Source organism: Stegodyphus dumicola, chromosome 7 (genome assembly GCF_044657685.1).
Source record: "Stegodyphus dumicola isolate Sdum_Otavi_A_Nest chromosome 7, ASM4465768v1".
NCBI lineage: Eukaryota > Metazoa > Arthropoda > Arachnida > Araneae > Eresidae > Stegodyphus > Stegodyphus dumicola.
In genome coordinates this window covers 103188699-103332877 of record NC_140774.1, presented here as the reverse complement: position 1 = coordinate 103332877, position 144179 = coordinate 103188699, and the positions used below count along the sequence as shown (strand labels likewise).

Here is a 144179-nt window from a genome sequence, read left to right as displayed (position 1 = left end):
CAGAATGTCGAGAAACGGAAGAGAATTGCAAGTCTCAAGTTCAAAAGTGAACTGAATAGCAGGATCAATAGAATTCATTGTTGAAAGAACTTTATTCAAATCATCTTTATTACCTTCAAACAGGGTAAAAGTATCGTCTACGTAGCGGAACCATGCCGGGAATTTTAAAGTTTCAAACAATTTTGATTCATAATAATGCATGTAGATATCAGCCAGGATGGGACTGAGGGGGCTTCCCATGTCTAATCCCTCAGTTTGCTTGTAATATTTATTTTGGAAAACAAAATGTGTTTGTTTCAAACAGAGTTGAGTGAGAGAATTCGCTCATTCTTCCTACTGTCTCTATTACTTCTTAAGCCCCCCCCAAATCATCCATAAATAATGAGAGAAGGTGAATGTACAGCTCACTCAGCTAAATCGTAGACTGAATGTCAGTTTATGTTTGTTTTACTGTGATGAGTCGTTTCTGTTATTAGGCTCGTAACAGAAACGACTGTTAGAAAGGAAAGGTTCGGTGCGAGTGTTTATTTTCGTTAGAAGGACGAAAACAATCTCCACGTAGCCGAATTTATTATTATTATTATTTTTTATTTATTTAGGGGTTTCGTTGAACTAAATGCAGTGAGTAAGGGAAAGTTTCATGAATATTTTAAAAATTTTCGCAACCCGGTGCTGAAAAGCTAAAAGAAAAAATACGTGAGGAATATGGAAAAAATATGGTGTTATTAGAAAAATAAATTAAAATGAAACGAATTAAAATGCATCATTGTATGAGTGTTCTCAGATAATTTTGTAGGGAAAGTTACAGATTAACAAAACAAAACCAAATATATATATATATATGTAATGTTTTCAGTTATTCCAACACATCGTGGGCGAATGGTGAGGCTATTCCATTACACGTTCTGGCAGATGGTTAACGAAGCTGGGGTGATTGAAACACGGAGAAAAATGACGACTCAGGACTTTTCACTTTTAACAGCAAGCATATCTTTATTTTAATTTATAGCAGATGACTTTGTCCAGATGAAGTTAATCAAATAACTTATTCAGTAATTGAACTATTAGATAAGACTGACTTTAATACATCATAACGTTCTAACAAAGAAAGAGGAGCATAGCGGAAGCGTTAGCAGGACGAAGGCGAGAAGGCATCTGTCTAGGAGAACTTATGACTCAGCATTTATATGAATGGTTATGTAACAGAGTAGCTTCTGGAAAAATGTAGAAAACTTATGACGCAGCATTTATATGAGGAGGTTATGTAATAGGCGTGAATGTTCTAGCAGGTACTGGGTTAGGGGACGATCCTGAATTGCAGAAAAGTAATTAAAGGTTGCTGTTTCGCAAAGAGCAAAGCCATCGTATTTTTTTTTTTTTTTATTTTACACACACACACACATATATATATATATATATATAATTATTTAGTTTTATGAGTTTAAGAAGTAGATCCTAGAATACAATATTACATGAATTCAAACACACATATATCATGCATACATTATACATACAAGAATATAAAAAAATATAAAAACGCACTTTTTATTCGATTTCCGAGAGTGAGAGGAAAATGCTTTATTCGCCCCTTCCTCACCGTCGTCCATGTTTATTTGACTCGCGAGTAGAATGAAATCGTTTAATTCTGTTTTCTATATCTTACATAAAGTTAACGTGTTAGAGAAGATTTCTAGGATACAAAAGATTTATCGTTGTATTTTTGCTAGGTTTAAAGGATTAATCAATTTTCTGATAGTTATCAAGTTTATCACGTGCTTGTAATTCCTTATCTGATAATGAATCAAACAATTTTTACTTCAAATACTTACTTTGTTAGAACTTTTCTTCCGATATATGTTAGAATGAAATGGTTATTAGAAAAATATTGCTTAACTGTAACAGTAATCGTCTATATTAGCTTCATCATTTAAGCCTTAACTATTATTACAGTTACAAAGAGGTTAAATGGCACACATTTCTATGTGTAATGACATGCTATTATTCGCAGAAAACTTAAGATAATGCAATAATTTTATTGCTAATAAATGTAAATGATAATACAGCTTTAATAAATAAGAAAGAATTCTGACATAGATTGACACCAGTTTTAAAAAATTGTTATTGTGTGCAGGGCAGACGTTACACATTTTGCAGTCCAATACAGTCTCTGCGGGTCCTAATTTCTACTGTCCGATGCCTAACTAAATTTCAAAAATTTTGCTAACGTGTAATTCCGCTGTCCGGTACTTCCCCTGGATTCTGAAAAATTTGTCATTCCTAAATTTTGCTGCTCGGTGCTTCTCCAAATTTTCAAACTTTAGCTACCCCTATATTCTGTTCTACCCCGGCGCGGCTACACCGGTTGCAGGCCCTGTTTGTGTGAAACCACTATTTCAGTTTTGGAAAGAGCAGTGGTTATTTGGAGAATATAATTTTAGAAAATCAAATTTATCTAAACTTCGACTTTAATCTAATTCTGACCTGTCAGGGTTGTTATCCAGCATATTTAAAAAGAACTGGTCTACAAGATTATGACTTTTGCCGCTGTGCAGTACCCTTAGTCATGCACGACACTTCATCGAGGTGTCTGCTTTGACCCAAGGAGTCTATGTAACGGAAAATTTTATTAAATTTGAAAATAGCAGAAAAAATTTAATCGGAAATAACAGATCCTTTGAGATTGGTGGTATATTTATTTATCAAGTGTTCCGTCATCTGGCACTACACGAAAAGGGAGGGATGCCTCATGGAGGACTTTTTAAAAGAAACTGGCTCGTATCTATGTTAAACTTGAGAAAAGCCACAAAAAATGACCATGCCAGCCAAGCACGGTCGTCGGGACTCGAACCAGTGTTTAGTGGCTTTCACCCCTCGGACGTTGGAATGTTTGAGACTGGCGCTTGCTTGTACTTTGTGTTCTGTTTCCTTCATTTATGAGTTTTTTTTTTTTTTTTTCCCCTTGGGCCATTTTTTTTTTGTTTGTTTTGTTTTTGTTTTTGTCATAGACCGTCCTTATTGCCTGTTAAGTGGGTCGAGCTGTGCCCGATTTATTATTATTATTCTCAAGCATTTATTTTACATTACCTTACGCAGAAAACGACCGTATATCCATTATTTATATGTGAAGTTATGTTGCATTAACGAATAGTTGGATGTCAGCTGGTTGCGTGTAGTTTATGTTAATGGGGCTACATTGTTTTTTATGTTTATATACATTCATATTGGTCGCAGCATTTAATATAGTGAATGCAAATGCACTTCTTTAAAAAAACTCTTTTCTTAAACCTAGTGATGGAACTGCAATCATTGAACTATATTTTTCCATGTTTGCATGATTTTGTACGAACAAAGTTCCACTAAAATGAGTAAAAAAAAAAAAAAAAAAAAAAAAAAAAAGCGTAAATACAGTATTATTAACCTAAAATCATTTTTCTAATGTTCTCATTTTAAAAAAACATTATTGTTTCATTCATTTTTTGGTCATATATAACATGACAATTTTTCTGGAGTCTGAAGACTGAGATTGACCCATGAATTTTATAAACGAATTTATTATCTCTTAAAATATTGTTTTTCCTTTTAGTACCAATGTATGCAGCAAGAAAGCTAAAAATATCGAAATAAATTAATCTAAACCTTAAATTTACGTATATTGGAAAGAAAAACAAGTGATCTGGATTAACTGCAGTTCTACCGAATTTTTATCTAGCAAGAGTCGAAAAACGCATTAGAAAAATATTTGAGCTTTTTCTGCGCAATAATTCCCATGAAATTGCTTTGCCTTTTCACATTTAAAACAATACAGAGGAGTGCATGAAGTAACATTTGCTGCAATGTGTATTCGAGATTATCTTTTGACGTACGTTGAATGATTTGGCCTGATTAAACGATATGGCCGCACTTTCACGCTTCAATTCCTTGTCTGTATCATAGATGGCGCTTTATGTCTGTATTACGCAATATTTGCGCACGTTAAACAGACAGGAAACCTTCCTTCCTTTAGATTGAACCTTTAGATTCCTTCCTTTAGATTGTCACTTCCTTTAGATTGAACCTGTTTAAGTGTTCGGCGTCTGTTAGAGACAACATTTTCTGAAATATTTAGTAGAAACATGAGTTCTTTGGACCAGTTAAAAAAACTTACGGTCGTTGTGGCCGACACTGGCGAATTTGATGGTAAGTTACCAAAACACCTTTTATTAGTTAACAGCAATGCTATTTTTAGTATTACGTATTTGCAGCCAAATTATAACTCCCAAAGCCTTCGCAAATTCTATGTTTACTTCCTTTTTCTAATATTAAATTATTAGTTGTTTATATGTTGTTTCTTACTTAACTTCGCATGAAGCATTTGGTATTATCGGGTTTTAGCAGCATTATAATGTTGCATCATTTTTGTGAAGATTATATTTTAAGATCGCGAAATTATTTTTCATGTTGCAGCAATGAAGCAGTATAAACCAACAGATGCCACAACAAATCCCTCATTGATTTTAGCAGCTTCAAAACTAAACCATTATCAGCATTTAATTGAAAAAGCTGTTAACTATGGCAAGTCTCATGGAAAGTTTGTATCTTTATTGCATCTAGAACTGGAATGTTTAAAATTTCTTTATGTAATTATTATGATTATATGCAGTATGAAAATGATTAATTTTTTTGTGTATCATTACTCTTATCTTTTATCTTATATATATATATTTATGTCATCTATTGATTTGCTAACATTTGAAAATAAAATTACTGTTTTTCGTATTACTTATTAATTTTTGTTCATTAATTAAGTTTTTATATTGGTTTCCCAGTTTATAATCAATTTAGGTGAGGCAAGAGTTATGTATTCAAATGTGAACCAGTTCATGTAATGTTAACATGCATTTAAAGCATATTTATTTAATGATGACTAATTTCCCCCTTTTGATATCATTGCGTAATCCATCTAAGAATTTTAACAATTTTAATACATGCTGTAATGAATTTTTAATAATAAATTTTATGCTTTTAAATACTTTGGTTTTCATATGAGATTGAATAGAATATCTATGAGAATTACATTGTTCTTTAAAAATTAATTATAGATTATATTGATTCCCTCCCATTTGATTATGATTGAATCCATGTAGAATATACCCATCTTTTGGTTAACTTGATTGTGTTGCATACAACTTGATAACTGATTGCTTGATGTATTATTTCTATTTGTGTAAATGTATATTAGATGAATGTGATTTAATTCATATTCATGATTTTTTGGACTAAAATTATAGACCGATTGAAAGCTGATTAAGATTCAGATGAATGGTTTCAAGAGCTGTGTAAGTTGTGGAGTATCTTTGTTAGATATATAAAGATTAAATATTAACTATAAAATGTATTCGGGCACTTCAGCAAATTTAATGTTTCTTCATAAAAAGACTAATTATTAGATTACACAAAAATTTTAACTCTTTTTTTTTTTTTTTTTTTTTTTGTCTTTTTGTAAATGTATTTTGTGGGCACATATGATATCAATTTGTATCTTTTCATGATTGTTATATAAATATTTGTGGAATTTTGGATTATTTCATTATAATTCCCTATTATCCTTTTTGAATCCCTCTGGGATTACATTTTATGAATTTAGGTGAAATTTGAATTAATTTACTTACTACTTTGCCGCATTAAGTATTTTCTTGGTAATACATTTTGGCTTATGTAACTCTTATTATTAAATAATAAAATAATTTTTATTGTTAAGAATTATTTAAAAATTTTTAGATATGTTTGTTCCTAATTAGTTTTCTTTCATGTTCCAGAACTCATGAGGAGCAATTGAATTCTGCAATGGATAAACTTTTTGTTCTTTTTGGTTGTGAAATATTGAAAATAATTCCTGGACGTGTTTCTACTGAAGTAGATGCTAGGTAACATTTTCAAATTTCTGATATATTTGTCTTCTAGTGTATAAATACACTTTAATAATGTAACACATTTTGGTATATATGTTCATTATTTGATTATATTATCAATATGAGTTTTCTTTACAGTTATTAAAAGATATCATTGATAACATTTTTATTACTTTAATATGTTCTAGAAATTGGTGCATAATTTAAACTTCTTTTAAGTAAAGATTACAAAGTTTTAAGATTACATTTTACAAAGTTGTTATAAATATTCATATGGCAAGAAGAATATAATTTTGTGAAAAGCAAGTATGTTATTAAATTGAAAGAAAGGTGTTGGATAAAATTCTTTTATAAGACATTTTCCATTCTTTTAAGTATGGCATGTGGAAGAAATATTCAAAAGTTCAATAAATCTGTGTTCTTTAGAATTAGATTTGAAGAATAAACCATTGTCAGAAGGAAAAAAAGTTTTGAAGCATTTAAAATTTAACTGCAAGTAATATATTTTCTGAACTCTGAAAGTTAACTGAAAATAATTTATTTTCTGATTCATTTAAAATTTTCATTTTAAAATTCTTTATGCATTCATAGAACTCTAAAAGTTTACTAATTTTTCTATGAAAAAGAAATGTTGAATTATTTCGTAGTTTTATTTAAAGAAGTTCACCAGTTAATTGATGACCTAAATTCAATTCAAGATTTTTAGTTTTGGAAAAAGCATTTTCCAAAATTTTCCAAAGTCTGTGTTTTTTTGACATTTCATCAATGCAATTTTGAAGGGAAAGCATGCTTCTCCTTTTTTTTTTTTTTCTTTTCCTCCAAACCCATTGGTGATCTTCAAGAACATTTCACGAATTCACTGGCAACTGATTTTTCATCGTACCAATGTGATAAAGGCAATAGCCAGTTTGAAAATGACAGTGAACTGAGTAATCTGAACAAGAGCAATCAATCATTAAAATTAGAAAAGGAAGAAACATTGATGATAAAACATCTGTTTTAAGAAATCCTTTTTTTAACACTGTTGTTCTTCCCATGTACGTCATGTGGTTTGCTTGCAAAAAACATCAGGAAATTGCACAAACTCAACATCCATACCACTTTGTCATGACATATTGCCCCAAATAAGCATCTACTGCTTGCATACTTTGTCACATAAATATTTTTAAGTGACATCAGTGGTTGCTGCTTAACTATTTTGGTGACATACTGCTTTGTTTCTTGAGTACTTTCGGTGGGTTATGGGAATGATAAGAAAGTACTCTTATTTAATAGCAAAGGCAAAATTTTACATGTAAAACTTGGATTTCTCTGCTGCAGTTTGTTTTAGATGAATTTTATCTTACAGAATTAAGATTCTTTTTAATATGTTTTCTAATTTTATTCTGTCATGAAAATATTTATCAGAACTGCTTATATGTTAAAATAATCTATCTACTTGAATTAATTTATGATAAATTAAAAAAAATATATATATATATATATATATTTAGGCTTAAACTAGAAGTTTGCATCTGGCAATCCTGAGATCATAAGAGTAGGTGCAAACATTTTCCAGAATCGGGGTATTTTCACGTATTTGATTGTTTCTTTTGATTTTTAGTGTTTGCCAGTAAGCAATGCAACTATAGAAAGGGTATTTTCAAGTGTCATTTAACCAAAACCAAAAATCAAAGTAGAATGTGTTTGGAACTCCTAGATTCCATGCTGAAAATAAAGTTGTCATTGGAAGAAAAAATCTGCTGTGTTTACTTTGTACTCTCTTTGCACATGCATACATATAGTTCAGATATTTCTGAAAAGAAAGAAATGAGGATAACAGACCAAGAAAATGAACAGTATGATGAAGAGCTATTAAAATCAATTTTCTTTTAAGTAACTAAAATAAAAAATAATTTCATTTTTACATGATTTCCCCTCCCCCTGAGCATTAAAATTAATCAAGTATGTTATGATATGTTCTGTAGTACATTTTAATACAAGTACTAGTCGATTTATTTTAAGATGAAGAAACACTTTGATAAAAGTATATTTTAGGGTAGCCCTTGGCGAAACCTGGCGATTTTTGGTGGTACATGGATACCGAGTTTGTGCAATTCTTTGACTTGTTATTTTGGCCTCTGTAGCGGCGATTTTTGGAGCAAAAATTGTAGTATTGGCATGCGTGTGCGCATACTACATTTACGCATATGCGTTTAATGTATAACGGACGGTATAAGCTAAGCTAAAATGATCTAATTATCTATTTCAGTTAATGTTGCAGATTGCGTTGTTCCTTAATCTTCGAATTGGATCTGGCTTATTATTTTTTGCAGAACAATTTTATAAAAGTAAGCTTGAACTTTCGATTATGTCAAATAGAATTTCCGATGCTGGAGCTTCCAAAGCGAAAGTATGTTTCGATGTCCATCAAACAAAAAGTGGAATTGCCGCAAAAAATGGATAAAGGCATATCCTTTGTTTCTCTAACCATTCCAAAATCTGTTTATCAATTTCACGCTGCTCTGCAGGGGAGGGGAACGTCGCAGTGCGCAATGAACTGGAAGTTGATCTGTCAGCACTATCCTTATCTTCAGGCAGATGTTTTTATTTTATTCGGCTTATAGTTCATTACTAAATGTATTTCATCTCGATGTACTCTGATATGATTTAAATCAAATTCATTATAAATATCACGAATACACATCAAATAGTTTTCTGGTTGCTATTTTCTAATTTTCACTATGCGTAATGTATGCTTTACGCATGCGCACGTTGAAAGAAATGTTTAATAAAGTAAACAAATAAATATTAAGCTTTTTTTTATACCGTTTAGATCATAATTGCTCTTTATTTCATAAATTACGGTTTCATATTTTTAATTTTATAATTTCGGCATGCCATCTTACCAGATTTAAACTGATGATCTATAATCTGGAATCGCCAAAGTCCCAACGAGTCCGGATTAAAGACTTTCGACTGTACTAATATTAATAATTTTATTGCATTGCAAATTTTGTTTTTAAGTCAGTTTTCCCTCCAATTGTATAGTGATAATGAAGCGATTTGTATCCTGAGTGCCATATATTATCGGGTACTCAGAATGAAATGAAATTCATTCAGAAAGCAGAAGAGAAATGAAATTCATTCTCTTGATTATATTATTGCTAAGAACTAAGCACTAGAAATGACTAAGAAATAAAAGCAAAATCAGTTTTCTAAATAACAACACAAAGAAATTTAACAATGAAAGAAACAGGAATTTTGTTAGTAATCAGAATTTGATGAAGTGTAAATAAATCAATAAAGCAGAACAAAAAATTGACTGAAAAGCATTAACAGTAAAAATGAAGCAAAAACTAATAAATTAGGAAAATGAACTAAAAAAATTTAGCACAAAAGCACTAACAATCGGAAGCAGTTAATAGAGATGAACAAATTAATTTTAAAAATAAAAACATAAATTGATTGAGAATTAATTTTAAAGCAATGATAATTAGCAATAGGGTTTTAAAATTTTTTGTGAAGACTAAGATACTTAATCAAAACGACTAAGAACTGACTTCAGGAACCAATACAGACTGAATTTGTGATGATGTCAGAGGTGTGAATGTATGCAACTATAACGCCAACAAAATCACATCTCTGACGGCATGTGCTACTTTTTTTTTTTTTGTTCTTTTCCCATTACTTTGGTTGAAAAATTTGTGATTCATGATTAGAAACTTGCAAGGAAAATTGAATATACTTTTTTTTTTGCTTGAATATCTTTCTTGTTTTAATTCTGATGGACTTTGCTTTTATATTTTAAAATTCAGTCATTTTTTATTACTCGTATGTTTTGTTTTATTCCAGTAACCTAAGCTAACCATTAGCTTTCGAAGTATAAAGAGTTTAAAATATTTTTAATATTCATGTTTTTATTATTTAATGTTAAATTGTGAAATTTTTTCTTCAGGAATAAATTTGTTGTAAATGTGTGAAGCTTATGCTGATTACCTTTAATACATTTTTACAGCTGTCAGTTGGTACAAGCATACTTTGCTAATCATGTTGCAAATTCTAAACTATCTCCTTTGGAAATGTCTGATTATTGAGATCAGTGTTAATTAAGAACCAAACTGTATTTTTCTCACATGTGCTGATCTAAATGTAATTGATATGAATGCTATAATCATTGCTGATCTAAATGTAATTGATATGAATTATGTAATATTCGCCTTAGATTTGTTTTATGTATATTTTATAATAACTGATAATGAAGTGTATTATGCACATGAAGTAAGAAATTAGCATAATATACCATGATCATTTTAGTTATTAAATTATAATTTTTTATACAAGGGTCACTCTGAAATTTTTGATACACAGGTTTTTCGAGTTATACTTAAATTTTAGGTGTGTTTAAAGTAGGCTTCTCTAGCATTAATGCATTTCTGTAGGTGGATTTTCCAAAGATTAAATGCCTCAAGCATTTGATTTATTGTAATTGATTAAAAAGTGCATGTATAGCCTCATCAATCTCATGTTCAGAATGGAAACGATGTCCATGTAATTAAAAAATAGCCAAAAGTCACACACTTAGATCAGGTGAATAGAGGGGATCTTCTATCACTTTAACGTGTTTTTATTCAAGAAACTCAGCTGTCAATCTTGCTGAATGAGAAGATGTGTTCTCATGGTGGAGGATTAGTCATCTAACATTCACTTCTTGAAGAGCTTCTGGAATATCCTCAGTAGTGTACCAATCAGCTGTGACCATCTTCTATCCTTCTAGCTTGATGGCTTTGGCCAATCCTGTACTTTTGAAGAAAACGACATACAGTACTTTTTTATTGGCACATTGTCTTTTTACCATTTTGGTTGTGGGATCATCTAGACCTGTACTTTACTTCCTTGATGTGTTGGAATGTCAGAAATCTTTTTGATGCCCATATGCGAGTTGGAAATCCAATGGCAAACTAGTTTTTTCAATTCTTCATGAATAATTTTATGCAAGGTTAATTAAATGTTAAATTCCTTCTGCATCATTTGGAAAGTGAAGCAATTATTATTGATTAGCATTTTCTGTATGGCAAACACATTATCCGGGATTACTGTTGGCAATGACTTTCCTGTGTGTTCTTCATCCTGATGAGAGTTGGGACCTCTGTGAAATTTTGTAAATCATGTTAATACAGTAGCATTAGATGGATCTTCATTGCCAAAAGCTAACTGCAGACGTTAAATGTATTCTTCTTAACTTAATCATACAGTCTACAAAAAACTACTAGCAGTTGGCCAATAAAAAATCATCTGCTGGGCTAAAATAGTTCATATTTTCATATCTAACCGTTAATTTTTTCTGTCGCTTATCGTGTGTGCATATCTAAAAAATTTCAGGGTGACCTATGTATTAAGCTTAGTTAGACCACATAAATATTGCATTCATTGAGTGAAATGTTATCAGTCTGTTTTTTTGCTTAAAAAAACTATTCGAAATTTTTATAATCTAGGCTGTCTTTCGATAAAGAGGGTTCAATACAAAAAGCTCGTAGAATAATTGAATTGTATGAAGAAGAAGGCATAAACAAAGATCGTATACTTATCAAATTAGCCTCCACATGGGAAGGTATTCAAGCTGCAAAGTAAGATGATAGTCATTGAAGTTTTTAAATGTTATTTAGTATAATTATCTTTTCGTTTGTATTAGAGTATTAAGTTTTATTACATTATGCATTATTCTGATAAAAATGTACAGGACTGAAACTTTTTTTTCTTTTGCATTTAGTTTTCTATCTGGCAATCTCATTACAATTTATTGAATTCTAATTTTGAATCTTCTGTACTGAACCCAGCGGAAGGTGTGTTGGTATCACATACCCAAACATATATTTTGCGTCTAAAATACCTTAAATATAAATGTATTGATTGTTTGTGTCAAATAACATGCATTATGAAAAGTAAGTAATGCAAATGAAATTTAAGTAAAACAAGTTTTACTTACTAGTGAAATTTTTGGACATTTTTACAAATTGAAGTTGTGCTTCACATGTGTATCTGTTACATGAAGCACAATGGTAGTTAGATTTTCAGTCCTTTTTGCTGAGACAGTTTGAACACCATTTATAGGATTTAGTTACCTTCATGGGTAGCTCATCAGAATCAGTAGTCATGCCAATTTCATCAGTGGCCCATAAATGTTTTGCATTAATATGAGATGGCTTGTATAAGAAACCTATTAGCTCTTTAATTTCACTACTTTTCTAAATATTTTTTACATCTCACTCCCAATTGAATGCCTCTTGAATTGAATCAGTATATATATATGTGTGTGTGTGTATTATTTATGAATTAATTGATCATATTATCTTCTATCAAAACACTTCTTTCAAACTATATAAATTTTATCAAATGTTGTTTTTACATGTTTAGAATAATTAGTATTACCAGGAAGCTTAAATATTGGTTTTCTGAAGAAACATTAGCTCAAAATTTCTCTTTTGACTGTTTATTTTTATCTTTTCCGTAATAAAAATTTCTTGACACGTTGGTTGTAAGCATTTTGCTGTGCACTGTCTTAATCACTTTCTGGCAATAATTCTTAAAATTTTCATCAATCATTTCCTCCACTACTATTTTCATCATCTGTAGAAACTGATTCAAGCAAATGTCACAAACCTTCTATTTCATTTTCATTGCAAGAGAACTGAGCCATTTTGAACAAATTATGAGAGAAAATAGCGTGGTTTCAATGTTAACCCATTAACCGCCAAAACTACAAGGAATGTTTCTTTTCTCTTGAAAATAATAACAAATATTAAATTAAGCATTTATAACATAAATTTACATTGAAAATAAAAAAAATGCTCTTACCTGTGGAAAAAGCAAGTGTTGTGTCAGCGGGAAAAGACTACGGATGTTTAGTGAGTAGGATTGTACTCATGTGATGTTTCTTTTGAGTGGAGCACAGGATTACCTTTTAGCTGTATAACGTTTTATAAATCTACAAATCACTTTAATTGTAATTAATTTAATATTAAAATATACATTGTATTTCTTTTACAAATACAGATTATTTCATTTGAAAGATTCAAGCATGAAAAGCATGATTACGATCATGTTGTAAAGCTACATTACATACTTTGCATCTACAAACAGTCTAGCTATGGTACTCTTTTACAACAAAGTCTTTTGTTATCAATGGACTTTACGATAAAATGTTGACCATCTCCATGCAATGGTTTTTGAATGCTGAATTTACTAGGTCTTCCTGTTGCTGATCTATTTATGGCTAATTCTAAACTAGGAGGCAATAGGAGTTTGCAAAAGGAATAATGCATTCTCGCGTACGAAATCTAAAAGAGTATATTTAAATAGAAGTGGTGATATTTAGTAAGTTTAGATACGGTCTCACCTAATATAATTTATCAGTATTGTCAATTTAACTGTTGTCAAATGCAAATTCTGCTTCATATTCCTGTACTGCAAACGTGATATTGATTCTTGTACAACAGGAACAGAAATATCCTTATCAAAAGACCAATACATTTTTTCTTGAGGTAAAGAATGATATCATGTAAGCAATAATATTCTAATAAACCTTCTCATACATGCTTGAGATGCAATAAATTCTGGGATTTTTTTTTTTTTTTTTGGCTGAGCGTATATATTTGTCTGTTCAACGAAAAGAGAGTAATGTCTAAACCAAAAAGAAAATCGAAAATCTGTGCACTAGTTTTACCTTGTGTTTTGTCTTTTATAATTTCTGTTCTATCTCTTTCTTCATGTTCTTCCTGAGGCATAACAAACACTTCCTTTTTTATGCACTTCAAGATTTCAGTCTTCTGATTTTTAAACTTTTTAGTATGACTATAACTGCTTTTAGAAGGCTGAAACTTACTTACGTGAATTTCAACTTTCCCAGCAGTATCATTTGGTAAAATATCATTGTCATTCCTTTCTGCTTCGTCACTAGCCTCTGCAATTTTTGGGGAAACAACAGCAATATCAGTTTCATTCTGGTCATTATTAACATTATCATCATCTGTTTCTTCATCAAAAAATCTTTGAAGGGCTTCTTCTAATGTAAGATACCTCGTTCTAGGCATTTTTAAACAACCAGAACGTGAACCAGAACATCGAAAGGAATGAGTGAAAAAGGAGATTCACTACCCGTTTCCTGCTGACGTGGCGTCAACGCAACACCTGTTTTCCCTTTTTACTCAACACAAATATAAACATCTGACTTATGTAATGTTCTGATAAACAGTGACCTTGACTAAAAATAGATCACTCATAAAGACGGCGATTCTTTCGTTAAATATTTTCAGCAAAAATACCAGGTCGAAAATTTTGCTTAAAGTATGAGATTAATTATTATAAACAAAATGATTGTTGAAGGCAAATATCTTTTTACAGAAATAATCTTCATAATATTCCCTACACAAAATTATCTGCTGGTATAAAATATCTTTGGTAGTTATATTTATATACACATTTATTTTGACCGTTGCGTCAACGCAACACCAGCGGCTAATGGGTTAAATGAGTAAGCCCATCGGTATCTCACACCCACAGGGGCCGAATGCCATGAAATGGCCTTATCAGTTTTAACTGCACCTTATTCCACTTGATGAATGTGATCTTCTATTCAGCTACTGAAGGTTTAGTCAATTTTCGAAAAAGGTGGTGGGGAATAGGATCTTTTAAATGTACAGATGGGCATGACATACCCACAGTTCATGCTGCCCGGCTAAGTATCTATTGACATTTACATTCATTATTTTTTATTTTGGGCTACATAAATATGTAAATATAATTGGATAACAATAGAATCAATATAAAGAGCTTTGAAATGTTTACCTTTTGTGAAAGATTTTTTTTAAGGGTGCAAAATTAAAACTTAATTTTTCATAGGAAAGGATCTTATACTTGCAAAGCTTTTTGTCTCAAAAAGTATGGGTTCAGCAGCTTTTGCTTGGCCACTAGTGGACATGTTCTTATTGTTTACTACATTATGTTTTTGAGGTCTTACTCAAAGAAATGTAAAACAATCTGATTAGATTTAATACAAATAAGCCACTATAATTGCTCTTTTCTAACTTTCTCTTTTTGTTTTTTTTATTGGGATTTTCTGTAACATGTCATTTTTTAAATGAATATTGTTCTTTAATAAGTATGTTACATGTATTTTATTTATTTAGTTATATGTACCTTAATATGTATTATAAAATCATTTTCCAAATATCTAATTTGTTTTGCATTTTTGTTTTAATTGCATTTTTCTTTAATGTAATCATAGTAGATAGACCAGTTTAATATATTTAAAACATGATGTATTATTTTTTTTCAACATTTTATCACTTAGTATCAAAACAAGAAATAACTGTCCACCCCATAAGGTACACATTTTTTACTCCAAAATGGGCTTTAATGTGAGCCTGTGTTGTATGGGCTGAGGGTAGAACTTTGTCCTAAAGATGCGAGCTGATTCATCAGTTCATAGAAAAAAATACTCTTATTTTTTTTTTTTTTCTATATGAGGCACAGCAAATGGTTTTTTTTATTACAAATATCGATAATAATACTGTTTTGAGCCAGTAGAAAGCAATATAATTTTAATATTTCCTTGATAGTACTTCTTAAAAAAATTCCATACTAAATCATATTTGTACACTTTGTAGTGTATGTAGTTTATTTTCATCTCCCATATTAGACCATTAATGCTAAAATGGCGTTAATGCTGAAAGTACCATACAAAATAACTTTCTTAGCACTTGGGGGAATGAAAAACTGTTTTCAGTTGGCATAATTTTTATGAAATGCATAAAATTATAAAAAGTACTGGTTTAGTAATGCAAATTAATAAAAATAAATATCACTGCTTTATACTCGAAATCATGCCACACCAATAACAAGATTAAGGATCAAGGAAGAAATCAGTTAAATAGTACTTAGGTGCTAGGCCTTTACCTCCACATCATCTGTGAATTTATTATTTACATCAAAAGAGGGGTTCATCAAATAAAGTAAAAAAATTTGAAAGTCAAATTAAATTGTTTAAAAAAGAACTGAGAAGGTAAAACATGGGGTATTTCTTTGGGTGAACAAAGTAGCAGTATACTTAGCAACATTAATTTTGATTTCATACAGTCCAAGCCAGAGTTCAAGAGCTGAAAGGTACTCTGTAATGTAGAGATTATCGTTATGGTGTTGGAATTTTGAGAGATAATGGCTGTATCATCTACACATAAAGCTAGATCGATACTTTGTGCTTTAGGAATATCATGTATGTAAATGCTGAACATTAAAAGCCCAAGTAAACTGCCCTGGGGGTATGGCAGCATAGATTGGGTAGGGAAAGGAGAATTCATGGTTAACTCACATATGGACAAGTTAATGAGATGGGCCAAAAAACCATGTTGCATGAACTTGTAGATAAGTCTGTCATGCCAAGTCTTGTCAAAGGCTTTGGCTATATCAAGATAGACAATTCCCATTAACAAGAGGTATTACAAACCACAGCAGCCGATCACATGAGCGGTAGAGAAGCAATTTTGCTTTCAAAGCCATCTAACATTTTCCACTTTTTTGCACTTCCAACTAACATCTGAAAGTAGTAGTATTCTTTCTTTGTAATTACCTTTTAAAATGCAAGCAACAATTCATGAGAACTGCCTTGTTTACACACTCCAAATTAATTTTTTTATTTCATGTTTGGTGCTTCAAAATAAAAGGGTTTCTGTTTGGCCAGTTCCTACTTACTCAAAATAAAAGCATCTCGGTGATTGGTTCATTAGAATCAGAATATCTCTTGTGATAAACTTGGGATATACAGGCAGCCAAACTGAAGTAAAATGAGAGTGTCATTCATTGCATAATACATCCCTTTCTCTTTAGTGTTCATATCTGCTTTTACGTGGAGAAACAAGTGTTGCATAAAAATTAGAGTACCATAATGGATTTAAAGAGAGAAGACTGTCATACAGTAATTATTTAAACTTGAAGTTGTGAATTAGCTTCAGAGTACAGAAACAGAGCAACTGAAATGTGTATAGCCCATCTGTGTCTGAAAAGATGATACAAGAATGGAGGAAGCAGACAATAGATTTAGTGGATGCAGATAGCAGTAAAAATACTTCATATGCTCATAAATATCTAAAGCTTGAGGAGTATGTTCAGAACTGGATAATAAACCACAGGAAGAATGCAATTACTGTTTCAACAAAAATGATTTTAATTGAAATGAAAAAATTAGTGTTAGCATGTATTGCTGATTTTTCTGGAATTTCAAGCTGCGAGAGGTTCATGAAGAGAAAAAGTCTCTACCAGAACTGCAACAGCATAAAAACTGCCACTTGAATGCAAAAGAAATATTATAGAATTCCCCAAATGCATCATAAGCTTGCAAAAGAGATGCGTTTTGATATGGAACAAATAGGAAACACGAATGAGATATTTTTGACATTTGACATGTCATCAATTGAACAGTGGATGCTAAGACAGTAATGACAAAGATACTGCTGCTGTTGTGTATTGTGCTGGTAGTTTAAAACTCCTTTGTTAACCATTAAATCAATGCTGCTTAAATGTACAGTTTTACATGGAATTTACATTCATGTTTATCCCAAAGGCTGGATGGATGGAGAGAGTTTGAAGCTGTGGTACAGGAGTCCTGATGGACTTCTGAAGAAATTATCTTTATTAGTGTGTGAGCAGTTTAAGGTCGATATAATTGAATCAGCAAACATCCTTGCTATTGAACTGGATTCACATCTTGCTGCGATTCCTGATGGATTAAAAAATTCAGCTTCTGGATGCTTCAGTCAATAAACTATTCAAGGGATTTGTGCACTAAGATTGAATACAGTGATTGAAGCACCAACTCTTGACATCACACTGATGGAAGAAAGGAATGGCCATCAATTTTTAGCATTTGTAAGTGAGTGAAAATATCCTGGCAGAAAATTAAAAGTGTGACTATCAAAGTCTTAAAAAGTGTGGACTTAACAGTTTGCTGACATTATCCATGAGGAACGTGACAATGGTAACCAAAGTGAATGTAACTACATTTATGATTTGAGCAGCAGTGATCATGAATTTCTGGAATTCTATGATGAATAAATCCTGATGTATTTGCTAATTTTTTAATGTAAGAGTTGTGTTCTCATTATATAAAGTGTTATTTTTAAAATAGGTACTTTGATTTTTTTCTCTCTGATCCAAGTATTTTTTGTAAAATCTAATCTGATAAATCACAGTATGCCTTATGCAGCAGTGTATCTTGTAGACCAAGAAATATGATACATAAATAGTTGTTGTTATTGTAGTGGAATATACACCCAAAAATATTGATTTATGAAAGGCAAAAGTTTTGCTGAAGTGTGCCATTTGCCATTGGTACTCACCATAAAAAGAGAATTTTGATGCAAGTGCAGAAAATGCTAAATCAGTTCAGTAATATAAAGTATGTTCCTTTCTTCAGTCCAAATATGCTATAAATATAGTGTATATAAAAAAAAAATCATTTTCACATACATATAGGAAAAATTGCCATTAAATTTGGCATGCTGAATTTTCTAAAAATTGAAATTTATTTGTTTATATTCAAAATTAAGCACAGATTATAGGCATCTGTGGGTTATGAAAATTCCATTGCATATATTATGTAGTACGTTGGGTAATTTATGCTACAGTCAAAAGTCGTTAATTCGGACACCCATAATCCGGAATGATCTATAATCCGGACCTCAAAGCTAAAAACTTTCTGCGCATGTGCCGCGTTGGCACAGGCGTTTTATGCATGCGCGTAAGACCTTGACTACTGCGCATATGCGTGTGCGCAAGTGCAGAATACGTTTTCGCCAGCGCGTTTAATGTATAACGGACGGTGTAAGCTAAAATTATCTAATTATCTATTTCAGCTAATGTTAATGATTGCGTTGTTCCTTAATCTTCGAATTGGATCCCGTTTATTATTTTTTGCAGACTGTAAGAGCAATTTTATAAAAGTAAACTTGAACTTTCAATTATGTCAAATAGAATTTCCAATGCTGGAACTTCCAAAGGATCTACAAAACGAAAGTATGTTTCGATGTCCAACAAACAAAAAGTGGAATTGCTGCAAAAAATGGATAAAGATATGAAGAATGTGACAGAGAGGTTAGTGAAAACGAAAAAATTTCGATTGACAAGTTAGTCGGTATTCTCGGCACAGATTACGAGATTACGGGACTTGAACAGCGGAACTTCGTAACTGAACAAGAAATTATGTCTGTTTATAGAATTAAAGAGAAAGTATTATCACATAAAACAAAGCAACTTAAACAACTTACATTGAAAGAAATGTTTAATAAAGTAAACAAATAAATATTAAGCTTTTTTTTTTGTAAATTTTGATACCCTTTAGATCATAATTGTTCTTTATTTCATAAATTACGGTTTCATATTTTTAATTTTAGAATTTCTGCATGCCATCTTACGAGATTTAAAATGATGATCTATAATCCGGAAAAATCGATAATCCGGAATTGCCGAAGTCCCGACGAGTCCGGATTAACGACTTTTGACTGTAGTGCATTTTTTGAATTGTATGGAACATTACAATTTAAGAGAAATCTGGTAATGTTAGAAAGTGAACTGAAGGTTTAATAGAAGTTAGCTGGACTTTCATTTCAATAAAAAAGGGGCAGTTTAAACTTTTGTGTAATATGTTAGTTGTGTACATGTGGTGAGTGATACAGCTCTAAAGAGCTGCTGTTGAATTTAATAAATTTATGACAAATGATATTTTGTTTTTGAAGTTAGCAAGACTCTGAAAAAGTCTTTAACATATGATCATGCAATTTAATTAAATATAAGAAATTTATTCAATATTATAAAAAGGTTTTCTGCTGTACAGACATAATGTTTGGGCTGTTTATGTTTATTATTTTAGTTTTAAGTATTTATTTTTGTATAATATAAATCTTTGGAAGATTTGTTTTTAGTATTTTATTAATATAAAAGTATTGTTTTAGATGATAGAAAGAAAATGGAAATTGTTAGTTGATAATGCCAGATTTAATTCCATTTATTTTAGCTTAGATTATCCGATATCCAGGTGTAAACATTATTAGCAGAATACTTTTTCTTCCATTAGAAGTTTTGGAATAAACGTATGCTTAATGTCTAGAATTTATGGCTTTAATATCTTATTATATCTGTTATTATTTATTATCTATTAAAATTTATTAAGTGGTAATTTTCTTGCAGATGAACTGTAGAAATATTCCAGAACTGTGCAGCATTTTTAATAATTTTTTCTGTTTCAGAGTTCTTGAAGAAAAATACCAGATTCATTGTAATATGACTTTGCTATTTAATTTTGCACAGGTAATGTTTTGTGCTGTTTTTTTCTTTTAAATTTTATTTTGTAGGTATTTTAATGCATTTGAGGATTTTTTTAATTCAGTGAAGTAAAATATATATTGTTACATTTGTGTTGGTAATGTGATGTAAAATGTATTTCTGAGGTAATATAAATTCCCAAATATTTAGTACTAGTTTTTAGAAATAGCATAATTTCAAATCTGCTGAATTAATATTTTTTATTCCATATAATAGTGCTTTAATTTCAGCTGAAGTTCTGGAATTTGCTATTTTTTTGTTAAAGTAAGTATACTAATAATGTTTTGTAAGATGTATTACACTAATAAATTAACCGATTTAACTTTTATTTATGCATTTGCTTTTATATTTGTATTTATGCTAATAGAAAATACAACCATGAAATAAAAATAGTAGGGTACTTAAGTGCCAGTAGTAGTTACAATGAGAATTTGTTGTTGCTAAATCTGCAAAATGCTTAGACCATGTCCAAAATACTCTAATTTCATATAGACTTTAATGCTAAATATTTAAAATTATTAATATTTTTATTGCCTTTATTGCCTAAAACAGTGTGAAATAAACCTGCTTAAGTAAACATAAGTATGGCAGCTTAGGAAACAAAGGGAAGTTGTCTATCTGGGAAGTCGTGTCTTTCTAGTGTCTCCTAGCAAAGGGGCTTATAACACAAAATTGCAGTCTCCCATGTATTAAACATTTTCAGTTATTGTCCATCACTATATGCTCATGGTAAAACAGATATCGGATACATTAAACGAGGTATTAGATGAGATTGTACAGGTTATAAATTTTATTGTTAACAGAATTTTTTGGCTAATGGAACAGTACTTCAATAATTAACAAATGCAAATATTGGTGTAAAATCTAATTTGATATATAAAAGGCAACCCTAACAATATTTGTAACTTCATGAAACTATGACTATATATACTTCATGATACAATGACTGCAAATCCAAAATAAATGCAAGAAAGAAAGATAAGTAAATGATGAAATTCATAAATAAAAGCTCAATTATACAGCATTTCATTCTTAGTTGCAGCTGACATAATTGTACCAATGTAAACTCTTGAGCACTGAAAAATTATTCAATAGTTGTCAGAAAAGAAAACTGTAAACCTTTAATTTGTAAACCTCTTTTTTTTTTTTTTTTTTTTGTGCTTCGATAATACTAAAATGCAATTCCATTTTTGTTCTTCTGAACAAAATTTTTCAGTATGGGTGCTAATTGGGCCTTGGAAGACTTTAATGATAACTATTTATCATTTGCAAATGCCAAATAATGTAACGTGTAAATAATGTTTTTAAGGCATTTGCAGTAAAACTCTCAAAGGGAAAATTACTGGATCTTTCATTCTTTCCACTTATTGTGATATTATTAATGTGGACATTCATAGCTATTTGTGAGATGGAGTAAAGAAGTTGCCATATTTAACACTTTAATGCAAAGTTGACTGGTGGTGTCCATTAGTTAAAAATTTTGTTAAACCAACGAACTTAACATTTTCTTTATCTTGCAGTGATTTATCTAGTACTTGTTTTTTTACATTCAGAGTTATGTTGGTTATCCGAAAGGGAAATCTTAAACTGGTTTTTGTAGTTAAAAGTTAAGGTTAAATTTTTTTTAAATGAAAATAAACATGATGATGCTTCAGAATTATATAATCATATGTAGTTGCAAATTATGGCCTATTTAGTAGACATTTTTGCTGTTTTTATATTAGTTTTAACATGTATATTTTTAAAATTAATCCAGAATTTTAATAATTGTTTTTAAAATTAGATATTTCATCATATATCAAAGAAACAAATGTACAGTATAAAAAAGTTCAACAATTTTTTAGCAAGAAATTAAATAAATTTGCATAACACTATTAAAAATACATCTAAGAACACATTTCTCAGTTGAAATGAACTATAACAGGTTGTAACTTTTGACAGCCTGGCTGCATGGGTGTTTTTTATGGTTTCCCCTATGTGGAACATGAATACAAGCCATTTGACCTTAGAACGACATTCACAACGTCAATCCTCCTCTAACTGGTAGCACTTTTGAGCTTTACTGTATGCAAATAACTTATCCTATTCAGATATAAGATAAGGAATGAGAATTTATTGGTAGTGGAATGAGATTTCAGAAATGCTTTTTTATGTATCTTGTGAACTTAACTGTTTAAGTATTATATCTGGAAAGTTATATTTATCAGCAAGCTGTTTTAATTGCCTAGAATTTTGTACAAAAACAAAAATGTTCTTTTCATGGCCTAAAAACCTTGTTCTTGGATGTTATGTTTCTTAAATCTGTTTTTAGTTCAGCAGGAACTATATACATGCATAAAAATATTTTTAAGCAGCTCATATATGTAATTTTATATGTGAAAATATAATATGTTGAGTGTAGTGAAGTTTTATTTATAATCATACAAAATTGCTATGCAATGTTTTTTAGTTTCCGATTAGGGTGATTAAAAGTCAATAAGAACATGAAACAGTAACTGTTAACCCTTTGCGGCACAGTGTGTCTGGTCTGGACGCACCTAAAAAATTTCCTTCTGTATGCACAGAAAAATTGAATGAAAAAGGATTTATAGGTTACTATACATTACTCTGAACCTTCTTTATTTATAGTAGATGGCAGCTTAACACAAACCAGTCCATATATTTTAGCCATGTTTAGTTTTTTTAAGACCCTCATTTTTCAAAGAAATCTTCCAGATTTTTTTTAGGGTATGAAAGAAATTGTTTGAAGAGAAATTTCTATGTTATTTTTTGGCTGTATGCTAACCTCCTTATTCTGTATTAGTTTTAAATTTTTACCTTGAAATCTTGCCTAAAATCAAACTGCCCAGACCGGGCTCACCGACAATCTAGGACAATTCAGAAGTCAAACAACAAAAATCAGCGTTATACCTACAAAATTTTCACAGGACTAGTTTCGATGGTTTTACCGAACCATCATCTTCAGCTGCAAAACCGCAAATGAATTGGTATTTATTCGGCGTGTTATTGTGTCTTAATCTAGGACAACTGAGAGTCTGTATTTGTTTCTCCGCATCCCATCGGTCAGTTCATTGACAACAATGCTCGTTTCAGCACTCTTTTTCGAAGGTTTATTCAATCAATGTGCCACTTTGGGCACACCCACAGAATTAAAATGATAAGTGCTTTCTTTACAAAATTTTACTTGTGTACTCCTATAGGCCTAATTAGACTGCCTACCCCCTTTTTTAAATCAAAACACGGGCTTTAAAAGGTAACATGCCGAAAGGGTTAATTTATATTAATTTGCAGGTAATATTTAGATTTTTTCAATTATGGATATATTTTGAATGGTATATTTTCATAAAAATGATTTGTACATAGCACTTTTGTTGTGGCTATGTGCACAATTAATAAGTACTGCAAAAGTTTTTAAATTAATGCCATACTTAGATCAGATTATGATAGAAAAAGGGAAAAAATGGCTTTACTAGAATTCTAAAATAATTTTCAATTTCCTCTTAAATTTAACTTTTTTAAAATAAAGTTTACAGAAAGATGTTCATTCTAGGTAAAATTTAAACATGGTGTAATGGAATGTATATTTCATATGATAATATGTGAATTTGATTTGAAAGTTGTTTTTGATTAGATTGATTTGACTGATCTCTTGTTTCTTTAAACACATAATTATGCAGTGTTAAAATTTAATAATGTGCTTAACTATTAATTTATTGTTCTAAATTTGCATTATTTTTTATTGCAGGCTGTGGCATGTGCTGAAGCTGGTGTTACTTTGATTTCTCCATTTGTTGGCCGTATTTTTGATTGGTATGTTACGAATACCGATAAAAAATCTTTTGAACCCAAAGATGATCCTGGTGTGCAGAGTGTCACTAAAATATATAACTATTACAAGAAATTTGGTTATAAAACTGTCGTTATGGGTGCCTCTTTTCGTAATGTAGGTCAAATAAAAGCTTTAGCAGGATGTGATCTACTTACGATAAGGTAAAGAAAATATTCCTTTTTGTAGTTTTATTCATTACAAATATTTATTATATATATAAAAGTTAAATGGTATGGTCATTTGTAATGTATTAAATGAATATTTTCATACTGTCTAAGTATACAGTAGTTTACGATTTTTAATAAAACAATTCATTAGTGTCCCTATATTAATCAGTTGTTTAGCATTTGTAACAAAATATATACAAACAAACAAAATGTATAGGTTATGAATTCAAATAAATTTCATACATTAGTTCTCACTTCTATTCAAAAATTCCTTATTTGTAGTTTCAGTTATGTCTATGCACATTGAATCTTTTAGGTTGACTTTTAATATTAAATATTTCTTTACTATATTTTTATCATATATTCCTCTTTAGTGTTATTTTTGAAAATGTATTTTGATAGTTGATTTAAAACATTGAAATATCAAAATTTTGTATATTTTATTATTGAGATTATAGCAATGTTCTGAAAGCAAAAAGTAGATCCATGACTTGGTCTAAAAATGTATTTTTGATCTGACACTGGATTAGCAAAAATCAATTCATGAGTTAACCTTAGGTGACAGATTTGGTGTTTGGAAGTGTGTTACAATATTTAGCTTGATATGTTATCACCACCACGATTCTTTTCCAGTTCACCAGTGCTGTTATTCTTTGAAATTGATGATACTGACAATGTGCTAGATTTACATGCATACATATTATCTCATCAAATCTTTCATTTTCAGTGTATTAGGGTTTGACTTCTTCAAGCTGCTTAACATAATGCAGCTTTGCACACTACAGCTTACATATTGTCAAACAGTATGTTGATAACTTCTTTGTGATTAAGGTAATCACAATTTTAAAGAAGGAATTTTCCAACTGCCTGAAAGATGGCAAGATGTCATAAAATAAAATGGTGCTTATGCAATTCAATGAAAGTTTTTATATTATTATACTGCTTCATTTATATTTATCATTGGAATACAACAAATGTTGAGATGGCCCAATAATATAAAATCTGGTCAATAAGTGTTCTTATGATGTGTATTCAAATTTTAAAATACCATGATTTTCATAAAAATTAATAGATGCATTTTGCTGAAAATTTCTCCTGTGACTTAGTAGATTGAAATGATGAGACTTGCTTTTTAACTTTTTAGCCCCAAATTACTTCAAGAATTAGCAGATTCAAAGGATGAAATTCACCGTTTCTTAAGTTCTGACTATGGTGAGTATTGAGGTTTGGAATTTTCTGAATTTATTTACGACAAATTATTAAAGATGTTATTATATACAATCATACTCTGTGAATTTATTAATGTTAATTTTGTAGTTATCATTTACTTAATATAATAAATGTGCTTTTTTACTAGCTTTAAAGTTATTACTTGCAAATATCCACATTCCATTTAATGTGTGTTACAGGAATTTTATATAACTCTGTTTGCTGACTTGGTTATTTACTTCTTAAGTTATATGGTAAACCCTTGCTGAATGTGTGAGTTGTATCATTAACACATTGGGCGTATGGCAAAGTCATTTCTGCAAAGTTAACTTCCTATGGAAAATGTGTTGGATATAGTTCAGAATAGGAAAGTATGTAAAATTTAAACAAACATAAATATTATAATTAAAATGAAAAGATGAAATGAATGCTAATTGAAAAGATTTTTATTACTGTTTAATAAGTACATGATACAATTATTAAAAAAAACTGTGATATTTTGCTTGGGACAATAACTGATGCAACTGTTGAAAAGTTTAATGGTTAGGAGATATTTAAGCCATTAATCCTTTATTGGGACAATATAATGAGGGTCAGCTTTACACTCTGAATGATGCACAACACATCTTAGCTACACTAAAACATTAACATATCAGTGATCATTTCGATCTATAGTCTAGAGTTTGCGATATTACCATGTTCTTATGGTCAATTATCTGTCTGTCCTGGATAATTGCTCTTTCTCATAGCTGATATTAAACATTTCATAAGATATTTAAATTAAAACAGGATCAAATTAAAATGGGAAAGTGTTCAATTAAGGGATTTAAGAACAGTACTCTTTGCATTGATAGTATTCCTATTGATATAATTCAAGCAGCTTAAAATAGAAGTGTCCAACTTTTGTACAGGGAACAGCATAAGGTAATCTGTTGACTGACTATAAATGTCGGAGTATAACTAACTTCTTAACAATGAGTCCTGACCTGTACAATGCTTTTTTTTTTTTTTTTTTTTTTCATTTGTAGTTTTCTGTATTGTGAAGAAATATCACATTCTATAGTAGACTTCAGCTTTTCTCAGTGAGATTGACTAAAATTTTTAATAGTTTATATATTTTACATTTTTTAAATTTTCATAATTTTGCCTCAAGCTGTTATTTTAGATTAATACTATGCAGTTATATGGGCTATATGTTTTTTATGTATATTTTTCATAAGCTTCTTTTATTTCAGCAAAGAACATGAACATTGAAAAAGTGAGCTTTGATGAGTCAAAATTCCGTTGGGAACTTAATGATGACCCCATGGCTTGTGATAAATTAGCTGATGGAATCAGGAAATTTGCTGCAGATGCTGTTAAATTAGAAAATTTAATGAAAACCAGAATCTAAGATTCTTTTAAAAGCGATATTCATTTTCCAGACATCTTTATTTTCCATTTTTAAAAATTCACGCTGTATGTTTTTTTACATATGTTCCTAAAATATATTTTTGCATTTTGGTACTTATATTGTTTGATATTGTTTTGAATAAATTTGTACTTATTGCTTGTTGTATTAGATTTTACTGCCTGCATTCATTATATTTTTGTTTTTATCATTTAATCACCTGAGTGCCAGTTTTTTTTATCTGGTCATGAAAAGCTATATTTAAACAGAAAATTTTAACTAGAATTTTTATAATTCCATAGTTTGCCCTTTGTTTTCATTCTATTCCTTTCATGGATTATATTTAGACTATTAAAGAAAATAAAGGTAACAAAAATTTTGCATAATAAGTAGAGGTATATTAAGTTTACATATATAAATTTTTGGTCAGTTTTTAGAACCAAGTTTATGTTTACTGCTTAATATTTTAATTTATGTACTAGCTGTATCCCTTGCTAGTAATGCAGAAATTCTTCAGTAATTGTTATGTTTAGTCTGTTCTGCCTGTCTTTATTTTACATTACTGTTAGCTGAGCTGCTTTCTTGATTAATTCTATCTTCTTTGAGAAAGGCTCACCAGGTTTTGTTGCATAAGTAGAAAGGAAAAAGGAATTTTTAGGATTAAATAATGTATATGATGAATGTTACAGAATGATTGTTGCTTCTTTTATTATGGAATATTTCATATGAAAAATGAAACAATGTATATTCCAGGTAACATGAATAATTATTTGAGTGTTCACTTAAAAACAGAATGACATATCTAAAAAAATGTGAATATTTTTTAGATGTGAAGGAAAGAATAAGCTAATTTATATTTAATCATTTGCATTTAATATTTATGTGGTAAGATTTTTTTATGCTCTGAGAAATAAAATTTCTAAAATAATATTAAATTATTGCAAATAAGCAAAAAAAGTATTAAACTTCTATTTTAAACATCTTAAAAATTTTGTACTTATTAAAAATTATACAATATACTTTGCTTAAAACATCTCTTATATTATTTAAATTTGTTCATAAGGTAAAATAAATTTGGAATTAAGCCTAGTCTTAAAGGTTTCATATATTTCGATACAGGATTATGTATTTAAAAAATTTTGTGGTTGTAGGTGCAGCTGCTTTTTGATAGTTCAGCAGACTCCCATTACTCACTCTCAGATTCTGTTATTTTATAGTAATAGAGGCAACCATATTAAATACTGGTTTCCTGATAGAATTATTTTGACACTTTGAGGAAGTAACTTTGTAAGAAGATTGATATATTTGTTTTCCTAGTAACGGCTAAAAGAAATTGATTTTATATATATTTTAGGGAAGAACATCAAATAAAATATGCTTGGGATAAAATGTATGAATTGTAATAAAAACATACTTTACATAAAATATATATGTAAAACCGTTTATGAATTTATAAAAATGGCGCCAGATTTATATGGAATCTTTGTAACTATAGGCATTTTTTTAAATATATATGTATATTTCTGATAGCAACCTTTTTGAATTAAAAGGAATAATTGTGTGAAAACATTTAGTATTTGGGGTTAGAGGCCTATTTAAGTATAAAAGTGAACTTTTTATATGGTTCTTTTAGATAAAAAAAAAATTAAATAAAAAAATTGCAAAATTTATTGGTGTATTTGAGAATGAATTTTCTGACTGAAGATAAGTCTTGAATGTTTTTGACTTTTGCATGAAAATGTAGCATTTACTGAAAAATCTACTGAATATTTTTAACCTAACATTCACTATGGGGAGCATACAAAAAGCTAAATTACACATTTAAAAAATCTTCCTAATTTCAATTCTGAAACCATTTAAAAACAGTCTGTAGCATATTTTGAGAAACTTGTAAATTAGAAGTGTAGGATTAATGTTATGGGACAGGCAGCTTCTAGCCATCTTTATGTATTTCTTTAGTCAATAGAAAATGCTGTTTTTAAGTGTATATATTATATATATAACTATAAAGGTTATATTTAGCGCATCAATAATCAAGCATAAAAAGGTTTGATGATTATCATATCATACATTGCAAGCATTCAGAGAATCTCGAACCTGCATGTCTGGCTTTTGCATGACCAATTCTAGATTTTAAATTACGACAAAGAACTGGAAGGATACTGCATGTAGAGAGAAATAAATACCTTGAAGAAGAAATATACATGCCTGTTAACATTAAAATGTTAAATTATACATGTCTTAACATAAAATGTTAAAAATGTACATGCCTGTTAACCCTAAAATGTTTAATTCGCAGGGTTTCATACAGGTGTCCAAATCCCCATAAACTAGAACTGCAGTTGCTGGATATAGAATCTAGTGCAATTATTTTGTGCCTTAACATGTTCCCTGCCGCGTGGGGCGTATACGCCACATGCTAAACTTTCCGTTCAAGCCATTTGGTATTATCATTTTAAAATGAAGAATTTTTTTAAAAATTCATTATGCAGTCAAATTATGGGCATCTTAATACTACTGCTGATGCCCTCATTTAATCGCGGGGCGTGTGATGGGCAATTTTTTTCCTCCGTAACTTGTTTCAACTGCATTCCTCGTATTTCAATCAGTCATTTATTCGCGTGTCGTTGATACACTACTTACTGCTTCTCTGAAGCTGGGATTGATTTATAGTTCAGTGTGTTAGACAAAGGAAATACGGTACGTACATAGTATTTCAGCGTTATAAATTAGGATATTTTACATTTAAAAATGGTTGTAATTTTTTCCGCCTTTTCTTCTTCCGACTTTTTCCAAATTTTACAATAATTACTCCTTATAAGCAGATATGGCATCACACAGCCACAGTTTTTCTAGTGATAATTCTGACAACGAGGAAGGCTACTTTAATTCGATAAGAAGGCGCTGTAAAATTTGTTACGAAAGAAATGTTAAAAATTTGGGTTCTCAATTGGCAAGAAACTGTACTGTAAAAGTTGTGACATTCTGCGATAGTTGTGTGGATAAACCACACTTATGTTTGCCATGTTTTAATAAAGTTCATCGTAACATCCCTTTGTAATTGCATACAAACTTGAATTTAACTAAACTGTTATATTTAAAACTGATATACGTACGATAAAAAAAATTATATGTGAGGATGCAACTTGCTTGGCATAGTAATGTTCAGAAAGGTATTTGTTAAACTAATTCCTAGAAAAATAAATTTATTGGTTTGTTGTGTTATGCATGTTAAACTATACAACCTTTCCTTAATAATTATGATTTTTATGCTATTTTAATTATTGCAAGGCATACGCCAGAAACAAAATAATACAAATGTAAAGTGTGGGGCGCATACGCCCCACGCGGCCTGAACGGGAAGTCTTCAAAAAATGGTCTGCCAGGGAACGTGTTAACAGTTTTGCTACCAGTGGTTTGACATTGATAGCAAAACCATTCTTTCAACATGGTTTCGTTTATTATTACCAGTGTTTCACAATATTACCGTTGTTCATTGGTAGCTGGATCCGAGGGTTAAATACCCCGGCTATCTTCAAGGGCATTTTCATAGTTTTTCCCCATTTATAATGAGAATACAACCAGTTTCTTTAGAAAGGTCTTCCATGACGCTTCCTTTCCATGGATAGATAGCTAGCTCTAGTGAACATGAATACGATTAGACTGTGATAAGAACTTGGCCAGAATAGAATCAGATAAGGCCAATTGAAGAATTTATTCAGGTGCCCCAATACTTGCTTTTCTTGTCTTCGAGAGAGAAAAGCAGCTATTAGGCCATACAAAATGATTCTAGGGATCTTTAAAACCGATAGAGCTTTAAACCTGGCCTTGTGTCCTTAAGCGGCTTTTAAACCCTGGTTTTGCCATAACAAAATAGTCGAATCTAATAATTTGTGGCTATGACTCATGTGTCTGCATGGAATCTGCTCGGCATTAAGTGGATTTCACAACTTAAAAAAGCTGTATTTGTTGTCTTCCAGATATGGTAATTTAAGCTATTCACTATCCTAGCACAGTTACAAATTGAATTTCACCGAGTTTTTTTGAATCAGTTAGTTAATTATTGTTACTTGATATTGCATTACCATGCAGGAAAATATAAAAATTTTATACTGTTTTCGTGGCATGTTCCGTTTTTTTTTATCTAATGCATTTAACTCGCACACGATTATTCACTATTGAACTCATTTGTATGGAAGATTGATAAATGTAATTTCTGGAGTGGCCATTAAATAATTACGAGGTAATTATTCTCATTTCGTAATTATAATTAATTTTGATTTGTTACAAGTTAAAAAAATTAGAAATGATCAGAAATACTCCAAAATATTATTAAAATGAACAAAACAATATTTTAGTTTTTCGCTGAAATTAATTACTTTGAAAACGAGTTCCAGCCAAGAAATAACGATGAATAAAATTCGAAAATATTCCTTTTTATTATAAATAGTTCCGATTACGAACATTGCCAAGGAAATAGTTAAATGCAGTATTTACAAGAAAAAAATGAAGGTGGCGTATTTTAATGAACTCATTTAATTTATTGGAAGTAATAGCTGCCATATTACATTTTCCCAAGTAATATTATAGTAGTAACATTCTATTCCTGCATTATTGTGTTTAAGCTTTTAAGATAGCTATTTTTAAACTGTGGCAAAACTGTTTATTAGCATCTGTCGCATTAGTCTAAAGCTATTAATTTATGGAACTGGCCTAGTAGTCAGTGTGCATGAATGTAATGTAGCCTTCAAATGTGCATAAAAAATTCAAGTCGAAATAGGTAGTGTGATGGCATGTTAAGACTTCATGCATTTTTTGAAAACTATGAAAGTTCAAGGCTATTGAAAAAAGTATGCTTTCCATGTAGCCTATTCTCATCTTTTTTTATGTACTTTAAATAATGCCTATGTTATATGGACAAGGAAGATCTGCCAACCTTGAAAGGAATGTGTAAGAATCTGCTGACTGAGAAATACACAGAGATAAAAAACTAATGGACAAAATGCTGTGGATAAGGAAATAAAAATATTTATATAAAGATATTTGGTGTTACAGTTATATTTGGCAGTATTTCTGAATTTCAATAATGCTTTTATCTAAATCCCTAGATGATCAACTTTACACAATAATTATAACACAACAAAGTAACAGAACCTTAATTTGAACGCATGCTGCATTTATTTTTGTTTAAGCATTTACTTAGTTCATACATGGTATTTAACTGTGAGTATCTGTATGTAACTTTTATTTATCATCAATTTTGAACATACTTCTGGATAAGCTATCAAGTTCCAAATTTTATACCCTGCTATTGGTCCATCACAATGTAGCGTGGTGAAGCGATTTTTTGAAAATTCGATTTAGACTTTTAAATGTAACGTTTAAACGATTTTTAGCACGTCTTTTTGTTTAACGAACAAACCAAGCATATCAGAATTTTACTCTTTACACCGTTAAATACAGTCGTGAGGGGTTCATTGAAATTTGTATGAAAATTCTACTTAATTTCTGAATTTTTGAAAATAGCTCGACTGTTTTCACTGTTTGATGCTTATGACTTCAAAATTTCAACATCTAAAAATGTATGGGATATAAAGTTTTGAAATTTTCAAGTGAACGCTCCTTGTAACATTGTTGTTGCATCCTATTTCCGAAACTAAATATTCAAATCTGATTTATACAATCTCTGAATGACTTTCAGGTATTTTGCTTTATTTTATAATTTGTCTTATATTTTATTGCTTTTGTTTGAATAATAACTGAACATTTCATCATTGATAATGTGTAATTGGGGCTAAAAACCAGAAAATAAAGCATAGTTTGAAAAAAGGTTTTTATACAATAAGCTTTTGTTTAAAATGGATATGATAAATAATGCACTAAAAGGAAAAAAAAAAAAAATATTTTATCGTATAATTTAAAGGGAATACTAGATTAAGCAATTCTGTTTACAGAATTCATTAACAATTTTATAATGCGAATAATAAAAATGTGAGGCGCCTAAATAACGAATATCTTAATTTAACTGCATTGTCAAATGTATAAGCCATTATCTTTTAATTTTATCATGGGCATCCCACACTTGTATTATTTGGATATAATGTAAATGAATTCTGTAAATAGAATTATTTAATTTATTATTCCTGTCAAACTATATGATAATTTTTTTCCTTTTAGTGCATTAATTATCAGCTATTTTAAACGAAAGCTTAGTGTAGAACAATCTTTTTTAATGCATTTAATGTCCGAGTTAATTTATGTTTTACCTATTGATTAATATCAGCAAAAGATTTGTTTTCAGTTAACGTTTGTTCACTATTTTCTTAACAGTTTATGCAATGGTATTTTCGATAAGTCATTTATTAATGCAAAAATATCTTAATAAAGCTATTGGGGAAGAAAGAAATTTATGATTTAATAAGTGCCGCTAGAATTAAGTGAAGTTCTGAAAATCATCTTTTTGTAGGAAGAAACTTCTTACTGCTGGTTGGCGCTGCTGTGCAAGCAATAGCAGGTAGGTGCATATGATAATCAGTACGCTGATTTTACATTAAAATATAGATGAAGCTCTATATAAAGATGAAAAAATATTATTTAATATTATATATGCACCGAATTGAATAAACGTATTATATTATGAATTGTATAAAATAACTGGTTGATCACCGAACATGCAGTAGTTAGCTTTTATGTAAACGTACGTACCTGTAACTAAGAAGCCTTTACTAACATATATAAAGCATGAACAATTTGATGACTTTATTTCAGGAAAGGCTGTAAATTTAGTGGATTCTTGGGAAAATTATTTGCATCAATTATTATAGTTGAATTATTAAATAAGGAATGAACAAAAATATTGCTCATTTAAAACCACATTGGCAATGTTAAAAACGCAAGCTCGAGAGCCACGAATTGCTCTCGCACGTAAAATGTATAGAATTTGATTTTTGGTGATAGATAGGTTTTTCTCTGCAGAATTGTATGTAGCCATTTTTTTTCGAGTTCAATAAATTTTTTATGCTGTGTTTTGTTTTGAACCTGATGTCACAACCCAGGTTTTGCATAGCCGTTTCGGCCACTACACCACAGCAGTAAATATTAAAAGTTGGTGGCAGCTTTTAGGGATTGTTCCTGAGAGTAAATTTAGGAACGGACTTTTTCGCCTGTGAACTTGAGTTTTATGTAAACAGTCAAGACTTTCTTCTCTTCAAGAACGATCTAACTTTGCGTGCAAGGACAGTTCGCGTGGTGAAACCTCTTCAGTGACAAGTGACAGTGTGTTAGAAGGGAACGCCGGAGGAAGCGTGATCTAGTGCTGCAAAATAGTGAAATTTCCCGGAAGAATATCCAAGTAGTGCCAGGAGAGTCAATCGAAGGCGTCTTCAAAATTGGTGAGTACCATTTTTGTGATTTTGGAGAGGTTATGCCAGTTATTCGAGACTAGGCTTATTTTGGATATAGAGCAGGAAAAGGTTGCCTCTTAATTAGCATTTTTTTTATATACGCTTTGTTTGTAGGCATAGGTATTATCATTAAGTGTTGTAAGGCAATTTGTGTTCAGAATTGTTAGGGAATTATTCAGTTTTGGAGAGATAGACCTGTTGTTGTTTTTGTATTATTGTTTTTCGGGGTAGGTTATTTTTCTTTAATTTTCCATAATGGGTGAGTTTATGAGGAAATTTACTAAAGCTCTGCTATTGGAGTTAGCGGAGAAGTTTGAAACAAATGTGTTTCAGGCAAATAGAGTAAGAGAAATTAGGCAGACTATTCTAAATGCCGAGGACTATGAAGAAGAAGCTGCGAAAGAATACGCGGCAAGAATTTGGGCTGCGGCTGAGCAGAGAAAAGCAGAAGAAAAAGCCGAGCAAGAGAGAGCAGATCAGGAACGGGAACGTGAACAAGAGAGAGCAGAAAGGGAACATGAACAAGAGAGAGCAGAGCGGGAACGTGAACAAGGGAGAGCAGAGCGGGAACGTGAACAAGAGAGAGCAGAACGGGAGCGAGTTTTTGAATTGGAAAAGTTAAAACTGATGAATGTGGTTCAGACTAGCTAGCTTCCACGGTTTCGAAAGTTGAACAATCTAGAGAAAAAAAGTTTAATTTGAAAGATCTAGTACCGCGTTTTGAACCGAGTAATATAGATATTTCATTATTCTTTATGCTATTTGAGAAACAAGCTCAAAAAGAGAACGTTAATGAGATTGATTGGGTCTCGCAATTAATTCCTTTATTACCTTACGATGTAGCCCAGTTAATAGTGAAAGAACCAGCGGATAAAGGGGATGATTATCAGCATGTTAAGAAATTACTCATGCAGAAATTCAAGCTTAGTTCTTGGGCACTAAAAACAAAATTTGAAGAACATTCTAGAAAAAACGGAATGTTATGGGTGGATTTAGCGTATGAATTGAGAGTATATTTAGAGAGTTGGTTGGATTCAGTAGAAGTTCAAGATTTTGAAAGTCTTAAGGAACTTATGCTCACTGAGCAAATTAAGCGGCGAGTCCCTCTAGAAATAAGAGAGCACTACTTAGACAATTGGGAAGAATTTAAAACAGCTTCCATTTTAGCAGAGAAATGCGACAAGTATGAGGCTTTGAGAAGAGATATGAGGAAGTTAGAACAGAGAGCGAGGTTAAAGAAACCATTTGAGAAAGATAGAGAGCGGTATGTAAATTCTAACTGTAGTTATAATCAGAAAAGTAGTGGTCATCAAAGAATTAAATCAGAGGAGCATAGAAAAGTGGAGGCTCCTAAAAAAAAAAGCAAGTTTTCAATGAAGCAGGTTTCGAGAAACAGCGGAAAATAAGGTGTTACCAATGTGGAAAGGACGGACATATCCGACCTAACTGTCCTTCGCTGGAAAAGAATAAGGCTAATCTGGTGAATAATCTAGGAACGGAGAGTTTAGGAAAATGTTTTCAGCCGTATTTCAAGAAAGCAGTAATTAATGGGATAGAGAGAGAATATCTGAGAGATACTGGAGCTGGTATAGATCTGTGTAATAGTACTTGGATTAATACTAGTGACTTATTAGGGGAAACTGTATGGGTGAAACAGCCTTTGGACACAGAATGTAAATGTTTACCTTTGGCGAAAGTCACCATTGAAGGTGATTTTGGTGTGGTCACCACAAAGGCAGCGGTTACTCCGGTAGAGTTAGATAAAGAGTACTATTTGTTAAGGAATAAAACTGCACAATTGATTGAGGAAATTAAGGAACGACCGGTTCTCTTGAATGTTGTGGAGACTTGTAGTCAGGCGCATGCGCGCAGGAGTTTAGAAAGAGTGAGTGCAGAAGACTTTGATTCCAGATTGGAAGAAGAGAAAGAGATAGAAATTGAAATGGTTGTGAATAATGAGCTTTCGGAGGAAAGGAAATTAACTAGTAATACAGAGGAGGCCATTAAAATTCCAGACATCAGTTTAGAGGAAAGGGCTATCCTTGTGGATGTTTCGCCAGCAGAATTCTCGGAAGCACAAGCAACAGAAACTCATGATAATGTTCAACACCAAACAAAATGTATTATATCGCATACTGAAGGAACACAAGATCTGCAGAATTCGATATTCGAAAAACCCACTTCTATCAAGACGTTTTCTTCTGAGAAATTGCTTCCAAATAACCTTGCCGTAAAAATGATGTTCAATTATAATGCTGAATCAACTGCATATGCTATATGGCGTGCAATGTATAAGGAGACGTTACCAGCCATTGGCGAGTTTTCTTTGAATGAACTGACAAATCATAAAGCCAGGAAAAAGAAATTGGGACCTCATCCAAATATAGTTGTAAATGTTGAAGAGTGTCCTATCTCCGTGACTGATTATTCGAGATCAGATCTATGGACAGCAGGCACTTTAGCATATGAAATATATGGAGGAGCCAATCCTTTTTCTTCTGTAAACTCTTATTTGAAAAATGATTTTTGTAGTGTTTTGGAATTATATTTTTGCAGATTTAAAATTGTTTGCATTGTGTGTTTCTTATTCAAAATGGTTAGAATTAAATGTTTTGTGTTACGTATTAGCATTTTGTAAACTGAAAAGGTACTTTGTGTAAAATTTGAGGAATATGCTTTGTATAAGGCACACATTAGGACTAGTTTAAATTATTTTTGTTGTATTTGTGTGGTTATGTTATCTAAAAATAAGTGCAGGGTAATGTAACCAGGGATAAATAGAAGGGCTAGGTCATTTCTTTGTTCGACTCCTCGCCGACGCGAGCCTCATGGAGGGGATGAATTGGAAGTAATCTGACGTGTCTATGTTGCACCTGCTCTGATTTCGCGCGTTTAAAACTGTACTTTCATTCACTTGCGAAACTATTTTCTGGAGGCCGCATATCCCAAATTAATTTTAATCATACATATTTGTTTTCTAATAATGCAAATATTTAATAATTTGTATATATATAGATATAGTTTCAGTCAGCTTTCCTTTTAAATTCTATATTTAATGTATCCTTTATGTAATATGGCTTCTTGTGCTGTAGCAACGTGCCGTAACGCTTATAGAAATATGAAAGGAAGAGATATTGTATTTCATGCTTCCCCAAAGGAAAATTTGCTTTTGACAAAAGAATGGATACGTGAATGTCGAAGACAGGATTCTATTAATGTGAAAAACGCAAGAATTTATGGCGAACATTTTCTGTGCAGTGATTATGAAGATGACATAAGAAATCGCTTGCTTGGATTGCCGCAAAAGAAACTGTTGAAATGCAATACTGTGCCGAAAGTAAATTTATCGTATGCAATAAACGAAACAACACCAAGAAATCGGAGACATTTGAAAAGAAAAGTAATGCAGAGTGGTTTTGAAAAACTACATGAATTAATACCAAAGAAAATTTATTTTGAAGCTGACAATAATAAATCAAATGTCAATGATTTTGAAATAAAATTCACAAGTGACAATGTCCTAAGAGACAATATCCCTGAATGCCCTAAGTGTAAAGATAAACAAGAATGTATTGATAATTTGAAGAACAAAATAATATCCTTAGAAAATTGTAATAAAATATTGAAAAATAGAGAAAAGAAAAATTTTAGAATGTTTGCTCAGCGACAAAGAAGGTGGACGACATCTAGAAAGAAATTTGTATCGGAAATTTAGAAATTAAAATCCCAAACAGCGAAATTTAGGAAAAAATAGCACGGATCGGAGAATTAGGAAAAACGGTGTAAAGCATATTTTTACAAAGATGCAGATTAACGCATTGCTAGAAAAGAAGGAAAAAATCAGGTGGACTAGTGAAGATATTTCACGTTGCATTGTCATAAGAGCTCTGCCATCTATAAGCAACGTTTTTGGTAAGAAAAAATAGGAATTCCTTTACCTAGCACTAACATATTAAGGAGATGGTGCGCTAAATTTTCATGTAGTTCAAGAATTCAGTGATGTTCTTCCTGTAATGAAGGAACGATGCGAATATTTAAACTCTGTAGAAAAAATATGCGTTCTCGGTTTCGACGAAATGCATATAGATTCTAAACTTAGCTATGACTCTAAACTGGACCAAATTCTCGATCCTTTTCAAAAAGTGCAGTTTAGTTTAATCAGAGGTCTCATTTCGCAGTGGAAACAACCAATATATTTTTATTTTAACACTCGAATGAAAAAGACATATTCAATCATCTGGGCTCACAGCGGCCGGGCGGAAAAGTCGCTGAACACTGGTAGTTCGGTCCGAGGCTCGAATCCCGCGAACGGGCTGGCTGCATGGGCGTTTTCGTGGTTTTCCCCATGTGTAACGTGTATACGAGCCAGTTTCCCTTAGAAAGTCCTCCACGAAGGCATCCCTCCCCATAGGCAGATAGCCCTCGAGGCTTTGCCATAATCACATACGCAAACACAATCATCTGGAGTAGAAGGGAAAGCAATAGTGTCTGATTTAAGATGATCTAGTACTTTGTGGAAAGAGTTACAGATTTCGATTAATAGTTCTCAGTTTCCAAATACAGTATTGCAAGCGAAAAAAAATATGGGTTTTTGCAGATTTAGCGCACTGCTTCAAATTACTGAGAAACCGCTTTTTCTTATGGCTTCCACTTTTTCCTATGGAACCTTCTCCTATATCTTGGGAATTAGAATTGAATTCCGCCAGACAATTTTCGACCGCCGAAAAAGAAGCATTAACATATGTTGCAGGTTATATTGCCTACCGTGTGCGAAACAAAGACTCATCATTGGGAACAATATCTAAAAATAGTGCTGATGAACCAATATTTTAATTCAGAATGGATTAAATTATTCATTCTTAATTAAAATATTGGACTTATTAATAGATTGGAGGTTTGACTACACCTTCCCATTCATAGATGAATACAGTTTACGAGTTCGAAAATATATTTTGTGCAGTTCATGGTACAGGTTACTATAAAGGGAAGCATGTAATTGGCTCTTTAATTAATAAACTGGAGAAACATTATCCTGAAGTTAACAGAGAAGCAATTCTTTTATTTTGCAGAGTGCGAACTTTTATTAGAATAAGTTTCTTTTATTAGAATAAGTCACAACCCAGGTTTTGCATAGCGGTTTCGGCCACTACACCACAATACTCTTTTGTCGGCTGTATTTAGCTGACCATATCGTGTCCACTTTTCTGATGGTAGGCTTCCGTAAGTTTTGAAAATAATCTTTTGCTTGCTGTTCTGTAAAAAGCTGGTCCCGTCTTTTAAACATTTTCGAAAATATATTTTGTGCAGTTCATGGTACAGGTTACTATAAAGGGAAGCATGCAATTGGCTCTTTAATTAATAAACTGGAGAAACATTATCCTGAAGTTAACAGAGAAGCAATTCGTTTATTTTGCAGAGTGCGAACTTTTATTAGAATAAGTTTCTTAAATAGAAATGCATATGATTTTTCTCAAAGAAAAGCAGCCCTAAAGACAAAAAGTGGATTGCTTCGAATGTGGCAGCCAATAAATAATATTTCAACAAGTTGTAGTAGCATTGTGACTGTACAAGAAAGCATATATAATATGTTTTGATTTGAAATATTTCTAGATGACATTTTAGAAGTTAATAGCGTAAAGCATATTTCAAATGAGAACTAATTTTGTTAAGTTATTGTTAAAGTTATTTTTATTGTATCCTGTGTTATTATTGATTCAATGTTGTGCTAGCTTAGCATTCTAGATAAAATATAATAACATAAAATTAAAGTAATTGACATAAGAAGATCTGCCTCCTTAACCCCCACTTTTGAAAAATTAAGTAATTTTTTTTTAGGTACTGTGAGTAAAGTTGTTTTGTCTAAATTAAAATAACAATCTTACATGTATTTATTTAAATGTAATATTGATGTAAGCCTAAGTTACAAAATTATTAAAAAATATATATGTTATTATATTGAATCGGGAAATATACCAATGTAAAATTTACAATTAGGCTGAAACTCAGATTAGCAGAAATTTTGAAAACTAAGCCAATTTAAGGTTGCTTTTTGATTAATTTTAAATAGCTGTTATTATAGTTATCTTAGAAGCAGTAGTATTTTTTTAATTAAATCTCAGATAAAGAAATGATTAGAAATAAACAGGCATTTAAAAAAAACAATCCCTGCAAATTAAAAAAAAAAAAGGAACTTTATGTTAAGAGTAGCGTATTTTATTTGTTATTTTAAAATGTGTTAAATTAAAATTTTTTAATGTTCAGTGTAAAACGCATACTACAGTAACATTGTCTCTTCTAAATGATAACTGCCTTTCACACACAGCTCATTTTAAATGCTGATTCTTCAAATTTAAAACACTAATTTCTATGTTGTCAATTGCATCTCCGCGTCAGTGTCATTATGGCTACGTCATCACTCCCCGCTGCCTGTTTCAGGGGGAAAAGCTCTATGAGCTAGCCCTTCTCTTTTAAGTCCTGAATGTAACTGACTTCTCTATTATCACTTAAATGGTTACCACTTGTGTTTTGAAAGCAGTGAAATGTATTTAGAATTTTTCCTTCCATAGTCAAGAAAAATTTCTTTATGAGGGGAGGAGCTGTGATAAGGTTACATAAAAGAAGAAGAGACTGAAGATTTATATGGACAAGGATGTCTCGTGAGCATAAGCTGAAAATTATTTTTTTTAACTTACAAATACGTTTTCAATAGTTATTAAAGTAGTCTTTATTAAAATAATTAAATCGTTGGCAATGTTAAAAACGCAAGCTCGAGAGCCACGAATTGCTCTCGCACGTAAAATGTATAGAATTTGATTTTTGGTGATAGATAGGTTTTTCTCTGCAGAATTGTATGTAGCCATTTTTTTTCGAGTTCAATAAATTTTTTATGCTGTGTTTTGTTTTGAACCTGATGTCACAACCCAGGTTTTGCATAGCGGTTTCGGCCACTACACCACAATACTCTTTTGTCGGCTGTATCTAGCTGACCATGTCGTGTCCACTTTTCTGATGGTAGGCTTCCGTAAGTTTTGAAAATAATCTTTTGCTTGCTGTTCTGTAAAAAGCTGGTCCCGTCTTTTAAACATTTTTTTTCAAAATGCGACGACGTATTTTGTAATTCGTAAAAACAAAACATGGCTTATCGAGCGACATTTTCACGAGGTAGGAAACTTATGCATTTCCCTTTTTTTTACAAGAATAAGTTTCGTAAGACTAGTCCTATGACCGAAATGCACTGAAAAATCACTTTCGTTTTTTAAATGACTACTGAATGATTTTTGTATTGATGTGATAAATATCGAGATTCCTAGAAATGTCATTAAACAGGCTTGTGAGACAAATCTTCCAAACCTTCAATGTAGTTTGCCATTAGCGTTCAGTAGCTAAGGCCTCAAAACGTAGGTAATTACCCAAAGTTTTTGATTTTTAAGTAGTTGAATTGGTTGGTTTCTTGAATAGGCAGATAACTGCGCTTTGCGTAATTCATTAATCGAAATTGTTTCATGCATATATAGAATAAACAATAATGAGTGGCAATGAGGGAGACATTTGGCTTTATGAACCCGAACGAAAATTGAACGTATTTATGCCAGTCTGATTGGGTTAATTGAATATTTTTAAAGAAATAACACCACAGTCAGAATACACGCACGGAATGAAGTTATATTGTAGTTGACTTGGTATACATTTTCTAACAACATGCAACCAAAAATTTAACACTTAAACCAGATTTCTATCACATTTAAAGATCTATGCGCACAACTGTATCAACCCATTTTTTGTAAATTATAATTTATATAGGAAAATTAAATTGCTGAAAATAAACCTTTTTTTTTAACTTACTCAGACGGCAGCGCTTTTATTTTGTTTTGTTGACGGAAACTAATTTTAAAGCTTCATAAAACTGATGAAACTTCTAATCAGCCTTCAAATTTTGAAAGAGAAGCGGTTTTGGCATTAAGCAATCAATTATTCGAAGATTTATGGTCTTTGACGCAATCAAACTCGCTGTTACCGACCGGGTTTATTCGTCTGTATGAACAGGCGGTTTCTCCTGAGTTATTTGGAAAGAATTCGAGAATAAGTCAGCTGTATTTGCACCAGCATCTGTATATACAGTTCAAAATGCAAACAAAAGTAGTTTCTATTTTATTCGGTGATATTTAATAGAAGGGAAATTCTTCCTCAGGAAGCCTTGCTACTAGCTTTCACGAAATTGCAGTAAAAAGTTGGATAGTTAATAAAGTTTTTTTTCTTCTTCTAAGGAAAACAAAATTAAAGTTGGAGAATAGACGAATCGTGTGAAAGAAATGAAACGCAGAACGCATCCATCGAATTTACATCTCAAAAGAAACTGAGAAGTTTCCGTCCTTATTTGCTGTTACACGAATCCTCCAGTGTAGACATTATTTACCGTCTTATCCCGAAAAGTTGATAGGTAGAGTCAATATGATCGAACTGGTCCAAGTCAATATGCCAAGTTTTTATCACAATATATGCATGTTTTCATGTATATTTTGGATATGACATTTGTATGTTGCTTTAAAAAATTACAGGAAAAATGAAAATATTCAAAAAGGCTTAAGTTTTTGAAATAAAAGATGAAAATCAAATGAGATCAGGAAAAAAAAAAAAGATACCTTTAGATAAAATGTGGATGAATCAGGTTCCTCAATCGACGGGCGTCAGCCTCTCGTCTTCGCTCTCTAAGGATTCGAGAAGAAAGAAATGAATTATAAGTCACAAGAATGACTCGCACATTTACTGAAAATGCTCTCCTTGTTTCCGTAAAAGGTACATAATAGTGATAATTTATTTTAACTTCTTTGTATCCTATTTCTTCTATATATTTTCGTATTGGTTCATGTTAATCCGATCTTGAATATTTTGAATATAAGATTATTAGTGATATCTATTAAATTATGTTTGTCTTTAGACAACGGAGCTGATACTCCTTTAACCGATTCATCTAATACTTCTGTTTTGCAGTCCTCGATTTATTAGGAAGCATTTTTAAAAAATGAAGACAGTGGAGCTGACACTCCTACATTTTTGACTGAAGAATTTTTCGAAATCACTTTTTCCCAGAAAGATATATTTAGTGTCATTTAGAAATTTGAGACTTTTTTTTTTTCTAATTGCATCATTTATACTTCCTTGTACGAAGCAAAGGAAGTATTGTAATCTAGAAAAATTTCGGGTAGAAATGAATATTTCAACGAAAATATCCATTTCTATCGCTCTCGGAACCATTTGAACGATGTTTTTGCGTGACATATGTGGACAGAATAATGGATTGTTTTTACCAAAATGGATTTAAAATGGATTCTGAAGAGATTTTTTCTTACGTCTGTGCGTACGTATCTCGCATAAATCAAGAACGAGTAGCCGTAGAACTTTTAAGCTTTGAACATGGGATTGCTATAACATGCAGTTGTGCACCTCCCTTTTTCGTTCCAATTAGCTGCACCACTCGTACACACACACACACATATATGTATATATATATTTTCCCTTTCTGTGATCTGGTGCGATGAGCTTAGTTTTCTTTTTTCATTCTTATATGTTGGTAAATTGTGCAATTTTTGCTTTAAAAGGGATTTAATCATGTGCTTTTATGTTCCCGGTAAGGTTTTTATGCCCTTTGTTAATCTTCATGCAATAGTTTTAAAACTGTCAACAATTTAAAAGTTTAAATGGCGAGCTAAGCTTACCGAACCGCCATTTGCTTACATTTGAAACTCAGTAAAATAGTGAATTTATAGAACTGTTTGTTTTTGCGTAGAAACTATAATTTTAACTTAAATTTTTTTTTTTTTTAACGTTTTTCTGCATTTTGCGATTTTTAATGCAGATGTTTTGAGTTTTTATGTATTTTTGCTGTACCCGAAGTGAGAACGTAATTAATTAAATGAGAAATATATCTCTAATGAAATTCGAGGAACTAAAGTTTAAATGAAATGCAACAAAAAAATGTGTATAACTTAATAAGCAATACAAGGAACTTATGTGGTGTCTCCATCATATTTTTTTATAAAACTTATTAACACTTTTAATTCACGAAAGCAGCTAAATTTAAGACATTTATATTTTTCACGTAATACAAATTATTCCTGGCAAAATCTAACTTTTTTACATATTGTTTCAATATATCACTTTAGAAGTAAATTTTATGATTAAAACAAATTACATTTCTAAGCATATTGAGGTCCTCCATTTAATAAGAAAATATTTTTAAGGCCTTTTGGCTAAAATAAAAATTAACACCATTTTGATGAAAATATCTACGCAATTAACTATATCTAAAGCTTCTTCGTGTTTCTTAATTAATTATTTTTCACCTTCAATTTTGTTATGCATATCCTTTTTATATTTAATTATATGTTCTTTAATTTCGTTAAGGAGATGATTTATACCATTGTATAATTTATCACGTATTGGGGGTGTTTCTTCATAAAATTGGGACATAAATGGGTAGAGTAGACTTTAAGGTACCCCTTGTATTATGGCGAAGTTGTTTGATTTATCGCCAAGTTGCTCTTTCATTTATGGTAACCTGAGTAATTGAATGTTATGGAAACCCTATTGTGACGTAATCGGATGCATGATTCTGGAAAATTTTGAATCATGGTATGTTTTGTAAGCATTTTTGTGGTGTGTATTGGTTTGATTCTTTATACGGTAGAATGACCGAATGTAGTAAGATTAATTTGAAGTTTCTGTACGATTTGGAGCGAAAGGGGAAAAGAGCTTTAATTGACTGGTGTGCAAATGAAGATTTACTTAGTAGTCATTATAAGTGTCCTGTATGAAGGAAGGATATGCGTCTAGTCGAACGTAAAATCCGTTTAGATGGATTTGAATGGGTTTGTAGGAAGAAAGGTTCAGATGGTCACTATGTGAAGCGTTCGATCAGAAGGAGTACCTTGTTTGAAAAAAGTCATTTGAGTATGATTGATATATTTATTTCTATGTGATTATAGGTGGACGAAGCGAACTCGAAAATCATGGTAAGTGAATATTTGATTTTGGTAGTGCTTAAATAACATGTTTTTCCTTTTTACTTCCTTGTACGAAGTAAAAAGGAAGTATTGTAATCGCAAAAAGTTTCAGGCAGCATATTTCAACGAAAATATCTATTTTGAATGCAATTTAACGCTATCGAATGCAATTTAACGATGTTTTTGCGTCATATCTGTACGTAATGACAGAATAAAATACTCTTTTCCTTCAAAAAATTATAAAACTGCTTTAAAATTAATTCTGAAGAGAATATTTCGTGACGTCTGTATGAACGTATGTATCTAGCATAACTCAAAAACGAGTAGCCTCAGAACGTTGAAATTTTGTATATAGGACTGCTATAACATGTAGATGTGCACCTCGTATTTTGGTTGCAATCGGCAGCACCAAACGTATATAAATATATTTATATATATATCCACTCTATTACCCGGCTCAGTGATCTCAGTTTCTTTACTCTTATATGTTTGTAAATTGTACATTTTTTGCTTTAAAAATGATTGAATTATGTTGTTTTTATCTTTCGGTTAAGGATTTTATGCCTTTAGTAAATCTGTGTGCAATATTTTTAGAATTATCAGCAATTTTAAAGTTGTTTAATTGCCGCTAAGCCTGTTTTCAATGGCGGCCATTTATGTTTACATTTGAAACAGGAGACTAGTGGATTTGTTGCCAATCTAGAGAAACTTAACTTCGCAACAACAAAGATAACGCATTCATTTATTATTGCCAATTAAATCATGCTTAATTCTTTCTGGAATTTTTTCGAGGAAATAAGCGTTTGAGATTTACTTCGTAATTTTTAATATAGATATTTTGAGTTTTTATGTATTTTTGCCGTCTCGCGAAGTGAGAACTGAATTAATTGAATGAGAAATACTCAATCGTCTCTGAAAAACTGTTTCTGTTTTGTTTTGTTTGCTTAATTTCTTTTATACATAGTTCTAGCTTTATTATAGTATTTGAATAGAACATGTGGCAACGATTAGATAATTCCTTAAATGATATACATTTTGTGCATTCTGAGTTATAATATGAATGAAATATAATACTGTTCAATAAACCTAGCGCTAGAGTGTCGCTATGGTAAACAAAGTGAATTTTAAAGAATGCATTTATTCTATTGTGGTTTATGCGCTGTCGGCGAAGTAGGTTTAATTCAATCTAATAAGTTTAAATAAAATGCAAGAAAAATGCGTATAATTTAATAATCCGTACAAGGAAGTCATGTGGTGTACACATCAGATTTTTTATGTTATTTTATTGTTTGGTTTAAAGTGTATTTTATTGAGATTATGTATTTTTGTTTGCCTATATTGTAGAATTGGATGCTCTTTTGACTTTTTAAGTGAAAATAAGTCGATATTTACATGGATACCATGTTTGTGCAATTGTTTGTCTCGTTATTTTGGCTTTGTTTAGCGGCGTTCGCAAGCCAAAATAACGAGTCAAAAAATTGCACAAAATCGGTATCCATGTACCGCCAAAAATCGCCAAGTTTCGCCAAGGGGTACCCTAAACTATACTTTTACCCACATAAATAATAAAATTTTACAATCATGAATCTTTTGTGAAAATATATTTTTTCTTTATAAGATAGTTAATCTTAATTAAATGATTGTTGATATTATTTTCTATTTCACAATCCTCCATTTAAGAAAACATTTTTTGCAGCTTCACATGAGTGGCTGACATTCTCAGCTCCGCTGTCTAAGTAAAAATTTAAAACTTATCTGAAGGGAGTAAATGCACTCCATTGAAAGTAATCTTGATGAACTTCTAAAGGTTAACCATTTAATTTCAAACACTGAAATCTAAAACCATGTTTGTCAACTTAAGTGATTTTAACTCTAAAAGGATCTCCAAATTTGCGTATAGGTGTTACTATAATATAAGGTTGATTCTTAAATGTTTCACTAAAGGTAACTTAGGTTCTGTCAGTTTTACAATTATCAATTATTATCTTAGCCTGACAGCACCTTATTTATTAGCAATATTTTTTTTTTTTAAATTTCGCACATATTTGAGCTAATAATTTATGTTTTTTTATAAAATTTTCGGATATTTTTTATATAAATGAAGATTACACTAATCTACTTTACATTTATTTAAAAAGTTTTCATTTAAGTATGGATGTTTAATTATCTCAACGCAATCTGTTACATCTTTCAGTTCTTCAATAGTGTTTTCCGATAAGTTCTAATATCTAGAGAATAATTTCAGATTTAATTTTTAAAATGTTTTTTTTAATTAAAAAAATTAAAATTAATTTATTCCTTAATGTCTGCTATTCTGAAATTTTATCCCAATCAGTTTTTTCAACGTTATCTAAAATTAACTTTTCGTATAATTTTTTATGTCTAGATATCCAGTTAATGAGTTTTTCATGCATAATCATAAACGCTCTGAGTATTTCTTGATTATGGTGAAAAACACTGCTGGCCACCGTAAATGCAATACCCTGAAGGAAGCATGCAAATAACATGAAATTTACAGCATGCAGTAGCGGAGGTGAGATATGCGAATGATTAGGATTTCAGCGCAGACGCACATCACGTGCACCTGTGGCGCCACTTCAAAGCGCTATTTAAGTCTTGGTGTTTTCGACGATTTCAAGTTCGGCAATTGTGTTTTTCTTGTGGTTTTTTTCAGAAAAAACGATCAATTATGCCTCGTAGTAAACAACGATCATCGTTTGATCCAGTATCCGAATTCGACAGAGGAAGGATAAAGGCTACCGAGAGTGTGGATTATCTTTCAGTAAAATCGGTAGTCGTATTGGACGAAACCAAACAACTGCAACTCAGAAGAAGATCAAATTATGAAATATTTCAGAGGATCCGTGCTGTCGAATATTCTTTTTCCTTAATAGCAAAATTAGGATACATAATTAGAAGAGATTAAAATGTGATTCAACATATGATAAAATAATAATGCTCATACATAAAATTGAAATATTAATAAATGCGTGAAAAAGCAAATTTCAAAAATGTATTAAACTGTAATGTATGAAGAAAGTTTCTTTAGGAAGTGAACATGCCTCCCCGATCTTGTGACAGTTTGTGTCTTAGAATTCTATAGTTCTCTTCCACTACCACAACCTGTCGAGAGACCTTTCGGCTCGCCATGTATTTAGAGTGCCCTCATGTCGCACAGACACTATAAATTTACAAACATTCATGCTTTCTTCGTGATTCGAACTCGGGCCCTTCGGTACGACAGTCTGGTATTGTAACATATATCTCGCATAACCCTTTATCATGCATCTTATTTCGCGCCTTCTACCATGTATCCTGCCACTTATATCACTCTGCACCTCATATTATGTATCTTGGCATCTGCATATATCTGTATCCACAGCATCTTGTATCATATATCTTGCAACATCGTGTAACATGCCCTTAGATATGTTCTTATGAATGTCCCCTTATACAACTCATGCACCCCATGTTCCTACGTAAGATGTATTTAGGCATCTGAATATATATGTATCTTCTGCACAGTCTATCTGTAACCACCGTAAGTTCTTATGTATCATGTATCTAGGCAATAGATAAAGGTGGACATGGCGCTATACCGATTAACCGTATTGGTAGAGGGATGGTGCCCACGTCCTCCGTCGCATGTCGCATGTCGGTACGACAGTCAGGTTCGCCAGCCACTATCCCGGTTGGGCGGCTACGTTTTTTTAGTTGGATATTTTTTCGGGTGACTTTTAAATTTCAGAATTTAGCCTACAGATATGATTTGAACAATACTTATGCTCTAACATCTCTCTTCAATGGGATCAAATTAACTTGTTTCATAATATGAAGATCAGATATATCATAATTCAGCGGTTATGCGAGTCATCCTCGCAGATTCAAATTTTCGTGGTAGTGTTTTCTTGTCTCTTATGTTTCACTTTTTATAGAGAATTCTTTTTCATAAAAATGTACATATTTACATGTTTATACTTTGGCTGATACTGGGACTCTAGTTCTGTAACCCTAGAAGACATGTAGTAAGTTGTCGCTGTAGCTAAAATACGATTAGCATGAGAAAACGTTTTAAACAACCTTTCATTGAACTGTACTTTTAACAAAATACAGCTTGATTTATGCTACATATAACCACTGCTTGTGGCAAAGGAAATTAAATAAGAACAATAAAAAAAATTACATATTGATCAGTAGTCTAAAACTCTGCAATTAAATACTAAGTTATTAAACTGCCTTAATAATTTAAGAGACCTTACGTTAAAGTATCGGCGGCGGAGAACACAGAGTCGACAGTTACTACTAGCTAGAGCTGGCAGAAATCTAAACACACTGCGCGAATTCCGAGAGTATTCTCTGTCAAGATCTGAAAATCTCAGCTTGAATACACTTACAAAATTAATTTGCGTTCTGGTCAATATGGAAAGAAGTTTGAGATCTAAAGCATAGTACCTCCTTAGTTTAAAATAAGAACTTTAACATTAAAAAAAGTAATATTGATTTCTAAAATATTGAATAATTTTTTGTGTATTTTCTCCTTGTGTTTATTGTAGGATTTCTTTGTTACTACATCATACAACTTTCTATCAATAAACATTTAATTATCAATCTTTTAATATATATAATTTTTTTGTAAACAATAGGATCTTCATTATGCTAATGAAATACAAGCGCATATTTGGCTATTGACCCCCAGTTCATCTCTTGATCATCATTGACCTGTTGTAAGATTTCAACAGGCCCCCAGGGCTCATTTAGCGATCCTGCGTTGAAAAAATACTGCGTTGAACTATTTCATGGAGCCACAGCTCCTGGTAACTTTTTAGCAAGCTCACTTCAATATTTCTTCCTATTATATCATATTTTTGCAGCATTTTGCGCAAAAACATTTTTAAGACCAAATAGGTCTTACGTCACATTACTTCTTAGCTTTTCAATTTCTATTTCAATTATATATATATATTAATATTATATATATATATATATATATATATAATTTATTAATTATGAATTTCAATTTTTAGTCTTTGTGAAAAATGAGCTCTAAATTCTTACTTTATGTCTTTATATATATATACATACAGTGTGTGCCGTAAATGTAGCCACAAACTTCTAGGGTAGATGGGGCTCATAAGATTAAGAAGTGCATAGGAACCCATGCCCAGAAACGTCACTCTACGCCGCCACGGAATGCTCTACAGGAGAGCGCTAGTGGAAAGTGAGGAGCTTTAGCTACCATACGAAGAGCATGGAACACTATACGAACGGACAGCTTGCAGACTTAGTGTGTGGAATATAGGTTCCTGAGTGAGCAACCTACGTCGGAGATAGAATTACTAAATGGCCAGAGTGCGACGCCATAAATGAGATTAACAGCTGGAGGACAAAATAGCAAACGTGCAAACACTAGCAAAATACGCTCTGTCTAACCTTCTCGTTTTGTCTGCTTAAATACTCTCTTCGCTTAATTTGCATCACTGGCGAGGAAATGCGAAGGGGAATAAGAATTTCAGAAAAGATACCAAGATTAAAATAATTAATTATTCAAACTAAAGGAAACCCTGAAATGTGTGTGCGGCGTGTGGGGTACTATAAATATGTGGCGAGCCGAAAGTCCTCTCTAGAGATTCGTGGTAGAGGAAGAGAAGTGGTAGACCCCTCGGACCCATCCCGCCGGTGTGCTCTCCATCAAAATTGCGGGCGGAAAAGTCGTACTGTCACCTGTATGGTGCTCAAGACTCTTGCCAACGTCAGGCGCAGTCTTGCTCTCGTTGCCACGAGGAATTTTGTGGACGTATTCTACTGACAGGCAAGTGAGATAAGTCACAACAACATTTCTGACTTGGGTTGGATTCCAGGCAAACCGGCTGGCTGCATGGGGTTTTCGTGGTTTTCCCCGTATGTAACCTGTATACGACCCAGTTTCCTTTAGAAAGTCCTCTACGAAGGCATCCATCCTCTTAGCAAATATAGAAAATAGCCCTACTGCGCTTTGCCATTATCAACTAAACTAAGAGACTTATACACCAATGCGGCTTACGCACTCAAGAATACCGCATTTAACATATTCTTCTCTCGATGATTAAACTAACGGTTTCAAACCGTAGGTGCATACTCTCAGTTAATAAAATTAGGGGAATATACCCAAGCAGCTTGGCTAGAATTATTTATTTTTATGAAATTGATAATGTTTGAGTGTAACTACTCTTACGGTAGGGAAACAAACAGAAAATGTGAATGAATGGTGGGCACGCAGGGCATTAGAAAAATGAATTAATAACTCTCTGCAGTGTAATATAAGACGAAATGCAAAGTTAATTCTGAAACATTTTGACTACTTTAGGCCAGTTGTTAAATCAATAAACATATATTTACATTGTTTTCAATAGCATTAATGCCTGGAATGTTGTTGAACAAGCAGAAAAAAAGTAACTACATTGCAGCAAAAAGTTTATTATTTAAAAACCAATCTGAAACTATTTGAAACTAATTATAAAAAGCACTTTTTTCTTGAAAAGGAAGTTTTATATCTGCAGGTGAAACATAAAAACTTTTCGAGTGGAGAACTTGGAGAGTGTTGTATTAAAATTAAAGTCAGGTCCTCGGTAAAGTCGTCTTTCTTAATGCTGCTCATTTGGAGTCCCATTTCAGGAAGTTTTAACCTAGAAATGAAACCAAATCACGAACTGAATTATTAATTGATGTAAGAGATATCTAAGAAATGATACATTTAAATAACGATATCAATAAACTCATCCAGAATGAGCTTTTATGCGGTAAGTTAACATTTATTGGTTTCATAGATTTGCCCAACATTACTTTGTGTGAAGATAAATTTCACTATTTTCATTTATTCGAAATTACAGTACGCTAATGGGTTTAATAAATGGGTTTTATTCTTAGCGTATTTATTTCATTTCTCATTTTTCACCGTAATGTATATGCTACAGACGATACTTGATATAATTGCTTGATATTCATAACACAGTATCCACTGCATTTTAAAATCATTTTCATTGCAAACACATTGAGTTTAATAGACGGCAATTTTTTATTGGTAAGTGTGATAACAATTCTAAACTTATTTAGTAAGACAAAAAGCTAATAGTCAATCTAATAATTACCGTGTAATCCGGCGTATAGCCACAGCTGTAATTTCAAACGACATTTTTAAAAAATTTTTTTAGGTATATTCTCCGTATAACGCGCACCCTTATCGTTACGAAGAAACGTTCTTGCCTGCTGGCCGAATTGTTTTTAAGTAGAAACTATAATTTTGTCTTAAAAATGTTTTTAAATTCTTTTTAACTGTATTCGATATTTTTTGTTTTTTTGTATTTTAAAACTTTGAATGAAAGTGTGTTGAGTGTTTATGTATTTTTGCTTTGCCGCGAAGTGAGAACTGAATTAATTGAATTAGAAATTTATCTCTAATGAAATTTGAGAGAACAAGTTTAAATGAAATGCAACAAAAAATTTGTATAATTTAATAGGCCATACAAGGAAGTCATGTAGTATCTACATCAGATTTTTATCATTATATACCTATGTTTTGATAAACATTTAGTAAGCGAAATTAAAAATTTATATGAAGCATTTTAACTTTCTTGTGCACAGTAAAGTATTCGTGAAAAATATCGGTTATCAGATATCAATGGAAATATCCATTTGGATTATCCCCCAATTCATTTTGATTACTTTTTTTCATGGCATCTATACGTGGTTATTGCCGAAAATATCGCGGACGAAAACGTCGCGGAGAAACAACGCAAATCATCGTGGGAGAAAAGAAAGCAAAGGGAAAACATCGCACATCTAAAACATTGTGGTACAAAATATCGTCGTCGAAAATAAAGCGGTTCAAAAACTTTAAAAATATCCTCGTCGAATATATCGCAGTAAAAAATAAAGCACCTACAAATCATCCCATGACGATAACATCGCACACGTGTGTTTTTCAGGTTTTAAAAAGTTGTAAATACATATTCGCATGCTTATTTGGACGTCCAAGAAATGTTAGCGACACTTTAAGAATAAACTGAAACAAAACGAGATATAATTTTCACCAAAACAATACAATATTAACAAATGTAAAAGAAAATAATTTGATAATTAATTAAGAAATTTTTATAGAGGTAACCTCATGCAGTTATTTATCTTCATTTTCCTGTATTTTTCATGAAAAATTAGGATTAAAACTTTATAAAAAAAGATTAATTTATTAATGATCTTTGTTAATTAACTATGTAAATTTAAAATTAAGTTTTATAAGTTGCGTTAATTTTCTACTCATTTCCATTTTTAAATGCTTAAATTTTCTTCTTATCTTTTAACAAACATTTATTATTACATTCAAAAATATGAAATACGGAAGTAAAAGAATCTCTCTTTCCAAACTGAGCTCCTAAATCAATATACGAACATGCATTTACAACTTTTAAAAGTTGAAAACGCATGTGTGCGATGTAATCGTCATGCGATGATTTGTTGGTACTTTATTTTTTAATACGATATTTTCGACGGCGATGTTTTTAATTTGCAAAGTTTTTGAATCGCTTTATTTTCGATGACGATATTTTGTAGCGCAATGTATTAGAACTGCAATGTTTTCTGTTTGCTTTCTTTTCTCCCTCGATGTTTTGTATCACGACGTTTTTGCCTTACTTTGTTTTCTCCGCGACGATTTCGTTCTCGATGTTTTCGGCGGACACTCATGATGTCTCCTCTTACATACTTAAGTATGTATTTCGTCTAGCTAAAAAAAAAAAAAAAAAAAAAAAAAAAAAAAAAAAAAAAAAAACCGATTAGACGTGGAATGTTGACATTTTGTATATGGGGCTGCTATAATATATAATTGTGCAGCTTCCTTTTTCATTGCAATTAGCAGCACCAAAAGTATTTATATATAAAAGAATTTCCCCAATTACCGTCCTTAAAAATCCTTAGCCGTCTTTTACACTCATTTCCATAAATTAAGGACAATGCAAAATCAGGCTAAGGAAGAGTTACAAGCAAAGCAAATTTGACTTATTTATAAAACTTATTTAATAAACAAAAGGTAAAGAGCAAAAAAAAGATGCTATATGTTTGATATTATTAAAAAAATTAGCGATTTTTTCTCCCTGGAGCAAATAAAGAAAAAAAAAAAAAACTATTTACAAAAAACCAATATTATATGGTTGGTATGATTGTTAGTACATTGTATGTCTCCCAGACAATGCAATACAGTCCGTACAACGCCTAGGCATGCTGAGTATCAAATGATCGATCTGATCTTGGGGGATATTACAGCATTCAAAACGCAATGCTCTCCGAAGTTCCGGTAGACATGTAGGAGGAGGTTGACGGGCTGCAACTCGTCCGCGAAGCATGCCCCACACGTGCTCTACTGGATTCAAGTCCGGTGAGAATGCTGGCTAGTCCATACGGGTGATATTCTCCGATTGAAGGCATTCGCTTACGATGTTTGCACGGTGAGGACGGGCGTTGCCATCCATAAACACAAATTGTGCGCCCATGGCGCCCCGAAATAAATGTACATGTTGTTCCAGAATGACGTCCCGATAGATTTGGCGTGTCATGGTTCCAATTTGAACGTGCAGGTCAGTTCTGGAACCCAGAATAATTCCACCCCAAACGAGCACACCTGCACCACCGTAACGGTGTCGTTCAATGATGTTTCCTTGGTGGTGACGGGTACCTGGAGCTCTCCATATGAAAGTCCGGCGAGAATCAGACTGAAAGCTAAACCTGGACCCGTCGGAAAACATCACACAAGCCCACTGTTGCGGTGTCCACAATGCATGCTCTCTACTCCAGGCTAACCGCAGGCGACAGTGAGTTGCATTAAGTGGAACGCATCTGATAGGTCTACGAACATATAGACCAATCTGCCCTAAGCGTCTGTACACGGTCTGCCCTTGAAATTGTCGTACCAGTGTCTGAAGAGAGTTGACGAGACAGGTCTGAGGCTGTGCTCCGCCTGTTTCTTTTGGCAGTAACTGCCAAATACCGGTCCTCATTCGGCGTTGTTACTCTGGGGCGACTCTGTGCTGTAACGTCTACTCACATTACCATCATCTTGGAATCGTTGCCAAAGCCTGGAGATGACACTCTGGGCAATTCCAAGTTCGTCTGATACTTCCAGTTGGGTACGCCCACATTGCAGACGGCCGATAATTCTACCACGTAAAAAATCATCCAAATGCGTCGTTTGTGTCATAACTATTCGGTTATTGCACTGAAATGCTTATAAAGCACCAGCGAACAATTTTACTTCTTTGCCTGTATTCCTTATATATCACTCTCTTACACTCTCGTCATTGTGACGTACCATCGGTGTCATTTGGTTACTTTCTGGAATTTGCATATGATTCTTGAAGATGTGTGTAGTGATTTTACAGGTGATACATTTATTTTAGAGCGATTCCCGCTTGACTCCGAATTATCCTTAATTTATGGACATGAGTGTATTTTCGCAACTGTTGGTCTTAGTATTATACTTATTCCAGTCACAGAAGTGTTTTAAATTACGAAAATATTCATATTTAACAATTAAATAACTAACTTTTAATGTGGTCTCCCGTTTCTACGCTTATATTTATGAAAGTTTTATATTCGTTACGACAAAATAAAAATACAAGAAGTTTGAATCCTGTACGACAACAATTGTGTGGGACATTTAATTTCATATTCCGAAATTAGTTATGAATGAAGTGCAGCAAAAAATATGTATAATTTTATATGCCATGCAAGGAACTTATGTGGTGCCCATATCAAATTCTTTGTTTTGTTAATAAAAATTTTCAAAAAACAAATATTCTGGCCCGTCACTGGATCTTTCATGTATTTCGCGTGCAACCTGAGTTTGAGTCCATTGGCTTAGAATACTGGATTATGATTGAAATTCATTTCTTTAAATAGTATTTATAAATTTGTTCCGTAACAGAACCTAAATGGGTTTTTTAATCATTTAATATACAGGGTGATTATAATTAAAGTTTAAGTTTAAAAACGCTATAAAAAAAGAACCACTGATGAAAATGATGTGAAATTTGAAAGGAATGTTATTGAAGAAGGCGGAAAGCGTATGGCAGAAGAAAAAATTTAGTTTCGAAAGTTAGCCACAGATGGCGCTGTAAGCGGCAGAATCACGACGAGAAATGATTCGTAAAACAACGGCTAAGGTGGAAGTTACACATTAAAACGTATTGACAAATTAGAATTGTTGAATAATTTTATTTGCATGACTGTACATATCACATCGAAAGGGACAAATCGGTTTCAAGAGTTTTGCGGCGACGTACCGCATAAGAACCATTCATCAAAGAAGTTCGGAACTGTCGCGAGACTGGCGCAAAACATGTTCAATATGGTGTCCACCATTGTGTGCAACAAGTTGAAAGCGACAAACAGCATGTTCCACAACGGATCGCAGTGTCTCCGGGGTGATGTTCAGAATGTGTTGTGAAATGCGTGCGTTTAATTGCGCTAATTTGCAATTGGAGCACGGAACACAACATCCTTCAGATATCCCCACAGCCAGAAATCACACGGAGTAAGATCAGGCGATCGGGACGGCTAGGCTGTAGGGAAATGACGGCTGATAATTCGAGCATTTCCGAAATGGCGCCTCAGCAGCTGCTTCACGGGATGTGCAATGTGCGGAGGAGTGCCATCTTGCATAAAAATGATTTCATACACACATCCATGCTGTTGCAGAGCTGGAATCACGTGGTTGCGCAAAAGAGACGCATACCTCTGACCACTGACGGTTGCGATAACAGGACCGGAAGCACCCGTCTGCTCGAAAAAATATGGTTGTAGGATGAATGATGCCATAAAGCCACACCATACCGTGACCTTTTCAGAATGAAGTGGTACGGGGTGCGTTGCCAATGGATTTTCTGTTGCCCGTATTCGACAATTCTGGGTATTCACGTATCGTGTCAGATAAAAATGGGCTTCATCTGTCCACAAAATTTTCCACGGCCATTCATTATCCACTTCCATGCGAGCCAGGAATTCTAACGCAAACGTCTCCCTAGCTGTCAGGTCAGACGGAAGCAACTCCTGCACATAGCCAATTTTGTACGGATAGCATTGCAGGATGTTTCGTACAATTTTCAGCACCGTGCTCGTGAGCCTGTCCAATGTTCGGGCAATTCCTCGTGCACTGCACGGTTGCACACCACCGGCCGACCCCTCCTGTAATGCTGGGGCCACTTCTTCAACTACCGTCGAATGCACTCGTTTTCTCCCTCTACCAGACTGCACATCAAGCGAACCTGTCGTTTCGAATTTTTGCATCATTTTCTTTAGACCTACGACACTCATTGGACCAATGCCTTCTTTTATACCCTTCAGTGTCCTGAATTTTTGCAGAGCTACTCTTGCACAATCATCATTCTTGTAATACAGCTTTACCAGCAGAGCGCGGTCCTGCAGTGAAACACCCATGGCGAACGTCTGAGACGCAAAATGAGGAACAGCCTGGTACCTGACGGCTTTATAACACTGAAATTTAATTAACATTTTAATTTAGGTCTTCTTCCGCTTGCAGCGCCATCTGTTGCTAACTTTTGAAACTAAATTTTTTCTTCTGCCATACGCTTTCCGCCTTCTTCAATAACATTCCTTTCAAATTTGACGTCATTTTCATGAGTGGTTCTTTTTTTATAGCATTTTGAAACTTAAACTTTAATTATAATCACCCTGTACTTTGCAGGTCATAATTTATGCAGAAAACAGGTAAAATAAAATAATAATATTTAATGCCTGAGTTTCCTGTAATGTAAGTACGGTTTCACGAGTTAAATATTCCTACATTATTAGCATGTAGCACTGTATCAAAAGAATTCATACGTACCATATCTGAGATTTATCAGATAAATTTGACACCAGCTGAAAAGAAATAATAATTTCATTAGTTCATTAATTCGTTCAATACTTCATATACGTGCAAAATGTATCCAAGAGTTACAACTGACACAATAATTAATAAATGCAAAAAATTATAACTGAGATCAGACATTTTTGCTTGCATTCATTTGAAAATATAGAATAAGCATCTTAAGATTATTATTGCTTTAATAAACATATTTCTACATATATATAGACCTATGTTAGATCTTTTATGAAGGTTTCTTACTACAAGGGAAGTAATTGAGGGTGTTTCATATTGAATGGGACAAAATGAAAGCCTGTAAGTAATTTTGATATATCAAATTTACTCTGAAATTATATTTATTCAAGTTTCTATAGATATTCTATGTGTGCCCCTCCGGTGACACGGCTAATGCGGTATACCAGTTTTTGGCACATTCGTGATAGAATATCCTTTGCTAATGATTCGATCACGTCAGCTATCGGCAGCTTCAGTTGTTGTAAGTCCTGGAGAAATAGAAGCAAGAATACTTTGTCTTAAATAATTCATAGGAGAAATTCACAAGAGTTTAGATCTGGAGATCTCGGTGGTCAACAAAGCAATGGCATATCGTCTCGTAAAAGCCACGTCTCAGAAACAACACCCAGAATGGCCAGTCCAGCGATGACGTAGACTGTCGTTCAACTACCAGAGTATGCTTTTATGCTAATGTGGAGGAGCACTGTCTTGTTGCAGAGTGAAGTCGAGAACTACTTCCTCCAGATGTGAGAATAACCACCCTGATAGCATATGTAGCTAAATGCACCCGTTAATCTATTTTTCCATGAAGAAAAAGGTATCGAAAACACCAGTGTTCGAAATGGCGCAGAAAACATTTGTCTTTGGAGAATCACGTTCATGTTCTATTACACCATGTGGATTTCCCGTGCTCGAAAGTCGTAAATATGGCGATTAACTTTGGCCGAAATGTGAAGAAAAAACTTCATCTGTAAGCACAAGTCTTTTCGCGAAACCATCTACCTCCAACTTATCTTTCAAATTGCTTTACGCAACGGTTTGTCGGAAGGTTTGAATGCTTGCACCATCTGAAAGGTGTATGGCCGGAATTATAGGTATTCCGTAACAAACGCCACCGTTATATGACACACACTGAGTTCAGAACTCGCACGACGCGTTGCTTTTGTGGGATTTCATAAAAACATTTCACGAATTTTTTTAGTGACTTCGATTTCGGTTGCTGTTTCGCCTGGGCTGGTTTTTTTTTACACAAGCAGCCTGTGTCCTGAAACTGCTTCACCCACTGTTTGATGTTGTGACGATGCAGTAATTCCTTACTCTATTTCGTGCGAAAATGTGTTTGAACCACGATAAACGACGATAGTTTGGCGTATTCCAAAACACGGTATGCTTTCACTTACATGGATGGCGCCATTTTGATTAAGTGCCTGTAGCAGCGATTTCGCAACTGGAAAATGTTTCACTGTTGCCAGATAAAACTTGTATAATTGTAGTTTCAGAATTAATTTGTTTTGACTTAATAAATTAGTCACAGAATTTGTACTATGCTATTCATTTTGTTCACTCCATATGAAACACCCTTGTATTACATATCAACATAGTGCTTGTCTTTTTATGTGGTTTGAAGGTTAATTTAGTTTAAGTTCTTCTAGACAAATATCGATTGATGAGTTAAGTAACTGTAGTAAAATCGAAACTGTTTGCAGGTATGACATTAATACTTGATAATAATAAAAAATAACGATAAAAATAATAATAAATAGTATTTTAATACAAAAAGATACTAAACACAGTATAGTATATAATAAACGTATAATAAATTTCTTCGGAAATCCTACAGGTAGTAAAGACGCACAAGCAAAATTGGGAGAAAATAATAGAAGGATTTCTTAACGAAATGATAAAATTTATAATTTTTTTTTTCATTTATAAAGAAAAGTGTAATCAATTACTCCATAAAACGTGAACAATACTGATTTATTGTGTTGCAACTTATCTCACTTGTTTGACAATAACATCAGAACAAGCCCGTGGAATTCACGTTGGAAGGATTGCAAGATTGCGCTTGCCGTTGATGAGTCTGATGAGCTCGAGATTGTGGAGATTTAAAACAATAGAGCTCCCATGGTTACGCTTAAAGTGGTTGTTGCACTATAATTGCAGGGTTTTGTTATAACGGTGAAATAAAACTAAAAGATGTCTGAAGTAAGGGCAAAACTAATTCATTATACTTTCAGCAGAATATTTGAAAAGCAAATTTTTTAAGACGATATTCTAGGCAAGGGATATCAATAAAGTTGAGCTTCATATGAACAAAACTTCTAGTCACACGTCGAAATTAACTTCAGCTTATTTAGCAAAGAAACAATCAGAAAGAGGTATAAAATGCATCTCATTTAATGAAATGCTTATATCACCTGACGCTTCTCCTGTGGACTTTTGAGCTTTAGGTATTTTAAAAAAAGATTTAGAAAAACATCCATACTGAACGGACTTTTGGAAAACGATTCAAAAGGAATGGGATAAAACTGACATGACGGTAAAAAGAAAAGGTCATTTTGATAGAAAATTCGAGCCATTGAACCAAGAATCAAAGTAATCAACAGAAGCAATTACCAGCAGGAAACACGCCCTGTACGCATAAAAATTACTTATCAAAATCTTTCTTTAGAGTTGCTATATGCATCTCCACAAGTTAAACAAAATCGCTTTTAATATTTCAGAATCTATATCTGAGTTAAAAATCCTTTTTTTCACCCATTGTATCGCTCCGTTGTCTTTTTGGACTTTTTTTTAAACCTTTCCTTTTCCTTTATATTTTTCTTTTTGTTTCCACAACTTATTAATAATCTCCCATATTTTTTTTTTTTTGGTAACGCTTCGTTTTCGAATGAGTCAGTCATAATGGGAGATTTTCTTTTGCATCAGGTCCTATTAGAATTTTTCTAAGGCGAAGCCTTAGATGTCTAATCTTTGAGGATAAAAAACCTATTTTTCTATTTGGGGAATAAAACTATATAAAATAAAGTAATTTGCATGTTAGCATTTGAAGCAGAAAGTCTAACTGTATAAATCAAAATCTCGGGGCAAAGTGCATCTTACAAATAGCGCCTAGCTATTCTAATTAAACAAACATTATTGGTGATTTTGCTAATAGAAAAACAAGTAAATTATAAAACATTTTAGAATGCTGGAATTTATGTTTTATTTGAAAAATAAACACAGAAATTTTACTTATTTCCTAAAAGGCCATTTTCAAACTATAAATTCTTTGATGTACATTGAGATGGTCGAGAAATAGATTCCCGCAGTAGGTAAAAAAGCTCTAGGCTTGACAAGGAAACCTGATTTTAAACATCTGAAATATCTAGATTCACAGAGTTAAGATAGTCGAAGTCTAAAAATAAAATTATACATATTTGAAATGCATGCTGAAACACTACAGAAATAGAATTCTTTGACTTACTCTTAGCTGCTGCCGCACAGACCACATATGCAGCAAGCATGACTGCGGATACGATGTAGTTCGAGATCATCGTTGTGGCAGATGTCTTCAACTCTTTCTTTCGAAATAGCTTTGCACTTCTTGAAGGAAGCAAAATGATGCCTGCTGTCTTTACTACTACTTCTTTTATACCAAACACCAAGGTCTAAAATGCGTTCCGGAAATATGAGCTGAAATGTAATTGTAAAAAGAAATATTGACGATTCATATCGAATAACTGTTACATTAACCACTATTTAGTGGAAAAATATGTTTTGCATCCTGTTTTTCCATTAAATAGCACTTTCGTAAGCCATAATTCAATCACTCGAAAACTGTTCGTGATCTTAGACACATTTGTTCAAACATGACACTATAAAAATTTCGTTCGTAGAGTCTATTATTCTCTCTCTGATACATATTTATTTTTATAGTCGAAACTAAATATGGTTTTCGTCCTGAATATACAATTTTATGGAATATTTGTTTATAGAAGTTAAATCTGAGTTTAAACAGGAGAGTATAGGAGATAGAGGCTAGTTATAACAATTTTTGCAAAAATGCTTACATTTTTAAACATATTTAAAATTTCCTTATTTATAACTGTTATTTTTTACAGAATAATTATCACTTCATCCTATTCTAAAATAAGCATTCGGCAGTTTTCCTGGTTTTAGTACAGTAAGTGCTTTACCATGATCATTCGTTTGTTACAGCCCACCAGCGGCCGAGCGGTAAAGACGCTGAACAACGGTAGTTCGGTCCGAGGTTCGAATCCCGCGAACGGGCTGGCTGCATGGGCGTTTTCGTGGTTTTCCCATGTGTAACGTGTATACGAGCCAGTTTCTCTTATAAAGTCCTCCACGAAGGCATCCATATCTTTAGGCTGATAGCCCTCGTGTGCTTTGCCATAATTGAATAATCCAATCCAATCCGTTTGTTACAATTTGTCTGGATTTGGGACAAATTCTAACAGAACTCGGGCAAATAGTAAGAATAAAAGCTACAATATTTAAAATAATTTAGTGGTTATTATTATTTGGTTTAATGACATTGAATGATATCAAGTGATTTATAGTAAAACAAAGATAAAATTATTTAATCAAACAAGATAAAAGTCAATCTTCATCAGAACTGCAGTTATAAAAATGGTAGATTGTTTCCTCTTACACACTTAATGTGCGCCCACATTTGAAAATTGAGCATTGCATCCATTCTTCTTCATCAAAATGGCTATAGGTATTTCTGAGAATTAAACGCAACAACATTTCTGTTGCAGAAATTGTATCTGAGTTCAAAACCTTTCCTCCATTTTTTTATCTTTTTTCTTTTTGGATATTTCTTAACCTTGCTCTTTCCGTTATTTTTATTTTATTTTATTTTCGTTTCACATTAATTATATTTTCATATTCTTTTTCCAAAGCTTTTGTTTCTGGTGTGTTAGTTAGAACGGCAGATTTTTTTTTTCATTCAGCCTCTGTTAGACTGTCTCCGAGATGATGCCTTAACAAAAGGCTGTATCTGTAGTGTAAAAAATATGCATTTTTCTATTTTTTCAAAAAGAAAACAAGACAGAATAAAGTAATTTTTCATATTAATATTCAAAGAAAAAAGTGCAACTAAATGAATCGAGTTCCAGAGGGATGTTGTAGCATGTTACAACTTGCCGAGAGATTTTGTTACAATTTGCCCCATGGTATGGTTTCGAACATTTTTGTTAATTTACAAAACAAATTATATTGATTAGTAAAAAAAAAATAAAGCAGCATATTTAAACTTAGTACATAGTCGAAATAAATAGGTAAAACCATTTTTAAAAAAGATTATTTAATTTACCTTAAATTGAAATTTACGCAATATTCCCCCCCCCCCCGGTTACCTAGATAACACGGAGTACGTGCACATAACTTCTAACCAGCCGCTTCAGAGTGATATTGATTTTATTTACGTAAAAGAGCCCGTTATAAGAACCCTGTATAGTAAAGATTCTGATAAATAAATTTAAAACTCATAGCGTAATGTGCATGTTGCTTCTGATCCCTGTTCTCTAGCTCTCTTACGTATTCACTTACAACATGTTTTGTTTGTTACAGCATGTTCATGTTACAGCAGTCCTCGATTCTACAGCTAGCATAGCAAAATACAAACCTTGTGGAGCATATGCTTATGAAGGAAATATAAGAAAAATGATTCGGTTTTGAATTACTTATCTTTTGATATAATATTCATCATGCGATTCATTTGATTTTATTCATAACTCACTATTATCCTTTTACTTAGGTCAGAAATACAGCAGATGCCGCTTAATGTGATCGCAGTTACAGTTATCATTCGAATATTGTTGTCGAATTGACCAAGTCCTACCCGTTTGCATAAAAAACATATAAAATACCTCGGTTATTATCATAAGCAGTTCCGTTAAATGGATCAAAATATTATAGGATAATTTTTTTTAAACTAAGGCTGCCAAATAAGGTCAAAACAGATTGCAAAAATTTCCAACAGAGAAATGTAGCCAAGGAAGGGATTAAGTTGCCAGGAACTTGATTTTTATTTTAATCGACCATTTAAAATTAAGAAAAAAAAAAAAAAAAAAAAAAAAAAAAAAAAAAGAAGCCTTAGTTTGGCGTAGATTTGAATAATTCTGTTGATTTTGAGGGCAGTCAGACATCTTCTGCAAGAACATAATTTTTTTTCCTTCTTTTCCTTGAATTAAAAATATCGTGGAAACAACCACTGATGTTACATTTTTTGCCTATATTTGTAATTTTACATTGGAATCTTCTCTTTCAACGAGGAATGCCCTCCGAGGATTAAGATTGTGGTTTCAACATTTGTCAAATAGTTTTCAGACACTTTATGAACAGTTCATAAATAAACTTTTGCATTAGAAACGTTGTGAACAGTTCATAAATAAACTTTTGCATTAGAAACGTTGTGAACAGTTCATAAACAAATTTTTGCTTTTTCCTAATTAAAATGCTGTTTATAATTAATGTCAAAATGTTTCTAATTAATGTTAAAATTATATTTGTGTTATTTTATTATTTAGTTTTATTTATAAATTATATTTCTGTTGTAATACTTCTAACTTATATGTTTAAGTATTTCATAATATGTGTATGAGAAAGGTCATGAACAATGACAGGACATAGAAAAACCTGCAGGTTATGTCCTTGATGCTTCCTCATGTCTTTCCTCATATGATAAACTTTCTCTTGCTTCGCTAATGCATTAATGCTTTTTCTTCCACCATGTTTTCCCAGCCTTTCTTTTGAAGAGGGAGGATATGTAAGATATAACAAAATATGATGGCTGCTTTAAGAAATATCTGGCTCCCTCAAAATTAAGTATTATAAATTTTATGTTCTCCCCCTAAATTTATCTGTTCTCTCAAATTCGAAATCTTTCCATGTTACATAACAGCCTAAAACTAACCAATCACAGATTAGCTGCACTTCTACACCATACTTAGTATAAACGCTCTTTGCAAAACAACCACGTCATTCCTTTCCCTAGCTTATACCGTGCTAACATCTTCGCGCTGCTTTGCTTCTCAAGCTAAGATGCCTAGGTCTTACTTTTAAAACCAGTGTAAATAAAAATTACTGTAATTGCTTTATGATCAAAAAGTATATTGTCTACGAAGAATGATTCTAATGAATAAAATAATGATGGTTAATTAGCTGAACATGGCTTGTGTCAACATCTTATTCCTGCCATTTCACTCAGCCATCTAAGACTGCCAAGCTGTTAAAATTTCCAGTGGCGTCTATGCACTTAAAATACTATATATATATATATGTCATATTAAAAGCACAAAGGAAAAAGACGGAACACTGTAGATGCACTGTAGATGCGTGATTAGACCCATACTGAAGAAGAATTTTGATTGCGTAGTATTTAAAGAACTTGGCAGTCGAGGCAGTTTTAATTCCATTTTTATTTTCAACTGATATTTGTGGCCACAATCTCTTGGCACTCTAGTCGTGCCTTTCCACAGAAGATTTACATTTTTGATATTGTTGAGATAGAAAGCAAGCCAGCGAAATTACATCTTAGCAGAGCAGAGGGCAAAAGCTGAAGTGCATAGTTATGCAAGATGGAGGCACGCGAAGAGAAAAGTTTTGGTTTTCAAGGACAGTTTCAGTTCCCAATGGTAACGTCATCAGAGCTGCGCCGATCATAGAGTGATCTAGAAATGACGCAATGCAAAGAAGTTATTACGATTTTAGAATAGAGAGGAAGAATTAATGTTTATAGTTTAATCTATAATTTTGATTCATATATTTTTATCTTACATATATATAGTTTATTATGTTAAATGAGGTTTTGCACATATCGTCATTTAACAAACAAATTAAGAATACCAGAATTTTATTGTTTGCACCTTCGAGGAGAGCAGGAAAAAACGTCTTTTCAATAAACTATGAAAACTGTGATTTAATTTCTGATTTTCGGGGGAATTTGTATACTGTTGCGTGCACACGGTTTCGTAATAATAGAATGAATGCCCACAGAACTCATTGTAGCTTGCGAAATTTATTTTATAAAAAGGAACACTTTACATTCCTGGAATTTTCCGCAAAAATATCTGTGAAGCTTTTCTCAGTATCACAGAGCACAATCGGTAGTTGCACTTGAAATTACTGGGAACGTTAAACACAACGCAATGCAAAAAGTATCTAAATGTCGAAGCTTTCACGGGTATCTTAATACTCCGAAGTCTCTCTGAATTAACAAATGAGAGTTGATGTTCTCTCTGGTCTTATATAGTTTTACCCCGTTCGCGGAGAAGTCTGCAGTATGTTCCATTTCCCGAAATTACTGGGAGGTATGTAAGGGGCTTGATACGGTTGCAGTTACATATTACATTACTAATGACAATTCAGTTACAGTAATAATGACAGTTACTCAGGGGACGAATAAAAACGTTCCCAAGTGATCGGCAAGTTTGGCGGCTTTTGACTATTACTCGTTAATTTTTGCGACAAAAATTAGTCACTAAAACCACTGCCTTTAGAGAGAGAGCCATTTACTCAAAATAGACTTGCCCCTGTATTCTTAGTTTTCTGTTATAGCTCCGTTTCTCTCAAGCATTTCAGGGTACAATATACAAAAGATACTATAATTTCACATATAACTTCACTCGAAGAATTTACATGTATACAAAATTCATAACAATACTCTTTGACGTTTATGGTTTGAAGTTTCAAGATCTAAAATATATGGTATACAATCTTTTTTAAATTTTCACAAATTATAACACGAACTTTTTGCTCTTTTTAAAACAAGAATGATTGAAAAATAGTTAAGCTATTTTCTATATTTTTAAAAATTTTTATATCGCAGTCTGAAACAGACGAGGAAGATATATTTTGAGTTTGCCTTTTGGCACACTTTAATGACAAACTGGTAATATTTGTTTTCGTATTTTAGCTTCAAGCAAAATACTCATTAAGCAACACTGTAGCTGCATCCAGTTTTCAAAACTGAGCAGTTGAAGAGATTTCTTGATACTCTGAGCGATGTTCCGTTATTTTTCTTTATTAGCGCAAACGGGATATTAGTCTCGAAAAACAATTTTCCGTTTTTTTCCCACTTTCTATTCTAGTCTGTTGCCGTTTGGAAGAACGTAAGATGTTAATATTTCACATTTAATCTGTCTGCTACAGATAAAAAAAACTAAACTACTTAAATGCAATAGACGCATTATTTAAAAATATTATTTTTTGCATTTTAATCTGATTTATTTAAATAAAGATGAATTTAATTCATGTTTTATTTTATAAAAACATTAAATATTTTTATAGAATAACATAATGTACTTTTTTAGTTTTTAAATATATAGAAGGTTCCAGGAACATTCTGTTTATTAACTTTAGTTGGCAACTGTAGTTGGTTCCAGGAATTGTTAATCTAAATGCATATTCATATAATATCGTATAAAATTATAACCCTGCAAAATACGCTATTCCACCTGCATCCCTATCGATATTCTCTTCTGATAAGCCATGTTAAACACTACAAGAGTCCATTTGGGCGAACGTTGAAATCTGAATTCTTTAAGGCGCTTTATGATTTTTATTTAGCTCAAAAGGTACGTTAGTTCTGAATGGGATATTAGTCTCGAAAGGCATTTTGCGTTGAATCACTATAAACGGTATATCACTTTTCATATTGTTGCCACCATATATTATTGCCCTATATTACTATATTTACAGAAATTAAATAATGAAGAATCTGCATGAATGTATGCATGCTTTTCGAATTGTGAAAAAACTACGGTACCTAGAGACATCAACTTTTGAGCATCGTAGTCCTTCACCCGAACATTGGCAACATTAAATATTTCATATTTTGTGAAACGAATTTTTGATGAGCAAACTCAACGATTTTAAAGCGAGCAGTGGCAACACTATAAGAAAAAAAACTTTTTTATCTACAGCACGCAAGACTGTCTATCGAAAATTCTAAAGATATGTTGTTTTTAAATATTTTGTGATTTTGCTTTTGAATGGAATTTTATGTGATGTAAGCGCTAAGAACGCGATATTTAATAAATAAAGTAAAGATATAAAACGTCAATAATAAAAATACAAAAAAAAGTTTTCTGAGGCCATCTTAGTAAGAAAACTGAACATTGATATGACGAACTGAGATTACTGAATAAATAAATAAATAAATAAATAAATAAAAACAGAAAATTGTATGCCAACTCTTAACTTTGCATCGAGATTTCGACACGTATACTGTTATGCTGCTTTTAAAAGTTTTGTAAATTTGCTGTTGAACAGTTTATGTGGTAAGTGAGAAGAAAATGATTCTTAATAAAAAAGCTAAGAAGACAAAAAGTTTAATGGTTTAGAGGGAATAGTGTAATAGCAGAATGGTAAACTGCGAGCTCAGCGCGATTGTTAAGCCCAAAAAACTCGACGATTAAAACCTGATACCTTTCAGATTTTTTTATTTTTGTTTTAAGCCCCAAAGTAGCTATTAGTTTCGAAATAGAATTTTGCGTTGGTTCACTATAAACGGTGAATCGCATTTGAATTCTTGCCACCAAATATTATCGCTCTGCATTTTTAAAGAAATAATGAAGAATCTGCATGCATGTATATATGTTCCTCGAATTTTGTAAAACAAAAATGGCTGTACCTAAAGCCATCAAATTTTGAATAATGCTATCCTGCATACGATCATTTGCATCTGGAAGCCTGGCCGCCTAGACGGTGCACTCTTTAAGGGAGCCTGATTGCGATACCAAAAGGCCCGGGTTCGAATCCCGTAGAAAGCATTTTGGATGTACAATTGTCTGTTCCTTCCTAAAAAGTAACGGTGGTCGCCTATTAGGTGCCTCCACAATAAAATGGCCACCACCTCTGGCCAATGCCGTTATAGGAAAGTGTCCGCCATTGGAAAAAAAAAAAAAAAAAAAAAAAAAAAAAAAAAAAAAAATCTGGAAGCCTAAATTTTGATTAAATAACAAACTGAACAATTTGAAAGCGAACAATGGCTGCACTGTTTGAAAGAAGATATCTGATAATATAATAGGTTCAAGACATCGCCAGTGTGAAAGCTCCTTGGTTACCATGCTCAGCCTTTATCGCTGATTTAGCTCGACATGCATATTTCTTTGGTTTCATTGTTTCCGACCTCATTTTTTTCCAAATTTTAATTAGCATTTATTTACAGAAGCAATGAAAAAGAAAATTTATTAGTAAGAGTGCATTTAAGATAGTACATCACAGTTTTTATTATGTATATAAAACCTTTGAAGAAATTTTGTTTCTAACTAGATATTCACGTTTTCAGTTTTACAAATATAAAATTTAATAAATCTCATTTAAATAATAAATTGCGAATTTGGAATTTCTATTAAGAAAATATCAATTTATTCGTTTTTAAATAGTACACATAAGAAGCACATTGTTACTTATTAAACAGTTGGTATTAAGCTTGTTTTCTAAGCAACTGAATTGACTTTAGGATTTAGAAATGAAATATATATTTCATTTCTAAATTCTAAAGTTAATATACAGTTATAGGTATCTAAATGAGAAAAACTTATTTTTTTGGTATGTAAAATGTAGTGTTTTTAAAAGTGATTTAACAATAACGAAACTCATTTTTCCATTATTCTTGCATTTCTGCATGAATCTAATGCAATCTAGCAAAGAGGTTTAAGGAGGGCTTTTGTTTCTGCCATACAGAAATAATTTAAAAGAAATAAAAAAGTTAGGAAATAAATGGCTTCTGCTGTACAAATCGTATATACTGCACTGATTAAATTAATTTAATAGTATGATTTTCAGAAAGATTTTGCTTTTATATGTCTTATAGATAGAATTATAAACACTAACAGAATGTAGATTTCATAATATTTCTATATAATTCTAGAATTTGATTTTAACAAAAAATGACATAGATCCATGTCATTTTTTCTTGAATTGTATTTTTTTCCCTGTAAAAGGGATATAATGCTGTTAGAACCGAGGCCTTTAATCTGGCTAAGGGCTAATTACGAATGCTTAAGTTTTGTGTGCTTTACCTTTATTTCACTTTTGTATGATTACCAAAATCCATTTTAACATTAGATTTAATTTAAGATGTGTTTGCATAATCAAGCATATTTTGAGATTTCGTATATGCATTATTTATTGTTTGAGTTGAAGAATTCTTACTTTTATTGAAGTATAAAGTATAAAAAAAGTTATGAAAATTCCTGTAAGAATAATTTCTTAGGACTACTTTTACGTTGAAGTCTACGCTAATGATACATTTTCATTCCTGTTAGATTTCACTATGTATTTGTCATGCATTTGAATTTACAAATATGTATAAAAATATTAAAAAGGGGAAGTTATTGTACATGGTTAAGATAACTGCGATAAAAATCAAAATTGCAAACTCAAATATCTGTATGGATATAAATATCCAATTTTGAATTTCGTATGGCTAGTAGATCTCTACTACATCTTTATTTTCCATTTTTTAAAATTCACGCTGTATGTTTTTTACATATGTTCCTAAAATATATTTTTGCATTTTGGTATTTATATTGTTTGATATTGTTTTGAATAAATTTGTACTTATTGCTTGTTGTATTAGATTTTACTGATTGAATTAATTATATTTTTGTTTTTATCATTTAATCACCTGAGTGCCAGTTTTTTTATCTGGTCATGAAAAGATATATTTAAACAGAAAATTTTAACTAGAATTTTTATAATTCCATATTTTCTCTTTGTTTTCATTCTATTCCTTTCATGGATTATATTTAGACTATTACAGAAAATAAAGGTAACAAAAGATTTTGCATAATAAGTAGAGGTATATTAAGTTTACATATATAAATTTTTGGTCAGTTTTTAGAACCAAGTTTATGTTTACTGCTTAATATTTTAATTTATGTACTAGCTGGATCCCTTGCTAGTAATGCAGAAATTCTTCAGTAATTGTTATGTTTAGTCTGTTCTGCCTGTCTTTATTTTACATTACTGTTAAGCTGAGCTGCTTTGTTGATTAATTCTATATTTTTTGAGTTGGTGTTGGTGTATTTAATTATGGCAAAGCACACTAGGGCTATCTGCCTACGGGGAGGAATGCCTTCGTGGAGGATGTTCTAAGGGAAACTGGCTCGTATACACGTTACACATGGGGAAAACCACGAAAACACCCATGCAGCCAGCCCGTTCGCGGGATTCGAACCTCGGACCGAACTACCAGTGTTCAGCGACTTTACCGCTCGGCCGCTGGTGGGCCGCCTATAGTTTTTGAGAAAGGCTCACCAGGTTTTGTTGCATAAGTAGAAAGGAAAAATGAATTTTTAGGATTAAATAATGTATATGATAAATGTTACAGAATAATTGTTGCTTCTTTTATTATGGAATATTTCATATGAAAAATGAAACAATGTATATTCCAGGTAACATGAATAATTATTTGAGTGTTCACTAAAAAACAGAATGAGATAACTAAAATAATGTGAATATTTTTTAGATGGGAAGGAAAGAATAAGCTAATTTATATTTAATATTTATGTGGTAAGATTTCTTATGCTCTGAGAAATAAAATAACATTTCTAAAATAATATTAAATTATTGCAAATAAGCAAAAAATTAATTAAGCTTCTATTTTAAACTTGTTAAAAATTTTCTGCTTATTAAAAACTATACAACATACTTCTCTTAAAACATCTCTTATCTTATTTAAATTTGTTCAAAAGGTAAAATAAATTTGGAATTAAAGCTAGTCTTAAAGGTTTCATATATTTCGATACAGGATTATGTATTTAAAAAATTTTGTGGTTGTAGGTGCAGCTGCTTTTTGATAGTTCAGCAGACTCCCATACTCGCCCTCAGATTCTGTTATTTTATAGTAATAGAGGCAAACATATTAAATACTGTTTTTCTGATAGAATTATTTTGAGACTTTGAGGAAGTAACTTTGTATTGTAAGAAGATTGATATATTTGTTTTTAGTAATGGCTAAAAGAAATTTGATTTTATATTTTAGGGAAGAACATCAAATAAAAGATGCTTGGGATAAAATGTATGAATTGTATTAAAAACGTATTAAATATATATGTAAAACCGTTTACGAAGTTATAAAAATGGCACCAGATTTATATGGGATCTTTGAAATAATAAACTATAGGCATTTTTTTAATATATATGTATATTTTTGACAGCAACGTTTTTGAAATAAAAGGAATAATTGTGTGAAAACATTTAGTATTTGGGGTTAGAGGCCTATTTAAGTATAAAAGCGAACTTTTTATATGGTCCCTTAGATAAAAAAATTAAATAAAAAAACTGCAAAATTTATTGGTGTATTTGAGAAGGAATTTTCTGACTGAAAATAAGTCTAGAATGTTTTTGACTTTTGCATGAAAATGCATGCATTTACTGAAAAATCTATTGAATATTTTTAACCTAACATTCACTATGGGGAGCATGCAAAAAGCTAAATTTAAAAAATCTTTAAATTAATTTTATTAAATCTTTAATCATTTAAAAAATCTTCCTAATTTCAATTCTGAAACCATTTAAAAAATGTCTGTAGCATATTTTGAGAAACTTGTAAATTAGAAATGTGTTGTAGGATTAATGTTATGGGACATTTGCGTAGAAACTAAAAATTTAACTTAACTTTTTTATACTGTTTCAACTGTATTTGGTGTTTTACGTTTTTTTGCATTTTGCGATTTTTATGAAGAAGTTTTGAATTTTTGAGTATTTTTGCTGTACCCGAAGTGAGAACTGAATTAATTGAATGAGAAATATATCTCTAATGAAATTCGAGGAACTAAGTTTAAATGAAATGCAACAAAAAATGTGTATAACTTAATAGGCAATACAAAGAAGTTATTTGGTGTCCCCATCAGATTTTTTTATAAAACTTATTAACTTCTTTAATTCAGGAAAGCAACTAAATTTAAGATATTTATATTTTTCATATAATACAAATTATTCCTGGCAAAGTCTAACTCTTTTACATATTGTTTCACCTATATCACTTTCGAAGTAAATTTTATGATTAAATCAAATTAAATTTCTAAGCATGTTGAGGTAATCCATTTAATAAGAAAATATTTTTAAGGCCTTTTGGCTAAAATAAAAATTAACACCATTTAGATGAAAATACGTAATTAACTATATCTAAAGCCTTTTCGTGTTTCTTAATTTATTTTTTTTCACCTTCAGTTTCTGTATGCATATCTTTTTTATATTTAGTTATATGTTCTTTAATTTCGTCAATTAGATGATTTATATCATTGCATAATTTATCACGCACTGGGTGTGTTTCTTCATAAAATTGACACAAAAATAATAAAATTTTACAATCATGAATCTTTTGTGAAAATATATTTTCTGTTAGGTTCTGTTTATGAAAATATATTTTCTGCTGTCTGTTCTGATATTTTCCTTTATAAGATAGTTAATCTTAATTAAATGATTGTTGATATTATTTTCTTTTTCACAATCCTCCATTTAAAGAAGCATTTTTAGGAGCTACACATGAGAATCCTCAGCTCCGCTGACATCCTCAGCTCCGATGTCTAAGTAAAAATTTTAAAACTTATATAAAGGGACTAAAGGCACTTCACTGAAAGTAATCTTGATGAACTTCTAAAGTTGCATCATTTAATTTCAAACACTGAAATCTAAAACCATGTTTTTCAACTTAAGTGATTTTAATTATAAAAGGATTTCCAAATTTGCGTAAAGGTGTTACTATAATATAAGATTGATTCTTAAATGTTTCACCAAAGGTAACTTAGGTTTAGTCAGTTTTACAATTATCAATCATTATCTTAGCCTGACAGCACTCTATTTATTAGCAATATTTTTTTTAAAGTTCGCACATATTTGAGCTAATAATTTATGTTTTTTTAATAAAATTTTCGGATATTTGTTTATATAAATGTAGATTACACTAATCTACTTTACATTTATTTAAAAAGTTTTTATTTAAGTATGGATGTTTAATTATCTCAACGCAATCTGTTACATCTTTCAGTTCTTCAATAGTGTTTTCCGATAAGTTCTAATATCTAGAGAATAATTTCAGATTTAATTTTTAAAATGTTTTTTTTTATTTAAAAAAATTAAAATGAATTTACCCCTTAATGTCTGCTATTCTGAAATTTTATCCCAATCAGTTTTTTCAACGTTATCTAAAATTAACTTTTCGTATAATTTTTGATGCCTAGATATCCAGTTAATGAGTGTTTCATGCATAATCATAAACGCTCTGAGTATTTCTTGATTATGTTGAAATATTATCCCAGTGTATTCTATCTTTATATTTAGCGCTGAAAGACTCAGATAATTTGTGATATGTAGAAATCAAACAAATCCACAGCGTTTTAAAATTTTGTAATTTAATATTCTCTTAAACCCTGGTTTCAGAAACATCACTCCAAACAACTGCCATTTATTTAGGATGAAAATCCTTCGGGTAAAGAGATAATATTTCGGTTAAAAGGGTTTCCAATCTAACACTTCAATTTTCAAATAAGATTGAATATGAAATATCTTCTTTGCTTGAATTTTTAATTTTAATACATCACGTCTATTAACATACATAAAAAGTGATTTATCTTTAGTTATAACTGTATTCAAAACAAAAAATAATTGCATAAATTCATTTCGAACTTCGACAAAATTTGAATCTTTGTCAGTTGCTTTATCTGAGAAAAATAAGTTGATTCTAACATCGTCTTCTATTAAAAATTCAGAATTTTCATTCAATATTCCATATTTTGTAGAACAATGTATTCTTTATCAAGTTGAAGTATGATAAAGACAAGCGAACTAGAAGCATATAAAGGAGTTTTATAAATAAAATCATCTGAATCAAGTACAATGTAGATAATATTATAAACAAAGCTTTTTGTCGCAGCAGCTTGCTCTTTTATTAGATTTCTATTCTTCTCCTTTTTGCCTCTTTAATATGATAATACTTATCTTCAAATTTCCTTCTAAATTCTAATATGCTTTCACTTATTCACTTTCAGAAACGTCATTGGAATTTTTGCCTTTAATCGCTCGTTCTCTTAGTATGTCGGTTCAATTTCAATCGGCCTTGCATTTTCTTCAGTGAAATGTATTAAACTGTTATCTAATTTTTTCGAGCTATTCATTTTTAATATATATAATCTTCATGATGTGATAGATCAAAGAGAAAAATGGATATAGTTTACTCTATGTTAAGTAATCTACTATACAACCTGTTTATTTTGTTCGTAATTTCTAGTAAAGCTTCAAAGGGTCTGTTCCATTCTAATTTAGTAACATCCATGATATATTTCTCAGCAGGATTTGGTATCCCATTTACCGTTTACCAACATTCTATAATATCTGTAAAAATCGTAGTGGTATGTACGCGAACGTCGTTGCCTATATTACATTAAATATTCTCACAACATTCATTAAAACATACACACAATAAAAATCTTGATTTGAGTACCAGATATGCGTACTGTTCCTCGACAGCCGCTACCTATTCTCGAGCTGCGCTTCTATCCGTTCCCGTATTTATCGGTAGCAGCGCTGGCGCAAGGCGCTTTCCTTATCACTATCAACCAGTGAGTTTCCAACCAGTTCCTTTGATGGCAACTCAGAAGAAGATCAAATTATGAAATATTTCAGAGGATCCGTGCTGTCGAATATTCTTTTTCCTTAACAGCAAAATTAGGATACATAATTAGAAGAGATTAAAATGTGATTCAAAGTATGATAAAATAATAATGCTCATACATAAAATTGAAATATTAATAAATGCGTGAAAAAGCAAATTTCAAAAAAGTATTAAACTGTAATGTATGAAGAAAGTTTCTTTAGGAAGTGAGCATGCCTCCCCGATCTTGTGACAGTTTGTGTCTTAGAATTCTATAGTTCTCTTCCACTACCACAACCTATCAAGAGACCTTTCGGCTCGCCATGTATTTAGAGTGCCCTCATGCCACACAGACACTATAAATCTACAAACATCCATGCTTTCTTCGTGATTCGAACTCGGGCCCTTCGGTACGACAGTCTAGTATTGGAACATATATCTCGCATAACCCTTTATCATGCATCTTATTTCGCGCCTTCTACCATGTATCCTGCCACTTATATCACTCTGCACCTCATATTATGTATCTTGGCATCTGCATATATCTGTATCCACAGCATCTTGTATCATATATCTTGCAACATCGTGTAACATGCACCTTAGATATGTTCTTATGAATGTCCCCTTATACAACTCATGCACCCCATGTTCCTACGTAAGATGTATTTAAGCATCTGAATATATATATATATCTTCTGCACAGTCTATCTGTAACCACCGTATGTTCTTATGTATCACGTATCTAGGCAATAGATAAAAGTGGACATGGCGCTATACCGATTAACCGTATTGGTAGTATTAGTATTGGTCGTATAGGGATGGTGCCCACGTCCTCCGTGGCATGTCACATGTTGGTACGACAGTCAGCTTCGCCAGCCACTATCCCGGTTGGGCGGCTACGTTTTTTAGTTGGATATTTTTTCGGGTGACTTTTAAATTTCAGAATTTAGCCTACAGATATGATTTGAACAATACTTATGCTCTAACATCTCTCTTCAATGGGATCAAATTAACTTGTTTCATAATATCAAGATCAAATATATCATAATTCAGCGGTTATGCGAGTCATCCTCGCAGATTCAAATTTTCGTGGTAGTGTTTTCTTGTCCTCTTATGTTTCACTTTTTATAGAGCATTTTTTTCATAAAAATGTACATATTTACATGCTTATACTTTGGCTGATACTGGAACTAGTCCTGTAACCCTAAAAGACATGTAGCGAGTTGTCGCTGTGGCTAAAATATGGTTAGCATGAGAAAACTTTTTAAACAACCTTTCATTGAACTGTACTTTTAACAAAACACAGCATGGTTTATGCTACATATAACCACTGCTTGTGGCAAAGGAAATTAAATAAGAACAATAAAAAAAATTACATATTGATCAGTAGTCTAAAACTCTGCAATTAAATACTAAGTTATTAAACTGCCTTAATAATTTAAGAGACCTTACGTTAAAGTATCGGCGGCGGAGAACACAGAGTCGACAGTTACTACTAGCTAGAGCTGGCAGAAATCTAAACACACTGCGCGAATTCCGAGAGTATTCTCTGTCAAGATCTGAAAATCTCAGCTTGAATACACTTACAAAATTAATTTGCGTTCTGGTCAATATGGAAAGAAGTTTGAGATCTAAAGCATAGTACCTCCTTAGTTTAAAATAAGAACTTTAACATTAAAAAAAGTATTATTGATTTCTAAAAATATTGAGTAATTTTTTGTGTATTTTCTCCTTATATTTATTTTATGATTTCTTTGTTACTACATCATACAACTTTCTATCATTAAACATTTAATTATCAATCTTTTAATATATATAATTTTTTTGTAAACAATAGGATCTTCATTATGCTAATGAAATACACGCGCATATTTGGCTATTGACCCCCAGTTCATCTCTTGATCATCATTGACCTCTTGTAAGATTTCAACAGGCCCCCAGGGCTCAGTTAGCGATCCTGCTGGGAATCCCTGATATAGAGGATTGTTTCTCGGAAACTGTAGAGAAACTTACAGATACTGTAAAATAGAGATATACATACATACCTACATAGTTTTTGACCACATAGGTCTTTTTTTAGTTTGTTCTCTTTTCTTTAATTATATATATAGTGTGTGCCGTAAATGTTGCCACAAACTTCTAGGGTAGGTAGGGCTCATCATAAGATTAAAAATTGCATAGGAACCCATGCTCAGAAACATTATTCTGCGCTACCAGGGGGTGCTCTACACGAGGGTGCTAGTGGAAAGTGAGGATCGAGCTTTAGCCACCATAAGAAGAGCATGGAACGCTTAAGAAAAGCATGGAACGCTTAAGAACGGACAGCTTGCAGATTTCTCCTGCTTGTATGGAATGTAGGTTGCTGACTCAGCAGCCTACATCGGCGATAGAATTACTAAACGGCCAGAGTGCGTAGCTGCGACTGAGATTACCAGCTGGAGGACAAAATAGCAAACGTGCAAACACTAGCAAAATACGCTCTGTCTAACCTTCTCGTTTTGTCTCCTTAAACCTCTCTTCGCTTAATTTGCATCCTGGCGAGGAAATGCGAAGGGGAATAAGAATTTCAGAAAAGATACCAAGATTAAAATAATTAATTATTCAAACTAAAGGAAACCCTGAAATGTGTGTGCGGCGTGTGGGGTACTATAAATATGTGGCGAGCCGAAAGTCCTCTCTAGAGATTCGTGGTAGAGGAAGAGAAGTGGTAGACCCCTCGGACCCATCCCGCCGGTGTGCTCTCCATCAAAATTGCGGGCGGAAAAGTCGTACTGTCACCTGTATGGTGCTCAAGACTCTTGCCAACGTCAGGCGCAGTCTTGCTCTCGTTGCCACGAGGAATTGTGGACATATTCTACTGTCAGGCAAGTGAGATAAGTCACAACAACAGTTCTGACCTGGGTTGGATTCCAGGCAAACCGGCTGGCTGGCTGCATGGGGTTTTCGTGGTTTTCCCGTATGTGACGTGTATACGACCCAGTTTCCTTTAGAAAATCCTCTACGAAGGCATCCATCCTGTTAGCAAATAGCTCTAATGCGCTTTGCCATTATCAACTGAACTAAGAGATTTATAAACCAATGCGGCTTACGCACTCAAGAATACCGTATTTAACATAGTCTTCTACACTCGATGATTAAACTAACGTTTCAAACCGTAGCTGCATACTCTCAGTTAATAAAATCAGGGGAATATACCGAAGCAGCTTGGCTAGAATTATTTATTTTTATGAAATTGATAATGTTTGAGTGTAAATACTCTTACGGTAGGAAAACAAAAAGAAAATGTGAATGAATGGTGGGCACGCAGGGCATTAGAAAAATGAATTAATAACTCTTTGCAGTGTAATATAAGACGAAATGCAAAGTTAATTCTGAAACATTTTGACTACTTTAGGCCAGTTGTTAAATCAATAAACATATATTTACATTGTTTTCAATAGCATTAATGTCTGGAATGTTGTTGAACAAGCAGAAAAAAAGTAACTACATTGCAGCAAAAAGTTTATTATTCCAAAACCAATCTGAAACTATTTGAAACTAATTATAAAAGGCATTTTTTTCTTGAAAAGGAAGTTTTATATCTGCAGGTGAAACATAAAAACTTTTCGAGTGGAGAGCATGGAGAGTGTTGTATTAAAATTAAAGTCAGGTCCTCGGTAAAGTCGTCTTTCTTAATGCTGCTCATTTGGAGTCCCATTTCAGGAAGTTTTAACCTAGAAATGAAACCAAATCACGAACTGAATTATTAATTGCTGTAAGAGATATCTAAGAAATGATACATTTAAATAATGATATCAATAAACTCATCCAGAATGAGCTTTTATGCGGTAAGTTAACATTTATTGGTTTCATAGATTTGCCCAACATTACTTTGTGTGAAGATAAATTTCACTATTTTCATTTATTCGAAATTCCAGTACGCTAATGGGTTTAATAAATGGGTTTTATTCTTAGCGTAATTATTTCATTTCTCATTTTTCACCGTAATGTATATGCTACAGATGATACTTGATATAATTGCTTGATATTCATAACACAGTATCCACTGCATTTTAAAATAATTTGCGTTGCAAACACATTGAGTTTAATAGACGGCAATTTTTTATTAGTAAGTGTGATAACAATTCTAAACTTATTTAGTAAGACAAAAAGCTAATAGTCAATCTAATAATTACCGTGTATTCCGGGGTATAGCCACATGCGACATGCGACATGTGACGGAGGACGTGGGCACCACCCCTCTACCAATACGGTTAATCGGTATAGCGCCACGTCCACCTTTATCTAGATAACTATACGTGTTCATTGTGATAATATACTAATATATAAACATACATACGAATTTGGTACTTCATACAGTGGCGTTAAAGCTAATTAATGTTAGACACTGGATAATACATTGCCATGTTACAACGTGTATGCAAAAGCATGGATACGATAGCATATATACATAACGTGTGTACTCATATGTTGAGTACACTATGACCCTTTGAAGCATTATCATTAGATTACAGAAGACATGTACATACTGAAATATTAGGTGCGCAATGTTATGCTGGAATAAGTAATTAGTACAGTGAATTAAAAGTTAGACCCTAGATTAGTACTGTGTAGTACAGTGTCTTTGGTGCAATTAATTTTAGAGTGGGGCTCTAGTTAGTTCTTTGCGATACGGTGCTGTGTTACAGGATAAAATGTGCAGATGCCTAGTTACATTATCATATATACAGAACATAAATTCATATACATATATACAGACACATTAGGTACATGATTATTCAGTGTGTAATAGATGTATATTAACTATACAGTGCCAAGATATGTGATAACACTAGTAGATACATGGGTACAATTACATATAAACAAGGACATACACAATTACATATAGACAAAAGCGTATATACGCTTATATTTTGGTACACAATAGTCATTGGTGACATAAACATTTCGTACTTACTTCATATACTGAAACTCTAGATCCATAAAATAATGTTATAACTAGCAATAGGTGCTTATTTAATTTCATAATAGGACACTACGTTGATATTTTGCCTTACTGTGTCACGTTACGTAGAAATGTATGCGGGTGCATGGGTACAGCTTCCTATTTACAATGCTATACTGTTTTCCTATTTACAATGCTATACTGTTTTCCTATTTACAATGCTATACCTATTTACAATGCTTATATCATTCGATTTCATAATCAATAGGTACATGGCACATTTATATACATGAGCAGATGGTACATTGTAGAGTGCCGTTGAGGATAATTGATGCAATTAATTTTATAGTATTTTAAAAATAATGCATTTATACACAATTGTAGGGTGCATAATTGTCATTGGGTACATATACAATAGGCGCATAATACATATACATATTCATATATTAGTTTCTTAATACAATGCTAGGGAAAGTAATTGGTGCTGTTATTTTTACATGTTACATGATGCTGTAGGCGATTGGATGGATAAACTAATATATATACTAATATACATATACACAACTTTTAGGCACATAATAATCACTAGATTCTCAGACATTAGGTACATGGTATACATATACATATATAAACAGATGGTTCATAATACAGTGCTATGGAAAGTAATAAATGCAGTTAATTTTATAGTAAAATTCTAGTTTAATACTATGCGAAACGGCTTCATGTTACACAGTGTTAAATACTGACGCATGAATACAGTAATATTTCTACTTGTTAATACTATATATATAAAAATATACAAATATTTTTAGGTGCATACTTAACATAGGATACATAATTATTAGATGCACTATGCATATACGTACATAATACATAAGATTAGTACAATGCTGGAACAATTCATTGGTGCTGTTAGTTTTAGTGTAAGATCCTAGTTTAACGCTATGTGGTACAGTGCCATACTACAGGATGATATGCGCAGAGCCATGGATACAGTTATATACATACTAAAACACGTATACACAATTATTAGGCACGCAGTAATCATTGGATTTATAAGCATTATATACATGGTACATATACAGACGATACATAATATATAAACAAATATATATATATAATAATAATGCTATAGAAGTTAGTTAATGCAATGGGGTTTTTAGAATTAAGACTTTAGATTAACACTATGCGGTAAAGTGTCATGTTGCGTGATGTTATATTCGGATGCATGGTTACATTATCATATATACGAGGATATATATACATATTATTAGGCACATAGTAATCATTGGGCTCACAATCTTAATGCACATAGTGCCTTAGTCTCGTGGACTTGAAAGTACGTAATAAGGTTCAAATGGTGCTATTAATTTGATGATGCTAAATAATATTAATACAATAATGCAGCAATGATTAATATAGTTAATGATCAATACAGTAACATTTATACTAGAACATATATATACAAGTACAAGGCGCATAATTACATTGAGTATAGAAGCATTGGGTGCATTATACATATACATACATAAAACATAACTACATGGTGATGGTACTTAAGATACATTTATAAACAGGTACAGATGGTCCTTATTTACATATTGCGGTACAGATAATAGACATAATTCGTTTGGTTGGCATAATGCAACTTGATTAAATAGTTTATTCTTGCTATATTACTAGGAGTGTTGGACACTCCTTACGATAATTCACAATTATTTTGTGGTGTTGGTAGTTGGTGCTAGACACTGAATTACTATTCGTCTATATGGCTAAGTATGGCACAGGTCTGTGTTAAGATCGGCCAGTTTATCCATTAAAAGCCCTATTTTTCTAACCAAGTGCCTCTGTTTTATCAAAAACTTACAGAAAGCTTGTCGATTGGTCTACGGAAGGTTGATGTGTAGCCCTTCTGTAAGGGGACAGGAGGTTAGATAATGCTCCGGAGAGCCAGTCTGTCCACAGGCGCACTGGCTAGTGTTACTTATCCCGCGTTTGTTAAAGTACTCGGGAAATGGTCCGTGACCCGTAATGTATCTTACCAATTGCATGTTTGCAAAATTTTTGGTAGTGTCCACGTAGCTGACATGGTAATAAGTCCGTCGGCCGATATCGCTGTTATCCCATGTCTGCTGCCATTTCCCGATTGCCTTTAAGCGCAATGTTCTTTTCAGGTAAGACACTGGCCATGGGATGTTGATTTGTTGAGATGTTGCTCCTGTGGCAGCTTCTTTGGCTAGATGGTCAGCCAACTCATTGCCGTGGTGGCCGGCATGCGCTTTGATCCATTCAAGTCTTGTATGGAGTTGGGAATTTTTTCGCAGATCTTCCTGTATTCCCTGAATAATATCGGAGGGGTGGTCAGGGTTTACTATTGCGTATAGCGAAGAAAGACTGTCTCACTTTATTGTAGCGTTGCGGGAGTGGTGGGATTGCAGGTAGCGGATTGCTTGCGCAATTGCCACTGCTTCTCCCTGAAAAACGCTATTAAATTGCCTTAGTTGACCCTTCCATTGATCTATGACTGTATCTTGCAGCATGACCACATAGGCACTTCCCACGTTTTCGTCTATCTTCGACCCGTCAGTGAAGATAGTAATCTGTGCTGGACGGTGGGCCGTAGTTGGATTGGTAATTATGCTTATTCCGGTGCCTTTGGCTGCTGGATGGATTTTCAGAGGGCAGCATTTAGCTTCATAGTCCTCTGGATTAAAATATTCTTCCTCAAAGGTGACAGGTCTTTTAAGCTGCAGAACGATTTGTCTTGCTGCCTTCTCTTCGACACGGATGTGTAGGGAAAGAAGGCCAGCCAACACGTTGATCGCGTCTGAAGACGTTGTGCGGTAGGCTCTAGTGATACCCAATGCAAAAGGTCTTTGAATGGTAGAAAGGTGTTTAATTTTCCTGCTTTGCATTGGGTGAGCCCATACTGCTGCTGCATAAGTGACTATCTTTTCCACCACTGTGGTGAAGAGGACCTTCTGAATATGAAGATTGAGGCCTCATTTGTGGCCATGAAATAATCGCATTTGCTTCGCTATTGTCACTGTTCTAATTTTGATGTCCTGGATGTGTGGTATCCAGGTCATCTTGTGGTCGAACATAAGGCCCAGATATTTTAGTTGATTGACTATTTGTATCCTCTGATTGTTGATCTTAATGGTTGGTCTTCTTGAAAGAGAACCTTTTTAGGTATTAATAACACTTTGGATTTGTGCTCTGCAATTTTCAGTTTAAGGTTGTCACATAGGGCATAGAATTATTGGCACACTTCGTTACAGTGAGTCTCTAATTCTCTTCGGGTTCGACCTTTCACTATTAGCGCTGCGTCGTCTGCGTAGGCGTAGATCTTTGTGTGCGCTGGCCATGTAGCTGTTAAAACTTCGTTGAAAGTTAGATTCCACAGGTGTGGACCAGCGCACGACCCTTGTGGACAGCCTCTCGTCTGCTCCTGTTCTATTATGCCTGAGTTGTGAACTGCTAGTAGTCTTCTATCCTGTAGATAGTTGCTTAGCATCTTATACAGGTTGCTCGGACATTTTGCCTTCCGCAGAGCCTGTTTGATAGCCGGCCACCATAATGTATCAAAAGCGTTTTTGAGATCTATGCTTATCATGGCAGTATGGTGGCCGCTATGTCGATTCTCTAAAATTGCTTCTCTAATGTCGAAGAGTAGGTGGACTGTAGAAGTGCCCGTCCTAAACCCGTATTGTCTCGGGTTTAAGAACCCTTGCGTGTGTAAATGGTACCGTAGCCTGTTCATGATAATCCTTTCTAGTACCTTACCCATTGCCGATAAGAGACAGATAGGACGAAAGGATGTGGCCTCGGCTGGGTTCCGGTTCTTTTTCAGAAATAAAATAACTTGCCCTATCTTGTATGGTTTTGGGAATATACCTGCTGCCAGAAGCTTGTTGAAATAGTCAACAAAGAATTTAGGGTGAGTTTTGATCGTTGCTTTGGTGATAGCATAGTCCATCCCATCGGGCCCAGGGGCTTTCTTGCGCGGCAGAGTTGCAAGAACTTTTTGAAGTTCATTAATTGTAATATCCGGGTCTGTTGGGGTGTCCAGTGTGGTTGTTACTGTCCTAAGAAGAGCTTGTTCTGTTGTGTCCTGCTGTACATCATCTTTGCAGAAAACTGCGTTTAGGAGCGTACATAGGGTGTCTGCCGTGTACTCCTGACTGTTGGTGATTGAGAGAGGGATCTGTAGCTGCGAAGGTTTAAAAATTTTACCGGTAGCTATTTTGTGGTGAATACCATACGTCTTTTTTGCTTGGGTGCAGAATTCCCTCCAGGAAGTAATCTTAGCCTGAATAATCATCTTTTTGTACCGCGCCCGCTCCCGTTGAAATATGGTGAGGGTGTTGGACTCTATCTCCAACCGTCTTTCGCTTTTGAGTTTTCTTCGCAGTGTTCTGCACTTTCGTTGCTGTATTCTGAGCGCACTCGACCACCAGTGAATGCCTTGAAGTCTCTTAGGTTTTCTAAGAGGGAGATTTTCATTACATATAGCTTGCATTGTTTCTTGTAATGTTACGGAGAAGTCTTCTAATTCTGCTGACGTGTTAGCTAGTTGGAGCGAAGGTTCGAGGCGCATTAGCTGCACTTTAATTTTCTTCGTAAATGTTGTTAATTTTCGGCCAGGAAGGTTATAGCGTTTGATCTTGGACACGGAGGTGGTCTGCGATATAGAGAAGGTAATGAACTTGTGATCACTGAGGCTCTCTTCCTCTTCGACTTTCCAGTCCTGCAAAAGAGGTGCTATGTGCAGAGTGGTCAGGGTGAGATCTGGCCATCCCTGCGCAAAGACCCTGTCGAAGGATGGTGGTGCATCTGCTGTATTCTGGACTATTAGATTACTTGAGGATATGAAGTCCTCTAGTTCTCTCCCTTTCGGGTCTGTAGTTCGATATCCCCAGGCCGTATTATGTGAATTGTAATCGCCTGCGAAGATCATATTTGGGATTTTAAATCGATGTATGACACTTTGGATGAATCTTGTCGTCGGGCCAATATCCGCTGTTGGAGGAGAATAGATCGACGCTAAGATAACAGAGAAGGAATGTACTTCTACGAGCACTGCTACATGATCTTGATCGAGTGAGATAGATGTTGGAGACCAGTCTGGATTATTATATATTATTATTATAGCTCTTGGTGGATGGTCGTGATTGGAACTTTGAAATGCTGTCCATTGCAATGGAAAACCTGCTGCCGCGCCATCGCGGGTATATGGCTCTTGACCTATGATAAAGTCTATTTTATTATCAATTGCGAATTGAACTGTCTGAGCGACCGCAGCCCTGGCTCGCTCTGCATATTGATTTGTAAAAATCTGATGGGTTCTTTGTTTGAGTTAAACACTGTATTTATCTGAACGTTTTGCACTTGTTGACTTTCGCAATTACGTGGTGTGTTGTTATTAATATTGGGTGATGCTGCGGATGTAGGCAGCTGCTCGCTGGTATTCTGCGCATTCAGTTGCGTAGGCTGGGTGCCTACAGTCGTGCATGGTTCCATGTCTATCGTTTGCGTCACGGCAGTTAATACATTCTGGTAGTTCTGCTTTGCAGTTTTTGACATTGTGCGGTCCGGCGCAGTAGGCACAGAAGTTCTTGCATGTGCATTTATTCTGGGTATGTCCGAGCTGCTGGCACTTGTAGCAGCGACGGATGCCCAGGTACTCTGTGATTGCGTGTGCGTGCCAGCCTTTGAAAATTCGTCTTGCCCTAAGAACTGCCGGAAGGATGGACGGTTGGCACTCCAAAACCCATTTGACTCGCTTTGGGTTCCGTTCTCGGAGTCTGAAGAGCGCTTTGATGCCTGTGGATGGGATTTCTGCTGTTGCAGCGATTTCCCCGATGAGTTCCTCGGGCATGATGTTGTCCGGGACGCTATGAACTGTGCAGCGTGGCTTTCTTCTTTGCCGTCTTTGCAGATCAATCTCAAGGTTGGCATTTTGTAATTTCTCTTCTAATTGATCTATGTCTTTAGTTGATTTGCAAAAGACCTCTAACTCTCCTTTCGATGTTGAGGAGATATGCTCCACCGCAATTTGTAGGCTGCTAATCGGGGCTTTTTCTTGGAGCTCCTTCCTGAGTTGTGCTTCTCTCTTCTTACCAGTAGGCTTTATTATTAAACTAGGCCTCTGTGTTAGTTTCACTACTTCTTCAAAAGAGCGTGGGGGTGGCTCCTGTATAACTGCTGATGTTACTGCGTAAGAAACTGATGCACTCAGTGCAGGAAGATCGCTCGAGGTTGTAGAAATCTGTGCGCGTAATGCTTCGCAACAGACGAAGGTGGATGTGTTGACCCCAATTTCAATTGTCTTAGGCTTCAGTATGTATTCCGGGCCTTCTAGAACTAGCCCTTGTAGAACTTCTAACGACTTTTGTATGCGTATCCTTACGTCGTTTGGCAAGAGGTACTTGTTCCTTCTGGATGTCGCCGAGGCCTGTCTGATATCTTCTGCTAATGCTACGATTTTCTCTGCGTGCGTCCGATCTGAAGAAAGTAAGGCAAAAGGGTCTAGTATGCCATTAATAGGGATATGGTCTTCTTCAGTCGGTACAGCAGATTTTCGTCGCATGACAAGGAGCACTATTCAGTATTGCAACACTATTCAAAATTGATGTCACACAACACTGATTCTTAACATTCACGAATATGATAGAGAGGTATGCAATTGTGTTTGAAAATGCAGTTGATTGCACAGTTCAGTAATACAGGGAATATTATCAAGATAGCAGTACTGAACAAAAAAAATAAGAGTTCAAAGTTCGGTACAGGGTATTACTGCATTAAAGTTCAGTCAGTGTCACAGATAGCACTAACTCAGTTCAGTGAGAAATATGTTACACTGTGGACTATTAAAAGCCTAGTGTAAAAGCTGCCACAGTAAATAAAGAACTTGTTGCTTTGATGCAGGTTCTAATGTATGTGTGGCATACACTATATTAAAATAACACTATCACTATAGCAGTACAGATAACAAAGTGACACTATAATTAGGGTAGGCTGTGAGTAAGTACAATTTAAACAGTAAGCCTAGTAAGAAAGTCACACCTGGGGATGTCAGTGTATTATACCTTGCACTAACCACAAAATGTTCTGAAGTGTAGTTTGAGATTGTTAATATACGGGCCTACTGCTCCCTGTTTATCTCAGAATGCAAGAAAGATGAGGTAGTTTTACCTCAGTAGATTAATTAACATTACAGTTAGTAGTATACAAGGATTATTCATTGACCATCTAGTAAAAGAACCGTGGTTGGAGAAATTCCTCTAAGTCCACTATGTGTCGGGAAAACTAAGAAAGAAGAGGGATGGACACTGAGAACAGATGAAAAAAACAAATTAGAAAGGGGGGCAAGAAAGAAGGGGGTCGAAGAGAATAGTAGATGAAATTGTTAATAAGGGAGAAGAAGTGAAGTCAAACTGTGGTGGAGTGGAAACTTTGGGTTAAATAGTTACTGAGTAATAAGAGAAATAAAAAAGGGGTTAGAATCAAAAGGGGGGGAAAAAGGGTCGTAGAGAAAAGTGAGAGGTAAAATCGGAGAGGTAATAAGGAGGGAAGACAAACGAAGGTGGAATGGAGGCTCTAGGTGGTGTGGCTGCTGAGTTATTAGAGAAATAAAAAGTGGGGGTTGTGAATTAAAAGGGGGGAAAGAAGAAGGGTAAGGGCTTATAACTTCTTAACTATAAGTAAGGTGCCTACGAAAAGGCAATTTTGTGTAGAGAGTGAATAAAAAGAAAAGAAGGTGTTAGAATGTTACAGGGAAGAGCTGCAAGAGAAATAAAACGTAATTAAATACAATTAAACGTAATTAAAATAGGAATAGCACTGAAACTAATGGAGTTAGAGAAGAGGGGGAACTGGGGATGTCAATAGGAAGGAAAGGGGAACCTGTGTATGTAATTTTGTGGGGCTAGCTTGAGTTTAAAAAATTGGGGGGGGGGCTTAGCGTATGATTAGTCTAAAAAGTGTTCCTGTGTGTGGGGTACTTATCCCTAAAATTTTCCTTTATAATTCTGGTATGAGACTTAGAAAAATTTCTCCGTTGAACAAAAATGCACTAGTGAACACATTTTGCAGGGTAATAAAACCATTAAAAAAGCACAATAATTGCAAATAAACACATAATATGTTTAAAAAATAAATACAGTATGAGAAAAAAAATCAAATAGAGCTAAATTATAGTTTTAGATCATAAATTAATATGCCTTTAAAACGTTGTATAACACAATACTACCACAGAATACTAAAAATATGGGCAAAATAGCTAAGTACAAAATATAAACAAAAACACGTGGTGAATAAAACTCATATATCCCACTTTGGAAAATTATTTAAAAATAATTAGATAGCTATCGGAGACCTAAAATACCATTAGTGCTTTGTACTATAAGTATAAAGTTATGAAAAAATACTATTATTGACACATATGTATTCAGTTTTTAGTAATAGCCCTTTGAAAGTACCTATTTAGCACAAAAACTACCAGCTCTTGTGAAAACCCGGTTGTGCAAGTCCCGGTTATGCAAATCGGAACCAGAGCCTATTGCAAATTTACAAATTAATTTTTAATAATTTAATTAAAAGTGATATCAAAAATCTGGTTCGATAAGTCTTCCAGATCAGACTTAATGTAACTAAATAAAAAAAAATTAAGTTTCTAGGATAATATTAAAATTTTGACATAATGTATAGAAATAGGCTGTATAAAAAAGCAGTTACATAGAACAGAACCAGCTGCCTCTATACTATTGAATGAACAGAACTTACAGCATTAAATTCACATATAAATGATATTAAAACTGAATACGCTCTTACTACTAACAACAATTGAGCATTATCAAGAATTTGAAGTAGGATTAAATAATAAGATTTAGTTATATTCAATAATCAAGACCACAGAATCAAATGTTAAAATACAAAGTGCTTGTTACTAGGCTCTATCGAATTGTGCATACGACCTTAGTCAAGGTCGAGTTGTTGTTGACAATATGGCTGACGCAAAATAAAGCTGGTCAGTTATTCAATGTTACTCAATTTTTTTTTTTTTTTCACAGCTCAATAGATAGAATGTAAGAAGCCTACCTTGGCAGTGATAAGACGAACATGGTAATCCAATGTAATCCTGGGTAATGAATTTTTAAACACTTTTATCAATGATTTCTTGGACTTAGAATAAATTTCGTAAGGCTAACACATTACACAACACTGTTGACACACACAGAAGAGACGCTACGAAGACAAGAACAATGGACGGATAACAAAAACACTAATTTCACAAAAACCACTAGACGCACAAACACATAACATATATCAAAATGCTCCTCCAACACTCACTCAACTTAAAAACAACTTTTCTATCACTTGTAATTAAAATTTCCGCTAATTACAGGGAATAATTGCGGAGCGCTTACAGACACGTCTTACTCCCTCGGCGGACTTTGGACTCGCTCGGGGTATAGCCACAGCTGTAATTTCAAACTACATTTTTTTAGGTATATTCTCCGTATAACGCGCACCCTTATCGTTACGAAGAAACGTTCTTGCCTGCTGGCCGAATTGTTTTTAAGTAGAAACTATAATTTTATCTTAAAAAAATATTTTTTATTCTTTTAACTGTATTCGATATTTTATGTTTTTCTGTATTTTAGAACTTTGAATGAAAGTGTGTTGAGTGTTTATTTATTTTTGCTTTGCCTCGAATTGAGAACTGAATTAATTGAATTAGAAATTTATCTCTAATGAAATTTGAGAGAATAAGTTTAAATGAAATGCAACAAAAAATGTGTATAATTTAATAGGCCATACAAAGAAGTCATGTAGTATCTACATCAGATTTTCATCATTATATACCTATACTTTGATAAATATTTAGTAAGCGAAATTAAAAATTTATATGAAGCATTTGAACTTTCTTGTATGCAGTAAAGTATTCGCGAAAAATATCGGTTATCAGATTTCAATATAAATATCCATTTGGATCATCCCCCCAGTTCATTTTGATTACTTTTTTTCATGTCATCTACACGTCGTTATAGCCGAAAATATCGCGGACGAAAACGTCGCGGAGAAAACAACGCAAACGTCGTGGTACGAATCATCGTGGGAGAAAAGAAAGCAAAGAGAAAACATCGCACATCTAAAGCATTGTGGTACAAAATATCATCGTCGAAAACAAAGCGGTTCAAAACTTTAAAAATATCGTCGTCGAATATATCGCGGTAAAAAGCACCTACAAATCATCGCATGACGATAACATCGCAAACATGTGTTTTTCAGGTTTTAAAACTTGTAAATTACATATTCGCATGCTTATTTGGAAGTGCAAGAAATGAAACTGAAACAAAACGAGATATAATTTTCACCAAAACAATACCATATTAACAAATGTAAAAGAAAATAATTTGATAATTAATTAAGCAATTTTTATAGAGGTAACCTTGTAAGGATCTTAAGTTTTACTAACGTTTATTTTATTTTAAATCTTTACTATCACTTCTTAATTTCTACTTCCGGCCAGAATTAAAAGCTTTAACTTATTTATGCAAATTTGTCTGGCGAACGCCAAGTACTTAAGTTGTGGCTTTTTGCCAAGTAAGAGAGAGGAAGGAGTTAGTAGAAGCAGGCCGCTTGCCTTAGCAGTTTTTACTCGGTTGCTGGTTGCCTTCCAGGCCAGAGGTTTAATCCTCTTAATAATTTTAAACGTATTTTAGTGTTAACAGTTCTCTGTACTACATACGGCTTCCTGTTAATATACGGCCAATCTTCCACGTAGGCCCTTGTTTATTATTCCAAAGTTAAGTTAGAGTTTAGTTAATATTTTTATATTCTTACGTTCAGACCACAAGTGGTTGGTCTCTGTACTCCGAAGTCCGGAAATAATTGTAAAGAGTGAAAAATAAAGGGTTTCGTATACCCTTCCTGTGTATCTTGCCTACTTCCCACATTTATTGAACATAGCTTTAGTAAGCTCCCTGTTCCGAGTCAGGTTCTTGCATGTTTCCCAAGCAAGTAAGGAGAAACACCTGGCGCCCGACGAAGAAGAATAACCATGGCGGAGTTTCAAGAAGAACCTGTGCTGCCTGCAGAAGCGGCTCAGAATCCAAAAATGCCAGCTGCCGCCCTGGAAGGATTTGGTTACATCGTCCAGACCATGCGCGCAGCGGTGAAACCAGAAGCAACATTTAATGGAAACTCACCGGTAACCAGTTTTTTGGAAAAACTAGATGACCACTTCATGATGTATCCCGTGCACGAGTTCCAGAAAGTCACATTAGCTAATAGCGCTTTGAGGGGCCAAGCGCTTAATTGGTTCAAATGCATAGGCAGAAGTCTCTTGGGTCAAGCGGGAAGTCCCACTTGTACTTACGAAAATTTCAAGACTGCCTTAGTAAAAGCCTTCCCTGTCGTAAGGGATCGTGCGAAATTAGAAGCGGAACTTTTCAGCATATACCAGAAACCAATTGAAAATCTCTCAAGCTTTATTTTACGAAAAATTCACGTCTTCAAACTCTTGTATGGAAACCGTCCGGATCCTGAGATAATTCAAGTGATTTTGCCGAGGTTACTTCCCCAAGTACAAGACTTTATTGAATTAAGAAATCCGACTACACGGGAAAAATTAAGAGCTAGCAATCCAGTTTGAAAGTAGAAGAACGGCGGACATTGAAAGAAGACGCCAATATCAACAACGAAACCAATTTGGTGAGCCAAGACCACAGCAAAGTCAAGCACACGGCTACGGAAGCAAAGCGAATCAGTGGGCAAGGAAACCCGAGCATCCAAAAACAGCAGGCGAACGTCGACAGTTCAATAGCAATCCAGGAAAAAAGTCTCAAGGCCAGTGGAAAAAGAAGGAAAGCATGGAAAGAAAAAAAGATTTAAACTAAAACGGATTTCTGCTGACGGGAGGGTGCGGAAATCCGAAGGTCAAGAAAACCCCTCTTCCTTCAAGTAGTAATGGTGAAAAATTTGACTCTTCCGAAGATTGAAGTGTTGGTGAATAACATCCCAGCCACCGCACTCCTGGATACAGGCGCGCAGTGTTCCTGTGTGGCAGAAGATTTTTTTAGGAAGTATTTTCGGAAATACCACATATATAATTCGGATAATACGACAGTGTTAGCTGCGCAAGGAGAAAGATGCAAGTGCATAGGTAAATTACCGCTATATGTCCGTATCAAGGACGAACAAGTAAAGGTTATGTTTTTTATAGTAAAGAATCTGCAAGTACATATTATCTTAGGGATAGATTTTCTTTCAGAGGCAGAAGCAACGCTGGATTTTAATGAAGCGTCCTTTAAGCTGACGATGAAACCAGTTCGAGAAGAAAAAACGAAACCGCCAATGTTTAACCTTGACCACCAGAATCCGGCAAGTGGTAAGTGAATTTGCTTCGTTATTTAGTGATATTCCAGGATTTACTCAAGTTACAAACCATAGTATCGACACCGGAGATTCAATGCCAGTTCGCCACAAAGCATACCGGTATGATAAAAATAAAGAAAAAATTATAGAATGGCATATTACCGATATGCTACGTAAAAAGATCTTAACGCCCATCTCAAGTAGTTATGCTAGCCCGGTGGGTTTATGTAAGAAAAACAATGACTATCCATTAACACATCCAAAAAGGTGGCATTTTGCGATTGACTACCGTAAATTAAACTCCATAACTAAATATCCGGTATATCCGTTACCTATTATTGAAGAAATTCTAAGGAACATGACGTCTACCAAATATATGAGGACTTTAGACTTAACGTCTGGTTATTTTCAAATAGGGGTTAGACCGGAGGACGTGCCTAAGACTGCTTTTATAACCAAGTCTGGCATTTATGCATTCCTGCGTATGCCGTTTGGCCTTTCAGGGGCACCGGCAACATTTCAGCGATGTATGGACATTGTGTTAAGGCCTGTTCTTGTGAAAGTCCACATTTATCTATTTAGACGATATCATTATTACTAGTGATAATCTGGACCATAATGTACAGGATTTAAGACAGGTGTTTTCATTATTAAATGAGGCCGGTCTAAAAGTTAATGTCGAAAAGTGCAAATTTGCAGCCCCTGAATTAAAATATTTAGGTTACAAAATATCTCAAAAAGGGATCGAGACAGATGAATCAAAAATAATCGCTGTACAAAAGTATTCGACTCCAAACACGGCAAAGAAGCTCTCTTCTTTTCTAGGACTTTGTTCATATTATAGGTCCTTTATAAAAGATTTTGCAGCTATTGCTGAACCATTGTTAAAATTAAAAATGAAAAAGGCAAGATTCTCGTGGACGGCCGAAGCCAATAGTGCTTTCGAAAAATTAAAACAAGCATTAACGCAAGCCCCTGTGTTGAAATTTCCTGAAAAGGATGAGAATTTAGAAATTTCAGCGGATGCTTCGGATTATGCGGTAGGAGCGGTACTTTCGCAAAATCAGCAGCCCGTGGCATTTTTTAGTCGAACTTTAAATCAAACACAAAGAAATTATTCCGTGACGGAGAGAGAGGCACTTGCAGTTCTGTTAGCAGTGCAAAAGTTCCGAGTCTATTTTGGAAGAGCGCCAATAACAGTGTATTCTGATCATGCGGCGGTAACTAGATTGTACTCAGGGAAAAACTTATCCCCAAGGTTAATAAGATGGGCACTCAAGCTACAAGAATATAATCTGGTAATCAAGCATACCCCCGGAAAGGAAAATATCGTAGCAGATGCCCTATCCTGAATTAAAATAGATGAAGAAGGTAATACTGTAAAGGTAGCAATGCTCACAGCATGTACAATAAATTCCCGAGAAACTGTAATAACCGAACTGGGTAAGGATCCTGAGTTTCGAAACATTTATGAGTATTTAAAGGATCCTGAAAATTTTAGCCACCAAGATATTGTGGCGATAAGAAATAGGGCGGCCCATTACGAACTAATAGATGGTCCATTATTTTATAGAAAAACTACAAATTCCAACAACGAATTTCGACCTGTTATCCCAGCTAGTCTTAGATTAAATATCCTGCAGGAGTTACACGACAGCCCTTTAGCTTCTCATGCTGGTATTCGAAAAACTATCCAACGCGTACGCGAGGCAGTCTATTTTCCTGAATTGCAAAAGTTAACAAGTGCGTATGTCCAGTCCTGCCCAACATGTCAAGCAGTTAATTATATTAATTTCCGCCCGGCCGGGTTTCTAAATAGTATTAAATCCGAATTTCCAAATGAAATAATTGGCATCGATTTATTGGGCCCTTTCCCAAAAATTCAGTTAAATAAAAGTCGGTACCTCCTTGTTATGGTTGATCATTTTAGTACGTGGACCGAAATTGTTCCCTTAAAACGAGCCTCCGCGAAATTAGTTACTGATTCTATTTTAAATAAATATATTTTAAAATACGGGGCGCCCCTAAAAGTTATATCGGATAATGGTCCTCAATTTGTAAGTAATATATTTGAAGACATGTGCCAAAAACTGGGCATACGTCATTTAAAAATGGTCCCGTATCGGCCGCAATCAAATATAGCGGAACGGGTCAATAGAAATATAGTGAAAATTATCCGTAGTTATGTTAAAAATTTTCATAAAAGCTGGGATAACTATGTCAATGAATTTGCTTTCGCCCTTAGTTCCGCAAACATGATACAACGGGCAAAACTCCTGCTGAGTTATTTTTAGGCAGAAAGATTATAACGCCGTTAGATAAATTATTTTATGTTCAACAAAGAGCCCCAGAATTTAAAATGGGTGATATAGAAAAATTAATTAAAGAAGCAAAAAAGAATACTGAAGTAGCACAAAGAAAACAGAAGCTCTATTATGATTTGAAACGACGGGGAGTAACTTATAAAGTAGGAGATGAAGTATTGAAAATTAAGCATTCACTTTCTTCAGCACCAGAAGATAAAACCGCCAAATTTTTTCCACGATTTGAAGGACTATATGTCATAGAAAAAATAACTCACGCTGTAGTGGTGTTAAAAGCCAGGAATGGTGAAACATGCTTCGCAAACATTGACCAAATAAAACCATACTATGACCGTAATAAAATGCAAATATTTAAAGATCTTTTGCAGGATCCGGCACTGCAGGCACAAGCTCCAGAGGTGGAACAACGATAAGCACAAGGACAAGCCATTAGGAGGCAGGAGCAATTGAAAAGAATGTTTCCCCGTTGGAAAATTGAAGATAACAAGAAAAAGAAGCCGTTCCACCGACCACAAAACAGAGCGCACGACCACCCCCAGAATGAAGAAGGGAGAAGTACGACGAATGCAAAGAGAGCCAGGAGAAATAACGGCAACTATAACCCGGCTCCCAAACGGAAGATCTACTCATCGGACAGGACTCTACGCTGCAAATGTCGCCGAATTGCGGAAGGACCACCAGCGGCGGAGGAAAAGATACAAGGAAAATTTGAACGGCCAGACCACAGTCAGAGGCGAAAAAGAAGGTATTCAAGGGTGACCGAACTGGAGGGAAAAGAAAGCTCCTAGAGGAAGGAACTGAAGGGCGAGCCCGCACAAGAAGGAAGATAAATCATACACGAATCTTCGCTACCTTCCAGGACTGGGCAGAGAAAAGAATGTCCGAATATCACAAAGATAAGTAAAACTTTATGTTACTTTGCAAACTTAAGTTAATCTTTCATTCTTACTGCAAGTGGCAGAATTCAAGACGTTTTAACTCATGTGAGGTCTACCTTTATCGCCAAAAAGGCGAGAAATGAGTTGTTACCTATTTTGGTATTATGTTTTTCAATTACTCGCGAGTAAAACTAAAGTTGATGTATAATAGGAATGTGTAAATACTTGAATATTGTAAAAGTAATTGTATAAATTTTATTTAAAACATTCTGGCAAGAAAGAAATTTTAGTCTGAAAGACTTTTGAAATGTAGTATTTCAATGTAGAAGAATTGGCACTTGCTTGGAAAAGAATAGAAGTTAACAATGTACTACTAATGTATGTTTTAAATTGCGTAAAATTAACGGCGTGTTAATATGTCCTTATATACAATGTGAACTGTTATTTTAAATGTTAAGAAATACTGTGATATGGTAAAAGTGAAAGTAATGCCAAAAATTTTAAACTTATTCGTGTGACTGGAAAAAAAAAAAAAAAAAAAAAAAAAAAAAAAAAAAAAGAGAAAAGTGTTGTGAATATGTGTTAAAGGTTGAATGAATGTAGTTAGGCTCTCTGACGCTACACTTCAGAGTTAGCCACTTTCAGAATAGTACCTCAGGGTTTAGAGATGAAGATAGGGTGTGTTACGAGGTCTTGTTATGTTGAATTTTAACACGTTAGTGTTTTGAATGTAGGCGGCAGTGTTGAACACTGGTACATAAACACATTCGTGTTCGGTGTTTTCTTTTACAACACATATCAGAGAGCACGGGGAGAGATAATTAAATAAAAGTCATGAATGAAATAAGAATGTTAGGAGAAATATAAATATTCATGTGACTTTCCATTTAATTGTGTAACATTTCATTAAAGTAGTTTTCCTTCCAGATCTCTGGAAGGAACCAGATTTCAACTAAAAGCTCCTGTTTAGATGCAGTACAGATGAAAAGTAATTGTCCATGGAGCTGATAATGTAAAAACAATTTTTTTTAAAATTTCTAGTTTCTAGTGAGAAATGTTTGTAAAAGATTGGCCTCGCGTTAGATTCTAGAGCTAAAAGTTTTCAACAAGGTCGTTTTAGACCTCAGTTTCAAACTAATTAACTCTGGGGGGAAGTATGTAAGGATCTTAAGTTTTACTAACGTTTATTTTATTTTAAATCTTTACTATCACTTCTTATTTTCTACTTCCGGCCAGAATTAAAAGCTTTAACTTATTTATGCAAATTTGTCTGGCGAACGCCAAGTACTTGAGTTGTGGCTTTTTGCCAAGAAAGAGAGAGGAAGGAGTTAGTAGAAGCAGGCCGCTTGCCTTAGCAGTTTTTACTCGGTTGCTGGTTGCCTTCCAGGCCAGAGGTTTATTCCTCTTAATAATTTTAAACGTATTGTAGTGTTAACAGTTCTCTGTACTACATACGGCTTCCTGTTAATATACGGCCAATCTTCCACGTAGGCCCTTGTTTATTATTCCAAAGTTAAGTTAGAGTTTAGTTAATATTTTTATATTCTTACGTTCAGACCACAAGTGGTTGGTCTCTGTATTCCGAAGTCCGGAAATTATTGTAAAGAGTGAAAAATAAAGGGTTTCGTATACCCTTCCTGCGTATCTTGTCTACTTCCCACATTTATTGAACTTTAGTAAGCTCCCTGTTCCAAGTCAGGTTCTTGAATGTTCCCCAAGCAAGTAAGGACAAACACAGAACCTGATAACCTCATGCAGTTATTTATCTTCATTTTCCTATATTTTTCATGAAAAATTATGATTAAAACTTTATAATAAAAGATTAATTTATTAATGAACTTTGTTAATTAACTATGCAATAAAAATTTAAAATTAAGTTTTCTAAGTTGCGTTAATTTTCTACTCATTTCCATTTTTAAATGCTTAAATTTTCTTCTTAACTTTTAACAAACATTCATTATTTCATTCAAAAATATGAAATACGGAAGTAAAAGAATCTCTCTTTCCAAACTGAGCTCCTAAATCAATATGCGAACATGCATTTACAACTTTTAAAACTTGCAAACGCATGTGTGCGATGTAATCGTCGCGCAATGATTTGTTGATACTTTATTTTTTAATACGATATTTTCGATGACGATGTTTTTAATTTGCAAAGTTTTTGAATCGCTTTATTTTAGATGAGGATATTTTGTAGCGCAATGTTTTAGATCTGCAATGTTTTCTTTTTGCTTTCTTTTCTCCCTCGATGTTTTGTATCACGACGTTTTTGCCTTGCTTTGTTTTCTCCGCGGCGTCCTCGATGTTCGGCGGACACTCTATACGTACGCAGAGGAAAAAAAGACTCTTTATTCGAAAACGGATTGTAAATGGATTTTCTCATGATGTCTGCTCTTACATACTTAAGTATGTATTTCGTCTAGCTAAAAAAAAAAAAAAAAAAAAAAGCGATTAGACGTGGAATGTTGACATTTTGTATATGGGGCTGGTATAATATATAATTGTGCATCTTCCTTTTTCATTGCAATTGGCGGTACCAAAAGTATTTATATATAAAAGAATTCCCCCAATTACCGTCCTTAAAAATCCTTAGCCGCCTTTTATTTTCGCAACTGTTGGTCTTAGTAATATACTTATTCCAGTCACAGAAGTGTTTTAAATTACGAAAATATTCATGTTCAGCAATTAAATAACTAACTTTTAATGCGGTCTCCCGTTTCTATGCTTATATTTATGAAAGTTTTATATTCGTTACGACAAAATAAAAATACAAGAAGTTTGAATCCTGTACGACAACAATTGTGTGGGACATTTAATTTCAAATTCCGAAATTTGTTATGAATGAAGTGCAGCGAAAAATATGTATAATTTTATATGCCATGCAAGGAACTTATGTGGTGTCCACATCAAATTTCTTTGTTTTGTTAATAAAATTTTTCAAAAAACAAATATTCTGGCCCGTCACTAGATCGTGCATGTATTTCGCGTGCAAGCAAATAATCATATGTTATTAGCATGTAGCACTGGATCAAAAGAATTCATACGTACCATATCTAACATTTATCAGATAAATTTGACACCAGCTGAAAAGAAATAATAATTTCATTAGTTCATTAATTCGTTCAATACTTCATATACGTGCAAAACGTATCCAAGAGTTACAACTGACACAATAATTAATAAATGCAAAAAATTATAACTGAGATCAGACATATTTGCTTGCATTCATTGGAAAATATAGAATAAGCATCTTAAGATTATTATTGCTTTAATAAACATATTTCTACATATATATATACCTATGTTAGATCTTTTATGAATGTTTCTTACTACAAGGGAAGTAATTGAGGGTGTTTCATATTGAATGGGACAAAATGAAAGCCTGTAATTAATTTTGATATATCAGATTTACTCTGAAATTATATTTATTCAAGTTTCTATAGATGTTCTATGTGTGCACCTCCGGTGGCACGGTAAATGCGGTATAGCAGTTTTGGGCACATTCGTGATAGAATATCCTTTGCTAATGATTCGATCACGTCAACTATCGGCTGCTTCAGTTGTAAGTCCTGGAGAAATAGAAGCACGAATACTTTGTGTTAAATAATTCATAGGAAAAATTCACAAGAGTTTAGATCTAGAGATCTCGGTGGTCAACAAAGCAATGGCATATCGTCTCGCAAAAGCCACATCCCAGAAACAACACCCAGCATGGCCAGTCCAGCGATGACGTAGACTGTCGTTCAACTACCGGAGTATGCTTTTATGCTAATGTAGAGGAGCACTGTCTTGTTGCAGAATGAAGTCGAGATTATTTATTCTACTTGTGCGAAAATGTCTTTGAACCACGATAAACGATGATAGTTTGGCGTCTTTCAAAACACGGTATGCTTTCACTTACATAGATGGCGTCATTTTTATTAAGTGCCTGTAGCAGCGATTTCGCAACTGGAAAATGTTTCACTGTTGCCAGATAAAACTTGTATAATTGTAGTTTCAGAATTAATTTGTATTGGCTTAATAAATCAGTCACAGAATTTGTACTATGCTATTCTTTTTGTCCATTCCATATGAAACACCCTTGTGTTACATATCAACATAGTGCTTGCCTTTTTATGTGGTTTGAAGATTAATTTAGTTTAAGTTCTTCTAGACAAATAGCGATTGATGAGTTAAGTAACTGTAGTAAAATCGAAACTGTTTGCAGGTATGACATTAATACTTGATAATAATAAAAAATAACGATAAAAATAATAATAAATAGTATTTTAATACAAAAAGATACTAAACACAGTATAGTATATAATAAACGTATAATAAATTTCTTCGGAAATCCTACAGGTAGTAAAGACCCAAAAGCAAAATTGGGAGAAAATAATAGAAGGATTTCTTAACGAAATGATAAAATTTATAATTTTTTTGTCATTTATAAAGAATAGTGTAATCAATTACTCCATAAAACGTGAACAATACTGATTTGTTGTGTTGCAACTTATCTCACTTGTCTGACAATAACATCAGAACTAGCCCGTGAAATTCATCGTGGGAAGGATTGGAAGATTGCGCTCGCCGTTGCCAAAGGAGGTTAAGTAACATACAGGTGAGAATACGACTTTACTAGGTTCCACCCGCAATTATGATAAAGAGCGCCTCGAAGGACGGGTCTGAAAGCCTCCCACCCCTCTTCGCCTACCACTTATCTGTCGAGAGGATTTTCGGCTCGTCTCACAGCAAGAGTGCCCCCATGCCGCAAAGACACTCTGACATTTACAAACATCCATGCCTTCTCCGGTATTCGAAAAAGAGAAATCAGCGTCGCTAAGAACTATCCCGTTTTGGCAGCATAATACTGATTTGTAATCATAATATGAATTTCATCACAAATTCAAAACATTAGACTTCACTATTTCAGATTAAAGTATGCAATCCCCCTGAATTTAAATACTGATATTAATACCTCATCCATATTATCGAAAACATGATAAGAATTATAAAACAGAGTAAACAAAAAATACAAAATTCATTTACATATTAATAAGCAGAATATTTTATAGTACATCCTAGAATTTCAAAAGAAAGATGGATCGCTACAGAGGTCGTATAACGTAAAAAACTTTCTTTCATTTTCCTTGTGATATACAGGATTGCCATAAAAAAATGTCCCCTATATATGAGCTCCTGGCGACCTAACCGCTCAACCAATCGAAGTGAAATTTCAGATCTTGTTATCTGATGAGCTCGAGATTGTGAAGATTTAAAACAATAGAGCTCCCACGGTTACGCTTCAAGTGATTGTTGCACTATAATTGCAAGATTTTGTTATAACGGTGAAATAAAACTAAAAGATGTCTGAAGTAAGGGCAAAACTAATTCATTATACTTTCAGCAAAATATTTGAAAAGCAAATTTTTTAAGACAATATTCTAGCCAAGAGATATCAATAAAGTTGAGCTTCATATGAACAAAACTTCTAGTCACACATCCAAATTAACTTCAGCTTATTTAGCAAAGAAACAATCAGGAACAGGAATAAAATGCATCCCATTTAATGAAATGCTTATAATATCACATGACGCTTCTCCTGTGGACTTTTGAGCTTTAGGTATTTTAAAACAAGATTTAGAAAAACATCCATACTGAACGGACTTTTGGAAAACGATTCAAAAGGAATGGGATAAAACTGACATGACGGTAACAAAGAAAAGGTCATTTTGATAGAAAATTCGAGGCATTGAACCAAGAATCAAGGTAATCAACAGAAGCAATTCGACGCAGGAAACACGCCCTGTACGCATAAATATTACTTTTTAAAATCTTTCTTTAAAGTTGCTATAGGCATCTCCACAAGTTAAACAAAATCGCTTTTAATATTTCAGAATCTATATCTGAGTTAAAAGTCCTTTTCTTCACCCATTGTATCGTTCCGTTGTCTTTTTGGACTTTTTTCTTTAACCTTTCCTTTTTCTTTCTGTTTCCACAACTTATTAATTATCTCTGATATTCTTTTTTTGCTAACGCTTCGTTTTCGAGTGAGTCAGTCATAATGGGAGATTTTCGTTTGCATCAGGTCCTATTAGAATTTTTCTAAGGCGAAGCCTTAGATGTCTAATCTTTGAGGATAAAAAACCTATTTTTCTATTTGGGGAATAAAACTATATAAAATAAAGTAATTTGCATGTTAGCATTTGAAGCAGAAAGTCTAACTGTATAAATCAAAATCTCGGGGCAAAGTGCATCTTACAAATAGCGCCTAGCTATTCTAATTAAACAAACATTATTGGTGATTTTGCTAATAGAAAAACAAGTAAATTATAAAACATTTTAGAATGCTGGAATTTATGTTTTATTTGAAAAATAAACACAGAAATTTTACTTATTTCCTAAAAGGCCATTTTCAAACTATAAATTCTTTGATGTACATTGAGATGGTCGAGAAATAGATTCCCGCAGTAGGTAAAAAAGCTCTAAGCTTGGCAAGGAAACCTGATTTTAAACATCTGAAATATCTAGATTCACAGAGTTAAGATAGTCGAAGTCTAAAAATAAAATTATACATATTTGAAATGCATGCTGAAACACTACAGAAATAGAATTCTTTGACTTACTCTTAGCTGCTGCCGCACAGACCACATATGCAGCAAGCATGACTGCGGATACGATGTAGTTCGAGATCATCGTTGTGGCAGATGTCTTCAACTCTTTCGTTCGAAATAGCTTTGCACTTCTTGAAGTAAGCAAAATGATGCCTGCTGTCTTTACTGCAACTTCTTTTATACCAAACACAAAGGACTAAAATGCGTTCCGGAAGTATGAACTAAAATGTAATTGTAAAAAGAAATATTGACGATTTATATCGAATACGTGTTACATTAAACACTATTTAATGGAAAAATATGTTTCGCATAGTCTTTTTCCATTAAAAAGCATTTTAATAAGCTATAATTCAATCACTCGAAAACTTTCCGTGATCTTAAACACATTTGTTCAAACATTACACTATAAAAATTTCGTTCGTAGAGTCTATTATTCTCTTTCTGATACATATTTATTTTTATATTCGAAACTAAATATGGTTTTCGTCCTGAATATACAATTTTATATCTGTTTATAGAAGTTAATACAAATCTTAGTTTAAACAGGAGAATATAGGAGATAGAGGCTAGATATAACAATTTTTGAAAAAATACTGATATTTTTAAATGTATTTAAGATTTCCTTAATTATAACTGTTATTTGTTTACAGAATAATTATGTCTACATCATATTCCAAAATAAATGTTCGGCAATTTTCCTGGTTTTAGTACAAGAAGTGCCTTACCAGGATTATTCGTTTGTTACAATTTGTCTAGATTTGGGAAAAATTCTAACAGAACTCAGACAAATAATAATAATAAAAGCTACAATATTTAAAATCATTTGGTGGTTATTATTATTTGGTTTAATGAAATTGAATAATATCAAGTGCTTTATAGTAAAACATAGATCAAATTATTTAATCAATAAAGATAAAAGTCAGTCTTCATCAGAACTGCAGTTATAAAAATGATAGGTTGTTTCCTCTTACGCACATAACGTGCGCCCACATTTTGCAAATAGAGAATTGCATCCATTCTTCTTCATCAGAATGGATGTAGGCATCTCTGAAAATTAAACGCAACGACATTTCTGTTGCAGAAATTGGATATGAGTTCAAAATCTTCTTCCCTCCATTTTTTTTATCTTTTTTCTTTTGGGATGTTTCTTAACCTTGCTCTTTCCTTTATTTTTATTTTTTTTTTCGTTTCATATTAATTCTCTTTTCATATTCTTTTTCCAAAGCTTTTGCTTCTGGTGTGTTAGTTAGAACGAAGGATTTTATTTTTCATTCAGCCTTTGTTAGACTGTTTCCGAGATGATGCCTTAACAAGAGGCTGTATCTGTAGTTTAAAAAACATACATTGTTCTATTTACAAAAAGAAAACAAGACAGAATAAAGTAACGTTTCATATTAATATTCAAAGAACAAAGTACAAATAAATGAATCGAGTTCCAGAGGGAAGTTGTAGCATGTTACAACTTGCCGAGAGATTTTGTTACAATTTGCCCCATGGTATGGTTTCGAATATTTTTGTTGATTTACAAAATAAATTATAACGATTAGTAAGAAAAAATAAAGCAGCATTTTTAAACTTAGTACATGGACAAAATAAATAGGTAAAACCATTTTTTTAAAAAAGATTACTTAATTTAAATTGAAATTGAAATTTACGAAATATTCCCCCCCCCCCCTCGGTTAACTAGATAACACGGAGCACGTGCACGCAACTTCTCACCAGCCGCTTCAGAGTGACATTTATTGTATTTACATAAAAGAGCCCGTTATAAGAACCCTGTTTAGTAAAGATTCTGATAAATAAATTTAAAACCCATAGCGTAATGTGCATGTTGCTACTGATCCCTATTCTCTAGCTTTCTTACGTATTCACTTACAGTATGTTTTGTTTGTTACAGCATGTTCATGTTACAGCACTCCTCGATTCTGCTGATAGCATACCAAAATACAAACCTTGTGGAGGAAATGCTTATGAAGGAAATATAACAAAAATGATTCGATTTTGAATTACTTATCTTATGATATAATATTCATCATGCGATTCATTTGATTTTATTCATAACTCACTATTATCCTTTTACTTAGGTCAGAAATACAGCAGATGCCGCTTAATGTGATCGCAGTTATAGTTATGATTCGAATATTGTTGTCGAATTGCCGAAGTCCTACCCGTTTGCATACAAAACATATAAAATACTTCGGTTATTATCATAAGTAGTTCAGTTAAATGGATCAAGATATTATAGAATAAATGTTTTTAAACTAAGGTTGCCAAATAAGGTCAAAATAAATTGCAAAAATTTCCAACAGAGAAATGTAGCCAAGTAAGGGATTAAGTTGCCAGAAACTTGATTTTTATTTTAATCGACCATTTAAAAAAAAAAAGCCTTAGTTTGGCGTCGATTTGAATAATTCTGTTGATTTTGAGGGCAGTCAGACATCTTCTGCAAGAACATAATTTTTTTTTCCTTCTTTTCCTTGAATTAAAAATATCGTGGAAACAACCACTGATGTTACATTTTTTGCCTATATTTGTAATTTTACATTGGAATCTTCTCTTTCAACGAGGAATGCCCTCCGAGCATTAAGATTGTGGTTTCAAAATTTGCCAAACAGTTTCCAGAAACATTATGAACAAATCATAAATAAACTTTTGCATTAGAAACATTAGGAACAGTTCATAAACAAATTTTTGCTTTTTCCTAATTAAAATGCTGTTTATAATTAATGTTAAAAATGTTTCTAACTAATGTCAAATTTATATTTGTGTTAATTTATAATTTAGTTTTATTTAGAAATTATATTTCTGTTGCAATACTTCTAACTTATATGTTTAAGTATTTCATAATATGTGTATGAGAAAGGTCATGAACAATGACAGGACATAGGAAAACCTGCAGGTTATGTCCTTGATGCTTCCTCATGTCTTTCCTCATATGATAAACTTTCTCTTGCTTCGCTAATGCATTAATGCTTTTTCTTTTTGCTCCCTCGAAGAGAGCAGAAAAAAACATCTTTTCAATAAACTATGAAAACTGTGATTTAATTCCTGATTTTCTGGGAATTTGTATACTGTTGCGTGCGCACGGTTTCGTAATAATAGACTAAATGCCCACAAAACTGATTGTAGCTTGCGAAATTTATTTACAAAAAGGAACACTTTACATTCCTGGAACTTTCCACAAAAATATCTGTACAGCTTTTCTCAGTATCGCACAGAACAATCGGTAGTTGCACTTCAAATTACTGGGAACGTTAAACACAACGCAATGCAAAGCGAATCTAACTGGGTATCTTAACACTCCGAAGTCGCTCTGAACTAACAAATGAGAGCTGATTTTCTCTCTGGTCTTATATAGTTTTACCCCATTCGCGGAGAAGTCTGCAGTATATTCCATTTCTCGAAATTACTAGGAGGTATGTAAGGGGCTAGATACGGTTACAGTTACATATTACAATACTAATGACAATTCAGTTTCAATAATAATGACAGTTAGTCAGGGGCCGAATAAAAACGTCCCCAAATGATAGGCAAGTTTGGCGTCTTTTGACTATCACTCGTTAATTTTTGCGTCAAAAATTAGTCACCAAACCAAAGCTTGGCGATATCTCGACAATTAAAAGAGATAGCCATCTACTCAATGTTAAAATAGACTTGCCCCTGTATTCTTATTTTTCCATTAGAGCTCCGTTTTTCTCAAGCATTTCATGGTACAATATACAAAAGATACTACAATTTCACATATAATTGGACATGTATACAAAATTCGTAAAAACACTCTTTGACGTTTGAAGTTTCAAGATCTAAAATATATCGTATATAATCTTTTTAAAATTTTCACAGATTATAATACGAACTTTTTGCTCTCTTTCAAAGCAAGAATGATCGAAAAACAGTTTAGCTATTTTCTATATTTTTAAAAATTTCTATATCGCAGTCTGAAGCAGACGAGGAAGATTTTTTTGAGTTTGCCTTTTGGCATACTTTAATGACGAACTGGTAATATTTGTTTTCGTATTTTAGCTTCAAGCAAAATACTCGTTAAGCAACACTGTAGCTGCATCCAGTTTTCAAAACTGAGCAGTTGAAGAGATTTCTTGATTCTCTAAGCGATGTTCCGTTATTTTTCTTTATTAGCGCACACGGGATATTAGTCTCGAAACGCGATTTTGCGTTTTTTTCCCACTTTCTATTCTAGTCTCTTGCCATTCGGAAGAACGTAAGATGTTAATATTTCATATTTAATCTGTCTGCTACAGATAAAAAACTAAACTATTTAAAAGCAATAGACGCATTTCTTAAAAATATTATTTTTTACATTTTAATCTGATTTATTTAAATAAAGATGAATTTAATTCATGTTTTATTTAATAAAAACATTAAATATTTTTATAGAATGACATAACGTACTTTTTCAGTTTTTAAATATACAGAAGGTATAGACCGCTCCGCATGTTAGTCTAAATGCATGTTCATATAATATCCTATAAAATTATAACCCTGCGAAATACGCTATTACACCTGCATCCCTATCGATAATCTCTTCTGATAAGTTATGTTAAACACTACAAGAGTCCATTTGGGCGAACTTTGAAATCTGAATTCTTTGAGGCGTTTTATGATTTTTATTTAGCTCAAAAGGTACGTCAGTTCTGAATGGGATATTAGTCTCGCAAGGCATTTTGCGTTGAATCACTATAAACGGTATATCACTTTTCATATTGTTGCCACCATATATACTATATTTACAGAAAATTTATTGTTGCCACCATATATACATGCCCTATATTACTATATTTACAGAAATTAAATAATGAAGAATCTGCATGAATGTATGCATGCTTTTCGCATTGTGAAAAAACTACGGTACCTAGAGCCATCAACTTTTGAACTTCGTAGTCCTTCACCCGAACACTGACAACATTAACTATTTCATATTTTGTGAAACTTTAACGAATTTTTGATGAGAAAACTCAACGATTTCAAAGAGAGCAGTGGCAACGCTATAAGAAAAAAAAAAAACTTTTTTATCTACAGCACGCAAGACTGTCTATCGGAAATTCTAAAGGTATGTTGTTTCTAAATATTTTGTGATTTTGCTCTTGAATGGAATTTTATGTGATGTAAGCGCTAAGAACGCGATATTTAATAAATAAAGTAAAGATATAAAACGTCAATAATAAAAATACAAAAAAAAAAAAAGTTTTCTAAGGCCATCTTAGTAAGAAAACTGAACATTGATATGACAATCTGAAAAAAGACTGAAAAAAAAATTGTATGCCAACTCTTAACTGCATCGAGATTCCGAAATGTATACTGTTATGCTGCTTTTAAAAGTTTTGCAAATTTGCTGTTGAATAGTATGACGGTTAAAATCTGATACCTTTCAGATTTTTTTCTTTCTGTTTTAAGCCCCAAAGTAGCTATTAGTCTCGAAACAGAATTTTGCGTTGGTTTACTATAAAACGGTGAATCGTTTTTCGAATTCTTGCCACCAAATATTATCGCTCTGCATTTTTAAAGAAATAATGAAGAATCTGCATGTATGTATATATGTTCCTCGAATTTTGGAAAACAAAAAAGGCTGTACCTAAAGTCATCAAATTTTGAATAATGCTATCCTGCATACGAACATTTGCATCCGGAAGCCTGGCGTCCAGACGGTGTAGTGTTTAGGGAAGCCTGACTGCGATACCAAAGGGCCCGGGTTCGACTCCCGTAGAAAGCATGGATATACAATTGTCTGTCCCTTCGTAAAAAGTAACGGTGGTCGCCTATTAGGTGCCTCCACAATAAAATGGCCATCACCTCTGGCCAAAGCAGTTGTAGGCAAGTGTCCGCTATTGGGAAAAAAAATCTGGAAGCCTGAATTTTGATTGATTAACAAACTGAACGATTTGAAAGCGAGCAATGGCTGCACTGTTCGAAGGAAGACATCTGTTAATATAATACACTCATGTCCATAAATTAAGGATAATGCAAAATCAGGCTAAGGAAGAGTTACAAGCAAAGCAAATTTGACTTATTTATAAAACTTATTTAATAAACAAAAGGTAAAGAGCAAAAAAGATGCTATATGTTTGATATTATTAAAAAAAATAGCGATTTTTTCTCTCTGGAGCAAATTAAAAAAAAAAAAAAACTATTTACAAAAAACCAATATTACATGGTTGGTATGATTGTTAGTACATTGTATGTCTCCCAGACGATGCAATACAGTCCGTACAACGCCTAGGCATGCTGAGTATCAAATGATCGATCTGATCTTGGGGGATATTACACCACTCAAAAAGCAATGCTGTACGAAGTTCGGGTAGACATGTAGGAGGAGGTTGACGGGCTGCAACTCGTCGGCCAAGTATGTCCCACACGTGCTCTACTGGATTCAAGTCCGGTGAGAATGTTGGCCAGTCCATACGGGTTATATCCTCCGATTGAAGGCATTCGCTTACGATGTTTGCACGGTGAGGACGGTCGTTTCAACCATAAACACAAATTGTGCCCCCATGGCGCCCCGAAACAAACGTACATGTTGTTCCAGAATGACATCCCAGTAGATTTGGCTTGTCATGGTGTTCCAATTTGAACATGCAGGTCAATTCTGGAACCCAGAATAATTCCACCCCAAACAAGCACTCCTGCACCACCATAACGGTGTCGTTCAATGATGCTTTCTTGGTGGTAACGGCTACCTGGAGCTCTCCATATGAAAGTCCGGAGAGAATCAGACTGCAAGCTAAACCTGGACTCGTCGGAAAACATCACACAAGCCCACTGTTGCGGTGTCCACAATGCATGCTCTCTACTCCAGGCTAACCGCAGGCGACAGTGAGTTGCATTAAGTGGAACGCATCTGATAGGTATACGAACATATAGACCAATCTGCCCTAAGCGTCTGTACACGGTCTGCCCTTGAAATTGTCGTACCAGTGTCTGAAGAGAGTTGACGAGACAGGTCTGAGGCTGTGCTCCGCCTGTTTCTTTTGGCAGTAACTGCCAAATATTCATTCGGCGTTGTAACTCTGGGGCGACCTATGCTGTAACGTCTACTCACATTACCATCATCTTGGAATCGTTGCCAAAGCCTGGAGATGACACTCTGGGCAATTCCAAGTTCGTCTGATACTTCCAGTTGGGTACGCCCACATTCCAGACGGCCGATAATTCTACCACGTAAAAAATCATCCAAATGCGTCCTTTGTGTCATAACTATTCGGTTATTGCACTGAAATGTTTATAAAGCGCCTGCGAACAATTTTACTTCTTTGCCTGTATTCCTTATATATCACTCTCTTACACTCTCGTCATTGTGACGTACCATCGGTGTCATTTGGTTACTTTCTGGAATTTGCATATGATTCTTGAAGATGTGTGTAGTGATTTTACAGGTGATACATTTATTTTAGAGTTCGATTTCCGCGTGACTCCGAATTATCTTTAATTTATGGACACGAGTGTAGATTAAAGACATCGCCAGTGTGAAAGTTCCTTGGTTGCCATGCTCAGCATTTATCGCTGATTTAGCTCTACATGCACATATCTTTGGTTTCATTGTTTCCGACCTCATTTTTTTCCAAATTTGAATTAGCATTTATTTACAGAAGCAACGAAAAAGAAAATTTATTAGTAAGAGTGCATTTAAGGTAGTGCATCACAGTTTTTACTATGTATGTAAAATCTTTGAAGAAATTTTGTTTCTAACTATATATTCATGTTTTCAGTGTTACAAGTATAAAATCTAATGAATCTAATGAATGAATTTTACAAATATAAAATCTAATGAATCATTTAAATAATAAATTGCGAATTTGAAATTTCTATTAAGAAAAATATTAATTTATTTGTTTTTCAGTTGGTATTAAGCTTGTTTTCTAAGCATCTGAATTGACTTGAGGATTTAGAAATGAAATATATATTTCATTTCTAAATCCTAAAGTCAATAATCCTAAAGTCAATAAATATATATTTCATTTCTAAATCCTAAAGTCAATAATCGTAAAGTCAATAAATATATATTTCATTTCTAAATCCTAAAGTCAATATGTAGTCATAAGTATCTAAATGAGAAGAACTTATTTTTTGGTATACAAAATGTAGTGTTTTTAAAAGTGATTTAACAAAAACGAACCTCATTTTCCCATTATTCTTGCATTTCTGCACGAATCTAATCCAATCTAGCAAAGAGGTTTAAGGAGGGCTTTTGTTTCTGCCATATAGAAATAAATTTAAAATAAATAAAAAAGTTAGGAAATAAATGGCTTCTTCAGTACAAAGCATACATACTGCACTCATTCAATTAATTTAATAGTATGATTTTCAGAAAGATTTTGCTTTTATATGTCTTATAGATATAATTATAAACTTTAACAGAATGTAGATTTCATAATATTTTGTATATAATTCTAGAATTTGATTTTAACAAACATTAACTCATAGATCCATGTCATTTTTTCTTGAAATGTGTTTTTTTCCCTGTAAAAGGGATAAAAAGCTGTTAGAACCGAGGCCTTTTATCTGGTTAAGGGCAAATTACGAATGCTTAAATTTTGTGTATTTACTTTCATTTCAGTTTTGTATGATTACCCAAATCCATTTTAACATTAGATTTAATTTAAGATGTGTTTGCATAATCAAGCATATTTTGAGATTTCGTATATGCATTATTTATTGTTTGAGTTGAAGAATTCTCATTTTTATTGAAGTATAAAGTATAAAAAAAAGTTATGAAAATTCCTGTAAGAATAATTTCTTAGCACTACTTTTACGTTGAAGTCTACGCTAATGATACATTTTCATTCTTGTTAGATTTCACTGTGTATTTGTTATGCATTTGAATTTACAAATATGCATAAAAATATTAAGAAGGGGAAGTTATGGTATATGTTTAAGTTAACTGTGACAAAAATCAAAATTGCAAACTCATATATCTATATGGATATAAATATCCAATTTTGAATTTAGTATGGCTAGTAGATCTCTGAAAACAAATGAGATGTCATATTTAAAAAAGTGTATTTTATTATTCATTTAGATTATATTTTCAATCCTATTCTATAAAAATATTTAAAAAAATTTTAAAAACACAGCTTTAAAAATCTGTAATGAGAAGTTTAAAATCGTCATCTAATTATTCTAAGATAAATTTGTGCCAATATACTGAAAGCAATATATGCATGCATTACAAAATTATGAATGAGAATTTAAAATTTGCTTTAAACGGTTAACAAACTGGGGTAAAAAATATACTAATAACTTCAATGTCAATTTTTAAGTATACTGAATTTAAAATTAAGCCCAGGGTTCGAATATATAAAATATTTCGGTGCATGTATCTTTACATTATAATGCAATTCTGAATCAGAAGCACAATAATATACAATATAAGGTTGATCAGAAATAATGCATAGAAATAAAGTACATAGAAGTACACTAATATAAATTCTGGAAAGGTTATAGATTAATATTATCTTGACTTAATGCGCTTTCTTCTTATTTATTTTCATACCATGCACTTATATGTTATATTTTTGTAACTGTCATAAGAACATAAATTCAGTTACAAAATCTGTTTTAATTTATAGATGGGTAAGAGATCTCACAGAAAGTATACAAAATGAAAATATTTAAATTAGTAATGTAACAGTGCTAAATATCAATAAAATATGCATGTAATTCATAATTATGGTCAGGGATTAGTTTCTTCCAATTTAGTAGAAGAAATCTTTTTTTTCACTCAGCCTTTTCTCTACGACGGTATTCTACTGTGGAAGAGACTTGTAAAGCCTGACTATCAGTCTCTTATATAGCATATTGAGCATCCATTATTTAAATCATGAGACTGTGTGCATTTATCATCTGCCGAACAGTCTCCTCCTATCAAACTGCACATAGATGTTCTAAACTCAAAAGTATTCAGATTGCATGTTATATCAAGATTATTTCTAACTTGATAAGCATAAAATCATACAGAGACAGCACAACTCATACTGTTATTTTGGTTTACATGTGGCGGATTTGATATTATTCAGTCTTCTGACGTCTTAAAAAGATTCTATAGTTCTTTTTCTCTCAGATCGAGTATGGGTTTACAATTTTTATCTTCCTGTACATTTGTAACACCCTGAGGATCATAAAATTGAAGTTTTCTACCTTTGGTCCAGCTATGAAGATATAATAATCTACAACATTACTAGGGAAGAAAATTAATTCCACAGTAGTTAACTACTCTTCACTTTATATATTCACTACTTAACTGTCCATCAATATATATTATGTATGGCAGCATTTAAAAGCCAACGATTTTGAATCTAAAATAATACTAAATTTAATATCATGTGAAAATACAACTTTAGTTTGGCATAGATTTTGAGTCAAAATTTTATTGATTTCGAGAGCGATTATATACAAATATTTTTGCCAAATCTTTCTATGCTAAATTATAGTTTTTATTTCTACATAATATTAATGGATTAATTTATAAATATGTTTTCTTATATAAAGAAATATACACAAATTTATAGTAATTCAATCCGCATATAAGTTTCACTGTTCCTTTTTTTGGCCTTCAGTTCATATTAACATTTTATTTAGACTAAACCTACAATCATGGAATAAGAATATTTGTGTTTTATATAAAAAGAATGAATATAAAACTATATAACTTACAATTATATTATTTCTTACACAGGTCATTTATCAAATGATGTAAAATCACGAGGGCAAGCAAGTCTGCCCTAGGAACAGAATTAAAAAAATTTAAATCCTGCTCTACAGTACATCCCAGCTGGCTTGGTTTTTCCGTGAATAAAACTCCAAATGCCAAAAGTCGTTAAATCCCGTGTGTACCGCATACTAGGATCAAATAGATAATTTCAGGAAGAGATGACAGATCATAAAACAGACATAAAACTAATTAAAATTTTTCATAAGCAAGGTGAGACAATAAAAAAAATGTAGCGCAGAATTTAGGAGTTGCTGAAATGCCTATAACAGGTTGGAAGAAGATAAAACATTCAGTATGAACTTTCACACCTTTGTTAACTTCTTACACCAATAATCAATTATAGGAACATAAAAAAGATTAAAAATCACGATTGGCTATTTCATAAAACGATTAAAAAAATTCGAAACGAGATTCAAATAGAAAAAAGGGTAAAGTCAAGGAACTACAAACTATATTTTAATATACAATACATTAGTTTTTACATGCAAGTAAGCTAAACAGATACACAATCGCAAGGAAACAGAGAGTACAGAAACACCACTAAATATTTCACCAAGAAAAGGAAAAATTCAAAAAACTCAACGAATTTTTACTGAGTAAATTATCTACATATATGACGAAGATGAATTTAAGAAAATCAAAAATTACCATTATATTAAAAAATATATATAAATCAAACGGGTACAAAATTGTGTAAGTTTAAAGAATATAAAGCAAACATTTCATAAAGCAGAAGACAATGGAACAGATAATCATGTCAATATGATTTTCAGTTTTAATAGTTTTATATCAAATAATATTTGTGTAAAAAATGTAATCAAATAAATTCACAAAAAGAATATAAAAATTCGTATTCATATGACGGTTTGGACTATCCAACTCACGCGCAAGAACACTGAACACAATTGATTCAAACACTAAAAGCCGCCAAGAATTCAGGAAATTCCAGCAATCAGAAAGCGCCATCGCACTAGGGACTTTTGGCATCATTTTTTGTTCGCCAAATTCAATTTTTGTGCAAAACTGGTGTACGAGACATCGTTTTTAATGCTATGGTAACTTATTGAAGTTATCGAAATTCGTCGTATTTCTTGGGTAGAAGTAATTTTTTTTGCTTTCGTTATTATTTTGAGGTACGCTGAAATGATTTAATACTTAATTTTTAATTTACTGTATGGGCGATAAGTCTGGAATTGACAGTATTTATATTGACTAATTTAAATTTAAGTTTCTAAAACAAAAATAAATAAATAAATAATAATAATAATAAAAGAACACCGTATTTCTAACTCAATTTGTTCTGTCGTTACCGAATTACTTTTTGATTTACCTGATTTATACCTGTATATTTGAAAATGCTTGGTGATATCTAGGTCCATTTTATTTCATGTACTGTAAACATCCTAAATTTCAAGAAAGAAAAATATTTTAAGAATGTATCCTTTTTTTTAAAAATCTTAACTGCAGTATTTTAGATATCTCTTTTTTTGTGTGTATGTATTTTTCTGTAGGCAAAATTACACTAACAAAAGTTCCTACTGAAATATCAAAAATGCTATAATTGTTTAGAGAATCTGTATATTAAAATGTTGAGATGGGATACTTCATAAAATTTCAGCTAACCCATTAACTCCCAAAAGAAAAAATAATTGAGAAATTAACATGAAACTTGATGAACACTCTCTATCTAAATAATTATATTTCATTTCATTGTGTTACATAAAAATAAAGGTATAATTTTTAAGTCTTGCAAAATTGCAGCATGAGGTCAATCAAGTAATTTTTGTTCTTCTGCTGCAGAATCTGATGTATTTGCGAATATAAATTAAATTGTAATTTATTAACCTATATAAAATCTCCATTAAAATATCGAGTCGTGATCTATGAAAATATTCACAAAGAGCTCATACTTTAGCTTATAAAAAGAAAATATCAAATTATGATTAAACGTTTTAATTTTTACAAAAGAAAGAAAATACAAATAATTGGACACAAAAACAATTTGAAATTAAAAAATATCGATTAAATTTCATTATATGCATAATTTATGTCAGAAGTTGCTACACTATTTTCTTCTCTCACCTCAGTTGTTCTTTTATGAGGTTTTAAGAACCAATCAGAGATTTTTTGAAACGTTTCTGCATTCTTCTAGAGGTTTTCTACATTTAAGATTGTCTTTAAATCTGAAATTTATTGTGAGCAAAAGATCTTATTGTGGAAATACTGTTCATCCAGCTGAAAGCCAGTTTAGCTTCATCTCTGCTAATAGCAATAGTCTGCATAATGACTGTAATTTCCTCTACATTATTAGGAATTTCATTATGCAATTTTCGTGTCTCAATGAAAACCCCAAAACATTTTTTTACATATTTTAATTTAAAATGCAATGTTTGTTAAAAATGGTTACAAAACGCAAGACCTGTTTTTGCTGGAATAAATAATAAGAAAACAAAAAGAACATGGGGTTTGAAATTTCGAGACAAATTTAACAATGGGCTCATGCATACCTCCTACAGTTCATCACTGAAGATATCATTATGGATTTTTTGTATCTCATTTAATGTTGCAAAATCCTAATATCACTATTACTAAGAATAGGATAAATAGATTTTACTTGTATATATCAGAGCTATATTTGAAGATATCTAGAGAAATTTCAAGACACTTTTAACTCAGAGTAATTGTCAAGCAGGTTCCTTCCATTGTAGAATTAAGGGTAATGAATAGCTGATTTCTTCACAAAGAAGGAATAAACCTAATGAGAACATTAGTTTCCACTTTCTAAAGTTTTTAGCAAATCTAATTTGTAGATTTTTCATGTGCACACGTGTAATCAAAAGATTTGGGGCGCTGTTTGTTTGAACGAATCCACCTGTAATCACAGATTATCAAAAACACATATTTGTCACAAAATTTAAAATTTTGAGAGGCCAGGAATTTAAAGGTTAAAATAAACCAAAAAAGCGTAGACTGATGCAGATTTTGAATAATTCTTATTAATTTCGAGGTATCTCATGTATGTGCTTTAACCCTTCCCGGCACGCTACATTTTAAAGTCTGAGTATTGATAAAAAAAAGGTAGGCAGTCTAATTAGGCCTAGAGGCCTTCGAAGTAAAATTTTGTGAAGATAGTACTTATCGTTTTAATTCTGTGAGTGTGCCCAAAGTGGCACGCTGATTGAATAGAGCTTTGAAAAGAGTGCTGAAACTAGCATTGTTGTCAATGAACTGACCGATGAGATGCAAAGAAACAAAGAATACAGACTCTCAGCTGTCCTAGATTATCGGTGAGCCCAGTCTGGGCACACCTACGGTTCGCCGTTTGATTTTAGGCAATTTCAAGGTAAAAATTTAAAACTAATATAGAATAAGGGGGTTAGCATACAGCCAAAAAATAACATAGAAATTTCTCTTCAAACAATTTCATTCATACCCTAAAAAATCTGGAAGATTTCTTTGAAAAATGAGGGTCTTAAAAAACTAAACATGGCTAAAATATATGGACTGGTTTGTGTTGAGATGCCATCTACTATAAATAAAGAAGGTTCAGAGTAACGTATAGTAACTTATAAATCCTTTTTCATTCAATTTTTCTGTGCGCACAGAAGAAAATTTTTAGGTGTGTCCAGAGCGGGCACACTGTGCCGCAAAAGGTTAAAAAACCTGGGAGTAAAAACCGTTTTTCAAATTTTTTATTACTGAAGAAGAGAGATTTATGCCAGTTAATTCTGAAAACTGACACAAGATTTTACGCTAAGCTGGTATGTTTGTCTTACTTTAATTTTACATACTTTTATCAGTTAAGTATGATATACTTTTATCTGCTTTTGAATGTATTTTGAATGTAATCAGGTTGCTTTTGAATGTAATCAGCAATATTAATTTTTTCAGGCCATGGGTAGTATCAAAATAAAGTATCTTGGAAGAGATTTAAGTAAGGCAAGTTTGTTTTACAGAAGATTTAGAAGTATGTTTTACAGAAATATAAATTCTTATAATATTGGAAGTCTATAACTTTAAAATATATAACTACAAATGCTTGATTATGTGTATATTTGGTTATAAGATACCTATCCCTGTACTACTTGGTTGAGTAATCTAGTTGATCTGCTTTTGTAATACCTACGAGACACATAAAATTTAACTCGCGTGTTGGTCTCCACAGCTGCAGTAATCTTGTTTTGCAAATCAGATATAGTATTGGGTATTTACGACACAATACTTTGGTCTTCATTTAATATTATAGGGATCATCAGACCAGATAAATTGAGCAAAATGTGTCAAAAAGCACATTTGCTAGGGTTTAAATCTAACTGTCAGTATTCAACAGTCTTACCACTCATGGGCCTCTTTTCCCGATGATTATGAACAACAGATATACTATATATATATGGGAATGCGTCATCGAGTAGATGTAGCTTCAAGCTATAGAGAAATGACCTTTGGATCCCGAGTGCTACGACAGAGTGACGCTGCTGCTATGTTTGCTTTACTTTAATTTTGCATTAATCCTCCACATGTATTATGCTTGTAAAAGCATAACACGTGTGAACATGCTTGTAAAAGCCTTGCCATAGTCTTCTGTGAAAAAATAACATTGCGGAAATCAAATATAAAGCCAGTACTTTAATTACACTAAGATTAAAATGTAAAAATTGTAAGATTTTTAACGTATTATGTAGGTTTCTTATGTGTTGAAATTGGGAGAGAATTCCAAATACTATTAGATAAATAAAAATATATATATATATATATTGCTATGAATTTTGTAGTTAGATAGCTAATATTAGTAGAATTATAATTAAAATTGTTTTATTTCCCTGTGCAATGCAGCGCGAGATGACTTTTAAGAGAAAGCTATGCCGGAAAAGTAAAAATACAGGAGCACGTGCATTTAACATTGAATAAAATGTATCTCGGTAATTTATATTTAATTTAAATAAATGCAATTCACTACTTTATTAGCTGTAACCGTAATTACATCCGCTTTTTGCTTTTCAGAAATCTCCAGAAGCAGAATTTGCTAGAACTATCACGCGTGGCCGGTTAAAAACTATTTAAAGTAGGAGAGAGTCATCTCAGCTCAGTTGTTTAGTTAGCTGCTGTTGTTATTGTTGGAATTCAGCTAGAGATTGGATTAGCTTTCTCTTTGCAGTGCGTTCTATTTTAACGTTTTTAGTAGTTTAAAGTATAACTACTGATTATTACTGCGCCATATTGTGAATATTTGTATAGATACCTGTGAGAAAAATTCCAGCGTTCTGTTACATTTCCTTTGATAAGAATAAATTTTATTAACCTTATATCAAACTATTTATAACCTTATCTCAATGCATTCAATCTGTTACAAACCTGTACGCACACACCAATATTATCCTTTTCAAAAGATTCTTTTTTGAGATTTTTACTATTGTAACGAATGACTATCGTCGGGAACGCCCTCTATCGATGATACAGACAAAATACTCAGTTCAACTCACGCGAGCTGCAGGAAGTAAAAATATTTTTATGTTCCACTCGCCAGAGTGTTGCCATTTAGTAAAGCTTAAGATGCCTTAAAATTTATTTTCGAAGGTTATCGAATAATCAACTAAGTGATGTAAAAGCAATAAACGCAGTTCTTGAGATAAGATGTATTCAAATATTTTATGATTGTACTCTTGTATTTTATGCGGTGTAAGTGAGGAGAAAGCGATGCGTAATAACAAAATTAAAGATCTGATGTGGTACTAAATGATTTCCTTGTACGATCTATTAAATTATACGCATTTTTTGCTACATTTCATTGAAGTTTATTTTTTCGAATTCCATTAGAGTTATATTTCTGATTCAGTTAATTTAGTTCTCAAGTCGCGGAAAGGCAAAAATACACAAAAACTCAAAACATTGAAATTGTAAAATAAAGAAAAACATAAAATATCAGATACAGTTAAAAAATAGCTAAAAAAAATTTGCAATAAAAATTAACATCGTGAATCATGAATCCTTGGTGGGTGCTTAGGCTTGAAAGTATTAAGAGTTTTAACCTGGCTTTTGATAAGAAATAAGAGCATGTGCGCAGCATGAAAAACAAATTTTTCATTCTAAAAACAGCAGAGCTTAAACTGCGCTGGAGCCCACCGGAGTTTGGCTCCAGTACTTCTTAGTTTTTGGGATATATTCTGATTCTAGTCGGAGTGCACGGGATCCCTAAATAAGAAGGCTCCGGCACTTTTTTATGTAACGGAACAATTATTTTAGTAGAAATTTGATCTAGAAAATTTTATTTTTAGCAATAAATTATATAAAAAATGGCTTATTAAATTTTAATTTATCTCTTTATGTATTATTTAATTTTAATTATTTAATTACTTTAATCTTTAATTAATAATAATAAATTAGTAATAAATTGTGAATTAATTAAATAATAATTACAAGTTAAATAACAATTAATAAATATTAATTATTAATGTCAATTAAATAATTATTAACTAATTTGATACTCAGTAACTATTTAATTTTTAAATTACTAATGATTTTAATAGTCATTTTGTTTATATATTTACTCTTGTTCCTCTTTCGTGATGGTCTTTCATAGGGCTCCGGCACTTCTTAGTTTAGAAATTAAGTCCTCAAAACCAGTACATTTTTACTAAACACTAGGTGAAGATAGCGAGATAGCCGCCGAGCTGGCGATGAGAATCTGCTGAGAGATGAGCCCCTGGCGCCATCTGGTGTGCAGGCGAGATACTTGTTGCGCTAAAGATGAAATGGAGTTTTACACAGCAAAAGGGCAGGTAGAAAGTCAAATAAGTCCTGTATTGCTGTATTTAGATGAAACACTCAAAATAAAAAGAAAATTTGAGAAAATACATAATGATACATAAGAAAATATATGGTAAAGTGGTACTAAAAGTGGGGTTTAAATAAAAACTTGAGATATATGTGGCATAAGATGAAATTTAAAGTATAAAATGTGAGTTCTTAAGAGTCAGAATAGGCCATAGAAATACATATAAGACATACACTGGTGTGCAAAAATTAAGGACGAAGTCGAAAAATTAGCATATCAGCTGAACGAAGAGGCAGAGCGGACAGAAAGACCAATCAGGAGGAGTAAGGTGATGTACGGTAGCACATGCGCAGATATGCAGGTAGACGTAAAGGGGGAGTGTCTGAGTAGTATAAAGCATGTTGTCGGTGTAAGATCAGTATTTCTGGCAAAGAGATTGCACGCCGCATAGCAGTTAAAACACACCGAGTTGCTGCCTCAGCGAGAAATGGCGAATAATCAATCTGTTAGACGACATCTGGATGCTTTTACCCGAGGTCGAATCATTGGGAAGTTGGAGGAAGGCCGCAGTGTGACAAGTGTGGCTGCAGAGTTCGGAATTGCTCACAGCATCGTTTCACGACTTTGGAGACAATTTCAAACTACAGGAACAGCTATCCGGGGGTTTAGTAGTGGTCGTCCACGAGGAACCACACCCGCAGATGACCGGTATATTGCCTTACAAGCCAGAAGAAACAGGTGGCAGACAGCGGGAGAAATCGCTAGACACACGACACAGGCGACTGGACGACCGATATCGCGTTTTACCGTGGCCAGAAGACTGCACGGTGGTGGTCTGTTTGCACGACGCCCTGTACGGTGTGTACCTCTAACGCCTGCCCATCGGAGAAGGCGTTCTCTGTGGTGCCGGGAACACTGGAATTGGAAAGACAATGAATGGCGACGAGTACTCTTTACAGATGAGAGCAGATTCAGTCTGAGTAGCGATTTTCATCGCATACTCATCTGGAGAGAGCGGGGAAGCCGCAATCATCCCTCGAACATCATTGAAAGGGACAGGTATGGAGGTGGCGGTGTTATCGTTTGGGGAGGCATCATGCTTGGTAGTCGTACAGACCTTCACATCTTCGGCGTAGGTTCAGTCAACGGGACCCGTTATTGTAACGAGATTCTTCTTCCATATGTGCGTCTTTTTAGAGGCGCTATGGGTCCGCAGTTCCTCTTCATGGACGGCAATGCACCATGTTATCGCACAGTAGCTGCCGAACAGCTCTTAGAGAGTGAGGATATTGAACGTATGGATTGGCCGGCACGATCTCCGGATCTCAATCCCATCGAGCATGTATGGGATTTTCTTGGCAAACGCTTGGCAGCTCGTACCTTACCACCAGTAACGATTCCGGAGCTTCGATTGGCGCTGCAAGACGAATGGGCAGCAATGCCTCAACAACTCATTGACACCCTCATTGTCAGCATGGGCAGACGCTGTGAAACCTGCCTAGCAGTCAGGGAAGATCATATCCCCTATTAAAGACCGGATGTTTCTTGCTGGACACCCATCACAGGGATGTTTTGGCCTTCAGTCGCATTGCGCTCCATGCTACTTTTTCAATAAAGCTTCTTTTTATCCCTCTGATTTCTCTTTTAGTAAGTGTTGCTTACATTACTCATGTCCTTACGTATTGGGGATCTTACGGTATTAAATGTGTTGATTTGGAAAGCTTTTGTACAAAGTTATATTGAAAAAACCGTCTAGTCCTTAATTTTTACACACCAGTGTAAATTGAGATGATCATACTAAAATGCTTGAGTTGAATTTTTTAATGAAAAAATTGACTGAATTAAAAGTTCAAATTCAATAAAATTTGAGAACATACAAGAACTTGGAAACATTTTATCCAGAATCAAAGTTTTTCTTGCGATGTGAATTCGCAGATTATGCAAAGAAGCCTTGCGTTTTACGGTTCGGCTATTATTTTGCATTTCGTTTGATCAAGAAATGTTGATATTAGTTACATAGAATGAATTGGCAGTTTTAAAAGGTCTTGTAATTTAGTAAGCTCCTTTATGATGGTCGAGTTCTTTTATATTAGTTCGAGGTCTTTTATATGGATGTAGAGCCGTAGAATCATAGTTTGCAATATTAGCAATATATTGATGACTTGAATTTAGAACAGAATCAAAGAAATTACGCGAACCAATTAAAATATATGCTTGGCATTAGGAATTTTAAGCCTTCGTGAAGCTGCAGATTTCGATGAAGCAGGGAGCATTTGTGGTAACTCGGAGTATTCTATTCTGAAATACAATAATTTTTCTTCTATAGCTTTTAGGGGAAGTAGCTCAAATAGAAATTCTACGAAACAAAATTGGGCAAATTAGAGAAATATACAGAGATGGTTTCAGGCGAAGGTGAAGTTTTGATTTCCTTCCAGTGAGATTATAAATTGCCATATAAGCAGCGTTTGCTTTAGTTAGAGCGTAGATAACTTAGTCTTTGAATATTAGTTGACTGTCTAAAATAATTCTCAGGTATTTAACTGAATCTTAAGAGTTTTATTTGCAGTACGAAGCTTCATATCAACAGCTGAGTTTTTCATAAACGTTGGAAGAGAACAATGCTGCATTTTCTAATGTTTAATTTTAGCTTTCAAATATTGAACCAGTAGGAGAGAGTATTAAGTCCAAATTGTAAATTATGGACTGCATTCTGTGGTTTCCTGGATTCCGACAGGATAACCCTGTTATCCGCATATTTGCAATTTTACATAAAGGCGGTCCTGGCATATCATTATCAATAACAATGGCGTGGAAAGTAAGCTTTGTGAATACAGGCATTTATGATATTTGTAAGGAGAGTGATACAGCGACGTGGAGCTTCTTCGAGTGCTTTATTAGATATATCATCATATCCTGTTGCTTTAAAAGGATTTAGTTTCTTAATAATTTCTTGAATTTCAGAAGGAGATGCAGGTACAATAGAACTATTATTATGGTTTTCAATAAAATTTTTAATTTCATTGTGAATGTATTCTTCATGCTGTTGATTATTAATTTTGTTCAAAGTAATTGGTAAATTTCAAAATAATTGGGGTAAATTTCAAAGTAATTGGCGAAAACATTAGCAATTTCTTGTTCAGTGGAGGAGTGGGGGGAGGAGATCCATGTGATCGTAAGGAGCAAGCTATTTTCCAAACAGTTCCTTTTTCTATTTCCATATCATTAAGAAGGTTTTCCCATCGTTCATTCCTATAGTCTTGCATGAGATAATTAATTTCACTGAACCAAGGAGTTTAGATGAAGTTTAGTTTTTAGTCCATTTATCATTAGGATCACGTGTGATTTTCCATCTTTTCTGAGTTCGATTTTTAATCTTGATTTTGTCTAAAATAAAGTTTGGAACAGTATTTTGATTAGTTTGTGAGGTACTTCTAGTTCAGAAACTAAAGGTATTCTTCAAAATATTGTTGAAACGAGTGATTTCGAGTTCAGTGTCTCAAATGCTTCTTGATTGCGGAGCACAATTTACATTGCTGAGAAGAAAATTGATTTTTTTCCAGTTAATAGTTTCCTTATTTTTGGGAGATGTAGGGTGGGGTCTATAAAAAAGTAAAAACAGCGGGATATTGATCGGAACTGAGTTCTTCTATTACTTCCAAATGGGGATTATAGTTAAGTCCTTTTGTAACTGGAATATCTAAAATTTCTGTTGAGGCGGTATAGTGCATTCTAGTAGGATTAGATGGACCGGGAAGTTTTAGACCAAATTCGGCAGCAAAATTAAAAAGCATTCTTCCGTTTCGTTTGATAATACTGGAATTCTAACTGAGGTTAGTTCTCTGGCGATTAAATTAGGATAACCAGCAGCAGTAAGATTTAATAAGTCGGGTTTTGGAGATAGACTGATTAGGAGGGTTGTAGACAGAAATAGAAAAAGATAAGATCCTTCGTTGTGATTGCGATTAAAGCAGCGGTGGCTTCTATGCGTAACGGGCTTGACAGAAGCTATTTCATAAATTTAAGGTAATTTTTTAGTAAGATAGCTGTAAGATAACTAATTGAAATAAGTAATAAGATAACTAATTGAGTAAGATAACTCCCCGATTATGAGTGCGTTTGGTACGAATTATACATAACCATGTACAGAGAACCTATCACTGGCACGTAGATGCATTTCGTTATTTAGTATGATATCAATATTATGTTTTTGAAGAAAATTTGCTATTTCAAATTTGTGATTTCGTACTCCGTTGGTGTTACAACAATAGTACTTTAACACAACAGCTACCTAACCCCATGCTGTGTATGACACCGAGATTAATTTTTTCGAAGAAGGATTTGGGAGCTTTGTATTTCTTAATAGTGGCACGAGCTTTCGTAGCCCATTCTCTCATGAAAGGTTGTTTAGTTTCGCGTTTAAAATTAGAGTTTCTGCCCGAAAACAAGCAATTCGGCTAGCGGGCATGATGACAGATTGTTTGGTGCACAAAACTGAAGGTTTACCTTTGGTCCCACTCAGCAAAAAGACACTGAAGCTGATGCAGACACTGACTGAATTCACTATTTTACTAAGAGTTCCAAATGTAAACAATGGCTGCTTCTTTGCTTCTTTAGGCTTAGTACCACTTAAGCAATTTTTAAATTGTTGATAATTCTACAACTATTGCATGCCGATTAATTACAGGCAATAGAAATACGAACACTTATTTCTAAACCTTTAAAAGGTAAAATATGTCGGATGGCTATCATTTAAAGGATTTATAAATATTGTAATTAGTGCAGTTTTTGTACATAATGTAAAATTGTTCTTTTTCTGGCATTTCTTTATTGACATTACTAAAATAGGCCTATTTCAAATTTCTGAGTCTGTTTAGTAGCTCTTGAGCAGTAAAGAGCTCTTTTCTTTTATTTCTTTTCAAAAAGAAAATTAGCCAGAAATTAATTAATTTCTTTTGTTTGGTTAGTTTTATAACAAATTTTACCAGAATACTTTTTCGCTCAACAATTTTCAGCTACAACACACGCCACTTCTTCGTCCAGCATTCTAAAAATAGCATCCAACACGTCCCCGCCTACGCTCTCTCACTCTCTCTTTCTTTCCATTCTCCATCCCGGTAGAATTCCAAATTCCATTCTGAGTAAGAAGAAGGTAACGGTCATTTTAACATTTATACAGCCAGCAATCACGTAAGTTAATTCATTTTCTAGCCTTTGATGTATACTGCGTAAATTTTATTTTATCATTGTAGTCTTAAGAGTAAATTTTATTTTATCATTTAGTCTTATGAGAAAATTTTTGTACACTAGTTCTTCCTGTTTAATTGTTTTAACAAGTTTACTTTTTTAATATGATGAAAGGCGAGAGTGTCGATTAGCAATTTTCTCAAGAAAGAAAATTAAACTCACTTTTGTAAAAATTATTTATTCCGATTTGAAGATTGCATTTAAAGATTGTCAGAACGGCCAATTTCATAATGATTTTTTAATTAGAACCATGGATAATTTTAACTCAGTCTTACTAAGCAGATTTTTGGTTTTGATTCTTACTTGGGAAAAAGACGAAACACTTTAGCTTGTATTAACTATTATTAATTATCAGAAGTTAGTTTGTTCCCATTGAAAAGTCAACTAATTTCCCGTCAATGACGTTAATTACTTAGTTTATTGGTTACATTTTTGCTTTTAACTACTTGATTTTAATAAATTATTAATTCCATTTTAAATTTAATAATTCCAAATTTAAATATGCTAATGAGTTAATTCAATTCATAGAATTCTAGCTATTGTTGTCAAAGGCGATAGTATACTAAATAATCTACTAGGAAATAAATTATTATTTTATTATTTTGCAGCTTTATTATTTTATAACTTTGCAGCTTTTATTATTTTATAACTCAGTATTAGACAATTTATTACTTATAATTACCTTGTTTGCTTATATATATATATAAGTTTGGGGCGGCCATTTGCAATGAAAAAGAGAGGTGCACAACTAGACTTTATGGCAATTCCATAAAAAAAATTTCGAAGTTCTAAGATTACTCGTTTTTGCGTCATGCGAGATATATACAAAAGTACGTACGTACGTACAAACGTCACCAAAAAATCTCGTCTGAAGTAAAATAAATCATTTTAATATCTTCTGAAGTAAAATAAATCATTTTGAATCCACTTTAAAATCCCTTTTGGGAAAAAGAATCCTTTATTCTGTACGTAATATATCGCGCAAAAACATCGCTCAAATGTATTCGAGAGCAGTCAAAAGGGATATTTCCGATGAAATGTGATACCCGAAATTTTTTGAGATTATAATACTTTCTTTACTTCGTACATGGAAGTAAAAAGACAAAAAAACTTTGTTAACAAGTCCGAGAGCAGATTGATAACCTGCGATGCTCAGCAAGAGCATAAAAAACTTTATTAAGATATTAGCCAACAAAATTTTATATTTTATAGCAACTATTTAAGATGGCTGGCAGCGCAGGATGCTAGTTTTTGAAAGAAATAATATAGCGAATATAGAAATGCGCATGGCAACCTCTAACATTCCATCGAGAATTCTAAAGGTATGTTGTTTTTAAATATTTAGTAATTTTGCTCTTGATTTGAATTTTATATGGCGTGAGTGCGAAAAACATGATATTTAAAAAATAAAGTTAACATGTAAAATGTTAAAAATTAAAAGACAATTTTTTTGATTTGCCATTTACAGACAAGATAACTCAACAATGATATGATAAACTGAGAAAAGACTGAAAAAATATAAAAATGTTAAGCTAACACTTAACACTGCATTGGCAATTCGGAACATACGGTGCTATTCAACATTTAAAAATCTGAGATTTTTTTGTTATACTGAGGGTGGCGTAAGTGCGAAGAAAACGATGCTTAATAATAAAGCTAAAAAGACAGAAAAAAAAGGCAATTAGCAGGAGTAAATTCAAGAGCAGAGTAGCGGAGAGTAGCGCGTGCTTAGTGAGAATGTAAAAAACCTGAACAAACATTTTTAAGTGACCATTAAAATCTGAATCCTTTCAGATTTTTTATTATTATTTTCATAATTATCTTATTTGTTGCTTGTGTTTTAATAATAGTCAATAATAATAATCTAGCGACATGTGAGATTTTAACAGTTACCACTCACAATGCTCGAAGCGGCAAATCTCTTCCCCCATCTTGTTGGGTATTGTAAGGCTACATCATTCCAGCAAGTAAGTTTGTTGTGTAGCAACAAGTATCCGCACGAACGATATAACGACGTTTGCAATGCCACGAATTATCAGCAAGACCAAAATATCTTCGGTTTTCATTGACACTACAGCAGACAGCAAAAGCCTAGAATGGTGTATTGAACGACGGGTATAGACTCATGGGTAGCGTCATCGTTTTTGAAAAATTTCGCTTTTTTCACAGCAGCATAATGAACGTATCCGAGAGTGGAGAAACCAAGGGAAACGATCATTAGGAGCTGTCATTTTTCATCATTGCACTGGCCCATTGCCAGGATTGATGGTTAAGGTACCACTGTGTACAGATCGCATTCGCTTCTAATCCGCATATCAGGTATTTTGACCAGCTACTGTTACACTACTGAGGTTTTAATGCTCGTAGGTCTGCCACATCTTCAGGACCTTCATTGCTCTATCTTTTAATGGGATAGTGGAAGACCGCATGTTGTTGACGCTGTCCTACATTTGTTCAATACTTTAGATTTTAGAATACTTGCTTTGGGTAGTACATTTTCCTGATTGTTCACCAATCGAAAACGTCAGACCCGCTGCAGAGACATACCCGCCAGCCTCCGCAGTTATTGGCCGCCAGCCAGTATCTTAGATGAACTCTGAAATTTGTAACCTCATGGAGTGCAATATCCATAACTACCATCAACAGTTTATTAAGTCTATGCCCAGCTCTAAAATAGCTTCTATTATTACCAGAGGCGGATGCTAGGAGTAAATGAAACTACATCGCTTCTCCACCTTTTGGCTAAGATCAAAGTGTAGTAAATGAAACTACATGCTCTGTACCTCAACATTACCCGGAAATAAAAATTTCAGCCTTCCATTATAATGTATTTATAAAATAAACATGATTCTGCCTTCTTCTTTCTTTTAAGACACAGCAATTTTAAAAGCCATCAGGGTATAAAAATAGAAAAATATGAAAATAATTCTTATTATATTTTCTCGAGGAAACCCTTTTAAAGTTGAATACAGTTTCCTATTCCTTCTAGTCACTATTTAAATACTACTGCAATTCTTCCTTTGGAAATGTTAGTTACGAATTTAGTGTAGGCTAACATGACTCTTTCTCTAGATGAATCAAATCTCCATTCAGGCATATTTTTCTTAACTTTAGAAAATAAGAAGAAACATATTGAGTTAAATCTGGACTATAAGCAGACTGGCCAAGAGCCTGAATCCCTGAATCTGGGGTCATTGTTAGGAGTCTCAAAGGACTGTGTTAATAAATTCGTAATCTACTACAGGCCGCATTTATATCAATATTGTAAGAATATTATAGTTGTCATCTTTTAATTCAGTCTTTTCTGAATTTTTATTATAAAAAATACTTTCAGCTGAAAGATGCATTAAGGAACGCAATAAGTACAGCATTAGCAACTTATATTCATGCAAAATAAAAATCGAAAGGTTAGAAAGAAGTAGCATGGATGAAAGCCACCGCAGTCTTAATGCAATGAGAACTTAACTTTTTGTTTGACTAAAGCTACAATATCAGGTGTAATATATGATGCCGCAATTTAAAAAAAGTGCTTCATTTAAGTGCTTATATATCAGACAAGTTCTAAAACATCGCAGTTCTAAAACGCAATATCGCAGTTCGCAAAATATCGCACATATATCGCAGTTCTAAAACATCGTGGTACAAAATATCGCATCGTCGAAAATATCGTAGTAAAAAATAAAGTACCAAAAAATCTTTGCATGACGATTACACATGCATTTTCAAGTTTTAAAAGTTGTAAATGCATGTTCACATATTTATTAAGGAGCTCAGTTTGGTAAGAGGGATTCTTTTATTTCCGTATTTCATATTTTTGAATGAAATAATAAATGTTTGTTAAAAGATAAGAAGAAAATTTAAGCATTTAAAATTTGAAAATGAGTAGAAAATTAACGCAACTTATAGAACTTAATAGAATTTAAAATTTACATAGTTAATTAACATAGGTCAATAATAAATGAACATTTTTATAAAGTTTTAGTCATAATTTTTACGAAAAATACAGTCTAAAAATGCTTAGAAAAAGGAAGATAAATAACTACATAAGGTTATATGTATTAAAATTGCTTAGCTAATTATCAAATTAGTTTTTTTCACATTTGTTAATCTGATATTGTTTTAGCGAAATTACATTTTGTTTTGTTTCCGTTTATTCTTAAAGTTTCGTTAACGTTTTCATAAATAGCGTGCAATCAATTTTTTGGATGTCGATTTGTTAGTTATGATGACAGTCAGTTACATATTATGTCAGCATGGGACTTGAAAAGCGCATGTGTGCGATATTATCGTCATGCGATGATTTGTACGTACTTTATTTTTTATCGCAATATTTTCGACGACGATGTTTTTAAACTGCGAAGTTTCTGAACCGCTTGATTTTCTCCCATGATATTTTGTGCCACCATGTTTTAGAACTGCGATGTTTTTTTTCTCTTGCTTTATTTTCTCCCACGATGTTTTGTACCACGACATTTTCGCTTTGCGTTGTTTTCTCCGCGAAGTTTTCGTCCCCTCTGTGACAGTGTTTGTATGTTTTGATTAGGACAATAATGTTTTCACAGAGTTATGGTTATATTATACAAAAATGTTGTTTCATACTGACTGGTCCTGGGTCTAGAGTACAACAAATTATTGATCAGTGGCTAACAAGAGAACTTAAAAAAATGGATATTTAAATATTTTTTTTTCGAAGAACATCATACTCTTTAGCCAAATATTTAGTTTCCAGATTTTTCTAACGGTATTTATACTGTAAAAACGCCTTTTGAAGACGTCCATAAACTAAAGGCATTTCTTTCCAGCTTTCAGTTTTTTATGTTAATTCACTGTTTGTTAAACTGAAAGAGCATTAAAATGTGTTAAAATTAGACTGAGATAATTCGATCTCCCACATATTAAAATTGAGGAGCTAGTTTCTCTCACTAACGTTTCTTTGAGTGAAAACCTACTTCATTTTCCAAAATAATTATTATCGCCAAACCGAAAGACTAATTATAGGTAATTTCCTCAACCTTGTACTTTTTGGCATTTACGTGCATTATTTAAAGATCAAATTGCTTGAAAACTGACTTTTTGGCTCTGACTTGTGCGAAGATGACACCTTCGCGCTTTTTGATCGTAAATAAGAAGATTTTACTCGGATTTTATCTGTTATGAATTCGCTTGATTGAGCTATTCAGTTCTCGTTTAAAAATAAATCTGATAACTCCAGTTACCTGCTATGAATTTAATTTTAGCGCCACTGTTTCACCGTAAACGCCTAGAGTATTTTATATTAATTAACCAATTATTAAGATTTAAAACCTTTACTATAGCTTTTTCTCGCAGTCTTCACTAGGATGCAAATTAGATGGTGGCACACATAAGTCGACGGTTTCGAATGTTTTAAAATATAGAGCTTTTGTCTGCATCTTCTGCAGTTTACGTTCTGTGGTCTAGCTCTGCCAATGAATATTCTGGTTTTAGCCGCGTTAAAAGGACGCCATGAAATTATTGAGCCAGCTTAAATAGGTCAATCTGTACATTACCTCTAAACTGAATTTTGAGCTTTGTTATTTTTGCATATCTGCAAAAGGCGGATTTTATTTGTACGTACAAATTATGCTTTCTTTTCATTTAGAGTTATAACTAAATAGTTATTTACAGCCTGTTTAGAAATTCGTCATAAATTTCGGACTGAGTGATATTTCGCTTGTCAGTTTAATAGGTTCAGAAAGATTTTGATTTAGTTTCTATATAACTATAAACCTTTTTTCTTTGTTTGCATCCTAACGCTAAATCAAGCAAAAAATGGATTACATATACCACTCACATATACCACTTTCTCAAGGATTGGCCTTCAGAAACTTTATTTTCTTAATAACTCAGTTATTTGAAATAGAATTCCGTTGGAGGAGTTTTTACCATGGTTATTCAAAAAGTCTTTAAAAGGTCTCGTTTTACCAACAAAGACTTTCCTCTGTTTGATGTAACATTAATAACTATATCGTCATTAGATTTCATCTTTCTACTGGTAATAAAATTACACAGATTCTCCAGAAACTCATCTTTTATTTCATTTCCTGTCATGTAAAAAAATCATTGCTTGATTATTAAAGATTCCTTCTGACTTTAGTTCTTGGGGAATTTACAGCGTATCTTGTGAATGTGGTTTGGATATATCAGCCAAACTAAAGAAGCGTTAAAATCTCGATTCCAGCAAGACGAATATTCTGTCCGAAAAGGATAAATAAGCAAATATTTGATAGCGAGTCATAATTGAAAACGTAATCAAAATTTTGAATTTGGTTCAATGAAATTTATCCAGATGGCTTCTGCAGTTGGTGACCTGAATTTTCTTGTAGAGTTTCGTGTTCACAAAAATTTAACTTCTTGAATTAAAGATATTCATTTCAATCCAGTCCTTATTAATAAATACTTTTAGAATTCTAATATCTTAGTTTTTTTTCACTATTTTCTTCACCAGATGGTAGTATGTTTGTCTCTGTTCCGCCTATTGTGTTGATATAGATATGATTGTTGCTCATCGCATTTTGCAGAAATTATTTCCTTTTGCTCTTCTTTAAGACGAAAAGAAATAATGACTTGGGTAGGGGGCGTCCTGTGTCTGATTAGCCTGAAAATCGAGTTTTACCGAAATATGTGCCATACCACTCTAAATTGTGTGTGAAAACTGGCAATATTATACAACTTTCATCATATCCTTTGTCATAAATTCTAAGGTAAATAGAAAGGAAAGACTTTTAAGTTTATAATAATCAAAGTGAACATTTGTAGCAAATTGCGCCATTTTATTTAGTTTATGAAGTTTTTTGATTTTGTTCGGATTTGCTAAGTTTCCGCGTGTGAACGAACGTGCGAAATGAGCTTTCTGTGTTTTAGAAGTTTATTAGGATTATCTATCTAACGCAATTACTTTTGCAGACTTTTAAAGCTAATGCAGTTTCACTCTCCTTCTATACATGTACGTAAATCTTATGCGAAGAGCACATTATTCCTCTACATTGATAATAATACATTTTTAGAACGATTTAAGGACCGTTTAAATTATTCTTAAAATGTAAGTACATATTGATAAATGTTGCATCTGATGGCCTTTTTCAGGGCTATACATCTGCATTGTGCTTTCCATGATTCCACTGTTATCAGTATAGTGCTTAATGCTCTTGTCTTCCGCCTTTTTGGGCTCAAGCTTGATTATTAGAGAAAGCTCGCACATAAGTATATAGTGTCTGTGAGGCATGGGGGCACTCAGAATTTTAATACTATGCATTCCTCTACATTTTCAAATTCTAGATTAAGAAACTTTATCTTCGAAAATGGTAAAAACATATTTATTGATTTAGAACTTGAGAACATTTTCAAAGAAGAATAGTTTCTAAATCAGCACAGAATATGTCTCATTTCAAATTACACTCCGTTCCTAGAAATTACTATTTGAAAGTATTTCAAATCCTTTAGCGAAATCGCTTAAAAATGGGTAAACATCTTCTTTTCGCGCCAAAATAAAATTTTTGCTACTTATATGCTTACAAGTGCTATCTTACTACCTGCCATTTTAATTTTTCTGATAACTAGAGACATGCAGGGAGAATGAATTAGATGGAAGCTAAGTATTCACTTATAAGTCATAATTCTAGTTATTTAGTGTTATTTTTGGGACCGTATAATACTCGATAAATACTGTCGACTGTGCAACAAAGAAGAGGGACCTATGTCTGTTTGTAATCGAAATTTCTAAAGTTTTATTCAAAACCTACGCCAATCAGTGGTTGCAATTTAGCCTAGCTCTACTTTTTAACCTCTGTGTGTTTCTTTCTCAGTTAAGTTTACGTAAGTGAATGTGAAGGGTAGTTTCAAAGTTCCAACAAACCGTCATGGCAGATAACAATCATCGTGAGAATGTGGAATTTTTGCTTATTTTGTTTGTGAATATGTGCTCTACAAGATGACACCAAAATTTTGGATATATCATTTAAAAAATATTGAACGCAAAGAGCTACAATGCTAATCGTGAATATAGTGTTCTGTTTTAGTGTTTTATGTGTTGCGGGTGATTAAAAAGTTATATGGTGGTTTGTGCTTCGGTTATAATATCTTAAGTGCTATATCGTATGTCATGCATATTAATGGATTATTGTGTTCATATTGAAAGGTTTTTTTCTCAGAATTAATTCATATAAAACCAAAAATAACATACAACGGTAAGGCACTTACTGGTTTTGCTGAAAATGCAATCGGTGCAGAAGCAACAACAATTCAAGCTGTTCATTATTTTCAAAATACAAAGAAATTATTGGACTGGTATCAGTACTTAATATGACTGCTGAAGATGAATTATATATATGCAACAGCAAGAAGCAATACATTGAAATTAATAATAATGCACATTCTATACTATGCTGTCTTTTGCAGAAAAGGTTAATGATTTTAAACAGTGTATGAAATGTATGATCGAAAAAAATAGTGTTAAAGAAACATTAGCATTTCTATAAAATATTGTAATCTATAATTATGTGATATTTAATTGTGTAATATTAAAAACACTAAATATTTTTTATTGATTGCAAATTGCAGTTTTATTACTTTTCGTTTGATATCTATTCTTCCAAACAATGTGTAATTCGCGTTTTTTTTTAAATATTGCCGTTATTGTATGTTTATTAGATTATTTCAATAAATGAATGTTGGAAATTAGGTTTTATTTATATTATTAAATTTAAGTATATTCTATTTTCTTCGCTTAATTTTTATGTGATTGTGATAACAAAGAAATTCATAATAAATAGAAACAAAGAGTTTCATTGTGTGCTATTTAACGTACTCAGCTTACTATCATATACTATATTATTTAAATTATTTCTGTACAGTAACAAATTTATACTTTCAAACACTACTAGTTCATATTTTTTCTTAAATAGCTTTGTCATGTATGTTGTTTATTAGTTATTATTTCATTTTAGATATGAAATGGGAAGTTTTTTTTGGTTATTAGATTTAGGTATTTTTGGTTATTAGATTTTGGTTATTAGATTAGGTATTAACTGCTTTCTACAGTCTTTCATTTGCATATCTTGGATATATAGAAGTTAATGGTTATATTTTTTGCTATGAAAGGTGAATAAATTTATACTTGAGTTCAGGTAATATACTTTTTAAGTTACCTTAAGTGTGTGTGTGACTATGGCAAAGCCTCGAGAGCTATCTGCCTAATGGGAGGGATGCCTTCGTGGACGACTTTATAAGGGAAACTGGCTCGTATACACGTTACACATGGGGAAACCCCGAAAACTCCCACGCAGCCAGCCCGTTCGCGGGATTAGAACCTCGGACCGAACTACCAGTGTTCAGCGACTTTCCCTCTCGCCGCTGGTGGGCCAAGATACCTTAATTGGTATAATATTATTAATTACCGCCTCCTAATTTATCATGACAGGGGCAATTTTCAATTTCTCTGAGATTTAACAGAAATAAATGTGATAATGTTGTTATCAGAAACGCTCTTTTTCATCCACATATATATCTTTACTTTTATTTATGTCTGATTGAGTTTTATTTACTTAAAAACCTACTAATTATGTTATATATTTATAATAACCACTTTCATAATTACTCTCACTTAAGAGAAAAAATGATGAAATCTTAAATAATCGTAACTTAGAATTTAAGTTATTTAAACAAGATAGTTTAAAGTACTGAAAATAATTAAAGCTATTATTAATTATGCATATTTAGTCTAAAGAGAAATTTAAAAGCTACAGTTTAAAGCACTGAAAATAATTAAGGTTATTATTAATTATGCATATTTAGTCTAAAGAGGAAAAATTGTATTATCTTCTGGTTTTGATAAAATATTTAAACTTTAGATAAATACAGGGAATACAAAATTTTAAAAAAGCAGAAAAATATATTCTTATTTTTCTGCATAAATCAATATGTAACACAAGGACATAACAACGACATTTTTACAATTGTTGCAAAAAGGTGGAATTTTGCAAACATTTAGGGGTCGTTAAGACGTCTTGATACGATACTTTCACAACGAAAATATCACATGCGAAAGACGCAATAACGATGTCTATGCGACAAAAACCTCATCTACAAAGACGTCTTTGCAACGGTTGCAAAACGGTGGAGTTTCGCGGACATCTGAACGTCTTAAAGACGACATATTGCAACGTTTTTGCAACGATATCCGCGACGAGTTTGCAACGTTGTTACTACGTTGCTGTGCTACTTGGGATAATATATGAAAGTTCAAGGTAAATGTGATGGGCCCTCTGATTGGTGAATTATAAATGAAATAGCCAGGTATGTGAGTTTTTGTACAGTTCCTTTATTTTAAAGTACAGTCTTGCCACCGTATGTTACTTAAATCAATGAAGGAATCTTCCTAATAAACGTTCGATATTTAACTTTACTTAATTTGTTTTATTTACTAGAATATACTGGACTAAAGTTAAAATTAATTCCTGAGTTTACATTTCAAATTTTTTGAAACACAGGGCAAAGATTTAAGTTCTATTTAATGTACACAATTGTTATTATTTATATGCATTTGTGTTAGGTTCCACTTCTATTCAGGTTATGACTTTATTGTCGCACCATTTACTCAATATGTTTTACTTATGAAAGAAACTTCACAGAATATTTTTAAATCATGAATATGTTAACTTTAAGTGGCAGCTAAGCAGAAATGATTTGTGTATATATTAGTCATAGCAATGACTAACAATACCTAACATTTTAAAAATCGACATTTTTAGCATTTTATAGGTCCTTTAAGGTATTATATAATTTGAATATGTTAAAAGATACATTACACCAATTTCTCTGCTACACTATAGCTGAATATATTCTTAAAGAAAGAAAATATTAAAGTTTCTTTCGTTTGATTAGACATAATAAGTATGGACCTTGCAGAGGCTCACAAAATTGAATTTGAATTAAAAGTTGTTTTGATATTTTCCAACTATCGGTGTTAATTTATTTCCATCTCAGCTATATGTAACTCAAGATTAACATTCATTGCTTATGTTAACATTTTTTCTTTTAAAAGAAAAGAAGTTATCAAAAAACAAATAAATTAAAAAAAAGTAATAAAAATAAAAATAAAAACAAAATAAAAGCAGTGTCAGCCCTTGAAATAGTGAAGTGGCTCAGAAAAAAGGGTTGTTTGATTACAAGAAATTTTTTTGTTTTTAGAAAGAGCCTAGATGGAAAATCGATGGCATGAAATTGACTCCAAAAATGTTTAAAGACAGGCGATGTGGAGAATAAATTTTCTCATTTTAATATTTATGTACTCAAGAGAATATAATCGTATAAGATATTGAAAATAACTAGAAGCAACCGTTTCCCAAAGTAATAAAATATTTAGAGAAAACAAATTTTTGAAATATTGCTTAAAAAATAACCTTTTTCGATACAGCAAGCTTGAACTTCATTACGTTTATCGAACAAAAATAAGTGGCTGTCACGCCATAAGGAGAAATGGCACAATATGTGTGCAATTCAATATATATATACAATTCCCAGTATATGTATGCATACATAGATAAACAGTATGCAAAATGTAGAAAAAATAAATTGTATGATGAGTATCAAAATCAATAATTTACCCACTAAGTTAGAATTATTGTAACTTTTTCCTGTAATTCCACTGTCAGGTAAATGCATTTTTCGAATGGTGATCTATTTCTGTTAATACATATATTTTTCGGATAACTAAAGATCGTTGCCGTGAAAAATAGGAATTACATACTTTTGTGCATAGCCTTTATTTGTAAAGAGTTATTTTTGGATATGTTTGAATAAAATAAGTTTTCAGAATTCCTCATTTAAACTTGCGTTTCATAACAAAACTTACAAAAAATATTATGCATCTCATGATTACAGAACTATTGAGTTTTTATGTTATTTGTCAAATATTGGCCAAAAATTTGCATTCGAGTTCAAACAGCAGTAACTGCCTACGGAATAAATGCTTGAGATTCCATCTGTAAGCAGTGCAGATCATTTCAGACCAGTAGCCAAGCAGAGAAAGTAGACTGCCAGCAGCTCCAGAGAGGCAGAATCCTTCTTAGAAGCTGGGTCCAGACCCCTCCAGAGTAGCCAAGCAGACTCTGAGAGCATAATTCCGTAGCCAAATGAGTTGTACAAGAATGTGGCCCTGTCACAGAATGACAGAGTGAACTTCACGAGAATTCTACAAGCGAGTGGCCTCAGCGGAATACATCCAAGAATGGTCGTATGGTAATATCGAGTATCTCAGAAGTGAGGGATTGTGTCGTGAAATGTCTAGCTCCTCCTAAGATGATGTTTTGTTAATTTTTGTATATTGTGAGTTTCTACAATCAAGTTGGTTGCAGCAATGAACCATATTTTTACAGAAGCTTTTGCACTGCAAAACTAAACTCAAAGTCAGATAGTAAGAAATTTTCAGTAATTAAAGCAATAGATTAAGCAGAATTCAAGTCTAAAATTTTACGGCAGGACTGAAATAAGCAGTAGTGAGTGATTTTTTTCCAATGTATTAGATGGCAAAAAAGCCAGTCTTTTCAGAAGGAGAAAGAGAAAAAATTACTTTAGATGCTATGCAAGAACTTAAAAATTTTAAAATAATAAAATTAGAAAATATCAAATTATCTATTTCTTCATTTAGTATTTGTCTTTTTTCGCTTCCAATTAAACTAAATACAAAATAGTATGCTAATATCAGAGATAAGCATTTGTAAATGTCAGTGCAAAACAACAAAATTACATCAAAAATGCATTTAAGAAACGAGAAAAGATTTTGTTTAATTTTCAGTTATGTAAAAGAAAATTATCTGTAGAAGTTTCATTGTGTTCTACCCTTTCCCAGAATAAATATTTACGGCGGCGATCTGCGACGCGGTTGAGGAAACATATTTGTGATAAGAATTTAAAAAGTAGACAGAAAAGTTCTGAAACAACTAAATCTACAATGCAATAGGATCTCAATTCGTTTAATATCCCTTTGTGTTTTAAACAGATTAAGTATTGACTGTTTACATTCTCGCAAGCATGTCTTTACTTTTCATTTTTTGTTTACTTTACTTCTGCTGGAAAATCAACCCCAGAAATTTTGGAATTATATTTACCTTTTAATATTTAATCATGTTTATATTTCTTGCTTTGCAGGCAAGTTTAGTGAAAGAAATTTTTGCTATAAGTGCTTTGAGATAGAGATGGGAAACTGTTTCGTATCAGAAAATATCATTCTATGTATCTAAACTCATATCTAGATGGCCACAAAAAAGAAGTCAAAGAGATAAAATATGTGACAGTATAAAATTTTGTTTAGAATATTTTATTGCATGAGGAGTAAAAAATAAGAAGGTAAATTGAGAGCTTTTACAATAGATGAGCCTATTTAGTTGGTAATGCAAGAAATACAGTAGCATTTATTTAACAACGAAAATAAAGCATTTAAAAAGAATGAAAATGAATTTCGAGCCTTTTATTTAACAACGGAAATAACGCATTTAAAAAGAACGAAAATGAATTTCGAGCCTATTATTTAAACTACGATAATCTACAGATAAAATAAGGATGATTAATTTTTTTACCTTTATTTCTGCCCTTGCAAGTTAGCTAACAGAAAGAGAAAAGTGTGACAACAACAAAATAACATCTTATACAGGGTACTGAATTCCAACTCTGTTTAATAATTACTCGTGTTAGACCATGAGTCATATATTGTAAAATTTAAATTGCAAGTACAAGTAATGCATTTGTTCAGTTTAAGGTTTTGAATAAAAATGTTTTTTAAGCCTTTTCCGAATCAGTTTTTATTTACATAGACGGCGCGATGTTTGGCTTCGTAGCAATTAAGACATCCGCTCAGAAGTGTGTTTCTGAAAACTGCATACATAATGTCATAGGCTATAGACCATTAGGAATTTAAGTTATTTTTTATTTTTACATAAATATTTTTGGCAGTGTCTTGTTGTTTTGTTCAATACCAAAAGGAAAAGCTTTGCTTCCTATGAGAATCATATGAAAGTAATTATTATTAAGTATTTATATCAGTTTATAAGTGGGATAAGCATTAGGAGTGACGTAATAATCCTTGGAATGTCTAACCCTGATGTTAACAAATTAAAGAATCAGTTGAACAATAGTGGTGAGAATATTTGTGTCAGCTATTGTAACATAAAAAACGTCTGTCAATACTGTCGTGAAATGCCACATTTGACAGCGCGGCTTTGTTTAGCTTCATCCACTGCTTGACAGAGAACATTTAGACATCTCGCAAAGCCTTAAAGTCATAATCAGATTTTTTTCCCAGCTAATCAAGCTTTAGATATTGTTCACTCCCAAGAAAAAATTTGCACATTCGGTACTTTAGCATGCTTGTAAGAAATTGTTAAAGCAACAGAGAATCAACGTAGGGTTAAAGATAATTATTTAAAGTTGCTTAGTTACTATATTCAGAAGTCGAGTTACGACTTCCAATTTAGGGTTCCGGTTGGTGGTGCAGTATGCTTAATATGCGAATCGTAATTAAATAATAATTTGTTTTAAGATCTTTCTGAATATTTCCGAAAATCGATTCTAATACCATAATTCTTATTTCGTTTTTGAAGATATATCAAACGTAACATTGCTAATCATTGTAAGAAAATGTTTTTGATGAAATCCAATATAATTGATTGTCTCTGTTGAGTGGTACTGAGGCGCAGTTGTTTATTTATAGCTTCAGAGGCAAGGCAATTAAAAAAATGAACAATGCCGAAATTATTTGACTTGGCGCCGAAGTATCGTCAGCCCCCAATCAATCGTGTTGTTTTTACTGACACTGTTGGCTTTGGTCCATGTATTTCGTTATCTTCGATCTAGATATGATGCAGTGAGGCTAATATATCTTTTTCAAACAGTGATATTTTCCTTTAATTTCAGACTCAATGCGATTACTTTTAAGAAAAAAATCTAGAAATAACGAAAAATCGAATTTTTTAGTACTTAATGTTGTCAGAAAAATTTCTTTTTTTAACCTATGTAAATTTTGCTTTAGTTTACTTCAGCAATATTCTAAAAGACTTTTAAAAGATTCTAAAAGCATTTTAAGTCTTCTAATATACAGTTTTCAAACTTATATGCATCACAGATTTAAAAATCTCAAAGCCCAGATCACTTTAAATACAAAATTTATTAATACTATGGTGCTTATATATATGTGTAAACTAAAGTACTTACAGTGATGTGTCCATTTAAAAAGAGTAAAACCAAATTTTGAAAAATTCATTTAGAATTAAAAAGCTTCTTGCAATTTAAGAACTGTTGTTCTTGACTTCTATTTGTTTTTACTAACTGGTAAAGATTTAAAACACTTTTTATAACCAAATAGAAGATATTCTCCTATTAAAAACGACCATTCCATTTTATCGCTACTTTCTATTTAATTTCAAAGCTAAGAACATGTCGAGTATAATTTCCATGTCACCTTTTGTTAAAATTTGTGGCTCAGGAATTTATAATGCCTTTTGCGTGTGTATTATCATACATACGGATAACGTATAAAGCTTAGAAATTTCATCTTCAAAACGAATCTTGGATCCCCAGCGCCCGAGCGATAAAGTCGCTGAACGCTGATAGTTCAAATCCCGACGAACGGGCTGGCTGCATGGATATTTTTGTGGTTTTTTCCTTTTGCAACGTGGATACTAGCCAGTTTCTCTTAAAAGCCCTCCCTCTTTTTCGGCGAATACCATTGTGTGCAACACTGTTATTAAAATCAATGAGCCCTTATTATTAAATAATTAAGAAACTGCATGTATGTATGCTTCTCGCACTGTGGGAAAACGGAGGAACTTTAAGTCACCAAATTCTGAATACGTATGTATCCCAAATATAGGTTCCACCTGAGCACCTCGACGCCCGAATTTTGAATTTTGAATATGTTTCTGGTTCATGACATACATGCAGCGAACTTAATGACATTTAAGTTAGCAAACTCGACGATTTAAAGGCAAGGTGCTGCCATTCATCAGAAAGTAAGATATTTATTTTTCGTATCTAATTCGAAAACTCATTGATATAAAACAATTGTTTTACTACTGTTCCAAACAGAATATTTTTATCTTCCAGGCGCCAGTGTATTGCATTTCGGCAAAATGTAATATATTTAATTTTTTTAAAAGTTAATTTGCCTTTTATTGACTAAAATAAAGTAAGCGATTAAGAAGCAACATACGCAGTTCTTTGTCTGTCTCTAATATTATTAATTGCTAACTGGACCATAGATATTATTGTAGCTGGACTTCTTAAGTGCATTATAATTATAGAGTATCACAAGAGGAGAAATCCCTAAATATATCAGTGCTAGTCCATTTTTGATTTTTTTTTCCTTCTGATAGAATTGCCGGATAACTCACGCAATTGCTTTTAGGTTCTTCAAGTTCTGGTTATAAATATAATTTTATATTCAAGTTCAACTTTGAAGGACAGTTACACATTTGATTGCCTTACGTTTCTGTTATATTTAAAGCAGTATATGTAGCTGGATGCATGAAATAATTTATTTCCGTTGTTTTGAACTCACACTGAATTGAGGCTATAAGATATTTCTCCCGCCTTCTTAGCATGCCTTCGTGATGTAGTGGTCAGCACGCTCGACGCGAATTCGAAAACTTCGAGTCCGGGCGAAGGCTTTGCTCATTTTTCATTTCTCCTGCTTCTAAATAACCTAATATTTCTACAAGGCTTCTTATTTACTGTTGTCAAAGCTGAGGTAAAATATTTCTAGTTTTCAAAATTCTGCGTATAGCTCATTTCATTTCTTTTATACCTATGTAGTTTAATATGAAGCGGCCATCTGGTCCTTCCCCATGCAGGAGAGGAAAGTACGGCGCAAGCAAGTTATTTCCCAAACGAGTCTAGAGTTCTAAGGAGTTTAGAGGGAATGTGAAGTTTTATGTCTGTTGTTTGGTTTTTTAAAAGTGTATTTCAGTTTGCTCATAATTTCGGTTTCCTGCATTTTTGATTTTGTGGAATATTTCGCAGTTTCAGCAAGATTTTAGCGATATTATTTGCAACAATGGAATTTATCTTTCTCCCGTTAGGGTATTTAATGATATCAGTGCAGAGTTTTGAGAAAGATGAAATTATCCTTGCTTATTCATGGTGCTTATAAAAAAGAAGCACTCTAACTTACAACGACTGGTGTTAGATTAGCGATTTCTTTAAATATCGATTTAGCGTTATTTAATATTACTGGAGTTGCGCACGTCAGCTAAAATTGATTACTATATATATATATATTGCCTATGAACCACAATTCGCCGGATATTTCTATTCATAGGGGGGGAATCAAATGCTGTAGCCTTTGAAAATAATAAGTTAGCTGTAAATGCTTAACTTATTAAGTTACAGTGACCGCAATGAAGATGGAACTGAAAATCTCCTTTGCTGCAGCTATGGCTGAGAAGGCACTGTCATTTAAAACTGAAATATGACACATCAGTTTGAAACAGAAAGCAAAAGATGGGGTGAATAAGAAGGTTGAGGATACTGGAGATAAAGCGCAGAGACAGTTCATCTCTGTCACTGGTGAAAAATTGTAGCTTTTAAAGAAATGATTGCGATGCTAAAGAATATTGTTCAAATAATTATAAAAAACTGAGAATAAAATTCAGTTGCTCTTCGTTTCTACATCTACAAGCAATTAAGATTTCATTTAAAATCCTTATTTAAGTATTCAGTTGTTCTACAAGATGAAATAATGTTTTAGAGCGCGTGTAAGATGCAGTTTGGAAACGGTTATGGAAACAAATTACAGCATAAAAGCTAATTCTGCTCATATCCGTGAAAGCTTCTAGAAAAAATGAACATGTGCCCTTAATGTTTTCTCTGATCTTTTTATGGGTGCGTGCAATGGAATTTCACCTGAGGAGTAAGAAATAATTGGTGCAATTATAACTGCGTGCGGCATTATTTGGATCATCTTAAACGTTCTGTGATACACGTTACAAGTAAAATTACCTGAATATTCCTTCAAAAATCAGTGTAAGACGAATACATTTGCAGCGTAAGTTTTAAGTAAGACTCTGATGCTTCCATGAAATACATGGAGTTTCAGTTCAGATAAATATTGTAAAGATAACCATAGATTCAGAATTGAAAGCGAATGGCTAATGAGTGCTTTCAAACCTTCTCTGCAATTATTGATAAACAAGCATGTCTGATCGAATTCCTTTGTCGATGAGAAAATTATATGCATACAACGGAAACACCCAACGCATTCAGACTAACTGAAAAGTAAACATTAGGATTGCTTTATTTATCTAGCTAAAGCGGACTGCTCCTGTAGAAAATACTGAGTTCTTATTATGCGAGCACTTTTAATGAGACTCTGTTTCTTTAGAATGAGGGATGATTAGGAATCTTGAGCTCTTGTAAAATATAATGAAGATAAAGAGTAAACAAATTATCGGTTGAATTTGTAAAGGAAGGACTTTAAAAAGACAATACCAAACTTCTATCACAGATGAAAATCATTACAAAAAATTCGGGGCATTCATAATATTCGGCACCATCAGATG

At 32.8% G+C, this 144179-nt stretch overlaps 1 protein-coding gene and 2 long non-coding RNA genes across 5 annotated transcripts; 1 reads left to right on the top strand and 2 right to left on the bottom strand.

Annotated features, from left to right (window-relative positions):
* The first annotated feature begins 4015 nt into the window (after nucleotides 1–4015).
* Nucleotides 4016–27005, top strand: Taldo (transaldolase). The gene is made up of 8 exons (XM_035366188.2): nucleotides 4016–4176; nucleotides 4444–4567; nucleotides 5796–5903; nucleotides 11363–11494; nucleotides 20162–20222; nucleotides 23983–24227; nucleotides 25378–25445; nucleotides 26678–27005. Exons 1-8 carry the CDS (start codon nucleotides 4113–4115, stop codon nucleotides 26833–26835), a joined length of 960 nt encoding a protein of 319 aa, XP_035222079.1. The 5' UTR covers nucleotides 4016–4112; the 3' UTR covers nucleotides 26836–27005.
* A 24663-nt stretch (nucleotides 27006–51668) lies between these two features.
* Nucleotides 51669–61756, bottom strand: LOC146996301 (uncharacterized). The gene is made up of 3 exons (XR_015042171.1): nucleotides 61606–61756; nucleotides 58104–58138; nucleotides 51669–51897 (listed from the first exon to the last, which is right to left on the bottom strand). It is a non-coding gene; the product is annotated as an uncharacterized LOC146996301 (long non-coding RNA).
* A 17478-nt stretch (nucleotides 61757–79234) lies between these two features.
* LOC146996300 (uncharacterized) lies at nucleotides 79235–120281 on the bottom strand. Of its 3 annotated transcripts, XR_015042173.1 has the most exons (5): nucleotides 120143–120157; nucleotides 113540–113725; nucleotides 102887–103095; nucleotides 99330–99364; nucleotides 79235–79463 (listed from the first exon to the last, which is right to left on the bottom strand). It is a non-coding gene; the product is annotated as an uncharacterized LOC146996300 (long non-coding RNA). The 3 variants fall into 3 exon arrangements; XR_015042172.1 differs by lacking the exon at nucleotides 113540–113725 and having other exon boundaries at nucleotides 120143–120281; XR_015042174.1 differs by lacking the exons at nucleotides 113540–113725; nucleotides 120143–120157 and adding an exon at nucleotides 111003–111017.
* Between the last annotated feature and the right edge of the window lie 23898 nt (nucleotides 120282–144179).

What these genes read in the sequence shown, in the direction of transcription:
- Taldo (XM_035366188.2), top strand. Translation starts at nt 4,113, where the DNA reads ATGAGTTCTTTGGACCAGTTAAAAAAACTTACGGTCGTTGTGGCCGAC. An exon ending in TGCTATTTAATTTTGCACAG is followed by an intron (nt 20,223 to 23,982) that starts GTAATGTTTTGT and finishes TTTTTATTGCAG; the next exon opens with GCTGTGGCATGTGCTGAAGC. An exon ending in TGTGATCTACTTACGATAAG is followed by an intron (nt 24,228 to 25,377) that starts GTAAAGAAAATA and finishes TTAACTTTTTAG; the next exon opens with CCCCAAATTACTTCAAGAAT.